Raw genomic sequence first — 144,179 nt, 5'->3', positions numbered from 1 at the left:
TTGTCATATACACCCACTCCTACTGTTTGTCTGTGCCTTTGGTTCAAACCCCGGAGGAGCAACAAATTAACACGATTTCAGGCTAAATTAGAGGAGGTAAGTAATGAAAATACATGCGGGGGAAGATGACATCAAGCCAATGGAGCGTGCAGGCTACCCTTTGCTCTTTCTCTATTTTTATCCATCTCTTTCTGCTAAAGTCTTAGATATTTAAACTACAGTTTAAACTTAAATGTGGGACTATTTGACACATGTTGTCTTACTCGCTCTTGTTAGAAGGACTTGTTCAAAGGTTCTCCAGGTGCACTCTATCCATCTGGACTTTTAAGCTCTCACACGTGACCACACCGGTCCGGTTAGTACAGCAGTGCTGATGGGACACTGACACTCTCCTGCTGGCCTCCTCTCTCCAGGCACCGAATCGCATTATCATACACATTATTTATTCATGCACAGTCTATTTATGTATTGACGTCGACAAACAGAGCTGTGGCTTTCATGCAGAAGGGCAGACGGCAATGGAGAAAAACGAAAATTTGAACAAGCCGTTTAATTGGAGCACGGGTGCATCCTGAGGCTGCGTGTTTGTCCCCTGTCAACATCGCAGCAGTGTGTGCAGGACTTGTCTGTCACGAGGAGCGATGCTGGCCCCTTAAATGTAAGAGCGTCATGTCAACTTTGTGTTGAATCACTGCCATGCATTTTACATTGGGTGTGGGGAAATGGATGTGGCTACTCATTCCTCTTGCACTTCTGCTCACATTTACTCGGCTGAGTGAGCAGCAGATGAGTTATTTTGTCAATAAGGCTGATTAGATAGGGGAGTGGACGTTGTGCTGCACACACTCTGGACCTCATTCTGTCTCCAAGACAAATGGCCTCACTGACTTTCATTATACAGCTTGAGATAGTACATCTTAGAACTCACAGTTGTTTAATACTGTAAAAGGTTAACTGGTGACTGATTAGATCAGGTGGATGCTTTTTAAACGGAGTCGTGTGGGCCCTGTTGACTTTTTATTTAAGATATACAATGTAATTCAAGAGAAGTCCGTCCCTGTGTTTCAGTCATTCTGCATTTTACAACTTGTGTAATCTGAACTCCTCATTGGACACTTACATGCCCCTGCCTCGTACGTCTGTGTTTACATATCTCTATAGATATCCATCCGTCTGTGTATGCATTGCACAGCCTGAAACCATAAACACAGTCTTGCAGTCATTTGAATTATGGATGGGATATTTACACATCGGCCCCTCAGGCACCGTCTTTTGTTTCCGCTGCGGATCCAAAGTTACAGAGGGAGAGAGAGAGAGAGAAACGGAGGCAGAGGAGACAGGAGAGAGAGTTTTGAGAATGGCGAGGAATTGATAGGTGATGACACAGAGTTACCAAAGAGAGTACAATAGAGAACAAACTGTGTGACAGCAGGCAGCAAACACAGGCCTGAAGATGGAGGAAAGAAAGTCCGGTACACTCTCTGTCTGTGGTCTCCTCTACACCTCTACAGAGATATACTGATATGATTTGATCTCATTCTCTTGGGTGCTACAGTCCAAGCCCATGTGCTGCTGGTACGCTGTTCTGTGAACCCTGACTCCAATAAGCCAATGTTATGGTCTCTGCATCAGTCATGTCATTGTAATGTTGGAATGCATCAGGAGCAAGAGACTCAAGCTACTTCGATACTACTACGTTTTTTGCATTAAAAACCTCTGTCCACAGAAGCCTTTTTGGCTCCATATCAGTTTCCTGTCCATACTAACACATCTGAGCAAAGTCCACAGGGTCCGAGTGACACCTAGCCACTCAACAAAATCACGACTGTTTGCCGTCCTGGCTCCCAAATGGTTGAACAAGCTCCCCATTGACATCAAGACAGCAGAACTTCTTCACATCTTAAGCCGCAGGCTAAAAACACATCTTCTCCGACTACACATTGGCTAAGAAGATGGTCTGAGTCAAGTTGCACTTACATTTAGAACTTTGTTGTTGGACTTTTTTGAAGCTAATGTACTTACATGATTCTTGCTGTTTTGGGTTTGTACCTTCATTATAGGGGGCGGTGTGGCCTAGGGGGTAGAGTGGTCGTTCTCCAACAAGAAGGTTGCCGGTTCAATCACCACTCTTCCCCATCTGCATGCCGAAGTGTCCTTGGCAAGATACTGAACCCCTAAATGGCCCCTCATAAATGTTGATTGTACTAATTGTAAGTCGCTTTGGACAAAAGCATCAGCCTAATGACATGTAATGTAATTAATTAATGCACTTATTGGAAGACGCTAACTTATGTGTAATGCAATTTAAAGGGTCACATTGCAGTGGAACACTGAAGGCTACTGCCGTGATAGAAGCCTGATGAATCAGCAAAGGCTACATTCCATACATTGAAAAGACCCAGTCGGCAAGTGGCTGTTAATGTTGAAGATGTCCAAACTATTCAATTTCTGCCCATCCAGAGTAGTGTAGATGGCAGACGTATCCCAAGCAGAGATGATTCCTTTTCAAATGGAAACGTAGTAGTGTGGATGTAGCATCAGAGTTAACTATACTGCAAATTACAGACCTCATCAAGGCCTTGTTAATGTTTGCACCTGTCAGAGAACTGTCAGTGATCCACCTGTAGCAGACAAACTCCAGCATCTAAGCACAAACACAGATTAAATCTCACAGGGGAAGAACTTGTTCAAAGTCTAAAAACCTTAAAATTCAGTGTCTGTATCCAAACACCTTATAAATAAAGTCTTGAATCCATTAACAGAGATGGTTGAAAGTAGCATTAGTCATCCTTGTTGGTTTTCATGAGTCGGTTGCTAAGAGGCTAATCAACTCATAAAGTACTTGAGGTCCAGATCCAGGCATTGGATACATTACTGGCCTCAGATAAGTAAAAGCCCCACTTCCGCCCGTCCTATATAGGCCACATCTCTGTGTGTACTCATTTTGTGTCTCTTTGGGACATTTTAGTTTGTGTAGTCTCGTCTTCACTAAACAATCTGTGCTGCAATCCACATCCAAAGTCAACTGAACATTTAGCCACAGTGAGTGCTGATTGAAATCCATGAAAATCATTAATAAGTGCAACATAAAGCCGTGGGGATGGTGTTGCCATGGTAACAATGTGACACGGCCGACTTTCCTGCTCAGATCTTTGAAAACAAACCTTCTGGTTTTCTTTTCAAAATAAAAATAGATTTACCAATAAACGTAGGCTATAAGTTTTACTTAGAACAATTGTGTGGAGTGGTGAAACAGGACGTCAATGCCTCAAAGGGAATCATCACAGGAGTCCTATGGATTGATGATTATAAAAATTAAAAACAAAATTTGCAGTCCCCAGACCTAGGGTAAGGGTTAGGGTTAGACCAATTTTTAGAATTGAAAACACCAAATGAGGGAATATCTTAAGAAATATATATCATTCTTTCCTCCAGTAGAGTCCAGAGACTTGTAGTATCAATGCTAATAAGCAACAGAGCTGTTCTGGACACTTAATTTTGGTTTATCCATTAATTTCAAAAGTATTAGTGTCACACGTGCTTGGAAAAGTAGACACGTCTTTATCGTAGGTTGTGTGTTCCTGTGTCTGTAAACCCTACTCCACACATAGTTTAACACAGTTTCCATCAACATCGTCCATCAACAGTAATGACGTCCTCATCATCAGCTTACGTAAGAGTTATGTTCTCCCCTCCTTCCTTTGTAAATTCAGTCACGTCCAACTGGAGCTGCAGCCAAACTGAATAATACATCTGAACGTCACCAGCCAGACCTCTGCTGGAGATTCCATTTCTTAATCTCTCCCTCTCTCTATCTCTCTCTCTCTCTCTCTCTTTCTCACAAGGATAAGTGCATGTGCTTGAGTCCTTCAGCGGCTACACAGACAGCCTCCAACAGGTTAACCGATGTCCAAGTTTAGAAATACTGTACCAAACATAGAGGCAACACGAGACAGAGCAGTGCTTTGCAGAGGAAACATCAGCAGTGAGATAATTCATATCTTACCGAGCTGGAAGTCTGCAAAGAAAAAGCAATTTCTACAATCTTAGCACTCTATTGGGGTTTGGATGATAAATGAGGCATTCAGAGAACCTGAGTACCAGACAGTGCCGGGTATGGTTGCATGCTTGGAGCACATTTTTTTTATTATTATTGTATTCTTTACTTTACTACAAATCCTACAAATGCTGATAACATAAAAAGAGTGCAGACATATCATCATGCTTTGAGGAAGGAAGACCGGACTGATGACGGGACGGATGGAAGGAAGGAAGGAAGGAAGGAAGGAAGGAAGGAAGGAAGGAAGGAAGGAAGGAAGGAAGGAAGGAAGGAAGGAAGGAAGGAAGGAAGGAAGGAAGGAAGGAAGGAAGGAAGGAAGGAAGGAAGGAAGGAAGGAAGGAAGGAAGGAAGGAAGGAAGGAAGGAAGGAAGGAAGGAAGGAAGGAAGGAAGGAAGGAAGGAAGGAAGGAAGGAAGGAAGGAAGGAAGGAAGGAAGGAAGGAAGGAAGGAAGGAAGGAAGGAAGGAAGGAAGGAAGGAAGGAAGGAAGGAAGGAAGGAAGGAAGGAAGGAAGGAAGGAAGGAAGGAAGGAAGGAAGGAAGGAAGGAAGGAAGGAAGGAAGGAAGGAAGGAAGGAAGGAAGGAAGGAAGGAAGGAAGGAAGGAAGGAAGGAAGGAAGGAAGGAAGGAAGGAAGGAAGGAAGGAAGGAAGGAAGGCCGGACTGATGAAGGGACGGAGGGATGGAAGGTATAATAGAGGGAAGGAGGACGTAAGGGAGTACGGAAGGAAGGAAGGACGGAGGGAAGGAAGGAACATTAGAGGGAGGGATTGAAGGAATGAGGGAAGGAGGGAGTGAGGGAGGGAAGGAAGGAAGGAAGGAAGGAAGGAAGAAGGGAAGGAAGGGAGGAAGGAAGGAAGGAAGGACTGAACAAGGCTGTAACTACAAGACTACAGGCAGAAGCAAGGAAGCAGAGGAAACAAGGGGGTGGGGGTTAGCTGACTTGAAGTCTGTAGTATTGTTTAGTCTCGAATATGAAACCTTTCAATCTTACATAGTCTGGAAGATGAAAAGAGTTTCACTATTTTGTTGTGTGAGGTTAGTGGAAGTGGAAGCACATACAGAAATCGCCTTGTCATTGAACTCATTAAGGCGGCAGCTGCCTCCGTCTACAACCCCTTTTCTTTTTGCACTTTGTTTTGGTCTGTGCCTGCGCCTCAGGGTAGCAATGACCGACTTAATGGTTTGGGATAGGGAGGGGTGGGCAGGAGCTACAGATGCTATGCTCCTCAGTCCAAATTCTGGGGTGTGGAGACACACGTACACGAACTCACACACACTCATACAAACAGTGGACGAGGGCAGAGATGGAGATGTGCCCTCGTGCAGGTTTTCTGTGAGCAAACATGCCCCAAGCATTCAGTCTTATACTCAAACACCCTCACACGCAGACCCTCGCACTTGCACCCACACACGCACACGTTCCTGCACGAACACATGCATGCTCGAAAGGGGAAGAGGCACACCAGATGCTCTCTAAAAAATGGGACAGCAATGAAAGAGATCTTAGTTTGGAGGGGAGGAGAACTATCAGTTCACACAGAATATGAGAGAGGGGGGAAAACAAGACGGGAGTAAGCAGGGGAGACGAGGAGCATCAGCAAATCAAAACAAAGAGGGGGTGCGAACAAACCTTCGGGCTCTGTGCTCTCTCTGTGGATGGCTTGCTTCAGCGGGCAGCAGAAGATTTCGTGACACTTAGCACGAAAGGGGGACCCTTTACTCCTTATATCCGCAGAGTGGATGGAGTCCTGCCGTAACATAATGTACTCCTGGGTACCTGGGGCAGCGTCATCCTGGACTGCGGTGGTGCCATAACAGAATGAACTGGGGTTAGAACGCTCACCACACACAGAAACCAAAAGAAAACAACAACAAGGTGCAAAGAACACAGGGCTTAAACACAGGCAAATCAAAATACAGCATACATTAGCTACAGCAATGGCTTTAAATAACAGTAGAGAACAAAGGAGAGTGGAAAGGGGGATAGAAGACAATAAGAAAGATAGAGACAGGCTTAGATCAAGAAAACCAAACTCTAAAAATAACTCGATTTAAAGAGAACCATCACAAAAAAAAAGTGAGGGCTTGGCTTAATATATCCTCGGTTGCTGAAAAAGAAAAGTAGCACAAAGTAACGACAAAAGGAAACAGTGTGAAGTTCAAAATCAGTGTTATGGCAGGTTTTCAGCAGGCACTGAACCAGGACCCGCTGGTAGAGAGGGAAAAGGTCTCTTAAAATGAGTTCAGGTGGTGTGTGATGGTGCCCGCCCCCCCACCCTGTATCACCTTATGTCTACTGTATGAGCAGGCAAGCAGATGCAAAGGCATGCACAGGCCCCCGGGTCACACTGCGGTGGCCGGGTTTTGCTTTCATGAAGTCATGCATATACTCAGAGTTAGATGAATACGAGCTCCTGCAACGTCCCATAGAGATTCTGTACTGGGATCCAGTGAAAAGCCTTGTGTTTCTGTCTGTGTGTGTCGGGCCTACTGCGTCTGTCCTCTTCTGGGCACAGGCCTTGGCATCGATCATTGACCTATTTTGCGTTGATGGATTAGCTACAAGCTAATCAGCCCAAGTATATTGTATCTTCTTTTCCTAATGGATTTTCAGGGCCAGAGGTCTGACACATTTACAACTTTGTGAAAAGGACTTGCAGCCACCACCACAACATGCACAACCCCATTTATAACAAGTAGGACCCACAAATCTTATTTTGACTTTTGTTTCTCTGAACTCATGAGAAAAATGTCATCCTCAATGGTGTTAGAAATTCACTCTTGACCCATTTTCCCACGACACAGAGTTGTGCTTGATGACACTATTTCCTTTGTGTGAAAATATCAGGTTCTTGTGTAAACCTCAGTCTCATCCTGAGCGATGAATCTCGACTGTATTACAGTTCTGCCTCAGTTTCAACTTCCTGTAAGAATACGCTAAGCTAATAAATACACTCAGACAATATCAGCCACAGATTCCCATGTGCCTCAGAGCACAAAGTGTTTCCTTCACAACAAAAGATCAAGAAACACAAACACACGTCTATCCTTGTGTTTCAAACAAAACAACGAGAGAAAAAAACAAAAAAATTCCAAATATATTTGAGGCACATGGGTTCAATCTTTTTTTAATGGGACACGCAGCACTGGATGACAGTGAACACTGTACACAAAATAATGTAAGGTGAAAACTAATACCTAGAATTTGCAGGCAAAGGGATTAAAAACATTAAACTGATTTAAGTCTATTTATGTGATGAGAATGGTTTATGTCGGCATAGTTTGTATATTTGACTTGAGTAATCTGAGTGGGTGCGACGTCACAAGCAGCAAACTCCATAAAATGTTCAGCACTCCATTCACGACCACCACACACTCACTCTTATTGGTGACAACCAGCTGTAGAGAGCCAAAACCACTTACTGCTGATTATTGGCTGTACAGTAGGTTTCCTTTCATTCATAAAGTCCCTTTACAAAAATAAGTATCTCATCTCAGGGACCAGTTCTCCGGGACTGTTATTGGTCTTTGCATCCAATTTAAAACTGATATTCAGATACTTGGGTTGCTATGTTGATAATAAGTTGGCTTAGCACATCTCTGCTATAACTTCCCGGGCAACTTATATATAACAAAGGAAAAAACTACCTGCTCGCCAATCAGGCAGTCAGCTGATTTTTTCACTCTTTTTATTGGCCAGCCGTGGATCACAATCACTCGTTTCAGTCTGCCGTGTAACAGGAATAAAAGCTAGCAACTCCCATGATTCCACGCAACTTTAGAGACCTTTAATGGCCGAAGTTATCCAGTTAGCCGAAGTTAAAGGCCAGAAAGCAACTGATGCTTCTCGAGCAGATCCAATATCGGTCAGGTCAGTCGTTGCCTGACACTAGACTCTCTTGTGTTTTTACCCTATAAAACACACACACACACACAAACAGGCAGCAGATAATCAGGGCCCCAGACCCAGTGCAATTAATCAACCACATGCCTCTTCCCCTACAGGACTTATCAGTATCTCAGTGCCGCCTTCGAGCTCCTAAATAACCTGCTACGCTAACACCCCCACAGCGGGACAAGGTTCTGAGAACCCAACTGATACAATCCACTGCAGCATGGAACTTTAATTGTGCTTTGGAATGACAGAGAGGTGACCTAAGTCTCCTTCCAGGAATATTTTTTGCTCCCGAGGCACAGAGGCGCTGTAACCAAACCAGTGGACACCGTGAGATAATCTGCCCTTCGCAACTGTTCATGCAACACAGATGAGCAGAGGAGAAACTGTCATGCCATGGCCAATATTGTAGGGCTTCCGGGGTGGATTGCAGATATCAAGGCAAAGTCTCTCTTCTGTTTATCTTACTCCGTTATGAGTCCGCCTTGTTTATTTAATCACAAAAGTCGAACGTTTCTCCAAACAGAATACAAACAGCGAATATTTGTTGATGTGTTTTAGGTACCATTTTGACTAATCTCTATAAACATTTATCTACATTTGAATACGGATACATTTAAAAAGCTGATTACCAAAACATTTCGGTCAATGTGTTCTGTGTCTTTTGCTCTCCATTTGGACTGTTTACCTGCAGGCAACCAAAGCCTTCACAAACATGATTGTGTCAAACAGAGTCCAGAAGTTTTCTGGCACCAAATTATTGTCCCATTCCAGATAATCACACTCAGAATCGATATATCTACATATACAAAATATTTTCTAAGTAGTCCACCGATCTGTCCGATGAGTTTCTTTGCCCTCCAAAAAAAGAGAAAAGAATGAAAACTTTATCCCATCTGCACCAAACATGTGTTACTGAGACTCCTCAAGACTTTAGACGGAAAAGGATTGAACAATTTTTTGCTCACCGACACAAATATGAATGCACTCTGGAGCCGCTTACAGTCTGTCACCCTCACTATCCTGTCTGATACTTAGTATTCTCCAGTGAACCCAATGCTTAGGTGGGAAATGCAGGTAGTGGAAGATGGAGGGAATCGACTTTTGAGAACTTCAATAACTGCCTGATTCCACTCGCCATTTATTAACGAGCCCGCTAACCGCCGCCTCATCAGAGGTAATAAAACTGAATGACGGTAGGACTGGGAGGACGGGCAGGGGAGGGGTGGGCACCATCTTTTACAGCCTGTCTCCTTCATCCTTGCCCCAGCCTTGATGTAGAACGTATACCGGGATTGAAGGATTCGTGATGGATGACCCGACAGGGCGTGGGACCTCACTCTCTATCAGAGCAGCAGCCACTCAGAGTGAGCTGTCAGCCAGGTCCATGATAGGCAGTGATCTACAGGCACCAGTGTTGCCACACTGGACCTTCAGAACACTGCAATGGATGTCCTTGCCCCTGTGACAGGAATAAATCTCACAGTAAGGAGAGGTGGGGGTGTGTGAGATGTATCTTTCTTCGGTTAGTTGCTCATCTATTTAAAGCCTGGCATGTTCAGGTTTAAAGGCAACAGTATGGAAGGTGTGCTATCTGCGTGGGCAGTATTTACTTGGAGCATAAAGCAGTGATTTGCGATGACTGTGCTGTGCGTCTGTTCATGTGTGGAAACATCTGTTGGTTGGATGAGCAGGCTTGATGTGTCAAAGCGTCATCAGTGACACCCGGGCTCACAAACACCACGATGCTGTGAACGAATGGGGTTCAAGGACGCGTGTAATCAACTGAAGCACTGCAGGGTCTGGAGAAATGAACCACACTTCCATTTATGAGGTGCAATCTGCACAATTTACTCAAGTCATGGCAGATATATCCATCAAGGAAGTGGAACGCTTTAATCACGACTTGACAAATGGCATACTCACTGAATTAGAATCAGAATTAAGCACAGACACAGGTCTGTAGCCTAAGGTCTGTGTTTTGAAAATAGCTTGGCCTCGATGTGGTTTTGCAGGGAGCAGAATCTAGCACATTGTCTTACCTTTGCCTTTGGTTCAGCACGGCTCCATCTCGAGAAAGACATTTGTTTTTCTAGTTGTAAGTCACCTTGCAGGTAGCAGAGAAAGTGAACTTGAGGTTTTCTTTGAAACGCAGAATGAGCTCACATTTTTATCCACGCTCTTACATCTCTCTGAGCTCATTGTTTATCGCTCCCTCTCCTTCCGTGTCTCTTTCTCAAGCTTGTTGTTTTGCTGTTTTTTGTTATAAAAAGAAACCTCTAGCTTTGGACTAATGTTGTGTTCTTTTGTAACCAGAGAGATGTTAATTAAAATAAATGTGACATTTTTAGGGCTATAGTATACCTCCACTGTTATTTTTAATAATGGCTATTAGCTTTATGGCACTGTAAAACACAGCGCCCTATAGGTTTAACATTATGTAAAACACCAAACTTGTGCATGCTATATTACTAATGTATTAAACATATTTGAGAGTCTTAGTGTCATCAGCATAAAGAAAGTATGATGCATAAAAGATGAATCAAATGCAGCAGAATAATGTCATCATGGCTCCAGTCGAGCTCTGTGCACCAAAGCAATTCATTTACGCTGACATGCAGAATGTAAAGAAGCTACGGATCTGCCTCAGAGGGCAGTGAAGCATCTTATCTTATTCACAGCATTCAGCAACACTAAGTACAACCCCTGGTCAGTATCAATAAAATGTTAAGTATATACAAACTGTCTTCATTTATTTACCCTTTTTTTTTCAAAGCGCAAGAGGAAGGACGGGCTTTAATTTGAAATACACAAATGTTTGATTGTTGAAACTATAGTGAAATGACTATAGTGCAGCTAGAAAGGTCAACACACCTTCATTTGTGAGATTTCAGTCTTTGATTTTAGTATTTTGTCCTAATATTTAATGATATATTTGAATCTGGACATGAGTCTAAGCTTCTCTTCACTCTATTGCTCTTTTTTTTTTATTGAATTCAAGTTGGTAAACATACTTAGCCAGGTAATAGTTTTACATGTTTTCTTCTTTAATCGTTTTTGTGGGTTATATATTTGTCCTTGCGTCTGAAATCAGTATCATGTTGGTAAATTCCTATCCTGCCAACCTTATTGGCATTTTCTTACAGTATTTACATAATTTTCCCTACATCATTGGCACTCACTCTCCCTGTATCAGCAGATTCCCACTTCCATGTTTCCTAGTCAGCACAATGCTGTGGTCCTGGCCCGGTCAATGCCAAACATGCTGGACCCTCATCTGACCGAGGACTGTGCTGCCAATATTCATCTCCTTTTCGTAATCTTTGGCAAAATTTCTTCTCTCAGTTTTGTGAGCAACGTATTTTTCTTCTTTCGACACCGTCTGTAGAGGTTGACTTCATGCGGTGTCCTTTGCACTGTGAGCTGTGAGCCACCAGCTTCCACAGATGGTCCTCGTTCAAAGTCAGAGGCACTCGTCTGTTTTTTTATCCAGGGTTAAGAACTTATGTGTGGAGTCAGATCTTAGACGAGGACTTCACCCTCTCTTTTTTAAGACATGTTTTATTCCTATACCTCTTTTGGATCATGTTCAGTAATGTGCCCTCTTCTCCTTTCTATGAATTCTAACTTTGTCTCAGTCAGGCAGTTCCTCACCTTACGGGGTCCATTTGACATTAGAAATACAACCTTGTTCAGGAAATGATCCTTGTGTGTAAATCACATGTTGCATCACATTTGTTGCAGTGGCACACAGGTGTAGTCACTTATGTTGCATTGAGGTTGCACTTTGGGGCCCACACTTTTACTGTAGTCCATCTTATTTGTTGTCCTTATATCATCCTGTTTTCAACTATGGTAAAAAATATATCTGAGGTTCTATATTTCAACTTAAAGATGTGGGCTGTGCAATATGACGATTTTTATCATGTTACAATCGAAAAAACATCTATTGCTTCATATTATGCTCTACTTTTTATTTTCTTGTGTCACAAATCACTCTTTTTATGGCAATATTTTGCGTTTAACGTTCTTGTTCTGTGTGTGTGTGTGTGTGTTTGTGTGTGTGTGTGTGTGTGTTGTGTTCGCTTGCAGTGGAAGGAAATGAGCAGGTTGAGAAGAGCACGAGTAATGCTGCAGACTGCCAAACCAACCTGTCTACAGAGAGGAATGTGATGAAACTGTTGTTGAGGGCCCAGTGATCGACACATATAGCACTCACATGAAAACCTATTGATCCAGCATCAAAGAGTGGCCTTGCAGAGAACTCATTTTGCCTCATTCTGACAGCTTCCTTAGCCTCAGGGTTAACGGCTCTCGCTCTCCCACGTGATGAGTAAGAGATATATGTGATATTCTATCTGTTTACGAGCTTGTTTGTGTGTTTATGTGGTGGCTGGGTGCTGAGGGCTGGGTAGGGCTATATAATGTCACTCTTATCTTTAAACACCAAAGAGACGCTCTTCTCTGCCACATGGCCAACTTCATGAATTGGTTTCCAGTTCATTCTGTTTACAGGAAGTAGTTAGGCTAGAGGCCCACTCAGATATGAAATCACACACAGTCTATTAAACACAAACAAATTGTGTTATAATATCCAATGCATCTAAAAGCAATGGCTAACATCTTCAAATGGCTAAAGCCTCTTTCTTGAAACTTGTTGCTGACCTGGGCGTCGTTCTCCTGAGCTTTGTGACAAAATGATTGCATGGACAGCAATATTCTGACCTGATATTATTCTATTGATTATGATGTTTACATGTGTCGCAAATTAAATACTCCCTTTAAATTCCCTTTTACATGTTACAGACTATAGTCTGATCATTCAAATTATGTCCCACCACTTGTTTCCAGTCAAACCTAGGGCAGCTGTCATCAAATTTAAACTGACGTATGTCGATGTTGCAAAATGCTCTGAAAACTCCAATAGGAAGTTATAATGTAATGTATAAATGTCTACATAATGTGACTAAGGTCAGAATACTCCACATCTTAATTCGATAATTGCTTTTTCGGCGTATGACCTCCTCGGGGTTAAGTGAATCCAAACTGTGAACCCTACATGGGAGCTGCTTATTCAGACTGGTGTTTTAATCAGGCTGATGTTGGAATATTTGTGTCCACATAAACAAGTCTATTGAGAAGTCTGTGTTTGACATTGTCACTGTGATCTAATCCCCTCCTGAGTTCTGCCTCGGCTTTGTGTTTTTTTCTCGACAGTTCTCTCTGATGCAGCTGTGTAGAAACTAAGTCTATTAATAAAGACTAATTATAGATTATTTATAAAATAAGAATCCTTTCTTCACATTTCAACCTGAAAACTATTTTTGTAAACCAGTCGTTTCATTGTGGAGATTTGAAACCCTGGAATGCTTCATGAAAATATGCCAGACTGAGAAAATCAATATTATTACAGAAATACTGTTTGGTTGTGAACTCATTCACTGGCTCTCTCTGTCTGTTTTATGTAACTTTAAAATACAACTTTACATCTTAATGGCCGAGTGAAAGCAGATACAACTCAACGACTCACAGAAACATGCTAATACAAACTCCCTTACATAAAAACAATTTAAACGCACAAAATTATTGTGACGTTCACTGAGACGCAACTCTGTAAAATATTAAATTATCAAAGCAGAGCTTCAACGTATGGCTTTAGTCTGATCATAAAATGTTGTGTATTGACATTGTGTTATAATTCTCTGTATAATTCTCTGAATGTTTTCATCGGGGCATACAGGGGTATGCCCCGATGAAAACATTCATCTCATTAAACCCCATGAGAAAGAGTACGTTGCATTGTCATGCACGCGACGTCCTCCATCCTTATCATGGATTTGAATACTTCATGGCTATCGTGTCAACAGACAGGGATCAAACACAAACTCCTGCTAAGGCGGATTAATGCTAAGGATCCCTTCCACGGCAATTAACAACTGACAAGAGCAAATAGGATTGAGAAGCATATACCACAGCCTGCCGATCAGTCGGCCTCTGAGAGCTGAAAGATTGAAACACAGTGGGAAGAGGTTAAAGTGTAATAGGATCAACGCAGCCTGAGCAGTAAGTGATGCAGAGCTTATGATATGTCAAATCCCATTCAAAAGGCACATATGATTCCTACGTGTTCTATTCAAGTCGATTCTGTGCTTCTGTCACTGTGGCTCGACACCTACTGAACGTGTCCTTTATAACATTACTTCTGTAACACTAACATAGTGAAAGCTGATATAAAAATCATGTAATAATGTGTCATTTGCTGGAAATGGCTGTTGATGGTGTTGCCATCATTATGGGTTGTTCCTCCTGGACATTAACTTTAAGAAACGTAAACTTTACCGATGATGAAGTCGCCACAGTCCCTCAAGAAAACTGACATTTAAATGGCACATTCTGGTTTTTTTAAAGGTGAAATAACACGCTGGGCTCCAAGGGGCATATTTGTTGCTTCATGCTGAAAAAACTCATATGCCACATTACATAGATTTTAATTAAAATCTTAGCCATGACATATAAATACTAATTAACTTTGAGATAGTTGAAAAAAAATATTTATCTGGCTTTATAAAAGCATATTGGACAACACGGGGGGATCAATTAAATTTCCCATAGCTACAGCACTGCAGTAATGTATCAACCACTTTAGAGTTAGCTAAAGTCACAAACGCGTGTCCTCCGGTGGCCCAGGGGAAGGAGGGGCCTCAAGTGCTCAACGTGGTGAGTTGCATAACAGGTTGTTGATCTCAGTGTGAGACCTGCAGCTCAGAGCGAAGCAGAGTCTGAATCCCAGCATATAAGTCCGAGACCAATGTGCTGACACACAATTAGCTGTGGACCGGCATCAGAATTGACGTTAAAGTCGACCAACTAGAATGCTACGTTAAATCTGCACTCTGGTTTTTGTTGGAACGAATGACGTTACACTGTGAGGTAGGAGCATGAGAATATGATGTGAGCGACAGCAGTGACCGTCCCTGACCTTCTGTCCTGTCACAACCCACAGTGCACTTACTGACGTCTCGGTGAGAGGCTGACTAAGTGACATTCCTCTCACATCCATCGCCCACAAGTTAATGTGGTGTGGACAGGTTCACTGCTCGCTAACACCTCAGCTCTGCCAGACGACAAAAACTGAACTGACCCTTTCTTGTTTTTCCCTTTCATATATTTCATGCAGATTTCAGTCTGAGTTGACAATTTGACTAAAACTTCGGTAGAAGAGTGATTTAAAAAAAACTAGGAATGACTCAGAGAGCAAATACCTCCGCAGAGGCCTCTGCCAACCGGATCGCTTCCCTCCCAGATGGACATCAGAACCACACACCCCTGCAGGTTATTAATGCACATTTACAGCCTTTCCTGTTCATCATAGGGGGGAGTGTAGCAGAGGGAGAGGGGGAGGAGGAGAAGGCATGTGTACAGTTTCATAGAACAGGACTAATAGGTGGAGCAGAGAAAAGGACTTCACTGACTGTTTGTCTTAACATCTCTCGTTAATGAACAATTAATATTTAACAGAGAAACGACAGGAAGGAGGAAACTGACAGATTCAAAGAGGATAATGAAAACAACCACGTTTCTACTTGCCTGTTCCCTCACAGATTATTGTAGAGATTTATTTATGTTCCAATGATATTAAGATGCATATTTCTAACTGATGTGGTTAAAATATGACAACAATAATGTTGTTTAATTTGTGTATATTTCATTTTAACAACTGGGATCTTAAGTTGTTGTAGTTCCTGTGCACTTTTATTCAGGGTTTTAATTCTTGTTTATTTCTACAATTTTCCTGGTTCAACTATACACATATTCTAGGATATTAGTATCTAGTATATTCATATTCTAGGCTATTTTTTATATTCCTTCCTTTGTGTTTGTCTGAATTTCTTCCTGTTTGCTCGTGTAAAGATGTTTGCAATTATTTTTTATGGCTTATTGACTGGGCGATCATAATTTATCTTTGGTGGCAGATGAAGACGAGCTCCAGGGAACAACAAATCACTTTGATGAACCAACTAATAATCACCAATAAAACACCTCAATAAACTCTCCACACTGACTATACAGAAAATTGGCCAGCAATGGACCACTGCAGAACTCAAATAATAGTATAATAGTAATTTTACATGAGGCATCACATCAATGGCTTCATCTAAAGGAATGAAATAAAATCAGGTGCACATTGTGAGGCCATGGGAACAGAGACGCCCTGCCGCAGTGAAGAAGAAGAAGAGCAAGAGGATCAAACGATAGCCCTGCATGACGTTACTTCAGAAAAGAATTGTCTAAAAAAACCGACACTCTCAGACAGAAGGATTATGCCAGTATTATGGCTAACCCTACTGCTATATTACCAAGTCATGAACACACTTTCAATTCCAATTGACCCAAGAGTCCCAACTAGCTTGGCCTTGATGCAAGATTACATAAAGGATTCAAATCCAGGCATTCAGAGGAAGGAGATTGAGGAACAGCTAACGCCAACGCTATCTGAATCATCAAATATACAGGATTAGTGTTTGATGGCTCAGTTTCGTGATGATGCATTTTTAAGAGGGACAAATCCACACACGCACTCGCACACGCACACTCATAGACACACACAGTTGGGATCCAGGCATTTATTTCGCTTTGTCCAATCCACAGTAAAATGGCCTTTAGAGGAAAGAAAAGAGAGACAGAATATAAAGGAGATCTGTTTTTCTAGTCTCTTCTCTGAGATGACACATTCTGAACTTACTCGACGGAAGAGTTCATTCATTAACTGTTTAATCATGTGCTCTTCACATGTGCTTTGTAATTCACTAATTCGAATTAAATCTCACAACTCACACAAGCTCGTATTTTGCCGCTAATCCTTCTTTCATTCACTGCAACATGGAAGAGTTGAAGTTAACATCTATTGCACTTCTCTCAGTCCTGGGAGAGGGATCAGTCACATGTGGCTCTCTCTGAGGGGTATAGGTTTCCCACCATGTTAATAGTGTTTTATAGGTAGTTTTTCCTGACTCTTGTTGAGAGACAGAGTTGTTTAAGCATGTTTAAGCCCTATGAGACAAATTGTCTCAAATTTCATTGATCGATAATCTGCAGCTGTTAAAAAAAACACAGGTTAAATGTGTGGATAATTCACTTCCTGTGTCACAGAACAAAACAAGCTACAACAGATGCATCGTCATTTTGACTTCTAAAAGAAAACGTTTGAGTATTGTGTCTGTGTTTGTCTCTGACACTGAACTGGTACTGTTCTCTCGCAGCTGTTCCACAGCCTGAACATTTCTTACCTCAGCAGCCAAGTCATCCCAGCTGTTAACCTATCATGTGCCTGACACGCTGTCCCAAACACACACACACACATACTGTAATGGTCAGAAAGGGGGGTTAACACGGACAATGAAGGGTGGTGCTGACATACCCCCGAATAGTTGTGGTGTCCTCAGAGACAGCGATGCAGACTACAGGTCGTGTCAGTCAACATGACGACACACGGCTTCACAAAATAATCTCACTCTTGTCTGTTAGTTTGCTGTAACACATGTCCCCTGGAGCAGGATCACAACAGAGGCTTCTTCGTGGCTTCTTCAGGGTCAACTATGTTCCATGTCAGTAAAAACAATCTGATTTGTGTTTGAATCTTAATAGTTTGTCCATTTTCTGTCACACTCCAATGTATTTTTGAATATTCTAGTGCCAAGCAGGAGCTGTCCATATAGGGGACTTTCTCATTTTGCCATCCTGTCCATTGTGTCCACGACCTGTCTGCAGGTCCCATGAAAACAACAGGCTGTCCTGTTGGATCTGTCACTTTGATGAGAACAAACCGGAGCGTGGGCCTGTAACACTCATGTCACAGCATGACAGCAATGACCATAATATGCCATCTGCTGTTGGCAGCGAGGTCATGATCGCTGGTCATTCGTTCCATTTTTCTCTGAACAGACTCGCAAAACTGCATGTGTGTGATTGTGCATGTGTGTGCCTGTGTGTGCTTGTATGTTTCTATGTGTGTGTCTGATATAACAAATATCACAGTGCATAGTGAAGTGTGTGTAGGCAGAATTGTCCGGGGAGTCCATCTGCCCGATGGGCCTCAAGGCGGCAGGACACTGTGCGTGTACACGTGTGCCTCAGTGTTTGTTTCTGTGTTTGTATAAAGTGCATAAAACGATTTCAGATTTTATTGGGTCAGGATTTGCACAAGCTTGTAAATCATTATATACAATTAACAATGACATTGTTCATTATAAACAATGACCAATGGCATTTCAATAGCTTAAATGTTAGTAATGTCAGTGGTTGTAGTGGAGTGAAAGCCACTGCAGGCCAACAGAAGTGACCGTACGACATGCAGCTTCATATTGATTTATTCTTTGCCCACCATTGCTAATTCTAAATTAAGGACTTTATGTCAAAGGATAAACTGTGAGTTTCTTGTTGAGTATTTTGCAGACATGAGCTTGCACATTCTTTCGGTACTTGCGTGAATTTGTAAACTAACCCAACTTAACCCCTTGCATAGTGTAGACTGCCCTGGTCTTATCTAAAGTGGCCCTCTCTCAGACTTAATGCTAATTCACTACAAGCCTGTACGCCACCAACTTCAGGGCACGTCTGACTTCCTCTTATAGCTCCAGATGTTAATTGATAATGTGTCCCCCTAGAATGAGTGTGGAACAACAGGACTGTAAATTAAACAAATCACCCGAAGGGCACAGAGCAGATCACACCTGGTGAGCTCTGCAGACGTCTGCTCGGTGGAGCGGCTTTTTGTGATAATCCAAAAGTAGTAAAAGTAGTAGTAGTAGCAGTAGTTGTGTTAGTAGTTAATAAAAACATTGTGGATGATATAAAATCAACCACCTGACTACAAGCAGGCCACGCTCTTGGAACACGATTATTTATTTAAGACAATGACAATGGCTATATGGTTTAAGAGGATTCTTCAAATATAATATCCCACGTCCTTCTAAGTTATCACAAACAGCATCTTACTGGCAAGATGTAACCTTTGGACCACAGAACAGTGTGATAAATAAAGTGCGATAAATATAGAATGGCTACAAGGAGCTGCAATTCTAAGTGGAGTGCAGTTCTGGTTCTGACTCTGTCCCAGGTTGTTATATTGTGCATGTCTGTGTTTCCTTCTGTGTGTGTATGTGTGTGTGTCTGTGTGTGTGTGTGGAGGGGGTAGGCTGGGCATTAGTTGATGTTACCAGCGTTTGACGACTACACAGAACCCATTAAACAGTAGAGGAGTACATGGAGAGAGGGGGGGGGGGGGGGGGGATTTAGGATTTAGCTCTACCCCAGGACATGAATTATGAAGTCAGGCCATCCAGACATGTAGCTGTGTACCTTTTATAAATGCCTTACAGAGTTTACTGCCTCACTGCCAGTTTAGCTAAAGTTTCCTCCCACCGCCACTGAGTGGTACACACCAGGGGAGAGTGAATAGGAGGGTGGGGGCTGGGGGGGGTAGCTCGGCAGCAGAAGCTTCTGGCAACACCCGTGACAAAAAGTGACATCCGAGAGCGATGCAGCAAAAAAAAAAGAAAAGCAGTTCATACCATCCTTCTTACGCAGGCACTGCACTGGACGGATTTAAAAACGATCCACAGAGCAGAGTCCTCCCCGCCTCCCTCCCACTCTGATCCTGAGTGAGGAGTGTACGAGATGCACACTGGGTCATGGCCATAAATAGGGCAAGGGGCACCATTTCTGCCAAATTTGGGATGAATGAGCAGGTTCACCACGTTAAGCCCTGCAGATGGTGACCAATCAAAAACATGAGTGCTGCAAATGGCCACTCATTTACAAAAAACATGTTCAGCCATTATAGCAGTAAACCATTTAGTTTTTAAGGAGGATTATCATACGAGAGCTCCACAGAGGACTAGGGGTCAGGTGTGTATGCGTGCAGGGTTGCGTGTGTGTTTGTGTTGTCATCTATAAATCCAGGTGTATCGGCATGAAGAAGAGAGCAAGAGAGAAAACGAGAGGAAAAGTTTGCATGTGTGTCCAACGCTCCCGGCTAGTTTTACTATCTGGTGTTTACAGAGCGCCTGATCAGAGGGATTACAATTACAGAGGAACTGCTTAAGACAGCTGCTTTACTCAGCATTATCAAACCACCAACACTTGCCAAATGCTGACGACCGGCAACACACACACACACACACACAACAAGTGGTAAATGGAAATCTACACCCTTGTTATAATTTACGAGCACTTGCTCCGCCAACAGGTGACTAACCAGGGTGCTGGTGGTTTTATTGTCAACATTTCTCCAGAGATTACTGGTATCCTGGCTTTTCTGGCAGGCGTCCTAAAAAAGCCTTAAATTCTGTGTCTAAAGCACAGTTCACACAGGGATGTGTTTGAGCAACCTTTTTACAAACTTTAGACACCGATGTATTCTCAATGACAAAACTCATCAACTGGTATCTGAAGTCGAAGTTCCTGTATACTTGACCAAAACTTTAAAGATTTACGGGACTTCGTGTGTAGATGACAAAGGGTTTGATTTACAGTTCAGCATGTGCCGTGCCATCGCTGCTTTTATGTTCTTTCATTCACAGGGAAGGACAATCACTTGAGCATCTGGTTTGCCATAGAACGCAGCAAAACTTCCCAGAAGGTGTTTTCACAAACTACCTTTACTGGGAAACTTGGGAGTTTGTAAAGAGAAAACCGCTCAAGCTGCTCTACCACAGTTCTTGTGGTCTTTATGCAGAATCGTCCCATCTAGCTATAAGATGCATGCAGCTGCATTGTAAATATATACTTCAGGCTTCATAGCTTTTCCCTAATCCCCTTTCTCTATAAACCTATACATGCATCTTAAGTAGGTTAAAACATGCTAAAATATGTATTCTTTCTTTGGCAGCATCCGCGAAGGTTAATTTCAGTTGCTATTCTGATGCCAAATGCACCAATTCAGTCTAAAATCATATGACGCATGCACTTAATACGTAAGACATGACAGTTTTCAGTTTCAACGGACTTGAGCCAGTTCCAGGACTGTCTAGTAAATCAAGTGCACCCATTTTGGACTTGAACCAAAGTCCCGATCCACTGGAGAAAAGCTGGCGTTATAACTTGGCACAAAACCACATGAAGTTGTTCTGACACGGCAGCAGGTTGATCCTTCACACCTGGACTCAGACAGAAGCTAAAAGCCGTTATATTACCGATATCATTTGATCGTGAATGTCAGCTATGGGGAGGGGCCAGTGTGAGGAGTGGGAAAGTACCAGTTGCCGTGATCCTCGTGTGAAAATGGTTCTGTAACTGAAAACCGCTCGTTACGCCGCCGGAGTTTTCCAGAACTGTCTCTACCGCGAGGCCTGGGGGGGGGAGCAGCTGGAGAGGCAGACTCAGATCCTCTCTCTCTGGTTCACTCCAGCCTCAAAGTTTATTTTTGTAATATTGATTTATTCAGTTATTTGCTCATTTATTGTTGAATGGGCTGCTGAACCGAATCCAGCGCTCGTAAATCCTCCACCTGCACAGAGAGATAATTGTGTTCTTCCCTCCGTTAACGGCCTCACAGCTGTTTGGGTGTTTGTTTGTGTTTGAACAGCCACCTCTGATGAGCACGAGCCGAGGCCACACAACACTCAGCTGCTTCACCGCGAGGCAGATAATAACCAGGACAACATCCACGGCTTTACAGGGAAAACAGGGCAGAGAGGCTGGTTTACGAAAACTACAATGTGACAGAAATCTATCAGATGAGGCAGTTACTCGTCTGGGATACTGGCAATTCGTATTTTTCAATATTTGTTTAATGAGGAACAGTTGAAACAATAACGCCTTCATTGCTTCATCAGAGTTATCAGTCGTGATGCCTACGCTGTTGAGTCGAGTGGAGTGGGCTTCACCTGCCGTTCAGTGTCCCACTTGATTCTCGTCAGAACGCAGCCACACATTATTCAACCAGCAGAGATAAATAAGTGTGCATGTGCTTATTTATGCCCTGTCAGCGCTGGATAGGTGTGCATATCCTCGTCTATGCTGCTGCTAACTTGAATTTTTCACAGTCTGATGAAAACAAATCCTAGACGTCGCTTCGGCGACAGGCCTCTGAAATAAAAAGGGCTGTTTTCCGACTGCTCTACTTCAGCATGAGTCCTTGTCAACTACGCTATGATATGATAAATATTTGATGGCAATGTATGTGCAGCAAAGAGCTATTTGCAGCAAGCAATGCTGACTTTGATTCAATCACTGCCAAGTGCATTTGTGCCGAAGCGGATGTGCAACAGACAAGAGAATATTGGTGTGTTGTTTTTAGAATAAAGAACAAGGCTTTTTCAGTGCTCTAAAAGCAATGCACTTTTTTTTAAACTGAAGACACTGATATAATGCATCTGTGCAGCCAATGCATGTGCGTCTGTGTATCAGTGCTCCTCAGTTTTGTCAATTTGGAGATGTCCTGCCCTTTTGTTTCAACACAAAGCCGAGCAGCACACTGGAGGCAAAGGACACATTACTGCACTACAGCTTCCATTTCTTCATGTTATTATGGTTGTATTGCTGGAGGACCAGATGTCCCATTCAGCTGAGATGAAGAGATACTAAGAATAAACCCAATATCCTCCGTGCTTCATAACATTACAGCATGCAAATCTATCAGGAGTGCAGCATTATAAAATCATGCGGCATGACTCACATCACATGGTGATCAATAGCAATGTTTCTCGTCTTGACCTCTGCATGACACCGGAACATTATGACGATAAGTCAATATCAGCTCTCGGTCAATTAGTCTCAATGGCAATTTGAATTTGAATTATGGATTATGCTGTTTGATGCTATGAAAGTTCACCTTAACCTCAATATACAAAGTAAATGACAACGTACATCCAAGGGATTTTCTAAACTAAGAGAAATTTGAACTTTATCTTCTGTGTTGTAGTTGCATTTTGATAACTATAACAAAAAGTGGCAGTGGAAAAAGGATGGAAGGACTGGTGATTTAGTGTTGTACCATGTTGCTATAAGTGTTGCAACCACACTTACTACAATTTGCAATAATATCTTTAGTGTTTAAAGCCTAAATGTTAAATAGTTTGGTTGACAAATGCCAGAACAGGTGCTATTTTTGGTCTTATATTATAAATTAAATATACAAGTAAAACTTGTTCCAAAGACCAAAGAATGAATCAAAGAATTTAGAAAAGAATCACTCAGATTAATCGATAATATTAAAGGACAAAAAGCCAAAATATTAATATTTCAAGTGCTAATTCCCCAAGGTTAAATTATTCACTAGAAAGAGGTATTTCAAAATGGTCATAATTGAACCAAGAGATGCTGAGATATCTTTACTTTTAGTCCCCGTTGCAAGTCACGCTCCCAAAACTCTGTCTCTCACTATTCCCATCATGCAGCTTGACACTGTCTGTCTCCTAGATAGCCGCTTCTGTAGAAAATCAGTGGCGTGGCCCTTTATCTAATGTCTTGGTCACAGCCCACCAGTGTTCCAAATAAGGTTTTTGATTATAGAGCTAATGATGGAGTTTGTGTCCCACTTTCACATCACAAGTGTGTCTGTTTGTTTGTTTGTTTGTGTGTGTGTGTGTGTGTGTGTGTGTGTGTGTGTGTGTGTGTGTGTGTGTGTGTGTGTGTGTGTGTGTGTGTGTGTGTTTCAGCTGGAGGAGGTTTTGTTTCTGCTGCGTTACACCACGGCCCTTTTTAATATCACAGCTGTAGAAATAAGGAAGAGATGAACATGGTACCACAGGCAACATGAAGCAGCTTACAAATGTATACGATCATCGCAGACTTTAAAACTGCTGTTCTCTCCACACTCGATCGGGTTTAAATCGAATGCAGGCTGGATTCGCCCTCGTCCTTCACATGACCCAACCGCAAACACTCCATCATGGCTTGAAGCCATAATATCCAGAGGGAATGTTGTAAAGCACATAAAGCACCTCTGGTCCGGTGCAATTCCCTTAACTGAACTTTTCCAGCGTAACTTTGATTAGCAGGGTGTGTCAAAAAGCCATCGGGATCAAGTTGGCATTCCACACAATGGGCCTTTTTGCAGCAGAGATGAAGGGAGTTGTCTTTCAGGATTGCATCGTTCTATGAAGGACAAAGCAGACGCGTATACACAAAGACAAGGAGACCTATAGGAGTGAAGACACATACAGAGAGATAAGAAAAAAGACAGCAGATAGTTTGGCTTGTAGAAAAAAGCTTTTCGCAATTCACATAGAAATTTATATAGTGATCCAGTGCAATAGCAAATTCAGATATTTTTTATTTTTTATATTTCTTACAAACTAATATTACTTGGCAGTAATGACGATCATATTTAGCAAAGTAAATCCATTTAACACCAATGACCTAATTCCTTTTTGTTGTAGAACCCACTTTTTTCAATCACCCCACCTGTCACTCCCCGGCCCCTCAGGAGTCACCTTCAAAAGAAAAGCACCACAGCCAGAGGATGAGGCAAATACTCCAGGGGCAAAGAGCAGCACATCACTCCGTCCGTCATCTTTCATCTCATCCTCAGTGCCTTCCGACCCGCTCTGTGCTCTGCCCCCTGACCTTTGCCATAAACAGCAGTAATGACATCACGTTGGGGTGAAACTGGGAACGTGGCACTCCAAGGCTGAGCGCACGATGATGACAGCTTAAAGGACGTCAATGCCTTAAATAAATCTGGTCCTGCAACACAAAAACTGACCCAGAGCTTTGGTTTGATGACTAAAGCGGATGGTGGACTTCATCGTTTGGCACCAGGAGTGGAACAAGGTGGTGTCTAGTTTTTCGTACTCCCCCTGCACTGCATCTTTGCCCCATGTTAAGTCTCACGGTTTGAGCACGGTGTGGTGTCGACTGCCAAGTATTTCTTCTGATACATATGGACAGTCATTAGATTCCTTTATGGGTTCCAGCTGAGAACACTGCCAACTGTGTTAAAGAGGGCGACCGGCCAAGCTAGAAATTACTCTGCTGTGAATTAAACCTCTGCCAGAGGTGAGAGGTTTCTCCGCTGAGACCCTGAAGCCCTTTACAATATGACCTTTAAGATTTTTATTTAATTTACAAAGATAAGTGGAAAATGTTTTTGAGATTATATAGAAACAGCTTCCTCAAGTTTCTCAGCGATCAACACCAATGGGTTCAAATGTCACAGAATTGAAAAACGTCTTCACTGCACGAAATTAAGGGCAGTTGGTTCTAAATTAAAATGTCAGAGGTTAAGTCTTCATTAAATGGTGAGGGGAAATGTCTCATATGGTAATTTAAGGTCTCTTCTAAAGAAGAACTGAGAGTTTCAGCTAATATCGTCTCTAATCAACCAAAACATGTCTTCTTTGAAATTAACTGGAGAGATATTTACTATTTAAAGCCTCCCTCTCCCCTTTCCATGAGTGGATCAAGAGGAGCGTCTGACTGCATATGGGTCATTAGGACATGAAGACTATTCAAATGGTAATTTCGTGTTATTGTGAAAATCCTCTCAGCAGCAGCCTCAACATCACACACACTAAGACAGGTGAGAGAAAAAGAAAAAAGATCAGGATTGTTTCCAAATCAATTTAATTAAAGAAGGACACAGCTACAGAATCTCAGGTGGGATTTGAAAATCTCTCACAGGAAATACAAACAATTCATTTAACATAATGGAGGGATATCTGTTTCAAACCAGTGAGACAAAAAGCATGATACAAAACCAGTATCAGGCAATTACAGCAGCAGGCACATATTCAAATTCAATACTTTTTAAACCCTTCGAACGTTGCTGTTCCCGTCTTCACACACTGTGTGATTTGAATTCCTCAAATAAAGAACAAAAGAGGGGGAAAAAAGACAACACAGTATTTCGGAGGATTATATTTCTATTCAAATGTGTCTTTCCAGAAATAGCTTGTTGTCAGCTCCATCCAGTTTAAGCTCTCGCTGATGAATAATTCAGTGAGAAATTTACAGGTGAAAATCTGCTCATCTACATCACCAGTGCTGCCTCAGCTGCGGCAACCATGCTAAGAAACAGCACACACCATACTCAGGCCTGCACATCCAACTATACATGACATCATACATGTGCTACATCACATGTGCTGGTGGCACACAGACAGAGTGGTCCACTTCATGCAAACCCCCCCCCCCCCCCCCCCCCCCCCCCTTAAATCACACCCATGCTGTGGGTTACCCTACCTATAGGTGAGCCTACAGCCTACATTATGACCTAGATGGGAGAAAGAAGGACAGTGAGGAGACTTAAACACTCTTCTCTGTCTGCTGTCGAGGTAGAAGTGCACATCCATTTTTCTCTGACATGCTTCGCCACTTATTGAGGCCTTGTTGGTTTGTTTTTGTGTGTGTCTGTGTGAAAGAGAGGGAGTTAATCCTACCTCACCTCCCAGCAGCTCTACAACCTCTTCGGCAGCCACTCTAGGCTCAGGTACAGAGCATTCTTGTTATAGTCCATTTCCCGTCTCAACAGAGGGCTTTGGTGCATTCAAGCCTTTATGAAAATGAGGCTACGCGGTGCAGGTTTGTGAGCAGAGGGGGTGAGAAGTGCCCCACCGGGCAAATGCCCTGTGTCTCTGTCAGAACTTTTGCTTTGCAAGGTTAAATCGACCAGTTTTGAGCTTAAGTGGGACTGAGTAACTGGGCTAGTCCGATCTCGTCTAATCTGGGCCGGGCTGTTCCGGGCCTGTCTGTTGACTGTCCCCTGCTCAGCTCTGCCAGTTTGGACCCAGAGGGCCTGTTATTTTGGGAGCTCAGCTGAGAAGAGATGACAACATCACGGGCTGCTTAAGCTGCTTACATTTCCTCAAGCACTCCCATTGCACCCTGGGATCGACGCCCTTGTGTTGCTCCCGTCACTAACGTTGCTCCACACGCATCCACTGCATGTGAACAGCCATTGTGTTGGTGTTTGAACATGCCACGCATTGGAAATCTGATCTGTGTAAGATGCTAATTAGAAAATACATGTCCTGGCAGCATGTGATTGCCTGATAAAGAGACAATTTGGAAAGATAAAAAATTGACACAAGGGAAACACTTCTCAACCACACAACACATTGCAATTGTAAAAGTTCTCCCTAACCTTGGAATAGGCAGTGTCACTGATGTATTCATCAAATGACAATGAAACTTTGCAGATTCAATTTCATTCACGTGTACAACTGCTCTACCCACTTTTTTGAGAAAAAACATTTTAGTTGTTTCCACAGTTTGCAGTATGCTGTGCAGAGTGGAGGCAGAGGAGATCAACAGGGTTCACGGGGTGAACTGTCAGCATGGCCCTCCTCGATTATGTGAGCTGATACTTTAACAGCAGGCTTAATGCGGGCATGACGGGCGCACTCCTCTCCAGTTATAACTGCTCACCCTGCACTCGAGTAGCCAGACCCCCGACACAAACGGCACAGACAGGCCCACAGTAAAACCTCTGGCCCGGGTTATTACGAGCTCATTGACCGGCAGAGCAACATCAAATTTGACAACTGAAATCCAAGTGTCGTCGGGGGAGGAAGAGGAGGAGCCGAGGGGGAAGTGTCTTTACGAGAGTAAAGTCGGGTGGAAGTAACAGAAGGAAAAGTAGACTGGCAGAATGATTTAAACCCTTTAGACCCTTTCTGCAAAGGGAGGGTTAATGTTCTGCTAGAGGTCGTATGGAGTGATGAGAGCCTGGTGTTCGGAGAAAGGAACAGTGGGGCCAAAAAGATGGTTACTTTTTCCGAGGGTTGTAGATTTTATGTTATTATCGAGGCATTTAGAAAAAAATATCTATGGAGCGGTTTCAACTAGTGATAATAGTTTCTCTGTCAATAGATTCTCATTGGAAAACACTTCAATGATGCATTAACCTGTAATTTTGGATTCTCATTCGCTGATGCAGTGCAAGTTTGTTGGAGTTGTACTAAAAGTGTGTAACCCTCAATCACTCTAATGCTGCAAACATAGATATGTTCCTTTTCTTTTGCACTCGCCGGACGACACAAAGGTTAAATATGCTGTGAGGCACACGGCGTGAGATCAGTTGCAGGTTATCTGTACGTTCATCAGCGCTCGGACTGCTGCTGGCTCAGACAGCCTCCTACAGCCGAGCACGCTTCTAAGTGTGTATGTGGGGGGGGAGTATGCAGAGATAAGTGAGTGGGTGCTACTCTGCATTTTGACTTGTAGTAAAAAAAACTCCTACAGCTTGATCTGTTTACAGTCATCTCAGGTTCAGTGATCACTTTGAGCACATTCAATACAGGAAACCTTGTCTTCAGGAATAAAGTCAAAAGCATAATATTCTGTGCGATGCTAAATATTTTATAAACATTTTATATTTTATAAATGATTTGAAATATTTTAAATGAGCCCGAGCATATCCTGCCATCCTGTTTTACATATTGTGTAAGCTAGTGTGTCTGCTACCAAATTGGGACACACAAGGAATCTGTAGTGATCTGAGCGATGAAGCTGTGGCTCAGTGAGAACTGCGATGAGCATGTGTAGATTATTCTGCGTGTCAGCCCCGGCTGTGACTTCATTCACGCTATGATCGTCACGCCACACCACCCGCAGCCATCTGCATGCAAATGTACATGAAGATCCTCATGAGCAAATGTGCTTCCGGACTAAATCTGACAAGCACGCGCTCGCACTTTGTTTCTAGTAACGTCGCCAGAATGAACTCAAATTACCTGACTGCTCTCAGGTAATTTGTATTAGGTGACATGCAGGAGCACAAGGCCCCTCAGCAGCCCAACACACACACACACACACAGCAGACGGTAAAGCCATTAGGGTCTACACCAGCTCACATAACCCCTGCCCCCTGAGGGCTTGCTTTTTACACAGTCTGAGGTATGGGTTCAAATACTGATCCTTTAAAATAAAAGCTGGGATTCCACTTGACACTGCAGTTAGAACCTGATTCCACACTTTTGAACAGCGGGGGATAAGCCACCGAATAGCTGTCAAGCATCTCTCTGCTCTTCCTTCCACTTCTTGTCATATTAAACATCCCCGACACAGTAAGCAACAAACACTCATTATAACAATTTATATGCTAATAACAAAAACTGGGGGGGGGGAAATGGCAGACAGGCCATGTTGGACCCTAACCTATATATTCTGATGAATTCCAACCACCAAGTATATTTTACACTGACCTTTTATTGTAGAATAATTGAAGCTTCCGCCAGATCTTTAACCTTCTACTGCCAATTTGATGTTGGTGCTTCAAAACATTTCTTCAACTAATGTTTCATTAATTAATATTGGAGGATCCAGTTTTTTTTTATTTGGTGTTTTGGGCATTTCCCCAGATTTCAAGGGGGATATTTCATGCATCTTAATGAAAAAGGCCTATTTAGGGAACTGATCTACTGGATTTAAATCATGTGTGGTTTCATAAGGTGACTGTAAGTCCTTTCAGAACTACTGTATGTGCTCTACCGACTAGTTTCCCCTTTTATGAAAGAAATGAGGCTGTGGTCAGCTTGGATCAAACAATTAGATTCCACTGTTGACAGTTTTCAGGTAGAAAAAGAAGAGTGAAAGGAACTAAATAGAAAGAGTCCTTCTGTGAGCTTAATGTGTTCTGATATTTAGGAATAACATTCAAATGGACAACGAAGAAGTGCATGATTTAGGAGCATTGCATCATATTTCACTTTTACAAGGTGAGATTTACAATCATTTGAATGCTTCTGATTAACATGAATCCACGTTGGCCACAGCCCCAGTTCACGAAGAAGTAAACCAAGTAAAAACAAATGTTTTAAGGGCACTTTTCAGAGACCGGGAGAGTTTGATCTTCAATAGAAAAACTCTCAGTGGAGAACCACTTCCACGATTATTCTTTTTTTTACTCATATTTCTATAAACCTACTGAATAAGACTCGAGTGAGCAACAGTGTTACTCCATTTCTCCTTAAACATCAGTGCTTTTCAATCGAAGGGAGCCTGCGCTCTCTATAACCTCCACAGGAACCTTCAGAGCAGCCACACGACTGCCTGTTAACAAGCCCAAGCTGGCGTGATGCGGGGACATGCGTGTGACGTGCCTCCGCACTGCCTCGGAGAAAATCTGCCACCGTCGGGTCGTTTTTCTTTAATTTTTCTGCTTTCATCCCCCCTTCAATCCGCAGGCAGGGTGCCGCGACACAACCACTCATTAGTAAGCAGCAGTGGGCAGGAGGAGATCGCTTTGCAAAGACAAACAACTTAATTAGTGGCAGCACAGTTTTAATAAGTTCTGCTGAAAATAGTTTTGAAAAGCGAGAGAGAGAAACATAACATCACCGGCGCTGTAATTATGTCTGGGCTGGGTTTGGATTTCACGTTTGAAGGGGGAGGCACCGTTGCTGTGGCTGTTGTTTGCTGAAGCTTTCACTGTGTTGTTGTTGTTATTCTCCTGGCTGTGGTGTCAACAAGCCAACAAGTGATGCAACTGTTATAGTATTAATATATGAAATTTAATTGGGCATGTGCAGTACACACACACACACACACACACACACCTCATATGTAAGTGGATCCTCTGAGCAATTATTTGCTCTACATTGTTAATTTGAGGAACTCTGTAGATTTGTGCACCTGTAATAACAATCAATATCTTCTTTGTGTGTGTGTGCGTGTGTGTCTCTGTGTACCTTTGTGTCTGTGTTTGTGTAAGAGATGATTAAATAGAATCACGTCTGTTCTTCTCCACAACTGCAGGAGGACTTCCATCAAATCCACCATGAGCTGTTAGGTTAACCTGTTGTTATCGGTCCACCGTCCCCTCACTGTGCAGTGGACTGTCACTTCTACACAGGGCCAGTTTGCACCGCATCTCTCATTCAATTATTGCTCTTAATCTGCTTGTAATTAGTGCCTGATTATTAAGGTAATTAAGTTACCCCAGACTGGGACTGGGCATTAACGCAGTGTACTGGAGGGAATTCATCTGAGAAAAGCAAACACATAAGAAAAATAAAGCTTGATAAAGATACGATATAAGATTATTTCAAGAGCAACATATGCATTTTAAAAACCATACGCTCTGCTACTACTATAGAGCTCTCACGTGAAGATTTAGAGTATGCTCAAGCGTTATCACATCTTTACTAAGAACCCAATGAACTTTAAATACCTGGCGTAATTTCTGAAGATTTCATCTGCTTGTAAAGTAACGTGGTGCCATTAAGATGAATGAAAACCTGCTGACCAGTGGCCTGTCGCAGCGATTAGTTTGATTCCAGCGTGGGTCAGGTCACTGGCTGCAGCACGGTTACTGGTTATCACAGAGTAAGCAGCTTGGTTAGCCTGCAGGGTAGAGGGACCTCTTCCATATGTGTATGTGGGTGTGAGTGTGTGTGTGTGTGTGTGTGTGTGTGTGTGTGTGTGTGTGTGTGTGTGTGTGTGTGTTTGTGTGTGTGTGTGTGTGTGTGTGTGTATACACTGTATGATGCCACAGCCAAGACAGGATGGAGACCCAGAGCCAAAGACAAGAGACCGGTAGACCAAGTCACAAAGACACTGAACAGCCATCTGTCCCTCGGAGCTTTGCAGCAGAGTGCTGAGGAGCCACCCACACAAACGCATGCGCACACGTTCATACTTTACACAATTTAGCTGATGGATGCTGTGCATTTGTAGAGTAGCATGTTGTGAGCACCATGCTTAAGCACTGAATCCCTAGAGTCTGTGCCTGCACTGCGTCCTATATGTCCTATGAGCATTTCCCGCAATCCAAGAACGAATGAAAGAAATTGAATGGATCCATTTTGCAATCTAAAATCAATGCTCATATATTTGTCTTCATATTCGGCAGCCCGCCAAGCGTCTGCTATGCATGATGTATGACAGCCTTTTCCATCGACACCAAAAAAAGGATTGCACTGTTGGGTAGAGGGTGGAATTGTTCTTATTTTTCTTTCTTCTCTGAAAGATTAAACGAAGAAAAAAAAGAATATATATAACGCAGTGCCCAAAGTTTAACAACCCCATAAGAAAATGTTTTCCTTTTAGCTTTCCAATGTCTTACGGCAAGGTAGAGATGCAAGTTTTTCAAAAATATATATATATATGGGTGTGATGACTGATTTTACAGCAAGTGTGAGGACTGCCTCCACACAGTGTCAACAACACATTCTGTTCATCCGACCAAAATACCCACAGGATCCAAACACAGTTTGGGAGCAGACACAGTAGCTTACACATTATGTAAAATGAACCCATAAAACAGCTGCAGCAGCATGAAGGTGTGGAGGTAATGTTCAGATTAATATTGTCTGAAAGGCTGTTTAACTCACTGCTCTGTGTCAAAATCCATTATGAATTATCTTTCACTGGGATGTGCATTTTTCTACTGGGTATTTTTGCGCATGAAGGAAAACTACTATACCGTAGTTATGTGGAGATGTGTGTTCATGTGAGTGTCTACAGATGTTCACATTACATTAAGAATTCATGCATCAGTGTGAATGCTACAATTTAAGTGCATGAAACCAGATGTGGGTAGATTATTATTACTCAAAGACTTCGCTGCAGCCGAGCAGCTGTAGCAGCATCTCTCCTGCATTGTTGTGGTCGATGAAGGTTCAACTCCATTGGAGAAGAAAGGAAAGAAAGGAGGAGCATGGCAGATGTTTTGGGAGAAGAGAGAGAGTTAACATACAGGACGAAAACACTTCTTTACTTCCACGGTGGACAAGGAATGTCTCACCCCATTTTATATCATCAAATAACTTATTAAAACCTAAATTAATACTTGAACTTTAATCAGCATGATTAAAATCTGACTAAAATGACCAAAAAAACATCTGGACGAAAACTGTATTTCTCGTGGACAATTTCTTTTCATTTGGTCCATGTCCCCATCACTAACAAGGAGGGGGTGGGACTTGCGACTTATTCGGCAGCATGCCACCAGGTGGCGATCAAGATGCTTTGGCCTTGATGTCTTCCATCTTTTTATGCAGTTTTGATCAAACTATCATCTTTTCCAAATTATTAAGAAGTCCTAAAATACGTCCGGAAAAAAAGCCTATCACAGTTTTCCAAATCCAGGGCCAGAATTTTTTTGGCGGACTTATCGTACACATTTTCATATTCATAAATACATTATGGTGAAGTCATATAGACAATCACAGTGCGCAAACACAACAGAAAAAAACAAATCTGGGCTCTGAACAAACACCAGATGCCTCCCGCTCTGAATGACCAAGTGAAGCCAATTTCAGAGCGAGCCCTGCAAAATCCTGAGATAACACTGGCAGACCAGCCTGAAAACACATGGGCACACATGCACTTACAGAAAATTATACACGGATCATCATGTGAACACAGGAGCCGTCTCAGACTCCAGTGGCCGGGGCTGCGGTGAATCTCCTTCACTGTCAGATACGTTCTGAAGGTTGCTGCGATACGAAGGTCTTTGTGCTATGAATAGTGCAGCGAAGACTTTAAAAGAAGAAGTTTAAAGACCGTCTGTTGAGTAAGAGCGGGGAGAACAACTGGCCGCATGATCGCACAGCGCAACCAAACACAGGCACATGGCACAAGCTTCTCATGACTGTTTTAGGCAGCGTTTTACTTAGACCTGCTGCACATGTCCGCAAAATCGGGCCTGGTTTGCCTGTGACATAAAGATCAGAGCAGGAGATTGTCTGAGGAACACTACCAGCATTTTGACATATTTGTAAAATCAACAAAAGAGTCAACAGCAGTTTCACGTGTTGGAAACGTCATTGAAATGCCCTTTCACTTTCGAAAAATGTCTCTCTGTGATCTCACATGGGCTCACGCTTAAATTCTCCTGAACTGGCAGGAACATTTTCGGATACGCAAGTAGCCCCTCGGGACGTTTCCACGAAAATCCTGAGTTCATTGCGTGTCTGAAAGAAGCTTAAAATAGAAACAAAATGCCTGTAATTAGTATTGAAGGTACAAGTCAAGGAGCCGTGGAAGGTGGAGGAAGTGAAGCAGGTCTCCAATGTCCCTGTCCTAATTTTCCGCTGTAACCTTTAAGCAAAGCTGAAGCGTTTAGTCATTATTGCATGTAACCTTTTCATGTCGCCTACAGCACTGCTCTTCTCCTTTATGGAAGCCACTTCTGCTGTTATAGATTTCTGTTAGATCACCGACTACCCTCTCCCTCTCTCTCACTCCCTCCTTCTCTTTGTCCCTTTGCCTTCCTGCCATCTTCTTTCTCTCACTCCCTCCCTCTCTTTGTCCCTTCCTGCCATCTTTTTTTTCTCTGCTCTGCCTCCCTCCCTCTCTACTGCAGTGAGGGCAGAGACTTGTCTCTTCTGATTACACTGAAAATGATGTGATCATTCACCACGGAGAATCTCTGATGACATCTGACAAAAAAAAGAGAAATGTTTGTCAGGTCGGAAACTTAATCACACTGTGGTTTAGCGAAAGGTCTTCTGACTGGGAGGCTAAGGTCTGTGTGGAGCTGCAGCACCAACGTACATATGTTTTCAACCATTTTTTATGTAAAATATTTGACGATTCAAAGCGGGTGAAGGGTTTCACATGCATATAAGAAGCCAACAAAGGTCTCAGCTTGGAAGGACGATGACATTCAAGAGCTTTTGATGATTAAGGTCAAGCAACACGTGATTTTTACAGCGGAATTTATACGTAAGGTCCTGCTCCCCAGGTGCTGTACCCACCCCTCATCTGAATGCTGCATTTTCCTATTGTCTTGAATCCGTCTGACATTGAAAATCTCCTGCTGTGTTCTTCATATGTGAAAGAACCGGAGAATTATCGGACGCAATTCTCCAGACAGTTTTCATGTCTGAAAGCAGTTTACGTGTTAACCAACAGAGAGGATCTCATAAAATGCACAACACCACAGTAAAGTTGTGCGACCTCGTAAAACAACTGTGCACCGACACACGCCGACTCTCAACCATTAATTTCTCCGTGTAATGTTGACACCACATGTTCACAACTCCCACCCCAACATTCAATCACACCACACACAGCTCCAGCCCTTCTGCCAGCACCAACCCAGAGGACCACTCGTTTACCGCTGCCTTGCCACCCTTTACTTTCTAATCAAGTATGTTTCTCCACTCGCTCTGTCCCCTGGGCTCGGAGCGTATGTTTATGTGTGTGCGCATGTGACAGTGCATGTGACTGCAGCTCCCGGCACATCAAGAGCGTAATGCTAGGAAGGCACCTTGGTATCCAACCCTCCCCCCCCCCCGTGAATGACGAGTCCCATGCTTATTGAGGCTTTGTTGCCTTGGCAGCGTCTCATTATGTAGATGATGTCTCCCTGATGAGAAGGAGGAAGGCGCAGCCGCGATGTTCACTGCTCCAGACTGTGTAAAATTGGCTTCAGGGACCAGTGAAGGACCGCTGCTATATTTAGCATCATCATCTTAACAATGTTTTCGTCGCACATTCTTACTCACATGCTGAAAACAGGAGTCCTGCTCACATTTAAGTCGCTTCATCGTTTTTCACTCAGCAAGTGCTGAAACGTTACTGAAATGAACACACAAACGCTTGCTCCCACTTTTCTTGTGAGAGTTTGACATCAACGACATCGGGGTTTCACACACAGTGATTTTAACCGTCCACCAATTCATCTGACTTTCTTTTATCTTCTCCCTTTTTAATATTTCACTTCTATTGTATTACCCGTCCATTCTCTGTTCTCATCAGTGCTGCATAAATGAGTTTTCTCTGAGGAATGGTACTAATGGCTTTCTGCTATATGTCATCTATCTTACTCCAGCTCAAGAAAAGCCAATGCTAAGTGCCCCGGTCACTCTAGACATTAAACGTGGCCTAAAGACATGGATCCATACAGTACATATATATTACTGTAAAGTAGCCGTGGTAGGAGGAATAGTCTTTCAGCTGTCTCTGAAGATGTCAGTGATTGTGTCCATTGTCATTAGACACGTAACACACACTAACATTTAGGCCATGTTAAGCTCGAGCAAACACTTGGCTGCATCCTCAGTCTTCACATTACAGATTGTGTCCGTATCTCCGATCTAATGTAAACTGCTATTTTGAGTGAGTGACCCCGAGATCAATATGGCCGATAGTATTAACCTCCAGAGTGCACAGTATCCTGGTGAAGGTAAGGGGAGCAGTCAAGGTCTTAATTAATGAGCCGTAACTGAAACTGTTTGTTATTCTCAAACACTTACAGCTCTTGCCATATAGCAACTATACATCCTCTCGTACACCCAACACCCAGCTGGCTAAATAGCAATGCCATTTTATATCAATTTCATGTGTAAAGGCAACAACAATTTGTTTAATGTTGCTGCAAAAAGTTCCCTGCATCTGGTGCACATTTGATATTCATGAAAACACAAATATCCACTCTCTTCCACTTATCCTAGATTGCGTTATGCAGGCAGCAGGCTAAGGGGGATGTTCCAGATATCCTTCTCCCCAGCCGCACTTTGCAGCTCTTCCTGAGGGATCCTGGAGCGTTCCCAGTCCAGATGGGACATGTAGTCCCTCCAGCAAGTTCTGGGTCTACGGCTGGGTCTCCTCCCAGTAGGGCATGTCCGGTAAACCTCCAAAGTAAGGCACCCAGGAGGCATCCAGATAACTTGCCCGAACCACCTTAACTCGCTCCTTTCAACATGAAGGAGCAGATGTTTGGATGTTACGCTTTGGAAAGAATTGCGTTCCCGGTAATGTATTCCACTGCCTCCAAGTACTTCACCTACTGAGGCGGTGTTGGACACGAGAGACACTCTGGAGAAGGAATACCAAGATTTAAAAAACATTGGGTTTCCTTCTATGGATGATGAAGTGGCCTGTTTGACGATGAAACCTGCTTCCTCAGGAAATCCTTCTGCCTCCAATTCCTCAACCTGCTGACAGTGTGTTGGATTGCATTTTACACAGTGATGAGGAGAAGTACCCAGATTAGAAAGACATCAGGTCCCCTTCTTTTGACGACCAAACTGATCAAAAGCATCCTGCAGCCTCAGGATATTCCGCTGCTACTAGACCTGCTGATGCTGCACATCATGTTAAATGCATCTATGAGATGTTCCCAGATATAATAATCACTGGGGTTTCCTTCTCTGCAGGATAAACTGGCCTGTTTGTTGACCTAGCATCTCAGTGTAATGGTATGTGAGGTTCCAATTTCTCCAACAACCCCCCATCTACTGATGCTACACATTATAAGATATGTACCGATGAGAAGCATTCAGGATTTCCATTCCGTATGGTTTCCTACCCTTGATGATAAACTGCGAGATCTGATGTCTATCAACCTAGGCATATCAAACTAGGCCGCTATTAAAATATCTATTTGAGGTGATATATCGAGAGTAAACTATGACAGACCAACCCGGAAGAGGGTCATCCTCTCAATCATGGCTCATCGTGGTAAAGTTGTTCTGTTGCTACATTGCTAATGTCAGCGTTATATTCATCATCTCTTTAATTGGTCAGAATTGTTTGTTAGAAAGCAATGACAACGTGAACTCTTGGTTTGCTTCCATTTCTATCCCATCATCACATCTACTGAAGTTAGCATGCTAACCAGCTAGCCCAGGCAAACCATCTCACAGACCCAGTAGTCCCAGTAGTAGTGACCGGTTTGCGTTGGAGATTGAGTGCAGAATGGTTATAATCATTTACATCATAACCTCAAATCTTGTAAATGCCACATTGGGATAGGTCTTGACAAGCGGCTCTCAACACCAATCGCTCCTCGTTAGAAACCTAGAAAATGTAGCAAAGAAAACTTGGCAATTTGTATGTGATGAAACCAAGCAGGGTTTTAACCACTGCCACAGACCCAGCAGTTTTCTGGTCTTTACAGAAAATGACATGGTCTGGTCTGCCAACAATATGACCATGCTTCTTACAGCAGAAGCAATGTTGCACTCCCAGATTTAGGCTTAACAGTGGAGCTCAGGGGCAGAATTAGTAACTCTCTGAGCAGGGCCTCTGAGATGAGTCTGTGAGTTCAGGCAGATGGTTGCCTACAAAAGCAAACTTGTGGGTCACCACAAATTAGTCAGGTAACCCTGCTTAGAAACGTTTTACTCATGAAAAAGGGTAGCAACAGCTGGTAACAAGCTTTTCTGGGAGTCGTTTAAGCAGATCAGCAGAATCTTCTCCCTTTAAAATGAGCACTGTCATTTGAACAAACTCTGCTTTTTTCATAATCTTAGTCTGTCCTTTTACTTATTGAGTATGTGTTGTATAATGGAGCAGTATTCCTACTTGAGTACAGCTTTTGGATATGCTACCTCCAGTTGCTGAACAAACCAAACCCCAAATGGCTCCAACAACACAAGAAAACGTGATCTCTACATAATTTGGTGGTTTACTAGCCACCAAATCCTCCACACAAATTGTATTACAAATCTGCAACAGTGGCTCAAATGGTGCAAATGTATTTAGCATCTAAGCTCTCAATACATGTTTTCCCATATTATTTTGTACAGTGTCAAAATTGTGCTTTATATAATATAATACCAATGAAGACAGGAGTTGGACAGTTTCTCTTTTTATCTGCAACACAATCAAAATACAGATTCAGTTGACAGCCAACAGCAGCACTTTAGAGAGACGCCACACTCGTACAATGTCGTTAAACATTATACGTTAAATAAGCTTGGACTCATTGTAAAACACTGTCGCCATGGATATCATTAACGGAGGCTGGACGTCCATGCCCAGTGTTCAGGGTTTTAGAGAAGCTCCGGGTGTTTTTAGATATTTGGACCTTGAGACAAACAAATAATGGATCTGGTGTTATAAAGCCCTTTCCTGTCTCTTAAAAATGCCTGAGCCCTGAACTGCAGAATTGACGAAGAGGAAGATCCTGTTAATTATTCTCTGCATGTGTGCAGAGGAGATGCTGGTCTGCTGTGTTGGTTTCATTCTGGTGAATCATCACCACTGAGACCACAGCTCAAAGCTGAGAAACTGCCAATCTGCATTCTCGTCAAAAAGGAGGCAATCATTCCCCCAATAACCATCAGGTTGCTGGCAAGTACACTGCCTCCCAGTTCCTGCACTATTCCAGCTCCTGTTTATTACCACTGGTCTTCGCCTTATCGCCTCCTTTTCTTACCTCACTTTAGTCCCCTTCATAATTTTCACCAACTGGAATTAGTTAATATCCACAGCAACGATTAATCCTGGGCATGATTTAAGATATAGAATCCAGCCGCTCATAAAAACCTTTTAGCACTACCAGAAAACAGCCCTTTCTTCAATCTTTAACGCACAATAATTCCACCTGAAGCTGCTCCAATCCCTCAAGGCTCTGTGCATGATGTCGGCAGCAATCCATTGCTCCTGCGGTAACCTTGGAATACTGTAATTGCTTCTGTGACCTCTTTGTGCACTAAAAACCTACAGCTCTCCATGTCGTCATTTGTGGTCTGTTGTCGTATAAATTCATGTATTCATGAAAAACCAAAGAGAACAACCAACACTGAAATCTATTGTATACGCGCCCTTAAGTATAAGTCTGGGTTTCACTCCTGTGTTTGAAATATTAATAACATTGAACTCTCGTCTGAAGCCAGCATGATGCAATTTCCTTGAAGGACTTGCTACATTAAGACACACGTGAATTCACATAATAACAAACTTGGAGTTTTTCAGCTCCTCAGTGAGGCTTTTATTCTGAGATAAACGAAGACATCGGGGGTGTGCGGCTCCTGCAAGAACTGCTGGTGGCACAGGCTGCGCACAATCTGAGAGTGAGCTCAGGGTGGTGTGAAAGCTCACAGACAAATGAGTCAGTGCTGCCACATGCTCCGCCGAGCAGATGAGCTCTTCCCTTCATCTCACGTGGGCTAGAAGCATTTGATCTGCGATGAGCTTGTTAGCACTCGGAGTCAGTTTGCCACACACCTGGTAAATGTATACAGGGTAGGGCTGCACGATATGGGCAAAATATGATATCCCGATATTTTTTGGCTGAATGGCGATATACGATATATATCTCGATATTTTCTATATAGTGGGTTAGATGGTTTTTTTTAAGTCAAAAGCCACATGTGAGACGTTGCAAGCACTTTTAATAAAACACAGATCACTATGACTGCAACATATATCAACATGTGATTTTGTATAGTCATTTTCACCAGAATGGAACATGGAACTCTGGCTGGCACATGTGCCAAGTGCAAGAAAGGTAAATTGAATGAACACATGAACACATGAACAGAACAGTTTTTATGCTTCTTAACAAAATAAATAAAATCTTTAAATCTCTTTGACAAATTATGTGGTGCCAACATCTAACATTGTGTGAAATAACAAATATATTAAATAGTTTTAATTAAATGAAAAGGGTTAAGATTTTTCTTCTCCTACAGCTGTGCAAAGAACAAGAATGTAAACAGAACAAAATTACCAACAGAACAGGCCAAAAAAACGTTTCTCATTTGCAGTGCTCTTATATTTTACAGGTTTTGTGCAAGGAAAACTAGTCTATCAACCGCCTCAGGCTTCAGGGATGCCCTGTGACAGTTGACAATGTTGCCGCTGCAACTGAAAACCCTTTCAGAAGGGGAACTGGTTGCTGGTGCGCAAAGGTACTTTTTTGCCAGGAGGCTCAGTGCTGGAAAAATATCGGCATGCATCTTCCACCATTGGAGAGGATCTGTGTCGTGGTCGATGATAGCTGACTGTAAGTAGCTTGTAAGCTCACTTTCAATCGCCTCCCTCTGTGTCAGCCTGGTGTTGGTGGCTGTGCTCTGCTTGAAGAAGCTGGCCAGTGACTTCTTCTTTGTGGATGGTGGTGGCATTCCTGGTTCCTCTGGCACAGGGCCAGCCGGGTCCGGCTTACCGCCGCCCAAATCAGCCTGCAAGGCCTCCACCTCCAACACAGCTCTGTGTTTCAGTGCCTCAACTCTTTCACCTGGGATGTATTGGACCCTGAAACGTGGATCCGCAAGTGATGCCATATCCAAAAGGTCACTTGTGTCTGGGTCAGCATACTTGGCATTAAGGTAATCCAAGATTCTGGTCTTGATCGACCTACACAGCTCACTATCATCCTCTTCCCGTATTAGGAGACTTGAGTTGAAGAGGTGTAGCACAGGCCTGACGTAGGAGAGGGTGACATACTCTTCACCGGAGAGAGCGTCTGTGAAGTCATGAAGGGGCTTCAGGACTTTCTGGACTGCCTGCAGGACCTCTACGTCCTGCCAGTTAAGGACAAGATGTCTCGACTTCTTGTCAGCAAACAGGACTTTGGAGAGGGCTGCCTCTTGCTCCAGGACCCTGCTGATCATCTGCTGTCTCGATCCCCAACGTGTGGCTGACTCTGTGATGAGCTGGTGAGTCGGTAGACCCAGCTGAATCTGCACCTCAGCCAATTCTCTCCTCCGTTTCCAGCTATAGGAAAAGCTGCTGACCATTTTCTTGCACAGCGCAATGCACCTTGTGATGCGGTGATCATCCATGCCATGTCCTGAAATAAAATTGTTAAATATTTTAAATCATTTACTTTTTCATTTAACCTTTTAATTTAAACAATGTCTTAGAAACCTGTTAAGTAGAGTACGCCGTGTTATTTTATTTTGTTTTTGTATTCACTTTTTCAATTGTGTGTTCATGTTCTTTAGTAGAAAACATTTAAAATAAAAGTATTTAAAAAATGTAATTCTTCTTTGATTTTTATTATCTAAAAAAGGAAGATCACCTGTGTTTAAGAGGGAGGTGTGTGATTTAGATTTTATGTCAAATTCAAACACCATTTAACTGTGTGAAAAAGTTGTTATGGCAAACAACCGTTTTAAAGCATGCACACATGTTCTCTTCCCTGTAACTATTACTTTGCCATTGTACTCACCAATGGCCAAATGAAGTCGGTGACCAAAGCATTGCATCCTCAGCCATTTTAGCAGTTGGGCCGCTTTAACAACGTTGCTCCCGTTGTCGGTGGTTATGGCCACCAGCCGCTTTTCCTCCAGCTTCCAGTTTGAGAGCGCATCCTGCAGGGCTTCAGCGATGTGCTCTCCGGTGTGATCTTGAGGAAAGTAGCTGGTTTGGAGGCACGCCGACTCCATTCTCCAGTCCTCGATAAAATGAACTGTCAATGACATATACGGCTCGCAGGTCCTACTGGACCACATGTCGGTAGTGACCGCAAAATATTTTACTGTTGCGAGCCGGGCTGTCAGCTTTTGCCTGAGAGTGGTGTACATCTCTGGCAGCACTTCTTCAGAGAAATAGTTTCGATTTGGCAAATTGTACCTTGGGTCCATTGTTCGGAGCAACTTTTTGAAACCATCCTGGGCGACCGTTGCGACCGGGACCATGTCTTTTGCAATGTAGTAGGCTACCGCTTTAGTGATCTCACGCCACTTTGCGGTTTTCTTGTCATATGGCTCACCACGAGTGAAGGATTCTTGCAATAGACATTGTTTTGGGGCAGCCGCAGAAGATGCTTTCGCGGTCGGTGATGCAGCAGCAGCAGCACAGCCACGGAGTTTCACACATTCCTCGTATTGCACTTTGTGCCGCTGCTGCAAATGGTGGAAAAGATTGGTCGTGCTTCCACTTTTGGACGCAACTGTTTTGTTGCATTCCCTACAGATGACCTGCAGCTGCTGCTCATCTTTTTTTTTAAAACCAAACCATTTCCATATGATGGAGCCGTTGTTTCTCCTTTTAGAAACAATTTCGTCTCGCTCCGCCGTCTCGTTTTTTTTATCGGGATCCTCCATGCTTGATTTGTTGTGAGGGGGTGGTGGGGGCGGGAACGACGCGTCTTTGCAATCGGCACGTTCGGAACGACAGAGTGGGAGGGGTCGCGGTTGCGCTCACAGTCTCCCAAGGCAAACGCAGACGCTTGAGGCGAAACTGACCATTTTAACGCATATATCGATATAAACGATATTGTCAAATCTTGTATCCCCGTGGAAATTATATCGATATATCGTACATAGCCGATATATCCTGCAGCCCTAATACAGGGGGATGAATAGATTATGTCTGCCAGTTGTCATCTCCTCAATATGAGGAATGTAAAAAAAAAACATACAATGCCATTAAAGTGCTCTATCGTCAGAGCGGCAGAAGAAAGCAGAGCGGAAATAAAGACACGCGTAAGAACAATTTTCTGCCGATGTCATCTTGGTCCAATTTAGCAGATAAGAAGCCATTGGAAAAATGGTCATGTCCTCCACCGTCCTTGTCTTATTAAGGCTCTGCATCAAGACGATTTCTGCTAACCTCGAATTGGCTTCTATAGGCATTTGCATTTAAAGTAAAGGGTTAGTGGGTCCCTTATAGCTGATCCCTTATGTCTTGTGTGACATAGTTTTCAAATACCCGGTAAAAAATCGGTCATCCCACTCTGTATTAGTATTTCATTGTTCTTGCCCTGTAGAAACCTCTTTTATTGTTATTAGGGAAGTTTGACACACACAACTACAATTATGGAGGATTATCTAGAGATGGGATTAACGCCTGTGGCATGAAGTGCTTTTCTGAAAGTAAAATTGCAGTGTTCTGAAGTTCACAGGTTGTTGATAATCCCACACCTATTTATTTCCGAGTTATGATCCGCGCCATTACTTTGATGAAAGAATTTGGGAGTAGAAATGAGATTACGATCGTGAGCCGTGTTCAACATCAATGCTTCATCGACAAATGTGAAGCAGGCCACAGAAAGAAAAGTGGTTTTATTACAACACTACATAATCATTTGGCTCCGAGTTTTATCCTTAACACTGTACACTTCTAAAGAATACTCTTAACCACGTCAAAATAAAACACCTCTGCTTGTTCCTCACAGCTGCATTGTTACTCATACATAAACATTAAGGGTTTTTTTCAGTTTACAATAACGTACAACTGCATAGCTGCTGGGTCTGAGTGTCCCTGTGTTGTGGAACAGTGGCGAGATTTAGCAGAGAGCCAGATGTTTTAACATTCATGGCCATTTTGTAAACGAGGATTAAAACCCTTGAGTCCTTCTGAGTGACAACATTTAAAGAGGAAGCCAAATGACACGAGCAACTTAACGTCCAACTATGCTGAGAAATGAAGAAAAAAAAGGAAAAAGAGGATGAATGAGAATAATAAAGAGGAACAGAAAGGCCAAGAAGATGAATAGAAGAAAGAAGCTATCCATGGATACCAGTGACATGTGTCCACCGGCTCTGTGGCCTCACATATAACCAGAGGCAGGCATGTTGCAGTGGGAGCCGAGGGGACAGCTCGCAAAGCCATTCACCTCAGAAGACATGCAGCTCTGTGGATTACCAGCAGCAAGCTGACTAATGCACCAGAGCAGCCAGGTATTTAGAGATTTTAGGGGCAGAGCACATCTGACAGCGATGACGTAAGACAGAGCGTGATTCCAGTTCTTAGTCAGGAGAAATTAACAGGATGAAAAAATTTTCCTGGACATGCTGCAGATACATTTCCAAGCTAATTGATAAATAACTAAGCTCGTCACACTTTGGCTCAAACCAACTCCAACGCTGTGGCTGGCTCACTTAGAAGAAAAAGTTTCTCCTCAAAGAAACAAATTGTTCAAAATCCCAGAGAACACCAGAGGACAGAAAAGCAGAAGCCAATCACAGCTCGGGCAGCCCACGTCAGAGACCCAGACTGACAGAGGAACCGAGGAGACGGGCGTGCGACATTAACAAACAGTGATCAGCGCGCTAGTCAGCGAGGGAGAGTGGCAGATCTCTGATGCGAGGCGAGCCAGTTTCCTCGGGGCTGCGTGGCCGGATCTGCGTCAGTACCAGGGAAGCATCTGACAGGGGAAAACAACTCCGCCACCCTGACACCTCAGATACGTCCAGCTGAACGTGTCCTCACGAAAACCCAGTGTTTACATGAGACAAACAGTTATTTCTGTTGTGCTGGACCTGGAATATAAAACTGAACGAGCACTTAAGTTGTGGCTATTTTCCTAAAATATATGTTTCGACTGATTTAAAAAGAAAATGGAATATGTCCTGAGCTTACACCTCAAATTCTAATCATGACACCCTGGTGCAGGATCGGCACAGGTTACTAGAAGTGTTTTGATTTTTACATTCTCCAAGATGGACAGAGAAAAACCCGCCTGAGCTGAATTTTGTATTAGTAACTTAGAAAAAATCTAATTTAAGCTGACCCCGTCAAATAGCGGAAAATCCTGTGAGCCTGCCGGGTTGAAGATTTATTTTGGAATCATGTCCAAAGACCCTGGGATTAGAATTTGAGGACCCCAAAATGAAAATCTCCTTTTACTACCAGCTGAGCTCGCACACACCACAGTGCGTCTGCCTGTGAAACCGAACACTCTGTGCCGCTGTGATCTGTCAATGCGTGCGCAGTGGCATGTGCCCGTTGACAGCTGATCACAGCTTTAAAAAAAAAAGAAACAGATGTAGTGACTCTGCACTTGCACTTATCTTTCTAAGTGAGAGACGACCTAACGGCGCAGATACTGACTTCCTCTCATGTGATGTGATAATAATTCTCCCACAGTCAAATCCTCTCTTGACCACACTCTATTGAGCGAGGCTCCTCAGATTAGATAGAGAGATCTTAATGACGGTGTAGACAGCTCATGGTTTCACAGATGAGATTAGAGCAGGTGTCAGTGTTGAGGAGGACCGAGCGGCCTGTGCTGTGATTAATGAAGCAGCTACAAACTCCTCTCTGGTTATCTATTGATTCGCTTCCGGTGGCGGGCCTCGTGCTGGATTAATCTGCCTGCGAGTATGCACGACTTATGCACTCTGCTCCGCTCGGACCTGCAATTTAAGGCGCGACATGAATCCACTGCTGGACACTCACGACCCAAGAGGGGGGGTGTCTATCATTGCATTGCGCTGAGATGAAATCTGAGGAGTGTGACACGGGCGCAGTCAAAGTTCCTCACCAGAATGAATGTGGGATTTATGTTTTTGCAAGACATGTAGAGAGGAAGAGTGACCATAAAACTAAAGTTGTTGGGTTTCCTAATCTGAAAATGGGAAAAGTGATGGAAACTGTCGTGGGCCCAAACAGGGTGGAAATATCTACACAGTGCAAAACTGTCAATGGTTACAAACAGTTCATGAAATCCATATTCAGGCTTTGTGTAGTGTTTGTGTGTGTGTGTGTGTGTGTGTGTGTGTGTGTGTGTGTGTGTCTGTGCGCGTGTGCGCCTGCATGTGTGTACGTCATGCTTTGACACTTTGTCTTGACAACTTAGGTTCACAAGGACAGGCGGAGACTAACATAACGGGATAGTTGATACTGGAGCTCTCATACATACCACTTCCTTTCACCTCCCTGCTTCTCTCTCTCTTTGCTCTCTCTCTCTTTCTTTTTCCTTCTATCTCTCTCTCTCTCTCTGTATCTCTTTCTCTTTCTCTCTCTCTCTCTCTCTCTCTCTTTGTCACTCTTTCTTTTTCTCTCTCCCTGTGCCCTTGCAGGCTTCCTTTAATTACATTCGCTGCTACAGGACGAACTCTGGCTTTTCTACAAAACACTTTACACTCCACAGTCTTGAAAACACCTGGTAAATAAGCATAACTGAGACACCGGATTGAGAGTCCAACATTCAAAACGATTAGGGTAGATTGGGGGGGGGATGAGGGTATCAAAATCCGGGCAGTCCCTAGCTTGAGCAGGCCAGCAGCTTGCGTAGAAAAGACTGTGGAGATGGCAGGTGGCTCTGCAGTTAATGGACTGTTTCCCTAATATAATTTGTGGGACAGGTGGTTGCCAGCGTTGGCAGGGTCACCGCTGATATACCCCCCCACGCACTTCTCTGCCCCTGTGCCACTCAAGTCTCTGATGGAGGGCAGCTGGCACCAAGTGAAATTCTTAGTGATGCAGATCCTTTTTTATTTTTTCTCCTAAAACCCAAAGGCAGCGCGGTCAAGCCGGTTCTTGGCTCTCGCCTCTGCAACTGTAAAACTAGAGTGGGCTTTGTGGAGCGTTCTCGTCTCAGGTGAAGATGGTTTTGTTTTCTCATCCGAGAGTTTTTTGGAGATGTTGCTGCCCTGGAGCGTGAATGAGTCAGACGTTCACACATGCCATTGATTTCTAGAGGGAGTAGAGAGGGGAAAGTTGCTGTGGAGGTTAATCTAGAAATCAATTCTTTTCAGCATGTCTTGCTTTCCTGTGTCGTCAGCAAAACATGCGGCGCGAGTACCTTTACTCTGGGCTGCTTTATTTTTAGCTTCATAAGTTCGTTGTTATTGTTGATGGTTGTTTTTTTGTTTGTTATTCACCAGGTAGAAAAGCACTACATAATGCAAAGTAAATGCCTCATTATTAACACGTTTTACTAGTGCCATTATTAATGAAAATGATATTCTACACATCAGTGCCCTCTTACACAATATTATTGCACACAAACATCTTTATAGTTATACAATATACAGCTCTTTAGTGGACTTCAGTGAATTCATTTTGATTAAAGTACCTGCCTTTATACATTTAACAGTCTTTATCGATACGTCTATTCGATTATTATTTATTTCTCCATAAACACAGTAGCCTATACATCCTTGTGCAATGTGCCTTTGCATTTCACTGAAATATATTGCTCTACAAACACTATTTCCTTAGTGAAAGTTGTATATTAGTATATACATATTCTCTTTATTATTTGTATTCTAACCTATTTTATTGTTTTGTCTTCATACGTGATCTTATCTTATCTTAAAAAGGAACATAACAAAGACATTAAATTCATGCCTCAGATTAAGCCTTACAATAAGCAAACTCTGACATACATGGTAATAATATTATTCAGGTTTCGTGTATTTAATTCTGCTGGAATCCTTCAGCAAACTACAGGTGCTCAAAATGATATCTATAAATACTACAGCTGAAATAAATGTAAAGGAAACCGACCAGCTAAAGGTGTCTTCTCACTGCGTCTAGTGCAGGTCTCTACAGGGCCATCCTAACTGTGAGCACCACTTATAGTAGCTTACATCAATTGGCAGCGTCATCACTTCAAGCAATGCTGCCAAATATAAGCCAATTAGATTTATCGATTTGTAGCGAGCACCTTAAATAGAGCCGGAACCTGACAACAGGGGGATCCAGCTGAATTAGGAATAAACAGGAAGACCGTGGTGGGCAGGCTGCCAGCTCGCTTTGTACAATGGCAATAAAAAATTGTCTTTAAGCGATAGAAAGTCAAGGATCCTGATTTAACAGAGGATACAAAGACAAACTCAACAATAAGGTTTCTTAAGGTGAAAATGGTCCCGGGTCTAAAACAAATACTGACGTAATAAAACCGCAACATTATCAACAGGCGCACGATTTATTTATTTATGTTTCTTCCATCACCGAGACAAAGGTGCAGTAATGTGTGTGCCGGTGCGTAAAGTGTCGTGCACATCCCCCCCGCTTGGAGACGGAGCGACCGCGATAACCAGCACCTCTAGGTTTCTCTGGCAACCCAGCCTCCGCTCTGTCTCCATGGCAATGGACGGCCAGTTTACTTCCTTTCTTCCAGAGCGGTAAATGGCCTCATGGTTTTTTTTACGGCGGCTGCAGGACCGAGAAGCCTCCGTGCGTCGTGCTCGCACAGATGTGAGGAGACTTTGCGGATGCGGTGCAAGCGAGAGACACAAAGGGACATTCCAACAGGATGCCATTGAGACATTACATGGGTGTCGCTGCATCGCTCCAGCGCTGTCATGTTTATTTACCTCATGCAAACAGAACCATGATTCTGAGCGCAACCTGCAGCCCACCGGTCTGCAACACAATCCCCGTTCGTCGCTGTGTCTAATTAGTCAATGCAAGTGAAGCATGTGATGTGAAGCCAACACATCGTGCAGCATGGAGGCCTACAGCAGCAAGTGCTCGCGTCTCGCACAGCAGTGACCACATGCACCGTGCTGGGAATGGCTCGCCATCCTAGTGGCTGCTATTGTTTTCAGTGGAACCTTCGGAGGGTGATTTGAGCTCCATGCAGGGAGATGAATGGGTGTTCATAGAAACCTGTGATTTAAGGGGGGAGGGGGAGGGGGGGTTAAAGCAGTCTGTGCAAGGCAAGGCTCGCTTCTTACCCTTGGAAGCATCCTTGTCTTCTTTAGGCTTCGCCACTTTTCCGCTCATAGATCCCAGTTTGGATGTGTAATTCCCGATTTAGGTAAGAATCGAAATCCCTTTAATTGCCGCGTGTCCTCAATGAAATCCTGAGCAGAGGTTCCAGGCGCCGAGATAAGGGTTCTGCGGAGAGAGGCATGTTTTAATCAGAATTACATTTCCCTTTCATAACATACATGCAGCAGCAGCAGCAGCAGCAGCAGCAGCGTTTGCTGAGGCTACAACGAGACAATGGAGCATGAGCTGCTCAGGCTGCCTGGTGTTTATCAGCTGGATGTCAATGGGAGCATCCAAGTGTTGCTGCCGTCCACACACACGACAAACAGCCCATATGGCTCCAATAAACACCAAGAACCAACCTGCGCGCCCGTGCACGACAAAACCCACCTTATCTCCTCCACGCTTTCTGCTACATCAATGCACATTGATGAAGGGAAACGCTCCCACCATGAATCCCGTTGTGTTACATAGAAAAATCACGACCTACTCTACTGTGACAACGAGGAGAAGCTGCGTAATGGAGCCCAGGTTGTTTAGTTTTGTTGTTGTTGTCGGTGGTTTTGTCTCCTCCGAGGTCTTCAAGCAGTGGTTGGGAAACAAAAAGTGCCAGTGGAGCGTCCTATGTGCAAACAAGCCGCGGGAGAAATGCCATCCAGTTCGGCTCCTGCGACCAGGCTGTGGTGTGTGAGGCTCCTCTCGCTGACGAGCTGTGTCACAATCAACAGGATCCCCCGCGTGAGCGCGCTCCCCCCGTCACAGCGAGCACATCTGCCTGTTTTCTCCTCTTTCACTTCGTCGAGCCGAGCCGAGATGAGGACGAGCCGCTCCATCCACACGCGCAGGCAAAGTGTTGAGAGCTGTGCCGTCGACGCGCCGCGGATGAATTAAAGCGGGAGGCTGAGCTGCTGCGTGCTGCGTCTCACTGTGGATCCCATTCACTCGCCTGTGCAGAGCCACGCGTTATAAAATACAGTCTGTGGTTGTTAACCCCATTCACACAGCCGGCGTGCACGTTTTCCTCTGACGTGATCTGAGGGGTTTTCATTGAGAAACGCAGGACATGCAATCGAATAAAGTCCAGCTGTTTCATTTTGCAGTTCGTGTTCATTTTCGAACTGCTTGATTGAATTGAATTGCTTTAAAAATAAATATTTCAGGAAAGTAGGCCATCATCTCAATTTCTTCTGTATATTTGTTGAGCAGCCCATAGGTTGGTGAGGTATAACAAAACTAGGGCAACTTGGAATAAGGACAACTTGATTCAGTTTGAGTAGTGTTGAAAACATTCTGACAGTTTCAGAAAAACCACAAGAGTTCACTTCCTCTTGGTAACATAATACTGACAGTTATTCATTCCTTAACATTCTGAGAGATCCAGATCAATGCCTGATGAAAAGCATCGGTTCTTCGCTGCAGTAATCGATTATCTTGTTTTGTCCTTAGTCCACTCTATATACCACCCGGTATTTCAGAGCACTTGGAACTGACATTGTCTGGAGTTTGTCTATCACATGTGAACTACACAGCAGGAGATTGTCCGGATCAGACGCGTTCACAGGGAAATGTCCAGAGCGTTCCTGTGAGGGTTGGCACCTAGCTGGAGCTTTCAGGAGACAGGACATGATGTATGAAATCCACTGTAGAAAGCAAGCCCTTATCTCCAAAATCTCTTACAGCTCCTTGTTTTTCCAAGCTGACATTCATCTGTTTCTCCTGGCACCTCTTCTTCCTCCTGAGTTATCTTTCTTTTATTTTCCTATTTCGTGTCTGTCGCGTGTCGGAAACGTCATAAACACGCTGGCTGTGAATTTTCCAGACACTTCCCTCCTGTATTCTCACATGGTGTCACTCCTCAGACATTTTACCAACATTTTAGCGCGCTGGCAACACGTCTGAAAGCAGCTTGACTCTCCCATGCCAAAAGGTTTGGTTTTATTTGGCTGTGCTTTCAGATATCCATATCCAGGATCATTAATAACTCCAGTACAACAAGGAGCTCAATCCCATTTCATTCATGAGCAGTGCATTTCTAGTTCTTTCCAGAAACAAAGTGCCTGATACTCAGGAATATGCTCTTCACCGTGAACAGCCTTCATAACTGTCCACCAACAATAACACTCTGTTTACCAACGTTTGACCTCAGAGCAACTTGACTCTGCAGCACAGTTCTAAGTGTAAACAAACACTATCCCGTCGTGAGACTGTGGAGACATGTTGTCCATCATGATGCAGTCTTATCGGTGTCACAGCTCACATCCCTATTGATGATTCTTCCCAGCGAGCCTCTGCCCAGATGTGTTTTGGATTTTAAAGCTCAAAGTGTGTGAGGTACTTACCTTTAAAAACCTGTGAAGATGTCACACCTCGTCCGTCATGTGGACTCCCAGGAAACCGCTCCGTTCCTAATGCCCAGTGATCCACGATGATGATCAGAAATCCAAATGGTTAAATCCACCGTCGAGGACACTGGTGTTCTTGCAGTGACGGGTATTGTTTTGATCAGGTTTCCTTCAGAAGTCCCAGTCCGATCCCCGTCTGATATCTGCGGAGAGTTTTTATCACTTCTCTTGATGTCGCAGGTCTGTTCACACTCAGCGGCAGCAGAGTGAAAAGATCTGCGGGTTGAGGGTTACAAGATCTATATGGATGCTATTTTTAGAGGAAACTGGAGCCCTTTCAAACTTTCTTCACATGCTCAGATCTTCCTGAGACGTTTAAGGAACACTGGTGCGTTTGGCTTTGCCGGGAAAAGGTAAAATCACTGCATTTCTTAAACAGAATTCACGCTGAGTTCACTCACAACTTCTCTCTGCAGTCAAGAAAAGAAAAAAGTGAACTCAAATTCAGTTCAAACGAGGATGAATACTAGACACATTGAAATGTTATCTACAGCATTTGTCAGTGTTTCATTGTGTTTATATGTTTCTGTCCTGAAAGCAGTTTCCTCCATTTTTATCTACACTGACTAAAATATCAAACTTAAACCACAAAAGCTGTTTTGATGCCTATTAAAAGATTGCAGCATTGTAGCCACGTCACACACTCATTTCAATTCATATTCCTTGTTGTGAATCCTCAACTCTTTAAATAACAGACGCAGGCTTTTTTTTAATGCTTAGCACTTTTATTTATAGCCTCTGACCGTCAGAACTATTCCTGTTAGTTGTCCAGCTTGTCTCGGTGCTTATTTCCATAATTCCTTCATGTAGACAGCTGAGTCACTGTCCATGTGCTCTTTTATTCTTATCATATTATAAATCAAAGCCCATCCACTGAGAGTTGTTGCTCACTCTTTTTGCAGGAAATGCATAGACTCATCTCCTTTCCTTAAATCAGGGGATGTGACAGCTCATTAGAATTCACTGGCCCTCAGAGGGCGCGCGGCTATTCTTTTTTAGAGCGGCTATCTATCTTAGCGCCAGAGTCGAATCGAGAAGACTGTGAATCAATAGGAGCTGACCACAAGGAGCTGGGAGGTCAAGGAGGTGACACTGGGAGAGGGAGGAGGAGTGGGGGAGGGGGGGGGGGTCAACGACTGGATGTCTCTTTGAGAGAATCAATCTCTCGTTCGGCTAAGAAAACACTCAAACTACACATAAACATCAATAGCACCACACAGGCATTAAATGAGCAATGACACTCATCTGAAGATAGAGATGAAAGAGATTAGTTTGTGTGAAAATGAATAACATCTCTCATCATTATATGAATATATGTTAGTGCGTGGTTTAGTAATAACAATGATACTAAGTGAAATCTTGACGGAACCATTAACCTAAGTTTAACCTACCGACATTTCCCAAATCTTAAATAACCTTACAGTTCTAAATTGAATCCAGAAGTTATTATGCAGTATATAAACAAACTTTAATCCCAAAAGCTGAGCCAAAACTTGGATCTGCATCCTAGTTGCCATAGGGCGATAGGTGGGGTTCAATTTTTTAAATCCACACAGAAAGGCCCTCACCTCTGGATACTGTACATTTGCCCATGGATACTGTTGAGCTGGCAAGCTATCATACCTCTGAATGTAATTTATATTTTAAAGATTCATTTTTATTGTTTTTAGGTAGAGATGTTAGTGGATTATGTCATAAGAGCCCAAAGGGTGCTTCTGTTCGTACTCCACGAGTTCTTCAAGGCGTGTGGAAGTGAGGCAGAGCTCTGACTGGACCTGGACTCTTCCAAGCTAGTTGGGAATGTGATATAAAGACCGGGAGGGTTAGAGAGACTGTAAATGTCAGTGGATTGTATCACCACTGTGTCCATGGCCTATGGCACCCTTCGACCTTTCCCACAGGGCTACACACACAAACCACAGTGCGACATTCACCTCCGGCCCCTTTAAAGCTGAAGACCCCGCATCATGGCTGCTGCTGCACAAACAAACTCCTGTGATCACACCTCTGATGTCACATCGCAGGCCGCGTCCAGCAGTGGCCCCGAATAACCCCGAGACACGTGTGTGAGTCTGCTGATGGAAGGATTTCTGCTGGAGGACGCATCACCAGCCCGACCTCACGCTGCCCCACACGCGTGACGTCAACTCACCAAACAGATCTGCTTTACTTCCTGATGTCTGTCATGTGTCACGGCTTCAAATTATAATTCATTAGCTAAAGAAGATCAGCTGGGAAGGCTCCAAGATGTCCGATCCACAAATGAACCTCTTTAAACTGCCTCTTTTATTATCAGTTCGTGGTATTTGCCAGAACACCGTGCGAGGTAACACAATGTTTAATTCATGTCGGATGAAACATTTATTAAAATGTTCTGTTGAGGGAGGTAAAGATTTTAGACCTATTCTGAGCTTCTTGTTCACCTTAATTACATGGAGTTGACAATTCTCTGCACAACTCCCTTTGCATATGAATAATTTACAAATGTAGTCTGAACATTATGCTTCAGTTGACAATCTTACAACTGCAACCAACCCAACAGCTGATTCTTTAAATATCAAACGGTCTTGTTTTATATTGCATCAGACTTTAAAGACATTCCTGTTATATTTTGATCCCTTGACACCATGTACTGTAAAGAACCTAAAGTTTGAATCACTACGCATTTCCTCATTTTCTTGTGAACATATTAAAAATGCAGATTTTTACCAAGAGCTTTAGAGCTACAGCCCAGTTCTATTCACAGAAAGTGCGTATCGGTCATGGTCGTCAGGTCAAAATCAATTTCCAATCGCTTCGGATAAAAGCCCCTCCCCTCATCTGCCCACTGAGCTGATTTATAAATCCATTGCATATAATGACAGGGCAACACTGGACCCACAGTGAAGGAGCTGCTTGATATGTGACTCTGCTGGACTGAAATTCACCCAAGGTAATGTTCGTGGAGGAGCCGGTTCGGGAGCTCATGAGGGTTCAGCCCCAAAATGTATTTTCTGGGACAGGCAGTGAGGTGTTGGAGGGTGATTAATGTCCCAGCGTTGTGCGGGGGGGGGGGGGGGGGGCAGTCGGCCTCTGCTCAGAGGTGCGAGCTGGATTCGAGCTCTGTGTGCGGCTGATAAGACGATCAGGCTGCATCTGTTGGGGGGGGGGGGGGGGGGGGCGATGATGACGCTGGATACAAGCTGGAGGTCGAGGAGTGTTTGTAGAGTTTGTGTCTGTATCGTTTTTTTACTATGGATTAAATTTATCACAGACAATCATCTGTGTCACACTGACAGTGAGCCCAAAGTTCCATTAATCATCAGATCATTCACTCTTAAACCAGGTAAATTACAGGTTACTTGGTTTATATACAACATGGAAAAGTATAGAAAATGAAATCATTTACTTGAACATACTAAGTAAATCTTTGCTGTCGGGGGAAGAAGATACAACTAATGCAGGAGAAGGCAGTGTCATATATGTGTTTGACCACATTGCTTTAATGATTCTGAAATTATAAATAATTTGCACAATCTTGTATCATAATGCAAGACAACAAATCCTTCATTTTACCTATGTAACAGCTTCCATATTACAAAAGGGCAAGAAAGCACATATATTACACTTATTTTTATTGCCATCTAATTCTATGTTGGGAATATTTTTGGTCCAACCATGATTGAGACAATGCACCAGTGGTAATTGGATATTTCAGGCCCTGATGTGGGAACATTTTCATTATGCTCACCCCCTTAAAAAAAGGAAAGAATTTATGGTATGAGCCAAACTGCAGCTCAAAAAATCAATGTGTGAACACAACCGTAGATCTGGAGAATCATTACCCCCCCCCCCCCCCACCCCCCCGCTGTTGTAATCATCAATGGGAAAGCAGAGCAGCAACAGAAGGATAATACAAGCAAAGAGCTGGAAAGCAGTACCAGTGTTTGTGTATTTGTGTGTGTGTATGTGTGTGTGTTTTTGTGTCTTCAGTCCTGCACATAAAAGTGATGGATTCCATCAAACAATACTCACAGCACTCGGGCACCTGCTCATTTATCTGAGAGCTGAAGCGCTCTGACCCCAGAGGTCAGAACGGGGTCGGCAAGTTATTTCAAAACGAAAGAGGTCAGGGTGGAGAGGTGTGACGCACGCCCGTATTTCTGTCATGCTTCCTATAAGCTGCCTCGTAATTGGCTCGGCCGCTCCTCAGATTGCATTTTTATATCTCTCATTCCAGAGTCGTGGTATATTTCAGCTGTGGGACGGATGATCTTTGTGTGTTTGGTGCAGCTCCCACTCATTTAATGTTCAAGTCTTCATCAGCCCAACAGCCGGTGAGTTACTGTATCAGCACCAGAAAGTAGGTTTCACTGTGTAAAGAAGCAAAAATTCATTCAGAATTCATTCATTATTATAAAAAATTCATCTGATTCATTTCCACCTCGTCGGCTGATTCCGATGCAGCTTTCTGCCGACTCCTTTTTTGACATTGAGCAGTGAAACAGTGAGCTTCACAGGCACTCTCTGACCAGCAGGGATGGGAGCTCCACTTTTCATTAACGCTGGCTGAACATCCCGGCGCCGCCAGCGTCTGTCAGCTCAGCTGCATCACGGCTCACAGAACCAGGAGTGGATTGGAGCTCTCACTTCTCAGGAACTCACAGCAGCACACTGTCTTTCTGGGTCATTATGTTCAGCGCTGGATTATTTTTCTCAATTCAGCTTCATTTGTTCCACATCTATATTTAGCGACTTTGAAGAAGACACGTTGGACAAACAAGCTAAATGCACCTCGATGCATTTAACTAAACCTATGAACTAATTAGACAAAGTGTTACTGGGTCACCGACCTATTTAGCTTCACTGAGTTTAAAGTATGGAATCCACACCTGAGAGGAGGAATACTGTATGAGTGCATTTTCCTGGATTTGTGTACGAGAGTGATATCAATTTAGCCACTTTTCAAGTTCTAGGGTAAAAAAACAACCTTTTATCTTGTTGATATCTTCAGCAGTTTTCACTACCAGTGCATCCTTGGTTTGAAAATCTCATCTTTTGTAGGTTTTTCACTCGCAGCATTTCGGTTTGACGGCCTCCAAACAGTCGATTTCAGACCAGTGGACTGTGACTGCTGCTGTAAGCCTGGAAATCCAAACACTAGCTCTCCAGCTTCAGCAAAAATATCAAGCCAACTGTTTAAATGTCAGTGTGTTGGGTCTGCTGGGCGGTGCACGTGGGCAGGCGGGGGGGGGTGGGGGGGGGGGGGGGGCTACGCCGGGCTTTTGAATTACAGAAAATGACTAATTAACGAAGCGAGACGCTCTCAAATATCACATTAATGTCAATGACTTTATTCAGAGGGGGGAGGGGGGCTGCATTGCTTCTCTTCCCTGCTCCCCGCGGATCTTACTGTACAACATCAACACATTAGAGAAGTAAAAGCCCAGTAACACAAGTCTGGAGTCATTATTTGAGTTTCAATAACACATAACGTAATATATCTTTATTTACAAGTGCGTAAAAACTTTTTTTGCCAAAGTTAAACACTGAAAATAACAGAGCAGCCCACAAGAAAATTATAATAGTACTACAAACATGAGTTGTAGTGAACATTGTTTGTTTGCACTGATATTGTTTGCCTCTGTTTTACACATCCCCTTGTTTACACACAGAGTGAACGTAATCACGACATCCCATCATAATCTCCATTCATCCCGTCTGTAAGTAAATGGCTGCTGGTAACCAGCGCGCAACGTCGCACTGGTTTTTGTGTCTCAGCAGGATTTCACGTAAAATAATCAGATCCTTTGCTTCCACTTGATGAGATAATGTGTTCACCAGACGCACAAATACACTGATGTGAGTCAAGTGTGTAACGCTGCTTGTTCAGCCTTCAGTTTGGGACCAGCAGCTCATCTCTGTCAGGCTGGCAGAGGGCTGATCATCCAAAACTGGCTCTGAGGAAAATATTTAGATTCTAATGAAAACAACCTAGATGTCACAGAGTGTGGTGAATAGCTTTGTTTTCTTAACTTGAACGTGAATATAAATTAGCCCACTCTGAACAATCGTATCAATTAAAAGTCCTCCATTGATGCTCCGAGATCTTGTCGTGATGAACACTCAGGGAGTCCTTTCAATTTTGGTATAAATGTTGACTTGGTTTCCAGAATGGATTCATAGATATTAGTGGTCAAAGGTCACTGTGACCTCATGTTCTTGTTAATGTGATATATCAGGATCACCCTCATGGAGCTACATAACATTTGTACTTGGCCTCAAGATGACCTGATAATTGTTGAGTTTGGTGGTTTAGGGCCAAATGTCAAGAGCAAGGTGACGTCCCAAAGCCTTTGTTTGACTCGTGAATGAGTTTTTCTCAAGAATGCCTCAAGAGGAGCCTTTCAAATGTATCATGAATGTTCACTTAGAATGACGGAATAACTGATTTGGGTGGTCAAAGGCCCAGGTGGACGGATATTACTGCGAATGCACAACAAGGGACTGAAACTGCAACTACAAATGCAGGTGATAACAATATATGCTTTTATTTTCGTAAAGATCACTGATTGGTCCTTTGAATAACACAAAGTTCAGTTATTTCTGTGTCTTCATCGGGCAGAGTTTCCCAGATCTCGCTGCCCTTGTTTGATCTTTGCAAACATTTTGATTCACACTGTCAGAGGCCTCTGCAAATTACACCGTGTCCCTGGTGAAAAACTGAGGTCTTGGCTGCCTGATCTCCCTCGCAGCCCAGGAGATTCTGCAGAGTAACAATCAATAGCTCTGAATAAGCATCAGAGTTTTTTTTACTATTTGTGAGGCTCTGCCTCGATCCTCCAGCGCGGTGACTAATCTAATCGAAGCCGACACAGACTCCCCGGCTGTGTGTGGTGCTGCCAAAGCACCAGAGAAGCTGGAGATGTTCTGGAGATCTTCACAAATCAATATTCACTCTCAGACAGTTTTGCTTCTATCCATTCATGCGTTCACACCATCCGTCCAACACAGTCCTATTATTCTCAACCCACAACTAATCACCTCCTAATTGCTCAAATAACTGTTGTTATTTTTCTTCTGTACTTTCTAAAGTTGTCTCGGTTAATGGTCTGTATCTACTCTGCTATTACAGCAGCCTGAGAGACTGGAAAGTAGGTGAGGGGGTTATTAAGCCCACAGCTTCTCCTCTTCTCAGCAACAGACTTACATTTATACTTTAGAGTCAATGAGCGTACTGTATAGTGCAGTGTGGCTGCTGCAATGCTCTGGACTTCAGTTGAAGAAGTCTTTCTTTCTCTTTGGGCACCAGACAAAATCAACAACACTTAACTCTGATCTTCGTCCTGGCTGGAGGTGATGGAGAAGCTCCTGTATCGAGCAGACAGTGTTAATTACTCAAGTATGAATAATTCAGCTTTTGAACGACTGAATGAAATATAAATGCCTCCAGTCAATAGATGGCAACATTGGAGAAGGCTTTGGACTCCCTCTGGGGGGATTTCAGAGCCGGTGATTGGCTGCATCGTATATCCCAGACCACACAATGACACCAGAGGTAAATCTGCAGCCGGCCTGCTGAATCAGCACGAGCTGCACATCCACCCACTACATCATTGTCTCTGGGACTGATTAACTATATGGAACAATTATGAAATTGTTCGTGGACATTAGATTTAATAAAACATAAGTTTGCTAAATCAATATCTTCTGTTCCAATGATGTGCAAGCTGGAAAAGTGTTCTGACAAACAAATTCTAAACAATCAATGTAAGAAATGTGATTTAACCATGAAGACAAATAAAATTAACAATATGTTCAAAAACAAATTCCAATATAATCATTTCATTATTCTCAGCTTAAAGATGGAAAGCATTAGGAGAAACATGTTGCCTAAGCTGTTATTTCAGGATATGTAGGTAAGTGTGTTTAACATCTGATTTCTATCTGCACAAACAGAACAGGACAGAAAAGTTCTCTATTCAATGAATACATTGGAACTTAAACCCTCAAGGTACCAGGAGCATAAGTCAGGAGAGTCAGGGGTGATCTCAAAATGATCTCGCAGATATTATCTTTTGCAGCACAGATGAAAGCGATGAAATGCTTGTGGAACCCATCATATACTGCTCATCATATACACAATCAACTGTATACTGTAGATCCCACAGCTAGACGGCTAAAGGAATAACACTTCTATCAAATATTATGAGAGAGGGAAGTGCTTACAGAGAAAGTCTTCCTGAATAAAGAAGTTCTATTAGTATCTGCAGATAGGACATTTTCTTTTTAGTTTCTTTGTTTTATTCAAGACAAAATATAAAACATTTTATATTTATTTAATCTGCAGTCCTCTCGTGTCCTGGTTGCTGCACTGTTGTGGGAAGTCTTCATGGTTGTCTTTGCTCTCTTTGGTTTTGGTTCAATCTGAGTCTTCACCTTCACCTTTGGTGTCTTTGCTGGAGCTGCAGCATCATCGTCTTTCTTTGAGAGTCTGAAGTGAGTCACACGTTTGGACAACTTGTTAATATGAAGGTGAGGAATTCCACTGAATATAACTTTGTGTCTGATAGAACTGATTAAAATAACATAGGCATAGCTTAAACAAATGGAAATGTTTATTTAATGCTTAATGTAAATAAAAATAAAGACATATTACAAAAAAAAATGTAGTGTGTAGGTACATCAACTGACTTGTTTAAAAATACATTTGAAAATGTGTCTGATATTAGGACAACACACACTACCTGGATATACTAGTGTCCCTTGTGTTATATTATCTCCATTTAACTGAATGCAAAAACTACTCAAGACGTAGATTAGAAAACCTTTCAATGATGTTTATCAAAGATCGCTTTTGAAACTTCGATTCAGATTCATTGTTTCGGCTCCGTTATTTGTTCTGGCAACGAACTTCCTCTCAAGCTAAATAATGAGGAACATGATGCATTTACCAGTCTCCTACAGTTTTACTGTGGTGATGAATGACTCAAGGCCAATGTATGCTTCTGCGTTTTGACGGACACGGACAGATAGGACCGCCCTCTCCAACGTGGAACGCCCTCTCCGTGCCTCTCCGAGGCTCCTCGGAGAGCTTTTCGTGCCGCGCTCATTTTTCTAACTATACGTCGAAATGACGGACAGCCCACGGATAGCACTTGGCTGTGATTGGTCCGCTAACGCCAGCATTTCGGAATGGAAACTTCCTGTTCCATTCCCTACATCACAATAAACCAAAATCACAACTACGACTCTATGATTAATGTGACAAGTGTGTCCGACTGACGGTGGCTGGTTAGAGCACTTACAGCATGTGTGTACGGTCACATACGGTTATAACGAACTTTGATAACGGGGGTAGCGGGCTAGCCACCATGCTAACTGCGGTGGGAACAGCGCAAAAACCCGCTGACTTTAATCCCACGGCTCTCATGACACTGTTTCTCAAACACCGTCAGGTTAGAAGCAAACACTTGGTAGTAGCTAGTATCGGCTGTCCGTGCTGACTGTGTGTGGAAGCTGGGGGGAGCTAGCTGCCTCCGTGTAGCTTCAAGCTGTTGCAGCTGTTGAATTAGCAACGCGTTTGGAAACAAGACCGGGGAACCGCTGCGCTAAGACACGATAACATAAGCATTTTGACCCGCTGGGTGTCACTTTATTCAGCAAAAACTGTCGCGTCATCAACATCCTGTTTCTGTTACCATCGTTCCCTGTGTGTGAGGAGCCGGGAGGACGTAAATAAACCAGCGTGGACTTCTTCTATATACCTCATGAGGTAGGCTTCTCTATGCTCGAATTCAGTGGCGCCATCTACTGATCTGGCGGTGAATTGTTTTCACAACAAAAAGGCTCGTAGAACTATAAATCAAAAAGGGTCCGTCCGATCCGTCCGTCCGTCATTCCGAAACGGACTCGGAGAAGCATACTGAGGCCTTGAGGTGTATGTACGCCATCTAGTGGTGAAACGTCCTAAGTGCTTTTCATCCACTGAGCTGCTCCTTTTCTGGGCTGAGGTTCAGAAGAGGAAAAGAGAATTTGGCTTCAGTGACAGGTTTGACTTGAATTACATTCGAAAGCTGATTGAGGATTATGTCATTACACAAAGTATCATCATACCAACGCAACGGAGAAAAAAACAAACTTATATGAAGTATTTTCTGATACTGTGTGGATTTAAAGAAAGGAAAACAAGGAAAATTTGAAGCGATATCACATTTGTGTAGTGCCTCTGTATTAAGCTCAATGTGTGAAATATATAATCTCTTTTGGGTATAATTAAATATAACATCATAACACATCAATATTGATTAAATCTATATGTGTAAACAGGCAGTCCAGTGTTCATATCAAGTACATATAAATAATTCATGTATTTGTTAACGGCTGCTTTTATGAGAATGGCACCACTGCCAAGTCCCAACAGTGCATTTCAATTCAATAAATCAGTTCCACAATTATACCAGATTTTTTTCATCAAGATCTATGAATCATACCCTGGGGAATTTGGGTCTGAAATTGATGTATTGCAATGTTAAAAAGCGCTAAAACACATTCCATTCTTCCACCCAAGTTTCCAGGAGATGTATTCTGTTTGTTTTTGTGTTATCCTGCTGAAAAACAAACAAACAACTGGACATGGGTGAATCATAACCTCATCTAGTGATACGGCCTCTGGAGAAGAACAGGACAGTTTGGACAAGATAAGATATTCACAATCTCTGCTGAGCCTAATGAGTCATGTGTGAAAACTCAATTTGGACCCGAGGTGAAAGTCAGGAAGCCAGTTGTTTTAATGATGTTTCGAAAGCTTCTTTCCTGGAACATGAAGTCTAGATATTTCCCTCAGTTTGGTTTTACTCTTCTCATATTGTGTAAAGTTGGTAAAATACAAATAAACATAGTGTCTCCCTCTTCTCATTGATGTTGACAAGGTGAGGTTTGGCAGATTTATTTTTGTCTTCATTGAATAAACACAACTAATTGTGAGTGTGCGTGTGCAAACAGAGTTTTGTACTTTGGAGTGTGTGTCTGTGGAGACATCGCTGCAGTTTGGAATGGAGCTGCTGTCTGTGCTGTTTCTGTCTCTGCTGGGCTTCCAGCTGGGCTCTGGAGGTATTATACGTTTATTTATGATGCTCACAAATCATTTTTCTCTCGTGCTTCCGGTTTATGTTAGGAGTGCAGTCAGTCTTACCTGGGGAGTGCTGTTTGTCACATATTCATCGTATTGATTGATAAAGAATATCTTTTTGTATTCCTCATTGATTTGTACTCTTGGTCTCTTTCACCGGCTCCAGCCCCGGCTCCGGCCTCGGGCCCGGTGTTTCTCTCAGGTCAGGCAGCCGACAGCGTTCTGCGGCGGCACAAGCGCTACAACACGGGCGTGTTTGAGGAGCTGCTGGAAGGTAACCTGGAGAGAGAGTGTATCGAGGAGAAGTGTGACTTGGAGGAGGCCAGGGAGTTCTTTGAGAATGATCAGAAGACGGTGGGTGTTCATTCACTCGGTTATTGTTTTAGACTTCGATATTTTGACCTATTTCTCAGAGGCTTTACTTTGTATTTCAGTTGGAGTTCTGGTCAGGATATGTCGGTAAGACTGTGTTTACATCATTTTTATACTTATTATATTCATACTCCTCCTGAAATACACACCTGTAATTTCCAGCATATGCTTTTATTTAAAGACGTTTCTCTTTCTGCTATTTAAAACAATATTCCCGTGAAAACCGCTTCATGCTAAATGACGTCTGCAGATGACTGAGTGCTGACGTGTTGTGTCTGGACGTCCACAGATGGAAATCAGTGTAACTCAAGTCCATGTCTGAACAAGGGCTCGTGCAAAGACCTTCTGGGCTCCTTCACCTGCACGTGTGAGGAGGCCTTCACCGGCAGGAGATGTGAGATCGGTAAGTCATGAATCCTGATGCTGGATTTGAAAATGTGATTAAAAGAAATTAGATATTTCTGCTACATGAGACAAATTTGTTTGGGATATGAGATCAGATCTGATCCGATGTCAGTCTCAAAGGATAAACAACCTGATGTTCTTTCTAAATTAAATTAAGGCCTCGCATCGAGCTTCAGTTTGGTTTTAGGTTCCCAATTTAGATTTGTCTATTTTGGAGATTCTATAAACAGCAGCTCAAGTGCCCTCTCTGACACAATAACACAACAACAACACGAGTTAGCATCCTATGTGGGGACAACATGTCATTGTACAGGTACATTTAAAATTAGGAGATGCCTTTTAATCATTTCCGTGTCATCATGTTTTTCTACATAGCTCTACTGAAAAGATGTGACGTGAACAACGGAGACTGTCTGCATTTCTGTGAGGCGATGGGAGCCTTCGGAGCTAAATGTTCCTGTGCCACAGGATACAGGCTGATGGAGGACGGAGTCAACTGTGAACCACAAGGTGTTGGACAAGGCCCGGCAGTCCGCCTCACTCTAATCAGGCTGCACCAAACTTCACACACTCAAAGATATCAGTCCTCTAGATATAACTGACTTTTTCATCTAGATCTATGGATCTTTATCTGGATCTTTGCCAGAATTGGATGGGTTCTATCTTGGCGCATGTCTCATTCTTTCACCAAGTTTTGAGGAAGTCTGTTCTTTAGTTTCTGTCGTTATCCGGTGAATAAACAAACAAACTGGAAGGGCAGTCACTAGAATTGAATAAGCCTGAATCAATCATTCTCTGAGAAATCTGTGAAAAGTTTGAATAACAGCTCAGACCTGTACTGCATCCTTCTGCCAAGTTTCATGGAAATATGTTTTATCGTTTTTGCATAATCCTGTTGACAAACAACTGGCGTGGGGGGGAAATAACTTCCCCGGGGAAGGTGATGAATTCTTTGCTTGACATTAACTGACTCTTAATTCACCAGTGTGACTCCCAGTTCTCTCTTCTCATCACCAGCTGAATTCCCGTGTGGCAGAACGGCTCATCCGCCAGTGAGCTCAGTATCCAAGAGGTCTCTGCCCGGCCGTGAGAACACAAGCCCGGAGAGAAGCACGTCCCTGACCCACAACGTCACCACCACGTCCCCTCCCTCCTCTCCAGCCAGCACCACAGAGTCTCCTCCAGCCACAACTGATTCTGCAGTATATCACGGCAGAAAGAGGCTTCCTCTGTGGGTGTATCTGGAGGACGAGGGCCCCACTGAGAAGCAGCCTCGTCCTTTTAAACGCATTGTAGGTGGCCAGATGGTCACTCCCGGAGAGATCCCGTGGCAGGTAACCTACGGGAGGATTTATACCTGCTAGGCTTTGTTCGAGGGGAAAGAATCAGCAGCTGTAATGTGTCCTGATCTCTATTCACAGCTCTTGTGTTCCTCTTTGATTCAGGTGGCCTTGGTGTTCCATTCCAGCGGGGAGCTATTCTGTGGAGGCTCCATCCTCGGTGAGAGTTGGGTTGTGACTGCTGCTCACTGCCTGGCGGAGGGGAGGGGCCCCTTCTTTGTCAGAGTTGGTAAGAGTGAACTAATGTCACCTCTATTCAAGTTATGATGAAGTAGCTCATTGTAAAGTAGACTTTAAATGATCGGTCACTTTTTTTTAGATGAGATAAGAGAGATTAAGCAAAAATAACTCCAAAATGATAACTTCTGTGTTGTGAGGATTTGCTGATATCATAATATTTTATGATAACAGCAAATCCTCTGTTTTTCATTTACTGACTCATCCAGACAAGTACTGACAAAGTCACATAAATCACATTCAGTGGAACACACACCTCCACCAAGACTGGACAGTTCCCTTCAATTCAATCAAACTGGACCAAATTTCATACACTCATAAATATGTGTCCCTGTTTTTTTTTCATCAAGATCCATGAATTATTCCCTGAGAAAAACTCCAATCAGAGGTTCAAATGAATCCATGATGAAAAAGTTTTTGTGTCAAAGTCCATTAAATTATTCCTAAATTTGTCTTATTTATTACATGTCTAGGGGGGGGGGAATCTTTCCATCCACTGCATGTGTTACTGTAGAATAAATCTCAGTGATCTCTGTGTCTGACATCTCTTCCTGCAGGAGAGTACAACATCTACATCAATGACACCACAGAGCAGGACTATGAAGTGTTGAGTCAGCACACACACCCGCGCTACAACGCCAGCGTGAGCCTGTACAACCACGACATCGCCCTGCTGTACCTCCGGTCCCCCATCACCTTCTCCAAGACAGTGCGGCCCATCTGCATCGGGCCCACGGCTTTCATCGAGGCCCTCGTGAAGGACTCCTCCCCGGCCACAGTCAGCGGCTGGGGCCGGACGCGCTTCCTCGGGACCACGGCAGACATCCTGCAGAAGGTGGAGGTTCCCTTCGTGGATCGGACACAGTGTAAGAGCAGCAGCAGCCACAGGATCACTCCTGTCATGTTCTGTGCAGGATACGACAAGGACGCCAGAGACGCCTGTCAGGGCGACAGCGGAGGCCCTCATGCAAACAGACGCCATGACACATGGTTCCTGACAGGCATCGTGAGCTGGGGGGAGGAATGTGCCAAGGCTGGGAAATATGGAGTGTACACCCGGGTGTCACTTTACTACCGCTGGATAAACCACATCATGGGATTAACTAAACACAGGCAGGCGTTTGATCTGGAAGATCCTGACCTTTAAAAATACTGGTTTACAATAGTGTGTATAAAATGAGTTTCTTCTTGCAGGACGTTTGGATATGGAAGTTGCATTAAACTGCATATTGTTTGAATAATTTGGTGTCCAACTCATTTAAATATTCACACAACTGACAGATCTACAAAAACAGTGTACACAGCAAAGACTCAACACCCCCATCTGCTGGTGATCAAGTGCTGTACAAGTTGAGTATCTGCAAATTCATGACAAAAACTCAAAAAGAGAAACGTCTGCATAATTTTATTGTCAAAATTGGCTTCCATTAAAACATGAAGACTTAAATAATAGATGAAATCAGGGCGGATGACAAAGACCAGCACGCATGATAGAATATTTGAATTATTTCAGTGACGGAAGCAAAAACTATTATTGCAATAAAGAGTTTATTTTGGATTATTTCATACAGAAGTGAAGCTGTACAAAAAGAAGCCAGGTGAGAGCAGTGACGGCCTCACAGTACAAACCTGCTCATTGCTCCGTTGCCATGCATTTTCATTTTAAAGAAACATTCAGCAACATGTTGAGGCTACTTGGCTCATCGGGATACATCATATTTCCATATTTCAAGCAGGTTTTTCTTCTGTTTTCCAAGCTGGAAAAAGAAATGTGCAAAATCTGCAGCATTTTGGATTGAAGCTAATCACAAAGACATCAAATTCTGTCATATGAGCTAAAAGGCCAAACATAAAAAAAAGCAAAGGGGCCTGTCTTCCGTGCAGTCAAGCAGAGCTACTGTAAATATGTGGAAACGTGATTTCATTCGGGGGGGCTGCACAGACACTTCACAATATGACGGAATAACATGACAGCAAAATAAATAAATTAACAACATAGGAAATGTGTAGTGCAAAGAGGCCCCTGCTGCTTCCCACACTCATCTCCATATCAAACACAGCATATCAAAGGCAGGCCTGCGACTGGGGCCTCGATTTGATGTTGGTAAATTCATATAAGTCTGCAATCAATATTTAATTAAGCGTTTGACACAGAGGGTATATTTCATGTTGGCCGCATGATCCCTTCTAATGCGGAACTAGAGATTAACAGATCTGTAACGGTGCTGTGGAAACAATCCGCCTGCGTGATGGAGGGGCACACAGAGCGTAATCTCTCCTCCTCTCTCTCGTTTACTCCTAATCTGACACCGCCCCCCCCCCCCGGCTCCAGGCCCTGACTGACAGCCGAGCTGCCAGAAGACCCCGAGGAGAGCCGCGCCGCTTGCTGCTCTGCGGCACACGCCTCACGTTTGTTTACGCCACACACCGAGGAATACTTTGCCATCCCTCTCCATCGCGTCCGCCCGTGTCTTACATCACGATCGCTGACATGTGGGCTGCTGCCTGCGAGCAGGGGGTATGTCTCCCCTGCCTCCCTGACACGTCATTCAAGGGTAAACAAAGGAAGTAACAGCAGGAATAAGGGGGAATACACGGCACCAGAGGTAAAGCAGCGAGCAAACAAGACATCCAGGAGACAATAGGTGGCTTGTTTAGTCTCTTTTGTCCTTCCCCATGATTAAAGTGCCTGTTTGGTGAGGTCAGGTTAAAGCATGAGGAGCATTTGACTCTCTAAACAGTACAAGAGACTCCAAAAGAGCAGGGAATAAAAAAGGCAATATGGCATGGCACATTTTGGCATTTCGACCTCACAGTCTGCCTCATGGAATGAAATGTCAGAAATCGACGGTGACGTAGTTCAATGGAAAAAAACTAACCACGCAAAAAGATGACACACCGACGTATATATAACAAATGTTAAAAATGATATTGTACATATACAAAACCCTTTAATAAATGTTTCAGGCAAATCCTTTGTGCGTCTCCATCGTGCTCACACTGAGACAACAGTGACACACACACAGAGGCTGGAACCTCAAGTTTTTAACTGGAATGAAAACGGGTTGAAAAATGATTCCAGGTCCACAGTTTGCAGAAATGACCCAGTGCAGCAGCATCGTCATTCCCTCAATGTGTGTGTGTGTGTGTGTGTGTGTGTGTGTTTGTGCTGCAGATTGAGCGCCAGAGGAAGAGGAAACTCCTCATCACTCAGAAAAGAGGAAGACCAATCAGGACTCTGGGACTGTCAATTGATTGTCCAAGAGGGTGAAGTAGTTCCTGTGCTGTCCCAATCAGCCAGGAGACTGTCCATCAGGTCTCTACATTCCCACGTGTTTGTCTGTTTAATGACCGAGCTGTGCTGAGGGGAGCAGCCGGCTCCAGGGAGGGAGGAGCTGATAGGGTTCAGGTGGGGCTCCGTCCGGTCCTCCTGTCTGCTCCACGTCCACAGGCCACTTTGAGATTCACATTCTGTGCTTTCTTCTCTACGGGGAGCTGAGCTTTCGCACCTTCAGGTTCCCGCCTTCTACAAGAAAACACACATTTTTTTAAAAAGAAGTCAGGAAATTACACAGCTCAACGTTATCGTCGTTTTGATAGTGCAGGTGTTTTCTTTACCTCCGAGTCTGGAGGAGTGTCCTCGGCTACTGTCTCCTACAATCAGCTGCAGGCTGGCGGCTGCTATGAAGCCCTCCTGTCGCCGACTCAGATTTTTCACCAGCCTGAATAGTGAGGGGGAAAAAGAGAGAGAGTAGAAATCAGATAGATAAACTTTGAATGTGTCGTTCAGGTTTAAAAAGCTGTAAACTCACCAGCGTCCCTTGTTGTTCTCAGAGTGCAGTTGGATGACGTCCCCACATTTGATGGTGACGCTGTCTGGTCCGTTCTGAGGACAGTCGGCCAAAGCCTTGTATCTGCCGGGAGACTAACACAGACGTGAGGAGTTATTATCACTGGTGCAGAGGCCGCTCTAAACCTGCATGTTTGAAATATCCCTCGTCATTAGTGAGTCCTCCTGAAACAGATCCACAAGAAACTGTCACGTTTGAATTCTTCGTGTGCTGGACGTTGTCTGCAGATCTTTTTACAAACAGTCTCTGTGAAGTTAGAAAACTTTGAGTTCATCCTGGTTTATCTGCAGTGAAAATGTTATAGTCAATGTTTCTCATAAAAAAAAAGCAACTGAATTTGCTTTACTACTGTCGGTGTCAGTCAGTTATGGTCAGTTAAAATAAAAAGAATCAGATTATCAAAATGATCTAACCCTGATTTTGAGCCCCACTTTGACCCAGTTGCCAACCACTGTTTATCCGTAGAAGAAGACATGTTCCTCTCTGTCCGCAGACTGACGGCTCACTGCCTGTTTATTCACATTTTATGACATTTTCTTGTGTCCATCAACTAAACACAAGCGTGAAGTCGATGAGATGATCGGTTTGTGAGATCCAGTCTCACCAGTGGCACCAGATCCTCCTCGCCTGTGTCAAACGGGCGGAAAGCGTCCCGACCTCCAGGCCACTCCTCCAGAACCTCGCAGTTGTCTCCTGAGTGATGAGCCCCGGGCCAACCTGACACACACACACACACACACACACACACACACACAACGTTAACAGGTACTGATGAACACACTGAACAGAACACCACCACATTGAAGGCATCATGTAGATACTCAGTAACTATGACGGCCCCTCTGTCACTAACTGGGAAAACAATAAGAATGTAGAATCAAAAGCTACCGATTATCTTCTTCAGCAACAGTGTGAAAAACAAATGTGACGTTATTTTCTGGGATTTAGTTACTAAGTATCTACTTGATTACAGTGTGAATGTGAGTAGTGTCACTCACTCCTGCGGTTGTGCTGGTATTTAGGGGAGTGAGGCTGGGGGTCCGGACTGCTCCTCCCCGACTCCGTGTCCCCCGAGCTCACCGACGCCCTCTGCTGCTTGCTGGGAGGACAACACAGGACAAATGAATTATCACCAAATACTGCGAGTCAGCAGTCGCACTCAGGATAGAGGTTATCCTCAGTCACACGATCTGGGGACAGCTCTCGCTCTCTGGATCTGATCCACATCTACAAGAGAACGATTCAGTGAAGCTGGTCCCAGATCAGTGCCGAAGAACAACTCTGTCCTGTTGTTTCCCTCACAGCCGAGACCATTCAGGCACCAGCCAGACAGCAGGTCAGAGCACAGAGCAGCACGAGCAAGCTTCTCTGCAACAGGTGGAAACAAGGACTCAGGCTGTTTGCATGTGTCAAACACAAGGGAAGATCTGGTCTCGATTTGTCGAGATCAAAATATAGAGATTTGGTTCTTTTATAATTAAAATACTGAGAAATAATGTTACTTTAAGCAAATTCCTCTGACGTTGATTAGATCTCAAGAAACGAGCCCCATCGTGAGAAGCAGCTGTCATGAGGAAATCAAGAAAATTCATGAAATGAAGCCAAAACTCTTTTCTTGTCCTTTGCCCTTTGCATTTCATGCACAATAGCAAATCTGAGATGCAGAGCAGAGAGTGGCTGTGTTTGATACGTGTTAGAAATACCATGGCAGTGGTGCTGAGACACTCTCAGCGTGAAGAGGGAGTGACGGGTCAGTTATGAACCACAATGAGGTTACACATACAGGTTGCAGGGGACAAATCATTATGCAAACACAGTAGCTCTGGGTTGGTGGTCCCCAAGCTGGGGCAGATGGGTCATGCCAGGGCGAGGCGAGCTAGGCAGGGTTTACCACTGAGCGTTAGGGCGGGTCAGTGGCGCTGGGGGCGGTGGCGGGGGCGTGGCCGGGGCCGTTGCCGGGGGCTCCGGGGACGGGGGCTCCGGGAGCGAAGGCACAGAAACACGTCGGCCGACAGCGAGACAAAGTCCAGCCCCGGCAGACAGCCCCTGGGGACCCGTCTGGACGGTCGCATGCCCCTGCAGGGGGGGGGACGGCAGGAATGGGGATAGGCAACCAGACAGCTGTGGACAGAGAGGGGCCTGCCCCACGTTCTCACACACCGCCACACCCACACAAAGCCTTCTACCACAGCAACGTGACACGATGCTTTCACTGTCACTCCAGATGTGATCGTGGGTGACCTTCAAACTGAGATGTAGATTGTGGTGCTGTGGCTGCACGTGTGTGTGTGTGTGTGTGTGTGTGTGTGTTTTCTCTGCCTCTTTTGTTTGTATGTTTGTGCAACTGTAGCCTAAAGTTGTGCAATTAGCTCCCTACTGTAAAGTGTGTGTGGACACTGACCTCTCAGAGAGCGGGGGGGACAGTGGCATGTGCTCAGTCGTTTGACCTTGTTGATACGCTTCATCTGGGAGGAGAAACAACTCTCAATCAATTCTCGTGATTCTGACTTGAACATTAATATCACCTTTTAAGCATGTGTTCATTATTTTCTGTATCTGGTGAATAACGTCTGAGCACAGAGGTCCACTGGCGAGCTCCAGAGCTTTTGACCACATGTTGAAAGGCAGTAAAGTAAGTGAAGCTTTGTGTTTGGACTCTTTCTCACAGACCTCTGAGCAGCTTCTGCTGGTTGGTCAGGATTCTACGCAGCTCGTTGAGCCAGGCCATCTTCACTTCCACTGTAGGAGCCTGAGAAACATCAGTAACATGGCAACAGGACAAATCAGACCAAGACTTTTTATATAACTTTTATTTTTCCAAAAATCACATTTCAGAGGATGGATTCTTTCTGTGTGGAAGACATTTGTTTTTTCTTCATAATGACTTGGCAAAAGATCAATTAATGATCAGAACTTTTTTTCCGGTGATTGAAAAGTTAAAATGATCAACTACTCGTGTTGAATTATCAGTCAGGCGTTCATTGACTTTCCTTACCTGAACCACATACACTTCCTCCCTGCCACTGTACCAGATCTCAAACTTTTTCACATCTCCTTTGACGTTCTCTGTGATCCCCACAGCTGTCATCTGCCAAGAGACGTACACGGTTTATATACACACACACACACACACACACACACACACACACATGCAGGAATAGGGCAGGCAGCACAAACAGCAGCTCATACATCAGACTTACATCATGTAACACATCTGTCAGAACACAAACACTCAGGCTCACAGACACACCTCCGCTGTGTGACGGCTTCCTCCCACATCCTCAATAATAAATCAAGAGCAGCAGCTGTTGCTGACACCGGCATCAACCACTGGTTTTCAATGTTGGGGAATGTTGTGCTACTTAACATTATTCTACATGCATACATTTACACTTTGGCCTTCTGACGAGCAGATAAACAGCAGGAAGTAAACGCATTTTGTTTTTAGACTTGTAATTAGTTATATAATTATATATATAAAATCACAGGATGTCATATTCTCACATTAGAGACACCAGTGCTCACTCAGATCATGTGCTATAGTCTTCGTGGTACATGTATGTTAACCAGGAGACACAAACCACTTCCTGTGAGCTGCGGACCGACCTTGAGACAGTGCTTGAAGCTGTAGGACGGCGTCTTGTCACAGCCGTCCCCGTGCTCCTCCCTCCGCTTGCAGAACAGCAGAGCCCTCTCGTACAGGAACAGGTGTCGCTGCATCGGTTTGAAGCGAGCGAGCTCCTTCATGCGCGTGGGACCTCTCTTATGGCTGATCCACACGCTGAAGGAGCCCTGCATCAGCACCCGGCCCAGCTCACACATGTCACCCTGCGTACAACGGAAAGATACATGTATGTGTAAAGTGTTGTTACATATGTGTTATAGTGCATTAATCACAGGTTTATTACTGAATAGAAATGTTGTCCACCTCATATCCTGTGATGGCTATCTGATGCATGGAGTCATTGACTGATTTGAGCAGGTCCAGCATGGCTGTTAGCGCCCCCTGCAGTTCAGAAGTCCCCTCACAGTCCGGACTGTATTTTAGCAGCTCCTGAGAGCACACACACACACACACACACACACACACACACACACACACACACACAAATATACACACGATAAACAGCCATGTAGTAAAATCCACACACAAGCACACATGCGCCCTCTAGGGGTATGAACTAATAATGAAGCTCTCTGGTGAACTATTTAATTGTAGAGAGAATAATAAATAATAAATGACTCACATCAAAGCATTAGACCCATTGTCAGCCACAATCTGTTGAATAATCTGAACTATATATTTAAGGTCAAGTTTAAAACAACCTCCACAGTAAAGGCGTCAGCTCTGTGATGATTCGCTGCCTCTCACCTTGAGCAGCAGCTGGTATTTGGTGAGACGTTGCACCGGCTTCAGAAGGTACGAGTCCAGACCCAGTTTGTGCTCCAGCTTCTTCTGACATTCCTTCAGAGGAAAAACAAATCAAATTTTAGAAGTTTTTCTTTAAAAATATAAGTTTTTTTTCCATTTTCACCTATTTCCTATGGAGAAATTCAGAGATTTAGAAAGTGATATTTATGAATGTGTGTGATTGGGTGCAGCTTGATTTATTGTGATGGGACTGTTTGGACTCAGTGATATTAATCAGTTCAAAACTGTAGACGTACAAATACATTTTCAAATATTAACAGTACTTGAACATATACTGTATTGACAACAATCAAATCGAAAAATAGTTTAATTGCTGTTGGAGATCCTGGTAAAACTGACCTGAAAGAAGGCACAGTCGGAGAACTGTCTCCACAGCGCATCCGAGCGCAGCTTATTCTGACAGTAGCACTCGTACATCTCAAAACTCTCTTTCTGGAGGAGACAGAGAAGATTCTCGGTTTGTTTGATAAATAGGAATCAACAGGATGATTCAAATAATGATCGATTTCTCATCTCACCCGCTTCAGAAAACAAGCTCCCACGCCTTCAGGAGCCTCCAGGCATCCTTCCAGGTCCTGAAGGAAGACTCTGGATTCACAGAAATGTCCAAAGCCGAACATCAACGTCAGTGTATCGTGGTGTGTACAGTATGTGGAAGTACATGTAATCTAAAGTAACTAGAGTAGTGAGAGAAGTCGTGGAGACAACACCAAAAAACTGGAGATTATGATTAAATTAATGAATCACTCATTTCTCACATTTTACTATTACTTTTACTGTTTTTTATCTTTTTATTTTTGTCATTTATTTAAATAAGTGCTATTTTTTGAATGCTTCTTTTTTCTGTCATCTTACGCTGCTTTTACAATTTGTCATGATGCTTTTTGGTCTTATGTATCTTTTTGTGTATCTTTTCTTTTCCCATCTCATCTAATGCACTTTGAATTTCTTTCCAAACAAACTTCTCTTGCCTAACGATATGTGGAGAGCTATTAGGGCTAAGTGCTGATGCTAACTTTGTTATTCCTATTCAAGCACAACATCAGCTTTGAGTCTTAATTTGAAATGATTCTGTTAATTTACACTTTTTCTCTCACACACACATCATCATCAACAGTCGTGACATAGATACAAACTCTGTGTCTACTTCTGCCTGATGATCGATGTGTGATATCATACATGCTCATCTTCAGTGTGTTCAAATAGATTCACAGTGCGTTTGATGCGTGTCGTTAATCACTTGCCTGCTGTGAAAGTTGTAGATCTCTGGCATGTTTCCAAACAGGACGTCTCTCTTGCTGCGCAGGATCGGAGGCAGAAGCGCTGACAGAACTGGGTTCTCCATCTGAGCCCTGTAACCCTACATTATTTAATCACAGCAACACATTAAAGGAAGTGTAATGTTTACGTATATAGAGAAAAATATGGATCATCAGGAATAATTTAGCATTAAAACATCAGTGGAGACCGTACAGAGCCCAGGCACATGGGAGGGTTTACAATATTTATAGTTGTGTGACATGCTTTTAAAGAAAAGAAAGTGTGTTTTCTCACCAGCAGCACTGAGAGCAGCTCCTCAGCGTAGATCCTCTCAGTCTCGATGAGCTCCCTCATCACATGTCTGTGTCACAAACACACAGGAGAGGGCAGAGAGAGAAGCCAGAGGGCATCGTTAGCTCTGAACAAAGAGAATCACAGAGTCAACAACATCAAGAGCAGTGCCGAGGACAAACAGAGGGACGGACGGCCGGTCCTCACCGTTTCAAGAGATCCGGGCTGTCCTCTCCCTCCAGGCTGTAGGACACGCAGCCCCGGCTCTCCTGGTAGTCGTGGATCACCTCGATCTGAACCCACCGGTTTGATTCAGAGGTCAATATAGTATTATATCGAACAGAGAGATCGAGAAGAAAAGTAATATTCAATGAAGATGTGATAGAGGAAAGAAATACATTCATAAACAATAATTAATATATAGACATGCTTCTGTTTTCCCTTACTTTTCTGGTGTTGGGGCTCTTCCGTGACGCCCTCTTCCCGGGCAGCGAGAGGTCGAAAGTGAACTTCAAACCATCACCTGTGTGAAGCAGATCACAAGCAGCAGCTCATCAAAGAGGATCACTCAGCGTATATATATCTCCACATGCTCTGACGAGGAATGCTGAGGAGGACATATAGTTCATTTGAGCGCCCATATTAAATCAGATGCAATTATTTTTTTATGACCATGTGCACAGTGCAAGCTCAAAGGGATTCGCTTGCCCTGCCGATGACCCTTTCTTTTTCATTCTTCAATCATGAAAAAACATAAATCGCTGATGATGAACATGTGATGAATGGTAATAGGCTGCTTCCTATGAAAGACACTGAGACAGATCTACACAGCAGCGTTTGGCATAAGGCTCATTCTCCTTTTGATCCTATTGCAGCTGAATCCTTACATGATGGTCCAACTGAGTGTCGTGCCACGTTACAGTCATACATGTACTGTATGTGTGTGCACGTGTCACGTGTGTGCAGGTACCAGATCAAAGCTAACTGTTTCCTTCACATCGTCTCTTAAATATCTGCTGCACGGAGCATGAAGGAGCCTCAGAGGGCTTCATGATCATTTCCCTCTCATTGTTATGACTCTCATTAGTTTTGCTTCCTAACGTGAAGAACAAAGCCTGAAAGACATGAATGGACACAGAATGAAATCCTGTTTATCCTTTCACACTGACGGGATGTTCGATCACACAACAGATTCAAACACAAACTCACCAGATATAACACATACAGTATTAATTGGGTACTAGTGTATACGGCCCAGCTATGTACAACTTCCCATGAGACGCAGAGGGAGATGAAAGGTGCTTTAATGTATATGAACCACATATGGTTCCATAGCAGCCATCCGGACTAATAGAGCAGTCACATGTATCCCAGTGGGCTGATTATACCATCTACTCTTGCTCCAGCCTGTTTGTAAAGGTGGCCTGCTAACCCCACAGCCGGTCCAGGAGCACCTTGGGCCTGCTCAGTGGGACCCTGTGATGTGTTAATTCAAGCACTGTGTCGAAAGGAAAGATGCAAGAGGGAGAGGGATCGGTGCCAGAGCCTACGGGGCTGGGATGAGACCCCATACTGGGCCTGGGAAACAGGGGAGGTGGGTATAGGGAGTTGGTTCATTTGTGAAAATGAATGTGCTGGAAACTGTATTTTACAAAATGCTGACAAATCCTGAGTAAGAGCATTATTTATAAGTGTACATGAGCGAAATGACAAAATGTGTGTGTGTGTGTGTGTGTGAATGTGTGTGTCAGTGTTAGTGTGTGTGTTGTACCATGCTTGGGGGAGAAGAGTGGGGACTTGGCGCGTGGGGGGTTTTCAGCCCTGGGGGCCACCAGCTGGACCGGTCGGACGTGTTTGTCTGCCAGCTTCCTCAGACAAGCCTGTCGGTTCTGGATCATCTGCTGCACCGCTGCATGCTTCTCAAAGGTTTTACCGATCTCGGCCTAACAGAGAGATCAACGGGGGGGGCGGGGGGGAGAAAGGATGAATCGGTAGGAACATGGAGACTATGTTTTCAGACATTAACTCCAGAGGACATCCAAACAAGCGGAGAGTCCAGACATTTGCCTGCTCACAGGCGGCTCCTCCAGAGATTCAGGAGATTATCCGGAGTCAGTGCATGTCTGACAGCAGCTGTACTTTACACTTGATGCCTTTAGCTCTATCAACATAAAGCCTCATGTGTGTATGGGGGGGGGCTGCTGACCTGCAGATGAGGTGTGATGACAGACTCATATTCAATGGCCACGATGTCAGGTCCTGAGCTGAGAATAGACGGCGCCCTCTCCAGTAACTTCTCAATGTCCTTCAAAGCAGCCTGAGCCCCCTCCTTCGACTGGAAGTTTTCTACCAGCTGATTGGCCAGCAGGTACGCTCCGTCATCACACCAGGTGTGGGCCTGAGGGTGGAGAGCAGACGTGCAATCACTGCACAGTGAAACGTGAACGCACGTCCTGACGGGTGTGTGCACAGAGATGTGTCAGTACCTGATCCAGACAGAGCAGCAGCTGGTGTGTGTGCAGGAGATGAGAGTGTTTGGTCTTCAGAGCGGAGTTCAGCGTGTCACAGTGGTGACGTAGCTCGTTGCAGCGCTGCATGATCAGAGCCACGGCGAAGTGGTGACCGGCCGAGAGCTGGTGTCCGTGAAGGATGATGATCTGAGCTCGAGACACCACCTCCTGGCAGAGCCGAGGAAGGACGGAGACAGTTTTAATTCAAACGTATTTAATATTAGTGACTTTATTTACAGACGTTTGCAGTCGGATGGAGAAAACACCGACCTGTGCACTAGACTCCAGCTCGTCCAGCTGTTTGAGAGCCTGCTCCGTCTGAGCCGGAGTGTCCACAGACACAGAGAGCTCCCTCTCCTCAGCCGTCAGATGCTCCAGACACAACTCCATCTGAACAGGGAGCACACACCATCAGATACACGTGGGGGGGAAGAAAAAACGGAAAGATCGGATCTCACTTCTTTTCTCATTATGGAAATAAACACGCAGATCATTTCGGTTTGCACAAACCAATTTTGTGCCAGTCTGACCATGAAGGACAGGTCTCTTGTGTGTTTGTGTGTGTGTGTGTGTGTGTGTGTGTGTGTGTGTGTGTGTGTGTGTGTGTGTGTGTGACAGGAAGACAGAGAAGAGGCGCTTAGCCACTAATGTGTCGCATGGAGCTCTCCAACTTAATTCATACTCATTGGAAATAGTAAAAACTAACATTTCAAATTCGATATTCGATATCAAAGGTCCAATTTGATATTGGATATCAACTGGATGATCAGATCAGGTCCTCAAAGCATCTCAGGTGTGTTCAGACCTGCACTTAGAGCCGCATGTGAACACCAGGTCTGAAGATGACATTCATATTTGTTGGTGTGTTAAACCAGTAAATGTATTCCATGGTCCTGAATGATCCTTTGGGGAGAATAGGGGCATATATGCAAACACACACACACACACACACACACACACACACACACACACACACACACACACACACACACACACACACACACACACACACACACACACACACACACACACACACACACACACACACACACACACACACACACACACCTACACACCCATATGAAACATGTCAGTCTGAAATCCTCACCTCCTGGAAGCTTTGCTCGTATTTGAGCAGCTGCAGGTACTGGTGCAGTTTCAGATGATGCTTCTCAAAGAAGCCGTCGAACGCCGACTCCATGTCTCTGAGCTGAGTCAGAAGCCTACAAAGAACGGGACTTTGCCATGCCATGTGTAAAGTAATCAGTTAAACATTTACACGTCAACTATGAGACTATAAAGCTAAACAATTTAATTGAAACAAAGACGCAGCCGTAGCTTTGTTAGTTTGCTATTGGTTTTAAGTATACACTTCTGAAAAAGAAGAAAGACAAAGGTGCTTGAAGGTGTTTTACCTCTGAACGGTTTCCCAGTCCAGCTTCACATCCCACTGAGAGTCGTCCTCCCTCCCAGACGTCTCCAGGCTGGAGAGAAGATGACGACCTTCCTTTGAAACTGACCTGATTGCATCCTGTCAAAAAGACAAAGAGATCAATGATATTATAAATGAGCCGTGTTCGAAACAGTGCTTCATAAAATATCCCTGTGGTCACTTTAACGTCTCCAACCTTGAGTTTCCTGTACTTGTCGGTTTGAGACTCCAGAAGATACTCGATGGCCTTCCCCTTGTCGGGCACCTCCGTCTCTGCCAGCTCGGTCCCAAAGCCCTGCAGCATCTGAGCAATGTCTTTGACTGTCACAGCAAAACTCTCAATCGCCTGAAGGGGAGGCAAAAACCAGAGAAGCACCACAGACGTGATTACATGGCAGGTGAAAGGAGGTGAACAAGCTGCTGTTCAATGTCTTTATGATACAGAGCTTTGTGTATTTCTGACAACGAGATGGATCGGTGTCCAAGAACATAAACACAACCAACATTTATGTGTCATGTCCACATACGAGTGTCAGAAAACTAAAGAAAGAAACACACAGGAGACGAAGGATGACAGAAGAACTTTGATGTTTGGTCTCTTTGTGCCTCAGCACAGATCTGCAGCGTTTACCGTTCGTAAAACAATCCAGTCGCTGTGACAATAATCCAAAGTGCCTCCAAACTCTGACGTCAGCTGGTTCTCACTGATGTAGCGCAGCAGGTCTGTCACAGAGCTCAGCATCACCACCTGGAGGTGCAGAGGACATCCAAGAGTTAAAAAAAAAGCATTCTTACAAGAATTTAAATCAGATTCTACGTACATAATAACCTGGGGATTAAAAGATGGGCTGCAGTCATTTTCTTTTAAAGCAAAGAACAGTTGAGCAAGTGTCTTTAGTTAACTGGAGGAGACATGACTGCTCTAGAAAAGACGCATTAACTCATTAGCTAATACAAAGTCGATTGTTTCATTCATTTCAGTTGCATATTTTTGTAAAAGTGGAAGATATGATTTTCAACTGCAGCTCTTTGGCAAGATGTTCTCATTTAAGAACACAGGAAAGAATGGTGAATATTCCTTGTATGTTTGTTATATGAGATGTGAGTGGATCATCACCGGGGATCAGGCTTAAATGTTACATTAAATAAAATGATCATGAGAATCATGTGTTTCTGAAAAACATCTGGGAAAAAAAGTTTGAAATTCACTCTTGATATTAACAATAGAAGCATTTGCATGAATAAAAATATTGGCTTCTTATCTGATATAAACAATAATGTATATCTTACTACTGAAACAAGAAAAATTGGCAATAAACTATTTTAACAAATTCCCTAGCATTTTATCATTGTTCCAATAGTTTTATCTTGAATCCACAAGCGTCCACCACTGAACACTTCACTTGTGCAGATCAGGGCTGTGGTGCAGCTTGTTGTGATGTGGGACATGTTTGGTGACTGAGCTGCCTTACTGGCATTTTGAGCATGAAGTCGTCTTGGCTGAAGCGGAAGCCGATGTCGGTCACGGTGCGGTGGAAGAAGCTGGTGGGTCGGAGCACCAAGACCAGGTGGAGGTTCCCGGGGAAAGAGGCCTGCAGGAGGGAGAGGATGCTCACTGTCATATGAGTGATGGAGGAGGAGTCAGGATGAAGCAGGAACTTTGGATTTAAGCTCACTGGTTTGCTCCCAACACATATTTTCTGACAGCTTCACCTTCAAACAGCAGCACAACCCAGGAGGATGTGAGAGCACTGAATGGCTTACGTTCACAATACATTTCTGATCTCCTGTTACTCTATGAACCATCCAGAGCCTTAAAATCATCTGGAGCAGGTCTGCCCTCTGACCCCAGAGTCAAGACTAAACGTGGAGAAGCAGGGTCCAGATTTTTTTCTCCACATTTATGGAACAAGCTCCAACTGCAAGCCTGCTGCAACTCTTAGTTCTTTTAAATCCTGAAGACTCCTGTCTTCGGGGGCCTTTAACTTAATCAAATAATAACTAATTCTTTACACAACACATGGTTTTAATTGTTTGATTTTCGTTCATTATGTTCTTCTCTTTTTAAATGGTTCTTTTTTATATTGTCTTGTTTTGCTTTTACAATTGCCGCTCTACACAGAAAAAGAAAAAGGCTCCAGCGAGGTTTCACCCCCCCCCCCCCCTCACATGAGGCACGTGAGCTCTCAGCTCCTCTGTCACTCTGAGGATCAGACTAATGGATCAGAGGTTTTACAACAGTCACACGCCTCATATGCTGCCTTTAGTCTTCAGGTGGTTTGAGGTCATGATTGTGCAGAAATTTCTGTTCAGCTTTTGCTTTATAGTCAAGACACAGAGGTTCCACCGCAACAGTAGAGATGTGATTTAACTGCATCTGTTAATGAGTGTAAATATGCTCACATTACGAATTTTGATAAATAAAGTAAGTGGACTACATTTCATTTGATTTGTTTTAGCACCCTTGCGTCATACAGGTATAATAAACGCAAAAAGACGCTGTGGAGCAATGTTCACACCTCAGAACCTGCAGCAGATCAAAATCCATCTTTACTCTGCCCCTGGCACCAACTGTCTTTTTCGGGTGACGCAACTACTGACATTCATTCGTCCTGACTCCGCCGCAGAGGTCGATTCGTCATGATTCTGGGGCGTCAGGATGTTCACACGCATTGAAATACCTCGGGTCTCACGCACAGCGGATTGCATGACTAAGCAGCGGGGCACCGCAGTGCATCAGTCGGGCAGCAGCAGCAGACTCTGCCGCATTCACCCTGCGCCCGCCCCCCCAAAAAACTTCAGCCTAAACTCTTCACCCGAAGGATTCTATCTAACCCATCGGCGGATCGTTACCGGGCTCCTCCGGATCCTCGGCAGCCCGCGCCGGTAGAAGCAATCGGCCATGGTGCTGGAAGTCATCCCGGTGAAATGCTCAGCTGCCCCGCTGGATGAGTCGCTGCCCGCGGCTGGAAGGTGTGCAGCTCCCCGGCTGCCGGAGCTCAGCCGCAGCTGCTGCCTCTCAGACGGAGGGTGGCAGCGCTCACTGCAATGTTTCCCTCCCTCCCTCCCGACCTGCCTCCTCTTCCTCCTCCTCATCCTCAGCTCCCCGCGTCACCACTCCGTTTTTGCTTACTCATTCATTTGCAGGAATGAGCAATGAGACGTTCAAGTACATACACAGTGTTTAGGAAACTCTAGAAACTGTGCATCCAGTGAAGATTTCCTGTACATCAGACTGAAAATACTCTTGTGTACCTGTGCAAAGTAAAAGATGCACTGATCTAGTGATTGGTCTGAGTTCTGCTCAGGGTTCAGCACCATGGACAGCAGCTTATTAATCAAACATTCAGCACAGTCACAGCTCTCAAGCAGTGATGGTGAATCGGGATCAGATATCCTGGATCATGAGGTTGGATCATTATGATCCATCTAAGATTGTGAATCGTGATCACATATCGTGGATCTTGACCTTGATGGTGGATCGTGGATCATGGGTTGTGATCCTGATGGTGGATCCTGATGGTAGACAGTCGATTTTAGAGGCTGGATTGTTTTATTGAATCAACAACTAGATTTTTTAGATGTGCAATACGTTTGCTCACACCATAACTGGCAACCCTGCTATCATTATGTCATTACTGCTCCCTCCATCTCTGTCAGACTTTTCCTTTTGTGTAAATACTTTAAACATTGATTTATGTTAGACACCCTCTTCTCTAAGGAATGAATAGTGTTATTTAGATGATGTTCCCTGCAACACACGACATCTATTGCACTTCTGTCCATCCTGGGAGACAGATCCGTCAATTGAGACTCCCTCAGGTCTCTAAGCTACATTTTCTTCCCTGTGACAAGTGGGCGAGTGAAGTGTTTGAGTCTGATTGAAGTAGCGATGAATATTTCCCTTGTTCATGATGTGTAAACTGTCCAGAAGGTATTTTTATCAAATACAAATCCCCTAGATGAAAAATAAAACTCACTGCTATCCTGGCGAGTGCAGTTTTGATCGAGGCCCATGTGTCCAGTCTTCTGTCTAAAATGATGATAAATTTCACTCCAGGTTGTCTCGTTCTGCAAGAGAAATGAGGCAGTTGTGTGTAAATGTGATGTTATTCATGGCACCCATTAAGAATATGGCGATTTAAGGCTGTAAGGCAGGAAAATGAGCCGGTGGATCGGGATAGTCATATCTATAGCTTTAAATTCATATCATTTCAAAGAGCTTTACAACTACATGCACTTGTTCCTAAAACATAATTTATCACAAAAGTTGAAAAAAAAAAGGTTTGATATGATTTAATATATTTCACTATATTTGTCCTGATCTCTGAGGAGAGGTGTGGACATAGAGGGCGTCAGGAGGACATTTGACCGTCAGCTGGAGCAGCGGAGGCCGGCTGTGCTACGAATACAGGTGTTTGGTGCACTGCAGAGGGGGGGGGGGGGGGGGGGGGGGGGGGCTCAGACAGGAATAAAGGAAGCAGGACACACCGAGGGATGAGAGTGAGGTATGTAAACACTTTGGCTAAAGCTTCCTCTGGAATGTCACTGAAAGCCGAGTATTCAGGGAGAGTGATGATGACGCTGGAGTCGTCCCCACGACCTCCTGGAAATAGAATAAAAGAAATTACTTTTTTTTTATAAAACAAGATTATGTCTAGAAAAATTGTTTAAAATAGAAACATAAACAAAAAGGCCTCACCTGATAAGTATGCCACCTGTTTCTCTATGTAGCCTCCCACCTCCTTCATGCTCACGGGGACAGTGACCTCTGGAAGATGAAAAACACGCTTTAACAACTATGGTAGAAGGAGGTGATGTGCACAGCAGGATAGTAATAACCAAACGTTTCCAATTAAGGATCGGTGGGTGTAAAATTATTCAGACAATGAAAAAAATTGTTTTACATCGTAGGTATTTTGGGAAATTTTCCTCAATTTCTCAGGGATTCATTAATGAATCTTTGGTGAAGCATGTCATTCTAGTTGATTGATTTAGCTTTGTCTTTTTGGTTATTTTATTCACTTGTATATTTCATCTTTTACTTGATTCTTTCTTGTTTATCGATACATTTTTATACATTTGTTCAATGGTTGCTGCACTTTAACCTTTTTTGAATTGGTGGACTAAATGTCGGTTCCACCGCAGCAACAACAGCGAATCATTTTCCACTGAAGATTTGACATGAAAGTGACAAAATATCATCCATCAACATTTATCCAAAAATAAAAACCATCACAGCTGCATCTCACCAATGTAAGACCATGACATCATTCCTATTTATCGTCTGTATTGATGTTGGTGTCGTGTTAAGTTTAGTGGCAGATGTTCCTCATCTCCTGCCTGGTGCCATTAGTGTTTGAGTGTGAGAAGCCAACAAATGCATGCAAGTCTCTTATGGAGCCGTCAGTGAAGTTCTAAAGAGGCTTACATCCGTCCTCTGCTGAGCCATCCAGCCACATGAGACTGCAGACACATTGACTAATGCATCATCCTGAGACTGTTTACATGTGCTCACGTTACATTTACAGCAAATTCAAGGGGCTAGATGGGCATGTTTGTTGATGTTACACCCCGGGGACAATGTCTCTTTAATACAAGCTCCCAAAACGAGATGTAGAAATAGCTGACACAGCAGGACCAGAGGTTGATGCTCAAACGTGTTAAAACAGAACTAAAGCTCAGTGGTTTCGTGCAACAGATTAACTGGGCAGTCAATTTGCTCACACTTCATCGTTGCCTCGTCCATAATGGATACGACATTAAATATGAATTGAAGCAGAGAGATGGTGAGACAAAATGACATAAAGCAAAAGAATGAGAGGAAGAGCGGAGGAGGTGTTCTTTTCCATGAGTCGACTGCAGTAATAGTGTCGCTCAGGTTGACAGAATGAGTTCTGCTGGTACCTGCTAAATATTTGATCTGCGTCTGTAACAGAGAGGAGCTGAGCCGAGCCGGGCCACTGAGGGGCCGATGGCTGCACTGGGCGGTGCACACACAGGTGGAGGGTAAGGTTACCGTCACACCGGAGGAGTTCTATAACCGTTTGTACCCTGAGCCACAACACGCTCAGGAAGGTGAGACTAGTCGTGTTGATGCCCATGTCCTATTATACAGAGGGAAAGGTATTTATATGAAACATTGGGTGTGTAGATAAAGAGCAGTGCAGCATTCTTCAAGATGACACGACAACTTAGAAGAAAAAGCAAACGCAGGCACAAGCACCGCTGCAGTCCTCTGCTCGATCTGTGCTGCAAACGTTTTGTACGGTTTTTCATCTTGAAACAGAGATAAATGTCCCCAGTGACGCTCCACACTAACCAGCAGGTGTGACAACTGCTGAGGTTATAAATGTTCATTGTTGTTGTAATACTGCAGTGTTTCTCCCATTCTGTGCTTCACACATGTCCCCTGAGTCTTCTCTCCCTTTTCTTTAACTCTTTATTCCTGCATATCTTACTTATTGTGCAGCTATAAAGATCAATTTGCAATAAATTTCCATATTTTTCAGGGGAAATTATCTTTTAATAATTAAACGGGACATCAAATATTATGTAATTTTTCAAGATGAACTCCATCTAAATCATACATTTTACAAGACAATGTTTAACTAAATGAAATAAAGGGAATAAGGACAGAATATCTCAGCTTCTTAACCAGGGCAGATAACCATCTGCAGATAACCAGCAGATAACCATCTGCCCTGAATCTTTTCTGAATCTCTGTTCTGTACATGTAAAGTCAAAACTGTGGTATATTCATACGAAGTCAAAGGTAAATCCTGATTAACGTCTTTGCACAGGTGAAAGTCAAACAACCTGTGTTTGCTCTCCCGTTCTTATAGCCACAGAGAAAGGGCCATGTTTACCAGAGTGGATGGAAACTGAGATTTGCCGCCAGTCAAACAGACTCAGACTCAGACCAATCCTTTCCATCTACATGAGCTCAAGGTACAGGAGCTTATCTGTGTTGTCCAAACACTGATTTCATCACAGCTCCTACAAAGAGCTTTAACTCCCCTGAAGGTTCACGTGTTTTATTATTTTTTAACATTGAGACACAGGATTTTTTATTAGACTCTAGTTTAATAGAAAAGCCTCATGTCAAAGTCAAATTTCTATTTAGAGGCATCTTAGGGGGGAGGGGGGGGGGTCCATACATTTGACACCATGTCTGTATTATGAGTTTGGGGAAATATGTAACTCTGCCTGCTTTCTGTGTACAATAAAGTGTAATAAATAATATTATATTTTGCGGGCATGCCAATTGCCACCTTATCATATAATAACATCCTATTGAAGGGTACAGGCTGTCAGCAGAGACTGCAGAGAGTGCACATAGCCTGGATGCTACATTCAGTCTGATTTGGGAGAGACTCAGAAAGCGGACACATGTAATCCCTCGCAGAGCAAGAAATCCGCTCTTACACATACAAACATGTTCATAGTACACACAGGTCCGGCCTCATGCTGCTTTTAGGTCACAGGATATTTTGCTAAACAAAGCTTTCAGTGCTAAAGGGATTAGACCGGTGGGAGGAAGCAATCCTGATAGAAAAGGGAAGAAGGAAATTGCAAATTTTTCCTGTAGCTGTAAATATGGAGACTAGAGCTTGGTGGTAAAACCCGGAAGCTACACAAGGTTTGACTCTGTACACTAAGTCCAAGCAATGACAGTAATGTTCAGACCTTTGTACTGTTTGGTCTGATGTTGATATTTGGCGTTTGTCACACTGTAACTCAAATTATGAGGTAGTTTTAAAGTGACATCTTGTGTTGTGGAACGGGGATTGGGAATTTGAAATAGGCTTCTGTATAATAAAATTGTAAGAGTAAACAATGGTGGTTGAGAGAGCAGAACGCAATGCAAATTAAGAAAACACATGCAGATAGAAAAAACACGTGAAAATTAAGAAAAGAACTTCATCAATTTGATGACACGTGCGCTGCGAAATGTTTTAACACATGCAAATACAGAAACGTGATTCGCAAACAGAGTTATTGGAGTCTGCTACTTGTCAGTGGTGATGGAACTTCACAAAGCATTGAACCACAGCCCGGTCCATCACTTTGTTGGGTCCCCTGGAAACATTTCCTTTGTCGTTCCCGCAATTTTCCCGCGCGTCTCTCTATTTGCATGTGTTGTGACTTTATTCGCAGCTCATGTGTCGTTGGCAGTGTGTGGAGCTCCCTCAGAAGCAAAGTACACACTGCATACAGGTTAATATGTTGATAATTTTCATGTGAAGTTACAGCTTAAAGCTGTTGAAGTGTCAGGTGAACCTGAAACACATAAAGGGTTTAAAGGGTAGTGTGACTTTAGGAAAATGAAAAGAGTTGAGGTGTCATTTCTGGAGGAATTTGATTTTTCAATTTTCACATAGAGGCCCTTGAGTTGAACAATAACTTTGTATGGAAGTCCTGAGAGAAGTTATTCAGTTATTGAAATCATTTAAACTGGCGGTTCAGGTGTAAGAGACAGAAACAGTTGAGCCATCAATGAAAGAAGTAACATTTTCAGTTGAAGATGAAGTTTTAGAAATTGAAGTGTGTGTCCTGTGAATAACTGAAGTGTTAGTTTGGTAAGTAAACACTGACAGAAATCTGAAGTGTCTGTTGAAAAGCACTGACGGGGGAAAAATTCTGTCTTTAATGCTCAATCAACTGTCATTGATGAGTGATCTTGTATCCTGTGGTTGTTCTGTCCCACAATCTCTTGTGTGCTATCCAGAATCATGCTGTGTAAATGTAGCAAACACAACACATGGTTACACAGACCTCTGACAAATAAGCAGGACAACATCTCGCAGAAGATTTAGACCATGAAGGTAATTTAATACGACGTGGGGACTGATACAGGGAACAAGCGGAGCTATGTAAGTGATAGGAGGTATCATAGCTCGGGGAGTAAACCATGAATCTGTGGCTCCTGGTTCAAACACCAGCCGCTGTATCCTCTGTAAACAGATGAGGACAAACCCAGAGAGAAACGTTCACATTTCACACTGAGGGAAGAACCTTCACTATAGAAAGTTAGTGTGGCCTTTTCCTGGCTGTTGGCTCCACATCCCGACGCAGTGAACCCACAGGAGACATTAAGAGGCCGAGGTCCATAAATTAAACAATGACTCGACGCTATGAAGATCCCAGATTAATCCCATTAACCTCTGGAGGAAGCTGCTCGGAGCTGTCACTCGCATCAGGAACTGTTTCTGTTCATCATCTTACCTTCCCTCTCCCATTTCTACTACTGGTTGCCAGACAAGCCCTCAGAGTGGTGACTGTCAAAGGACCAGGGGAAATTAGTTTTATGTTTTTAAAAAATGTATGAAAAAAAAGGATATGACCAATCAAAATTTTCTGTATAAAATTCTGTTAATATTTTAAGTTAAAAAATGTTGAGGGATTATTTAGTTCCTAAATCAATACGTGAAACAACAAGATTCTCTAAATAGCAGACGCTGCATCATGTACTTCCTGAACATCCTGTGTTTTCTTCCCACCTGGTCAGTGGACGTCAACAAAGCATGTTCCTCCATCGCAGTCTCGTACTAATCTACAACTGACACATAACCAAGCAACAAATCATTACCATGGAGAACTATTTATCCCTCTGCGGTGGCTTAAAATAGCTGACATAATCCCTGCAAAGGCCCACGCAGTTGTAGCAAAGCTGCAGGACCAGGCATCGAACACACGGACAGAGCAGACACAGAGTGCAGCTCTCCGGTTAGTTCATGTAATGGTTCTGTAAATCAAACTAAATGGACTTCTTCCACCGTGCGTGTCAGTCTGCTGCACCGTGCTGAGAGGAGCAAGGTGAACTGTCGCACGGTGTCAGAGCAGATACAGAGTTACACACCTAAAGCCTGAATGGAAACTCGGAGGTATTGTGTGTACTCACGCTGCAGAGTGCTCTCGAGCTGGGAGCCAGCCTGCAGGAGGCAGCGGTAGCTCTCCATCTCCTCCTTGGACCTTTTCTCCGGCTCTCCCTCCTCCTGCAGCGAGGCAGGGCCCATTCCCCCCCTCGACCGAATCAGGGCCAAGCAGGGAGAATGGACTCGGCCGTGGGAGGTGTTGACAGTGGTCCAGGCCTCACATGCTCCTCGGAGCCCTACAGTCCCTCCATAGTGTCCGCGTACACAGGCCGAGAGCCGCAGCGGGGAAAGTTAGGTCCTGTTGCCTCCGCAGGTCCCACGATCCAGATGGGCCGGTTCCCCCGAGGCTGCAGCCGGATCCTCCTCCTGACCTTGAGCTGCACACACAGTCTCCTGCAGCTACATCACAAGACCTGGCCACAGGAGCCGAACACAGAGGTTTGCTGTCCCGCTGTGGCCCAGACTGGGTGAAGTGTGCTTCGCCCCCCCTCATGCACACTAGTGCCGACAGACTGTTCTGCTGTAGCAGTCAGCTACTCCAAAACAAACAGGCTCCATCTGGACACTGCTGTCTGTCTCCCTCGCCCCTCCCCTCCCCTCCCCGAGCCTCAGTGCGTCAGCCCCGCACAGTGCAGAGCTCAGGAGTCCACTCCTGACACGCTGCCAACTCCCTCCCAACTTTTCTCCTCACTTCTCACTCGCCTGCTCCTTTTGGCTGTTTCCTACGTCAGCGTTGTGCTGACTGTATCATGCAGTCGACTGGACTGTGGGGGCGTCTGGCTGCTGTGTTCATTACCCCACTTTCTCCAGCTGTATTTTAATACTGATGGACACACAGAGGAGAATAGATCTGTTGTGAAAAGTGAAAATCTACAGCACCCTCTGTGAAGTGCAGCCTTTTATTACACAACAATCACATTCAGACAGAAGAACAAATATGAAAGGGTGTCATTGTGTACATACTGATACACAGTATGGCCTGTCTCAGCTCCCCACTGCTTGGCCCACGGCTACTATGAATGGACCAGTCCTCGATGACACCAGAACATATTCTATATAACTGTATTCACAGTTCCTCTTGCAGGGAGTCGCTGTGTTCGATGTGTTCTGGATGTCGGGCCACACACAGAGCAGTGGAAGAGCAGCAGTGCTCCGTCCTGATACACAGCCACTCAGCTGATCCAGCTTAGCCTCTCAGCCATCTCATTACTGCACAGCATCTGCTTAGTCTGGTCAAATGCACACACACACACACTAACACAAACACACATAAACACATCCTTACATCAGACTGCGACTGCAGACACGACTCTGGGTGTAACAAAGTACCACAAGACATTGTATCTTCAAAACATTCTGCTTTATTACAGAAGAACTTCAGGGTTTTCAATACACTAGTTTCAAAGAGGTACATTCAGCTTCGAGGTTTGGAGTGTCGAGGCTGGAGAAAGCTGGAGGGCTGGAGGTGGGGGGTGTCCCTGCTGTGCGACACGTCGCTGCCTGAAGGTGTCCACCTCCACCCCTCACAGACCGCGTCCACACCCACAGAGCCTCTCGTGCTTTTTTTGGGACATTTTGGTTATCGTACAAAAAGTGGCTGGAAAAAGGTTGCATTAAAAATACAGGTCATTCTTTTTATAGTTTTCATTAGACAGGCAAAAAATTAGATAACAAGAAAATAGCATCTCTGATGTCACTTAAAGGTTTTTTCATTAAACAAAGCAGGCAGCCCCTCTCGATGCGTCTCCTCACATCCAGTACATCGCCAACACAGAGCAGTCAGAGTCAAAACTGCCTCTACCGCAAACATCAATAAAACAAACTTTAAAGTAGAAAATAAAGCTGAAATGCATGTACATTTTTCCAATTATAAACAGATCAACATTAACTTTATTTAAATCTCCACTTGGTGGTATGACTGCATGTGCCATTGTGCAGATGCACCGTATCAGATATGGCAGGCTACAATCAGTGCAGTGAAATACAAGACCAGCACTAAAAGTATTGTGCTGGAGTTTTAACTTTCAAATCAACAAACTGATAGATTCTGTAACAAAACTCACGTATCATTGTAGTGACAATTACCCAATAATCAGTTTAAACCAAGAGTTACATCACTGAGCACAAGGAGTGGCACTGGTTCAGAGGGAGACTTTTGGATGTTGGGAGTGTGGGATTGGGGGGGGGGCTGCCTGTCTTTGTAAATATGACAAAGACAATCATTGGATTGGCACGGGCTGACATCAGGGCTGGAGTAACACAGGCAAAACTCAAACGACCGACATAGCTGAGCACTCCTCGCCAATAAAAAAGAAAAGAAAAGACTCATGTAATAAAATATAACCTTTGTGACTCAAATTACACTTAACAATAAATATGGCAAATGGACAATACACGTCCGTGAAGAAAAAAACAAAGCATTTCAAGGCAGTATCTTGAAGAGTTTGAAACAATGGCAAGTTGGAATGGAATGTATGAAGCACTAACACAGAAGAGGTTAAAGGCCGAACAGTCCACAAACAAGGAAGAGGACGGAGTGGGTTGCCTCACGCGAACAGAAACAACTCTACCGGTCTGGAGTTGGTTTTCTTTACATCCCGACTTCAGCGCGACCGAGAAGAAGTACATGAACTAGGTGATGGATTAATGAACATACAGTAAATACCTCATTTAGGCTCTAGTGCATATGTGTGTATCGAGTGTACAACGTGTGTGGTGAATGTGTGCGTAACGTTCTCAGCCATCAGATATGTGCATGCGTATGCTCAGACATACTGAATAAACATGTCGTCTACGCAATGAAGAAACGGTCCTCAATAGTGCAGGAACCGTCCGACCGAACTACATCAACGAGGTTCAAGTAATTCCGGTACTCTTCACACACACACACACACACACACACACAGACCGACATATCTCACTTTTCTCAACCAGTACAAGTTGCACAGGACACACGACAAGTGGTCCCTTCCAGGTCACAGAATCGAATCGTATTAGGTTCATCTTTTTTTGGCTTTGAGCAGATGCTGTCATACATCTCTTAATTATATACAGTACAACACATATATTAAATATCTCATCTAAATTGGACTCTCTTAAATTATCTCTGAGGATTGAGGCATAGTTTCATTGCCAGGATAGGCTTGTTGTCTCTAATCTAAATCTCAATCTTGCATTCACATGCGCGCACACACACAAACACACACTTTTTGGATTGAGTGGTAATATGGTCTGTTTTAGCTCGTCCTGAAAACCATTTGCAGCTCTGAGCTGGTTTGAAATCATGTTCAGTAACTTCTTCATTTTGAACCCGTGGATGATAATATTATCTGGAACACAAGATAAGAATAACCATTGAAAGCGTTTTAACTGTAAAGTAGAATAACCTTTTTTAAAGTGTTACTAGTGAGAAAGGGATCTTCGTGTCTTTGTAAAACTTAGTAGGACACAGTGACTGAACATCAGTGGAGGAAAGCCTTCTTTTGAGCCTTCTTTCATGCAGGTGAACCATTCTTGGAGTGGATATCACAACTGCTTGTTAAAACACAGCAGTTAGATAGAGCTACTGACAGAAGTGTATGCATTCAATTGGAAGCTAGTTTAAAAAAAAAAAAGGAGTAAAAAGAAAGAAAAACTCATGCCTGGCATCTTATTAGATATCTTAAAAAAGTATGCAGGGCACTGCTCTGCAGGCATGCATGGGGGGTTTAGGAGATTTTGGGATTGAGCAGAGAAGGACGGAGCAGAAACACACAAGTCAAAAGCCTGCTTAATCCCTTTACATCCCACCCCCCCAGTCAGCATCTCGCTCTCTTTCTTCTGATTTTTTCCTCCTCTTCTTCTTCTTCTCCTCCTATTTTCAGGTCAGCTCCGACCAACTGGCACGACATCCTGAATGTTGTTGTGAGTCCTTGATGCCTTTTACTCACACACCTTCAGATGCTTGTGCGATATTAAAGAAACTGGTGCATTCTGGAAAACAGAGAAGCAGAAAGATTCAACTTCTGTGTTTTCATTAGAAGCTTGTTCCAACGAGAGAAAAGAGGAAGAGACAACTTGAAATCACCACAAATAAAAAAAAATGGTAAGCGGCCCCATTTTACTTTATATTATTATAATTTATCATCCGTATTGATCTGTTGAAGCCAAACATGCACATTGAGAAGAAAGTTGGGTTCATCTCTGTGGTTTACCTGGATGTTTGTAGGAGGCGACCATCTGAGAGCTACAGGGAGGATAGAAATGAACGTTAAACAGTGAAGGAGGCAAAAAGCTTTGAGCTAATGCAAAGCAACAGATGTCGGTGGCCCTGGACAGTGATGAGAAGACATTATGACCAGTGTTCAGACCTATGTACAGGAGGTAACACAGAAAATGGGAAAACACCTTAAGACGTTCAACACTTCTGCATAGTTGTCCTTATCATACAAAATATATCATAAACCACAAAACTGTATAATTATATGTTTTTTAAAGATTAATTAAGATATAAGATAATTTTTATGCCGTGTTGCTTCCATAAGAGTCAACAGAGCAGTTTGACTCTTGTTGGAATATTTCATTATGCATCTTTAACGTTTTGTCTGCATATATTTCTATTAATATTACATAACACATTAAATGGAGATGTCTTTTTCCCACATATACCTGCTGCAGTTTTGAAAGTATTTTGTCTTGGTGTTTCCGTACATTTAGCTGTTTACCCCCTGTGGTTAATGCAGCTAGATTCAGCCTGAGGTTAGACAGCATCACATCATGCTCAGCACTAACAAAATACATCAATCATTTTCCAAGAGCTTAAGCAGATGACAACCACCAACACAGGTGTGGACGTGCACACAGGACGAAACGAGCGTGAGAGAACCACCACGTGACAAACAGCCCATGAATATCACATTGGGTCCGTTATAGTCCGTAAAGAAAAAAGTCCCACTAACTGAGTCCATGACACATTCAGACAGTTCTTCTTCTTCCGAGATGGACTGAATATAAAAACGTTCCAAATCGGGGGTTTTAAAAGCACATGCAGGGGGGTAAGCTGGGGTTCAAAGGGAGGCTGAAGGGAGCATGTGTCCAAAAGAAAAGATAAATCTGCAATATTAGGCCAAGTTACGCATTCATAGTAAAGAAATGCACCATTTGTCTTTTTTAACCAAAGATATATTAACACAAAACAAGGGACTGATGTTGAAAAAGTGCATCTCTTCAGCCGGCCAATGGCAGCTTACACAAAGCACAGGAACACAGTGGGACCGGTTTGTCTTTATTCCTGAATCTCTTGTTAAAACCCAGAGTTAGGGTCCAAGACTGCAGGAGAGGTTGGTTGGGAGAAAAAGGCTTTGATTGGCTTAAATGGCCTGAAGTTGGACTGGTACCTGCTTAAATGACAGTATTGGACTCATCAGAAAAGGTTCTCATGAGCAGGGGTCTGGCTGAAGACTGGGGAGACTGGAGTCCCCCCACGCTCGACTGAACCAGCTTCTTCTGGAAGGGCGAGGCAAGAGACACCGATGACATCACTACACTGAGAGAACCATACACACTTTGTCTCTCTGTCTCCTGCACACGTACAGACATACACAGGGAACAAAACAAACATACAGAGACTGGACAGGTGGATGATGAAATTCAGTCCGGCTGCCTTTTCAGGACACCTTCTCCTTGCAATGATAATTTTCTGATTTCTTGACTTTGTCTATACTAAATTTGGCAGAGGAATGTACAGAAAACAAACAAACACACACACACAGCAACAAAATGCAGTGGCCTGCAGGGATTGTGGTGAGGATCTAGGATGAGGTTTACTTGAGCCTCATGCAGGTCAGTTTGGTTGTTTTAACGTGCTGCATTCATCTGACTGGACATGCGGAGGCAGCAGGCACTGGAGCAGCACAGGCAGCTGGGAGGAGACTGACTGAAACAACTGGACAGACAAGGATGGAAGACTGACTGCACGCTTTCATGGACACATGGTCCTACTCCACACTGCTGTCAGAGCGGGGCACATCCCAATGCTCAGTATTGATCCCTATTTTCATAAACATAGATCTAAAGGAAAGCATTTAAGTCAAGATTTAAAGATCAGAGCCTCCAGGGATGGCATTCCTAAAGTAGGTATAATAAAAGTAATGATAATCTGATTAATCTGAGCTAATCCCTCCTACTGACTACATAACACCAGTTATTTGAGGGGAAGGAAGGAGTCTAAAAGTGGGAGAGGAAGGACACACAACAGGTAGGAAACAAGCAAGACTGGCAGACACAGAAAACTATGCAGGAACAGTCTCAAGTATAAGAGCTGACAGAAATAGAGAAAGACCTCAGTCACTCCACGAGAAGCTGTGAGTGCTGGCGGTCTGCGACAACATGAAGATAGTGGATGTCCCCGAGGAAGGAAGGCGATGTTTCATCTTTAGGGAGGCAGGTCCAGAGGGGAAGAGAGGAGATTAAAGAGGGTGAGACAGAGTGGCAGGACCAAAGCATTAAGCACTTGTTAGAAAACAAAGTTAGAAATGAGTATTAAAAAAAAAAAAAATAGATTAAAGGGGATGATGTTCTAAAATACAACAACAACCATCATTGACAAAACAAATTTGTATGCATCTTATGATTGATTCGGCCACTTTCCTCACTTACAGATAGATTCAAAAAGAAATAAAAACAAACACATATGCATCGTCATATGTAAAATTGTACAATGTGTATTTTTGGCTGTCCTCAAATTTTTGCAGATAAAACTATTTGTTGTGTGGAACACTCCCAATCACACATGTATAATCCCAAACATTTCCAGCTGTGTGGAAATCCCTTTAGTCTCATGGGGAACTAATCGAAATGTCAAAATAAATCTGGGAAAGTATTCTTCACTAAACTTAAATCAAAGTGTCCCTGCAAAAAAAAGACTGAGTGGGACATAAAAGCTTGAACTTAAAGATGCAGTGGGAGAAAAATGTAAGTCCTAATCAGATGTCCCTGCATCAATAGTCGCATTATCTCTTGGTCTTCACTAAATAAATATATTGTCAACTCCTTTAAAACATTTTTGGTGACTCGTCTTTTCAAAGTAACTAGCAGAGTACTTTCAGTGATCAGAGGTGTGTATTCATTTGTCAGCTGACAAACACTCTGTTTACATCTCAAAAGAATAGCTGTTGTGAAATTTGTAAGTGCTCTGTAAATAAAATACACTTAAGAGTGATCCAATATTTATTTATAGGATTTTATTCAAATCCCTCCTATAACTATATCAAAGATGAACTCAGTTATTAAGAAAAAATACATTGAGCAAACAAATGCATAACATGCATGACAGAGAGTTGGTAGAAAGGGAAAGAGACAAAGAGGGAGAGAAAGTGAAGAATAGTGCAAATGTGTGTGTACCTGTCGAGTGTTGGGGCTGTGGGTCTTGCGGAACACCACAAGCAGGATCTCTGGCAGTAGACTGAGCAGGACGAGGAGGATGATCACCAGCCAGGCTGACACTGAACTCAGCATGTTGGCAAACACAAAGTACAAACGCTGCTGGCTCAGGAAAGGCCTGCAGGAAAGAGAACACTCACTCACTGACTTGGCTGAAAGAGCCACAGGGGTCACAGAGAAATGAAACATAATAGATGAACTACAATGGCTACTGAAAACATAAGATATGTTATTTTGAATTGTTTTCTAACCATATTGTTCCTCCCCAGAGGAAGCTGAAAAACACATAGAAAGCCAGAGATCCCCAGATCACAAAGTGGTTGATCCACGTCCAGTGTCGCGTGTCCAGAGCAAGCTAAAGCAAAAAGCAGAGAAAAGTCAATAAATGCACATTTCAAATATCTGTCAAGACTTTGCCAAAGTTGGTTATCTGAAAGTTAAAGTGAAATGCTGTGCTGATGATGCACCATTTCATTAGATGAGATAAATAGAGAGGGACGTTTGTTTTTTTACCTTAAGTGTGACTGTGAGGACAAGGACGGTGAAGACGATCGTTCCATAAGACCAGTTTCCAAAAACCTGGATTTAAATAAGACAAATGAGCAAATGTACTTAGGAGAAAATGCTTCATCAGGTAATTTAACAGTAATGCTTTAGAAGGTGTATTAAATCAGAGAACAAACCTGGCCATTGTCCTGTAGAGCTGGGTTACTGAACAGAAAGCGAACACCAAAGAAGAAAAGCAAACCATGGAAGACTCCCAGCAATGTCCAGTAGAGGAATGGCCTCCAACGTAACATGGCATTCTTGGCAATCACTCTAAAAAAAACAAAATAAACAAGCAAGATGAACAACCTTATTTTCATATCTCTTTGAAAAAACTCTCAACTATGATAAGCATAAAACATTCGAGTACAGAATATTAATGACGCCAAAAACTGAGTTGCACCATCACATAGATTAAGGTGCGTTTATAGTTTTTATATACACAGACATATCTGGTTAACTGTGACAGCAATACGATTGAAATATAGATGGTGGACAAAAGAGTACAAAAGAGCCCATTAGTCAAATTTGTTACAGAAGCTGAAATGTCCAACTTCAGCAGAGGGACTGTGGAACTTGAACGTTCTCCACTTTCTTTTTCTTCATCTTTAAAGACCATAGTAACAATTGGCCATTTAATAATTGCATCCAGTCTTAACTCCATAAACAGCAATCCTAGATCTTAAAGACAACATCTCAATGAACCATGAAGTGTACTGCAGATAAGTGATGGTTCCCATGTTCACCTGTAGAGGGTAGCATTGTCCAGCAGATCCTGAATGCAGATGTGCTGCTCCAAGAGGCTGTAAGCCAGGATGGGCATAGAGGTGAAGCAGATGTTGTACATCGTCAGATAGACCGCACCATACAGGGGCTGGGGAGTATGGGAGCAGGAGGGGGGAGTGAAGGACAAGGGAAGGTAAAGAGGAGGAGGAGGAGGAGGAGGAGGAGGAGGAGGGTGGGGCAACCAAGGGTTAATATTATGGAGAGGACAAAACTCATACACACCATCATACTTACATACAGTATGTCCTATAGGCAAGCTTATATACATCTTTCATTTACTTATGAAAGATCTAAGCTGGGGGCCATGTGGCATGAGGGGGAATAACCTATTTACCCACACCTTTTACAAACAGACATACCAAAACATAATCAATTACCTTAATAAAGAAAGTGTTTTATTAAGTATTAATTTAATGAATTGATCATATATTTCTGTGTCAGGAGCAGTTTTATACGACCAAAGAACCATAAAACGTTCTTAATTTAAAGCCAAGTGAATTCATCAATGAGCTCCACACATTAAAATCAGTGTGTCTTCAACAGTGTGACTACTCACACATAAGCCATACACATGCCACCATGATCACATTCTGCTCACATATGATGTACTGCGGTGGCAGAGCTGACACATGTCTGAATTATTTAACAGTCGAATGAAATCTAAGTCACCATATATAAACATAACAGACAGGGCTCAAACATTCCGGGGGCAGAGAGGGAGGGGCAGTCTAACAAGAAGGAGTCTGGCATTCAGGAGCACGAGGACATGTGGATTCAAGGGACACCGCCTCCTTTCATGTTCAGAACATCTTTGAACCTCGAAGGCCTCGGGACATACTCACTTGCTGGGAATAGCCGCAGAAGAACTGGTACAAAAACTGAGGTAAGATGAAGCAAAGGTTCTGCAGGGAAAACAGAAATAGAGAACAGGCTCACACTGATGGGAGAGCAAAAAAACATCAAAGAACATCAAATGGATAAGTAACCATGTAAATTAAAATGTAGGTACAAAAAAACATAAAAAATCCTCAGGTCAACCCAAAATTCAGTTTAACATATTAAGAAGATACATTCTGTCAAATCTGTTTCTCTTCATCACATAATGATCAAATCATGTGAGTTGGTGAGTTTGTGAGATTCAGGTTTTGCACATAAACACTAAGCAGGTTCACAGCCACAGGTTCAAAGTTAATGTGACTGAAGAATCTGTTCCTCCTACCTTGTAAAAGAAATACTGCACCAGGTGTGCAATGCGAACATAGTAGAGATGCCCATGAGCCAACAAAAGTTTCTTGAGGTGCATGAGTTTGGGGATGGCATAATCGCTGTTCCTCACTGCCTGCCGGCCCTCTTTACCTTTAATACCTGAAACACCAAGAGAAGTCACACATCACCTTCACTAAGATGTGACACTTTCCTCAATTGAAATGAATGAAAGATATGTTAATCAGAATCAGCTCCATCATGGGATTTCTTACCAATGCCAACATGAGCTTCCAAGATCATGCTGACATCGTTGGCACCATCTCCAATGGAAAGAGTGATTGGGCTGCCTTTTGAGTTCTTCACCATTTTAACTATCTGTATATGGAGCAAGAAATGGGGGCAACATTCAAAAGCTGCCAACTATTCACTATAAAAATTGTCTTTTCAAATATTTAAGGAACACATATTTTCCACATCTTAACCGATGGTTCTGACCTGTGCCTTTTGTAGAGGAGCCATGCGACAGCAGAGAACAGCTGTGCAGTTCTGACAGATCTGCAGGAACAGGCTCTTGTACAGTTTTGCGTTGGACTCAGTGGAGGGGTTGAGTACCATGGACAGAGTAGCTCCATCTATGATAAAACCAAAGTCCTGGTTTGATGAAGACCAGCTCCTTTAACACAGAAAAGGGAAACAGGTTTCAAGTTGTTATCATCAGTAACAATTGTGTTAAATAAGAGCATGTCTACAAATCGAGAAACCAACCTGGTGACGCCTGCTTTAGCTGGTGGGGCATCCTGCACAGTTTTTTTATGATATTCAGTCAAAAGGTCATGCAATCGTTCCTCGCGCCTCCTTCCTCCTTCGTCCAGAGTGCGCACTGTTAGTTCCAACAGCTCTGTATTTCTCTGGAACAGTCTACAAGCATAACAAGTGGACTTTGCTGTCTCCATCTTGTCCCCCGTTAGGACCCACACCTTCATGCCTGCCCCCTGCAGGGCCTCCATCGTCTCTGCAGCCTCCTCTTGAAGCCTGGGGGAGAAGAGCAATTGAAAGATGTCAGATACAGAAACAAATCCTGAGCCAGACTGTTGATTTTCTAGCAAAAATGCTTCTTAAACAAGGTTGAGCCTAAGTTAAACTGGAGTCAGAGGGAGCTGTGGGGAATGTTTTAGAGGGGGTATATTTCAAAATACTTTTTTTTTATATAAATGCACTTTGTTGTCATTTTTTTGGTACTTGTAAAACAAAATCTGCTGCCTACTTTTTAGATCATTGGATTGTGGAAGAGTGCTTGTTGGACCACAGAATCAATTATTGATATAATTTAATTGTCACCACAAATTACAAATTAGCAATTTCATAATGTACAAAACACTATCAGGAATGTAGTATAAGCATCTGATGCAAAACAACTGCAACTGTTGAGGTCTTGCAAACAGAACAATGTGTCACAACATAGACACGTCTTTCTTTCCTAAGAATAGTAAGTCAGAACAGGAAGTTTGTACCAAGTGTATTTCTGTCTTGTGCAAACTATGGTCTATTCTGAGATGTCTTTATGTAAGAGCATTTTAACATCTAAAAATCTTGGCACTGATCTGTAATTAGATGGAGGGCAGAGGAGGGACAACAGCAGTATACAGCATTACAAACTACTTCAGCAGATTCATATGTGTGAGCTGTATGGGGCTATGCCTTGTATGAACACCCACCGATCCTCTACAGCAGTGGCTCCTATCAGACTCATCCCAGTCTCCAATTGGTTGTAAACAGCCATGAGCCTCTCTTCTCTGTCCTGCAGAGCCAGTCTAGCTTCCTTCAGTCCTTTATCTGCCTGGTTGTACTCCTCTGCACTGAGACATTTGTAGGCCACACACAGAGTCCGGTAGCCCTCCTAAACAGTTAAAAACATGTTACCGAAACAAAGAAAAAAAAATCTGTCTCAAAATCACTGTAATCTTAAATTAAAACCCATCTGACCCTTGAATAAGATAGGACAGACTTCCCAACTTAAATCTGGAGTCACCCACCTTTGCATTACGCTCCACGTGCATGCGGATGTTTTCAACCTCTTCCTGTCTGACACGGGGGAAGATGGACGAGTCCGCTCCCTTACAGAAGAGGATTGTATCACCTAGAGACAAAAAACAAACATAAACATACGGACACACAATGTGGTGAGGGCTGAGGGCCTGTATTCAATCACAGTCCCTGCAGTAAAGCAGTCAGTAATCTCAAGCTCACCTGACTTGGCTCTGACTATAACACTCATTCGCCTTCTCACTGGGTCAAAGTTCAGCACGTGGAGTAACTCATACCTTTGGGATGTACAAAAATGGAATTATAGTTATGTTATAGTGCATAAGTAAATTGAAAAATATGGAAAAAAATGTTTGCCTATATAATTACAGACTTACATTTCAACATCGTTGTTCCTGTTGCGAATTTTCATGGTTTTACTTTCAAGACCAAGAAATGTGAAGCCGTACCTGCAGATGGAGACAAATCATCACAAATGTCACACATCTGTGTTACGTTAATTAATGTTATTTAGAAATTTAAACCTATCCAATTTTGGAAAATGCATTTGTGATATTCATATTCTGTTATGTCATCATTTTTACTCACTTGGTCATAATAGACCATCTCTTACCTCATGGCACCCTTGACCAGAGCAACTTCATCAGGTGAGGAGGCTATGAGGCCTATCTGCTCCTGTGGTGGATGAATCCCCTCACCATCCACCCCTAAGCCATCCACCCCGTCTGTCAGTCCGTCCACTTGGTCTTGACTCCGCTCTGTCGACTCCTTCACCTGGACTGTGTGGCAGAGGCAGAGGGCTCGTAGAAACAGCTCTTCCCTCTCCTGATAACACAATATGAACATGGATCAATACAATAAAAACTACCTTGAATTTTAAACAAATATCAATCGTTAATATCTTGATAAAACATTTACAGCCCTACATAGAGCCATAAAGAGTAGCTGGAGTTTAGATCCCTGGATTTACAAGCATCTTATTAAACTGACCTCTTGTAAACATACAGGACATGCTAAAGTGCAACAGTCTCTGAAGTGTAATCAGGTGCTTTTTTTTTTCAAGAGCACACAGCCAGTTTTCTCCCCCTCCATATAAAGTGCATATGTTGACATGTCAAACGGGACGATACATGGGTGACCTGAGAAGGGCCTTCCTGAGCAGCGAGCTATGTAATGAGCATATGTTGCTGCTCGTGTGACTTTTACAACAGATGGAGGGACACCACAACACCCACCCTGCCAGCTTTCTGCTGTAGTTTGTTCAACGGTCCATCTGTGACACAGGGACCGTCCACCTCTGAGTTTGCATCTTGGTATCTGTACTGGAAGCCGTCGATGCAGCACTCGATGAACTCCATGTTATTCTGAGTGAGGGTGCCTGTCTTGTCAGTAAAGACATACTCCACCTGCAGGAAACGTGATCAAAATACATGACAGACTCTTCCAATGCCGTAAACATTCAGGTGCCCATTTAACCGGTTTCACCAATAAGAATAGGAAATTACTTCCAGAGAGAATTGCTGTGCATTAATCAGTTTAATGAAGCATCAGCTTTGATTGAGGTAATCATTTTGCAAACCAAGTGTGACTGATGTATGGCAGCAGTATAGGTGCCATAAAATAGAGACGCTAGGATAGCACAGCAAGCTAATGTTATCATAAGCAGCTTATGATTTACAGTAACAAAGTTATGATCAGTTTTGAAACCATATTTTTGCGTGAATCAATTTTACCGGACAATTTAACTTTTTTTTAACAAATAAAGCATTCAATTAAAATGACCTTTTTCACTTCTTACAGAAACTTTGAAATGGTGCCTTTGATTGTATTAGATAAAAGTGATTCAAGTGCAAAAATACTTTTTTAAATAACTTATTTTTGATATATTTATTTATTATAAATGTCATTACACTGAATTTGTCTTTGACTGTAAGGTTTAATTAAAATAATTACCTGTCTCATTGGGAATGCCGAATTTACTAAAATCTTTTTCCTACTAGATTCACATTTCTGCCATTAAATGAATGATTTTCTTTAGTCCATTCCTGACCTGGCCCAGCTCCTCGTTGAGGTCCGAAGTGTTGACCAGGGCCCCTTCCTCGATTTCTGGGTCAAAGAAGTCCTGGTCCCATGTGATGAAATAGGATCCCAAAAACTTTTGCATCTCAACCGTCACGTACATGGACACTGGAATGATGAAGTTGAAGAGCACCATGAAGGACAGGAAGTCGGTGAACATCTTAAGGTACTGTTGGAGAAAAAAAGAGTTGTGTTTATGTTATAATTCAAATCTCTGAGAACACTGCACCTAAAATCCACAGTGCCTCAGTTTGGAATCAGTTATCTACATTACATTACCCGAACAACAAAACATGATGCAATCACAATGTTTTATCACAATGTTTTATCAACATGTTCGCAGTTCATTGAAGGCCAGGGCAGAGGGTTAACAACCAATGAAATGGACCATGTCGCAATATAGGTCTGCAGTGGCCATTTTCCTGAGCAGCATTTTACTGGTGCTGATTAATAGGCAAGGGCATGTAAAACGCTTTAACACGGTGGATGGAGCTTTACTCCCAGAAGTTAGAACCACAACTCACCAGAGGATCAGTATTTACCATTATTCACATGATAATATCCTGATGCAATGTTAGCAACACCCATTAGCTATTCTTCTCACAGCAGGGGTAATCCCCATGAAGCTGAAGACACGTATTACTCAATTTATTTCACTCCCAGCTGCTAACATCGTAAAAGATGATATATGGTACTAGAAATAATATACAATATTTTTGAATGTGTGAACAATACAGGAGCCTGGCAGACACCTGACTTACAATTGTTTCTAGAAGAACAGGCAGGTTGCTAAATGTGTACTCACTAAATTGGTGTCCTTCTCTTTCTGGGTTTTCTCGTTGTACCAAGGCTCATCTTGTCCGGGTTTGCCCTGCCACACATACTTAAGTGTCGTGCACACTAGGGCCTTGCTCACCAATATGCAAAGGTAAACAAGAAGGAACGCATTGATCGACCTGAAAATATAAAAGATATCATTAGTGACTATCAAAGATGAATCACATTTTTTTTAATTGTTTACACCTTTTCTTGATGTGCTTACTTCTCCACAGCAGAGCGTTTCTGAGACTTTCCCTGGTAGTTGAGAGCCATCTTCGTCTCCATGCCAGTGTAAACTGCAACACCTTGAGAAGGCACGAAGGAAAAGAAAAAGAAAAGGGACTCGTTTTTTAGATACTGAGCCATCTTCACTAAGTTACTGTAATAACATCAATGTCAGTTGACTCACCAAAGATCCTCTGAGTGTTCTTTAAAGTGGCTCCTTTCAGCAGTAGGTTTTCTGGGCCCAAAGACCTGCACAATCACATCAGTACATGAGACAATTCAGTCAAACAGAATCTGTGCAATTCACACACACACACTGCTAGTTTCCAAATGGAAACCTGGCAGGCAAGTTGGCATCCTATCTAAAATACGCAGTGACAATACACTGTATGACTGCAGTCTGGGCTTACAACAGTCCCAGTGCTCTTGAGAAGGACACTGGCATTTGTTTGTAAGGCCATTACAAAATAGTCATTGATAAATGCCTGTGGGAGTGCTTTGGAAGCAGTGGCTGAAGCCATGCCAAGCCTGTTTTAATTTTAATGCTTGTCTGCAATTAATGATCAATGGAATAATGATTTGTTGGTGATGCAAAGGGAAACAAATGAGTGCTTAAGCAACTGTGTGGTGACTTAAAGTGCTCTGAGACGGTTGTTGTTGAGTGCTCTCACCTCACTGCAGGCTCCTGGTTATTTGTGTAGAGGTGCATTCGGCCAACAAATCTGGAACAAAAGCCCACACATACTGCTGAACATCACACAAATCAAGTCATTTAAAAAAAAGTACATGTGACACTTGTTTTGCATATTATTCAATCTGTTAAACTAGAGTGGAGTGGTGATCTTGAGGAATCGAAATTCATCCAGAGGTCATTTACTTCACAAGATATCAAGCACTGGACCTAAAAGCAGTTGCAGGGGTTTAGGAGCCAATAATTACAGGTGGTTAGCCCGCAGCCTGCTGTCAGTTTTATTGAGTCTGAATAGTGAGCATTTGGCACCATGGCTTACTTAGCACATCTCAAACAGCATTGTGAGGTCTGTCCAGATGATAATATTCAAACTCCTTTCCCAAAGGGGGAGCCAAAGGCTGGCTGTTGACTGAGATGAGATTTCTACAAGTGAATAAGGATCAGCTCCATCTGTGCCAGGCAACCGAAAGACTACAGTAAATAATCTGCAAATTTTTTAAATTGCAACTATGAAACCAACCAAACAAAGAGTACACAGTGTCTTACCAACACATCTCCAATTAATCACAAGTTAGTATTAGAGTCACATAGCACATTTTCTACTGGTATCGAGTTAATCCATTTACCAACAAACAACAGGCAATGTTTTCTTGTAGTGTAAATCTTCTGGGACTGTATGATGAGTGCCTACTTGTAAAGGTCGGGCTGTGGCTGTTCACACTCGATGGTGGCGTTGAGAGAATCCAGATCCTTCTCTATGTCTGGCACTGTGTAGTGTGTCTGGACAAAGGGGGGGTAAGAGACAGCGTTTGAGTTGTGAGCACGATCTGACTTGGGTCAAGTGAACATTTTAGCTTCCCGTGTCAAACAAAGACATTACACTAAACAGGAAGACTAAAGATTCCAAGATAATTTGACACTAAAAGGAACCTTCTCTCTTTGAACTTTCTTCAAAGCAAGGCTGAAATATGCAACACTACAAAACTTAAGATTACTCTATTCTGATTTATAATTTCATGACTTTCCCTGTTGTAAATAGTTCTGTCCTGTTTCACTGTCTCTAACATCCATCTACATCCCTATTAATTAAGAAAAAACTTCTAAGTCCTAAGTTTCTAAGCATGCTGTTATCAAAAAAGGGTAAAGCAGTACATCTTACTTTATGGTTGGACTCTCCATCCAGACTTGCTGTGGTAACGAAACATGTGTCATCATCGCGGCACGACTGCAGCAGTATCAAATCACAGGGAAAGGTCTCATCTTCCTCCACCTCCACAACATCTCCAACCTGATCAAAGAAACAACCAAAGTCAACCAAATATCACTAAATACTGTTCAAATAGCTTCTTCCTTCCTCCTTTAAGCAGATCCCTAACAATTTCTTGTCAATTTTTTGTGGCTAATGTGTTTGCAAATAACCATCTACTTAAAAATATAGCATCAATAGAGTAATAAGAGCATCTCTGCAGAGTCCTCTGGCTGACAACTAGTCAATATCCACTCACATTTAAATACTGTGCAAATAATCTGTCTCTCTTTGGTTTGCTAAAATAATGTGTGGTTAGCTCTTGACCCTTGAGCACTATAGGAGGTACCTAACAGTTAGTTTATGCGAGTTCCTGCGATGAGAGCAGCTGTCCAAATCAGGACTGTTTTTGTTTTGACAGTTGCATGCTGAGTCTCAGTGGTGTCACTGATCACGGGTTGCCATTCAACACAACCAGGAGTCGCTTTGTTCACGTTAAATACAAAATTATTCTTCTAGCATTTCTAAACTTTTGAAAAAGACATTCATCTTTGTAAATATTGTTACCTTGGTACACCCTGGATAAATTAATTACTCTCACAACCATGTTTGAACATCTAATCAGTTCAGTAGACAGAGTGTTTTTCCCCCTGTGCATATATCTCATACTCGGTCATGCCAAGCTGCACACATCTTATCACAAGCCAGGTCTCTAAGGAAATACTCATTCTAGTGGATCTAAGCAAAGATGTGGCAGCTGAAAGGTACCTTGATCTTCTCGCTCTCCTTCCGTATCCTGAGGCCATCCTCTAGCACTGTCACCGGGTACTTATTCACCTCATTGTCAGCCTTGTGCCGTAGCCAGTCCTCATAGCCCTATGGCAACATTTCAAAATCAGTGTGTTATTTGCTCAGTACAACAAAAAGTACAAAATCCATGTGACATGCCTACATACCTTCACACTCTCAATCAACAGAAGAGTGTGAGAAAAAAATAAATGTTTATGTGTATGATATAATCTTTATTTTGCATTTCATTGCATTGTCAAAAACAAAAAAGACTGCCTGCAGCAGCAGAATGGTTCAGCAGTGCACTGGAACAGTATACCGTGAAAGAATACTGAGTCGGGTAAAAAATAAATAAAAAAAAAGGCATGGGGCTGCAGCAGCATAGGGCACAAAGCCTAGTGTGGACTTCATAAGTGCTTAAAGATAGTAATGGAGATTGGGGCAATGGTGCAGAGTTGCAGAGGGAGACCACACTGGGTGCCAAGGCGGAGCTTGAGCCAGAATTCAGGATTACCAGCAAAGGTGATAGGAGGAGAAAGTCTGGTTGATTGATGCAGAGAAATTATACCAGGTGGACGAGAGAGGGGAAAGAAGAGAGGAAGCATTCTGCAGATGGTCTGTTGAACTATACAGCTCACTTCTGCCCGACTAAAATAGGTCCAGACTACAGACCACTTTGGTGTCCCACTTCAAAGTCTGGCTGAAGGCAGTGCAGCGCTATCAGCACACACCATATATTTTCACAAGGAAGTCCGCCCACTATTGTGCTAACTAAAAAGCTGAACCTAAAACAATACATTTAAAGCTGTGTTCAAAGAAACAGATACTCCCCTTGATCATTTGTATCACTGTAATAGACTTGCTCTCTCTCTCTCTCTCTCTCTTCCTTTATCTCTCCATTTTCATACACTCCCAGAGAGCCTACTTCATCTTTTCCCAAATCAGAATCATGCACCAGTAGAGCACATTAATACAAAACTCAAGAGAGCATTAGTCACATTAATACAAAAATCACATCAAGGGGATTATGAGGGCAGGGAACTTATATTGTCTTCTATTCGGAGAGGAAGGATATAATGCAGTGACAGACAATATGAGGAAATGAGGACAGGGCTAGCCTGAAAACCAAACCAATCATCAGCTCAAGTTATTTTCTCTTTCAGATGGGTCTCCCCCAGCCTTGTTTAGAAACATTTCCATCCATCCTGAACTATTTATCTAAAGTGGGGCAGGTTAGATACGATGTAAGAGAAGGGAGGGCTGCTGAGGCATTTTCATTAGCAACCAAGACGACTGCCACTGGTGTGGCAACGTCTGTTGCATTCACTGTTGTGACAATATTAAATGAACTACAGTATATCTTCTACAACAGAAAAATAAACAACTGCAGGTAAAGAGTTTCCAGACATTCTTCTTTTACCTCGTGCTATGTCACTTGTTTCAGTTTTTTGCTGTGATTAGTTGAAGGTCCTTTTTTTTATGTATTTTTCCTGTCTTAAGGTCGCTGTGTGGCATTCGTCTAAGCTTCCGGACACGGGTTACACTCACATTTGATTTACTATAAACAATAGTTCATTGCCTGATTCAAGGATAGCTGTGATGATACAAATAACGTAGATAGTCATAACAAACAGCCAGTGTCTCCATGTCTCTTTGGCACTGAGGTAATATACCACGCAAGTCTGTACAGTGTGAGGTTTAGATCACACACTGTGACAGGTTGGTCTGTGACTGTTGATAACTCTATATTGAAATTGAAAATGAACGGAGAGGTTCCAGACGCATTTGCAAATGCATTATGGTCTTGAGGTGCCAGGCCTGGACAGAACAGAACAGGAAATATCAATTCAATGTTTAATATTATTATTCAGGAGGCAGCGTCTTACCTGCTTGATGGCCGTTACTGTGATCACAAAAAATAAGGGTATGCCACTGGTGACTGGGCTGGTGGGAGTGTCAACTATCACCTGTAGAGGGAGAAAAAAAACTCAATTTAGAGAAATGCCAAGTTAATGATAAACATATGACCTTCAAACTGAAAGGCTATACACCACAACAAAGTCTCACTGCAGCACATGTGCGTCTGTGGTTACAGTGGGAGGAGTGTGTAGTGATGGGTTAGAAGATGGTGGAGGCCCTCTGAATGCTGGGTGTAGTCTGTTTCTGTAAGGCCTACAATTCCCCAAATTCCTTCATCAGTAGGATTTCATAATATTTCATTTTGAAGGGAGGGAGCACACTGTGTTAGGGGGGAATCTGTGTAGCTGCTTTTGTATGTGTATAGCAAGAATAAGTACAGGTCCAGTTATTAGGTAAATCCCGAGCAGTTTAGAAGCAGCGCATGACCAAGGCTGCCAGCTAAAACCCTAGTGCACAAATGGCTTATGAGTGATTGTGTATTCCTTAAAACCATCATGAGATGGATTTAGTCTGGCATTTCTGATCCTGTAGAATGCAAGCTGGTCTCCCCCTGAGCTCGGGTGCGTATTACAGCTCGCACAGACACGTCACATTAAGCTTGTTGTCGTTCGGACCAGAAGCACAACAAGCTTCCAGATAGAAATCAGCTGTGTAAGAGCAAGAGATGTGTTTGGAAGAAATCTCTGGTGTTCTCCTCACCTGTGCCTGGAATGAGAATGAACCAAACCTGCTACTATCTCAGTAACCACATACAAATACAAACACAGCTACATTCTGCACACACGCACGTAATAAAGGACAAGGGCAGTGAGCTGCTAGCCTACCCAAGCTGTACTGTGATTACAATTAACTGCAGAGAAATCAATTACAAGCCTGAGATGGACTAGTGCACATCGACCATTTGGAGGACTGCAGATTCAGAGGAGAGTCTGCATTATATTTGTAGTAGTTAGCAATTCCAGTGAGACAGAAGGGAAAGTAATAATACTGCCGCAGTAGCCTAACATGCCAGGAGCCAGAGGTGAGAGAGAGAGAGTGTGTGTGTGTGTGTGTGTGTGTGTGTGTGTGTGTGTGTGTGTGTGTGTGTGTGTGTGTGTGTGTGTGTGTGTGTGTGTGTGTGTGTGTGTGTGTGTGTGTGTGTGTGTGTGTATATCAGGGATCTTATAGAGAGGTATGGGCTAAAAACTGCACCTGGCACACTGCTCTAGGCAATCTAGCTACTGCAAGCTTATTAACATGACTGGATTGAAATTTGCCTACAGAAAGAAAAACAGAAGCTACAGGAAGGACTGAGGACAGCGTGTGCCTCTAAACCAGCAGCCAGATGGCCGAACTTGAGAGAAGGCTTCACAAAGCGTAACTTTCAGCCAAAATGCTGTTTGATTTTTATACATCTTTGGCACCTCTATGACAATTATGATGGCAAGTGCTCAATAGAAGACTATAAAAAGAGACAAATTGTAGCGGTGTGCTTTATTTTGGTATCTAAAATAACAACACTCATCTTACACTACAATAGCTTATGAAATAGATGACATATGTAATTTGGGGATAAGAGTAAGGGTTTTATTAAAACGATTAAAGACAACTAAACTCGTAGCTTGTTTCTATACATTCGGTGAGTTTATATTTGCTGATTCACAACAATCACCAGCAAACTTCCAGATGGCAAACTACCCTTTCTTCCTCTGCACCAAATGAAAAGCCCTCCCCCGAAAAAAAAAGCTCAGCAACGTGAAGTGTATTTGGCTGCTGATGTGCTGGTGTGATATCAGAGCAGCAGAGCGGAGCAGCACAAAGCCCTTCATCTGAGCCGGGAAGTGTGTCAGAATGAGTGACAGAGGAAAGTCCCCGGGCTCCCGGGGCAGCTCTGAGGGCCTTCGCATCCTCCTACCCCTTCACCCTTTCACTCTCCCCCTCCTATACTTTTGCCCTGTGCTCTCTCACAGCGCTCTCTTCCCATTCGATCAAATTCAAGCAAAGACATGCAGGGCTATTTATAGGAGAGTGGTGCTTTTTTATCAGCCTGTGTCTATTTGCAGCACTCAGAGCTACAGAGGGCTTCCTGCTGCTGACGTCAGCAGTGCAGCGCTGCAGAGAGATGGGGGGGAATGTGAGACAGAAAGGGGGGGAAAAGAAAGACACAACGAAAGAGAACAAATGACAACGAGGGAGACAAAACGAGGGGAGGACAGAGCTAGATGGTGCATGACATTTGGTTGTTGCGAGAGAATTTGCATGAAGCCTCTCAGGGAAAGTGAGAAGGTTTATTTCTATGTGTGAGATGCAAAATGAGCGTGCGCAGGCTCTGTGTACCTGCTTTTTCCCTCATCTTATCGCTATGATATAATAGGCGGCTGCACGGGAAAGACTGAGTGGTTGGGATAAAGAACCGCTCAAGAGAGGCTGGATTAGTGGAGAAACGCCAACCACACTGCAGCTCGGGTAAACACCATCAGCAAACCTAGGACACCCACTGAGTCATACATCACATGCAGAAGCACATACACATTCATACAATGCATTCACACACAAACAAACACGCTGCACACATCCCACACTGTAATTCCCTGTGCTCACACGCAGCAAGAGGCAGTTAGTGTGAGTGATGCAAACAGGCAGTGTACTGCATTGACTCACGATAATTTCCCCTGTAAATTCACAACAGTTGGGCAGATATTGAAAATAACTAGGATATTTACATATATGAAAAATGAAAATACTAATTTCAAATATTTAATACAAATGATGAAATCCGGTAAATTAGCCAGCACCCATTACATCAATTACCAGAAACAAAGTTAAAGACGATTTTGACAGATTTTTCCCCAAAATTGTTTACGTTGTGATCATATTGTTATCATGATTTCTTTTGGCAACAATAATTGTGGGGTGAAGATCAGATACAGTGACAGTCCTAGTGAAAATAAGGACCAGAGGGGGGGGAAACACTGCAATTGATCTGCTATTGACCTGAGAATAATGGAGTTAATTTGTGAAAGCTGCACGCAGATAGGACTCAGTTAGAACAGTGCTGCGCTTCTGGAAGCCCTCACTCTGAGTTAATTCAGTCAGTATGCGACTTGAGAGAAGACATCCCTCCTAAGCAGGCCCAACACCAGCAACTGTTTACACTAGTGGGCTATTTGCTTCCATAGTTTAGGTTAGTGCTAAAAAGAGAGGTTATTTTCCATACACATGGATCAGAAGGAGAGGAGATGAGAGGAGAGGTCACTTTAGAGCACAGAGCAGTGGAATAAAGATGCCAGTCAATACATTTTAGTCAGCGCCAGCTCACAGTTTCCACTTATGAGAATAGGGCCGGATACACACAACATAAGTTAACACTGACAGATACAAAAAGACGATTTTAAAATCACCATATAAGACCAATAAAATCTGCACATACATCTAAGATAAAAACATAAAATTGTGATTAGTGAAAAGTGTGAATAGTCTAAGGTTGGAAGATGTGATTTGCCAATAACCTGCTAACAAATTAAATTGACAATGTATTTAGAAAGATGGACCTATAACAACGTGCTTATTAAATTTAAAAGTAAAAGTCTGGACACAAAGCAGTTTGGATTAATGTAAATTCATGAATAACCTTGAAGCATAAGTGCAATTATCTTAATTGATGAATTTTTCTTTTATTTCATTTGCTTTTATCTAGCTATGTATGCTGTCTGTGTAAGACAGCAGAATTGAGATTTGTTAAACAATCAGTAAACCACTACTGTCTGTACTTAACAGAAAAAATCCCCCTCCCCCAAAAAAGCATCAACACACAAGCACTGTGTAAGCCTTAAGAAAAGCTGTTGAAGCTCCATATCAACAGACAAAACAAGCATCTATGAATTCATTATTTGACAAGGGGTTACCATTGTTTAGTTTGAACACAGACAGTCTCTCCTTACCTGCACCAGGAAGATGATAAGGAAGTAGAAATTGGCAATTCTTCTGAACTGCTCGAACAGGTTCTTCGGAAGAAAGTTCCAAACCGTATACTGTGTTAGGTAAACAGAGAAAAACATGCATGTAAGTCACAGACACTGGTTATACACTTTGATGATTACTTTTTGTTGAATCATTTTTCCCATTCAGACCTGATGTTTCTCAGCCACACTTAGGGAGGTTAAAGAAAAGAAGGCAAGGGGAGAGAGATTAGAGGCATTCGATATTCAAACACTCTTGCTTGTGTGTAGCCTGTCTAAGCTACGGAAGGGGAAGAGGAAAGGCAACTTCAATAGCCCGGAGTCTCTGTTCTTTGTACTGCCCAGGGAGATGGCCCTTGGGGCACCACAGGTATTCCATTGATTCAGATTAGCGATCTATCTCTATTTTGCCTTGAATGCGGAGCCAATGAACTTATCAGGCTGGCGACTGTTTCTGTGGGGTTTTCTCATCCTTTTATTTAGGTGGCTGCTGATAACATCACGGCTAAAACAAACTTAAATCACTGGGGAGATGGCTTGACAATACCCTGCCAGCAACTTTGAGCCACAAAACAGTACCAGGGTGAAAAACACAAATACATACACATGCATTCATTCACACACACTCACCCACACACATATCTGCAGAGAAGCGGCAATAGTGCAGTGTTTATGAAGGGGAATGTCTGCATGGGGAGAGTGTTGAAATGCAGAGGTAGCAGAATGACCCATCTCATTTTGCCAGAGAGAAAAGAGAGAGAAAGTAATGAGAAAAGGGGGTGTAGCGGTGAGGGTGGCTGAGTGTGGTGATGTAGACACGAGAGCAGGAGGGAGAGGCGGAGATTGGTCATTGAAGAGTGAAAAAAGCAACAAGATGATGGAGGGCAGAGGCATGGAGGAGCGTAAACCCCACAGCCAGGGTAATTAAGGCCCATCCTCACTGGGACCCTCTGTACCACTATAAATCCTCAGTTGTCTTACTATCACACCGCTTCTTTCCCCTCATCACTTTAACCCTTCATATTCAGAAGCCAGGCAGCCAGCACCTGCCCGAGCCGGCTGCTGACACAGGGCCGAGGGGTGACATTTGGACAAGAATTGAGTAGGCCTAGGGGGAAACAGTCAAATTGCCCACCCTGCCAGTACATTAACAGCACCCATGTATTTCACTGCTACAGCCAGTGACGGACAAATAATCGCCTTCTGTTGAGAGAGTGAAGACAAGCATGTGGACAGGCAGGGGGAGGAGGAATACAGGAAGGAAGGCATCGGAATGCACACGCTGTGCTGAGAAAAAAAATGAAAAAAATAATCATCTCGGTGTATGGCCAGACTGGTTGGTACATGCTTCTTACCTTTGCGGACACAATCCTGTTATCACAGAACTTGGCTGGGATGATGGCCTCATTGGAGGTGCCTGTCCGATGTCCAACATTGATAGTCCGACTGTCTGCTCTTCTCTCATCCCTGCCGAGCTAGAGGGGAAAGCAGAAGGGGAGAGTGGAGTCAGTGGACATGGGCAAAAGGTCAGGATACAGAGAGAAACTCTTGGCTATTCTCTTCTCTTAAACAGATATCACACATTAAAACAACCCACAATCTCAATGGCAGAACAACAATAGTCTTTTTTAAATCAAGAATAATGTATTATTCCCGATGCAATGGGCAATTTTTTTTGAGTTGCAATGTTAAAGAAAGTGTTAAAAAAGATATTCCTAGAACTACCCCCTTTTCTAGCTCCATGCCAAAACTAAATTGGTTCCTTCTTGGCTCATGTCTCCTTCCACCAACCTCTTAAAATGGCTGAAAAAATTAAATGTGCATCATACAAGAAAAAAAGTACTTGAGGTTGAGCCAAAGAAATCAACCACAGTCGGGGATGTAGAAATAAATCGATGAAAACAAAACTCTTGTTTAATAGTGTATTGTTATTTCAGAGGCAGCAAATGCATTTCGATCTCAAAGGACTTCTTGTGGCCACTAAAACTCGCCAGCCTTAAAAGGTCTAAATTCCACTCAGAGGTCAAGAATTAAAAGATTAGAATTTCTACTGCGGTGCAGAACATTAAAAAACTGAGACTTGAAAAGCACTCTACCAGGAAACTGTGGAGCACAAGCCAATAATTCAGTCAGGGGACAAAGAAAAGTATGGCAAGGGTCGACGGGCCAAAAATGGTGATTGTGTGGGGACTGTAACTTAATTTCTTCTCTCCCAGGTGGTCACTTGCCAAAGATAAACAAGTAATAAATGTCAGCAGCTAGAAGGAAAAATGCTGTGCTCAGAATAACAGGGTTGAACTACATGTTTGTGATGCAAACACACACACACCTAGTATATACGCAGGCACACACGCAGAATGTTTGAAAGAGAGACCGCTTCAGCAACCGGATCAGGAGCCGGAGTCACAAAAGAGGTCGCCTCAATATTAGGTGGCTGGAGAATTCCTCTTCCATAAATGGTAGGTACAGTGAGTCACAGAGGAAGGCAAGGGAGCAACGTTGTTGTCAGAGCTAACAGGAGTTCTCTTTACACAAATCTCAAAAAGAATAAATGACAACCGAGGAAAGCACAGAGGAAAGCCAGGCGGGAAGTCGACAACTGCTTGCTCATTGTGAGAACTGTTGAGTTTCTCACATTAATATTGTTTACTATGAAAAGTTGAGAATATGCTGGGTATATTGTGATGATGATGTATCAATAAATCCGAACTGAATTGAACGAAGGAATTGTTTTCCTTTCCAAATTTAGAATGTGTTTCCGGCACTGTGGGAGAGTCACTGGGTTCATTCTTCTGTGTGTGAAGTAACCCGAGGCTGTAACTACACATCATGACGTAACTACCGTAAAAGTGCAGAGTGTCATTTACATTCTTTTCAGGCTTGGCAAATGTTTGCTTAGATTTCCCCCAAAATTTTCTCAGCTCTACAATTAAATAAAAGGAATAGGAGACAAACATCTGGCAGTTAGTTTTGATAATGTGGAATGGACCACAAATGAAATTCAATTTATAGGAAACACATAGGCGTTAAATCACTTTCAGTTCATGATAAAAACTAAAGCAGACCGCAGCTTTCATTTCTGCAATTATTTTCCGCCCACGTGTGAATTATCGTTTTCCTTTGCAGAGCGGTCTTTGGGATCTTAAAAAACACTACAAGAGAAATTTATTGGAGCCCAAGACATTTGCAATCACGCATTAAGTCCCGAGTGATCAGATCTCAATGTGTCCTCAATGCGTCTCGGATGCACTCACACCTGTACGTAGAGCTGTCCACTTGTGAAAGATTCACCCGAGACAGAAGTTATTTCCAGGGCCAACTGCACACAAGTACACAGAACATGTTTTGGTCTTGCGAAATCCAAGTGTAGTCTCCAAAAAGCCTACGGTGTTGTCTCAGTGACATTCATTTCTATTGCGACATCCTACACGCAGGGAGTCTTTAGTCATGGGGTGGACAACCACACATGCTGGAAGATCATAGTAAAAACAAAGCCAGGATCAGCCTGAGCTACTACATTCTTATTTGCCTCTGACTCTCTCATCCTCAAGCATGTTATCCATCTAACCCTGAGAAGCTATTTAAACAATAAAGATATGACGGAGATAAGCTATTGAACAAATCCAAGTACTTAATAAAGTGCATATCCATATTCCTACCTCAGATGTAAGAGGTTAGATTATTAGCTCACCCATTCTCACAACTGTTCTTTTAACGATAACTAATTTCAACCAAACAGGGGATTATTGGGAGATCGTATGGGGAGCAAGGTGGAGAGCTAGGGTGCAGTATTTTAAACAAAGTTGAGAACTCCCAAACAAGCTGCACCTTTTAATGTTGCATCCTGTGATGGTTCTCTCATGTTTCAGTTTTCCCCTTTAATCCAGCGTCAAGGGTTAAAGTACCCAGTGAAAACGGAATATTTCATTTCACCCGCAAGTGAAGATACTCCTGCTTTTAATTTGAGTGACTATTACAGTGTCTGTAAAATATTAAGGTTATGCAACCATGGGAATCGGTCTTATATAATATAAACACCAGCAACATGTGGGTTGTGGGAACAAATTACCATGAACATCTGATCCTGGACAAGCGCCAGGGAAAGTGTGAATTAAGGCCACCTGGACAAAAGGCTGGCCAGTCTGTTGCTGACCAAAGTTAGGATCAAAGAATAGCCTCAAAGCTGAATTTATGCATGTGGGGATGAGAACACACTACATAACTCCTGTTCACTGAATAATACGTCTCTAGGTAATGGTCCGAATTCCAAATTTTTGGCCTTTATTTTGAAATATTTACGATCATCTCTCCAACCCAGACCATGGAGGGGAGGCATCAGGCTTACATAATCCTCCCTTATGCACAAGCAGCCGTGTTCACACCTCAGTATGGCTATCAAATCTACCATCCCCTACCCACTCTGCAAACACTGACACTCCTCCAGAGCGACAGGACAGACCTGGCAGCCAGAGGATGAAGAGAGAGAGTGGGAGGACGTAAGAGTATGAGAGAAAAGAAGTACAACAGGATTCAAGGACACAAACGCCATCCAGTTTTTTTTCCTTTTGAAACAACAATCAGCCCAGAGGAGGAGCTGAAGGCCAAGAACACCCCCACGGACGACCATTGTTGATTTATTCGTATTCAGAGTTTCTAGAGGTTATTCCTCCTCTGTGTAGTCTGGAAAATTACACATGTAAGAACAGCATTCCAGATATACAATACAACAAACTATGCATGTAACATTAGGAAGGAATGTAGAGACATGTAGAAGAGCTATGCAGACAAAAAAAATATGTAAGTAAGGAACAATCCATGCACCAAATTGGCCTTGAGCTACAGGACCTGCAAAGGGCTCTGGCTTGGACACCAGAGTTACAGCCCAGAGAGTCAACAGTATGAGTTGGCTAGCTTCCACTAGCATCAATTCACCTGTGCCCATCTCATTAGAATTGATTATGCAAGAGCCACTCTAATGCACGGTTTCAAGGTTGTAGGTCTATCAACCAAGTTGTCATGCTAAGCCAATACTGTTGCTCAAAAGCTGTACCACAACCTGCAAGCTCTATAAGGTCCGGTTATCCTTGATAGTAGCATCTAAAAAAACATACTTCATCCTTAAAATGAGTCAAATTTACTAAGAAGTTTATATCCTGCGGTCATAAAGCTAGGACACAAACCATTGGACAGTCATTGATTTGAGAGGCAGATTCACTGTAAAATATAATGAGTGTCAGACTAAGGGACCCACTTAATTTTTGTGTAGATACGTGATGGAAATGCTCATCTCTAAAACAGTTAACTACAGGCCACACTAGAAATGCTAATGCAGGTAAAAATAGAATGACTGCATTATCTTTACATCATTGTCAAAGGTCAAACAAAGCCATTCGATGCCAATGATGTTTGCAAGTAAAGCAGAAGTGGCCAAGAGTCAAGTGCCAGTATGTCAATACCAAAGTAGCTCTGTCCTTAAAGTAAAAGCATCAGCTTCAAAACCTACGATGGAGATCAATAAAGCAAACATCCAATTCTCAATTGAGCTAAGATTTAATTGCCAAGTCAGAAATACATGGTGCATTAGATTATTGAGTGTGCCTGAAACTTTACATTAAATTAAGCTCTAAATTAAATTATGCACACATTGTGATACGAGTCCAGGCTGGGAAAAAGGGGGGTTAAGGTGCTCCACTGAGACTAAGGCTGCATTCAGCCACTGCCAAACTCCCGATGATGACTTGGGTCTGATGACACTGCGTCCTGTCACACCATCTCACTATTCAGTCACTATCCCGCTTTGTCACAATCTGCATGCTGTTAGCTGATCAGACATGCTGGGTAAACAGAAAATGACAAGGCCCTGTACTCTGTAATACAATCCACCACAGTCAAGAACAATCAGGCTCTATCAGTACAGCCTTTGTGAAAGTTTCTATGTTGTTATTTTAAGGAATTCAAAAATATTGTATTGCAGCGCTAATGCTTTCAGTTCCATTACAGGTGTAATGGAGGTACTCTGTATAAAAATTATTATATGTTATATCAGTCAGCTTGTATTGTTACACCCTCTTTTAATGTGATAGGCTGTAGCACATCACCTCAACCACAGTTAAAACCAACCTGTCAGTCAATCATACTCAATTGTGACAGCTAAGATAAAGCAATATAAACTACGACTGTGACTAATGATTGTTTTCATCATTAAGGGATCTACATGCTTTTTCTTGATTAATCCATAAACTATTTATATAGTCAGGAATAGTAAGAAATAATGTGACATGTCAGTAAATCCATGTAGGTAACAGCAACATGTGAACCATTTAATAAAAGAACAAATGGAATTTTTTTTAAAATAACCCAGCTTCTTTAACATGAACATATTGCCATTCATGGCCTGTGGGTCTGTCAGAGTAAGTAGTTCTGGCTCTTATGACAGCTCTGGATGGCAAAGTTTAGTCTAATGCTGCCATCTTTAGCCCTTTTGTTCGGTGTCAAGGTTTCACCTGAAGCTTGGGGCCTGTTTGACATCAAGTAAGTTAATGTGACAAGAATCTCTAAGCAAGCAGAAAATATAGATGATACCATGATGTGTAGCAGAAAAACGGTGTGTGACAAGGGCAGAGGCAGTGTTATTTCTCCTGACACGAACAGATTTTGCAGTAAGAAGATAATCAATGCTGTAACTATTTCAAATAAACGTGCTGAAGCAAATTGAAAGAAGTAAGCCCAGAAGAATACAGTGGGTTGCCCTTTGTTCTGATTAGTCCGCTCTCGTGGTTTTGTAAGTTCAGTGCAGAGGAAAAAAACACCAGGTTCATTCAGTACAGAAAGCTTAAAAAAATCCACTTAGAAAACCTACTTAAAAAACACATTTAATGAGGTGTGAGGGAGCTGTGCAAAGAAGAGAGAGCACTGGAGACCTATACTTATTCTTCTTTTTGTCTTACATGTGTACTCATACCACTGCACTTAACTGAGAAACACAGCTTCATTGTTACATCCAGGTTCCCATTTGACCTTATTATCCAAAATCAAAGGAAGCTCTAAACTCTAATTTCACATTCACTAGTAAATGAGAAGAGTGAATCAAGTGCTTTATCATCTACAACTACTTTACAATCCATCTTATCTACCCTATCAGGTTTTATGACGTCGCTCTGAGTGTAAGTGGATTCATCCCAGGTCAACCTTATCTGCTTTGAGCGCATACTCTCTATTGAGAGTTTGATTACACCACATTCAACTGAAACCATTAGAGGAAATCCCCCGGTGAAGATCTACGACTGTGAAGTAAACACAGGCCCTAAACATCAAGTGGCATTCTGAGGGTAACGGAAAGAATAAATTCCTAACATCCAGAAAACTGTTTCAAGAAATGTTGATGACAACTGTAAAAAAACGCACAACAGCAACATAAAGTTGCTATTATGACAGGCTGACTGGGGCTGAGTGATGAAAACTACAATGTGAGGGAAAAAGTTGCAGGCATTGAGTCGATGCTATTAGTCCCTGCAGTACTCCATCAGGAACTCTCTCTTTCATTCTCCCTCTCTCTCTCTTGTCAGACCACTTCTCCGTCCTCTTCCAGCATGCTCACACTCTATCACTAATTGTAAATCTTCACGTTTGGATTACAGATCCAAGTGTTCTTCGCCAAAGCAGCCAAAGAATGTGCTAAGGCAACAATATCTTTTGAATAAAATATATCACAGACACATTAATATCAAACCAAACTTTTGTCACCACGTCTTTACTGCATTTCATGTGCAACAAATGTGTTCTTAATAAAGCTACATGGCGTGAGCTTATTTGTCTAATTCAAGCACAGAGTGTTTCAGGTGTTTTAAAATAATCCTTGTCACAGAAAATCCCATTCATCGGAATACAACCAGCTAATTCAATACAGTATAACTTTGTCGCAGAAGAAAATAATATTGAACATTTATACCATTGTCTTTACTTTATCATGATGTTATATTCTTTTTTTATTTTTGTTCAGTCTTCAAGAACAACGGTTCTTTGCTATTCTTGTAGTTGTTGTTAATGAATCCAATATAGCCAGTAGTTTCTACCACAGCGTTAACCGGGGAAGTCAACTCTGTTCCTTTAAAGGAGTTCCAAGTGTGATCTTTATTTGGAAGGATACTAAAATAAAAGATATTTTGTTTAAGACATATTCCCAGTGTAGATTTTTTTATTCAGCGCCTAAAAGAGCACAACGTTAAATGAATGGATTTGAGTACAATGCTACAGACCTCAACAGGTTTAGTTAACAAATAGAGCATCTCTCCAAAAAAAAAAAATCACATTAAAAACTAACAAATTAAGAAATTGTTAAATTATTACTTTAATTTTAACAGGGGTTACCTCCATCATGGATTCACTGAAAATGGCTTATGGCATAGTCAACAGACTCCATATCAGAGGCTACTCTCTCCCTCTGTTCATTGTTTGCACACAGTCCCACAGACTGATAACAGTCCGACTTGAACTGAGGGCTGATCCCAAGGAGCTGTTGTGGACAGGAAAAGGCTCATTGTTCTGCCAGCATCCCTGCAGCTGTACAAGACACAGGGTGTACTGTACGGTGGGCTGGTACTGGCCCACATTGCATTGGGTCTCTCAACAATAGGGGAGGAGGGGAAACTCATCCAGACCTCGCACCGGGTGCTGCTTCCTCAATCATTTGGCCGCTTCAAAAAGCCGCAAACACTTGTGCTAGATACAGTTTTGAAATGACTGTGGTCTACTGACACCCTTTCAAATGTTTCTAAAAGCTTCAAATTGACACTGAAATCTTTGTAACTTGGTAACTGGTGGGCATAAGATGAGAGGTCTTCCCCCAAACTACAACAGCTCATAGTTTTCCATACAAACTACAAACCTTTAGAGGAAATCTGTGAGCATTGTGGGGACTCCCCCTCATCTATTGTTTGACACCAGGGAAGCAAAAAATGTGGAAGGACACAAGAGGTGGCCAAACGGAAGTGTGTTTGCAAGTTCCACAGTGCTGACAGAAGTCTGCGGTGAGTCAAATAACTGAGACATGCTATTTCTCAAACGCGGGCCTTACTAACGGTTAACAGCTGACATGGAAGTAGCTTAAGAGAAACATTTACATGGCCAGTTATATTGTAACTGAAATGTAGTCTTAAAGCACTCATTTACTGAGGATTTGGCTTGAAAAATAACATGTTACTCCTCCTTCGGCTTGCACTTTGTCTCTTAGCTATATCCCTCTAGACAAGCTTGATAAGTCCGGGAGAGAATGACATTAGAAGAACATTATTTCATAAGGTTCTTATGGAGAAACCCCCCACACTTTGTTTTAAGACCAGTTAAGAGAGCACATTTTGAGCTGCAGCCTAGTCACACTTTAATCTATAATTAAACAGAATTGAAAGTGGTGTTGCCATAAATGGAGTATGGTTTTTCCAACCAAGTGCACTCTCTGTACTCAGGTTTTGCATGCATGCTTCAGCTTCTAAAGCTGCTTTCAGACATGCACTGAACTCTGCAGCTTCTTCGTATTCTCTGGAGGAGGTGTATGTGTGAAGGCAAATGACTGAGTGCGAAGCTCCGCAGTTTCTCCTGACTTTATCCGAATGGACCCCCGAGTATAAAGTACATAGAAATCCAGGAGAGGTCGATCCCCCGCTGGATTCACCGTGAGCAAGTTGGGGGATTTGATGAGGTTTCTAACAGGCGACAGACGCAAATATGAAGAAAACTAAAAGAAAACAAATATCTTCAAAAGAGTTTATTGTGATAAGAGTCAACACCAGTGTCAGGGTGCTGTAACTCTGTCCGCTGCACCCGGCTGCTCTACCTCTCGCTTGAATAACGTGGAGGATTTGTTGCTGTTGTGAACGAGTCTGTGTGGAGACCTCTCGCTGCAGTATGCGTTTGTGCAAGGCAGACTGCGGCTAAAGTCCGTAGCCAATTCTCTGTATTTTACTCGGAGGTCGTGTCTGAGAGCGGCCTTAGATGAAGGTGCTTGATGCGGCTGCTTGTTCCCTGTAGCGGGTTGTAACTGCACAACACTACAATTGCATTCATTCCCCCTACTATGCCTGGGAGAGCAAAGTAATACCAAGAAAAGGGTATTTACAGTGGACCCTAATGCTGACAAGCTTTAAAAACCTCCATCTCAGCTACTGCCCCACTGATGACATTATCTTTAATAAAGTAACCGGGCTACATTGGCCGTAATGGCTTTTCAATTAAGTATCCTTAGACACTGCATATAGGGGCAACACGACTAATGACACAAATCAATGTTGCTCTTTCCTTCTTCTGCTAAGGGGGCATGTTTGATTTCAGTTTGTGTTTTCTCACCAAGCATTTCCTCCCACTGAACTGTGACCAAATTAAAAAGGAGCCATTTTTCTCCCTGTGACTGAGCAGCACTGCCTGCTGACTCGCTAGGAGTTTGCCACGGAGATAATTATTGTGGACTGTTGCTTAACCAGGGTGTTCAGTGAGCATGTGTGGGTGGGTGGGGGGGGGGTTTTCACATGACTTTCAGTGCTTGTTAAATCCCCACATGGACTTTGCTGTCACTCGTCTTTGTGTCGGCAAGTACCCTATCATTTCAGGTGACAATAAAAAAAAACTGGAATGACAGTCACAGATGCTGCCATCTCCTTATCCTGCCTCCGTGCTCAGAAACAGAGAGTGAGCCACAGACAAAGAAAAAACACATCTCAGCATTCTCTCCACATCTCACTGCGAATGCTGTAAGAAATGCTAGAGCTGGGGCATGGCAGAGAAAATATGTGGTTGAGGCTTTATACATATATGGATGACAAGGACGCATTTTGAATACCACTAGCCTGGCAAGGATACGTGAGTCAGGAAAGGGTGGAGCGATGCGAGGAGAATTCAAAATAAATGAGGCAACCTGAATTATTTAGAGGTACAAACTGAGAATTCAACTTAGGATTTAATGGAAGTGGAAAATTGCCACAAAAAGCCATCCGTGGTGCCCCTGTATCCAACCACGATCCACCCACTCCCATGTTAACCACTACAAGAAGCCTGGGAGAGTGTGCATTAGGTGGAGAAAGCGAAGGAGAGGTGCAAAGAGGCTAAAGGTTCATCCTACTGGTTTCCCTCCAGTGTTTCCAGTTTGAATCATACAGGGCTTTCTGTACTCCCCCACTTGATTCATCACCTCGCTATCCCACAGCCGGCCTTTTTTTCCTTCACACTGTCTCCCTCACAAAATAATATACTTATTACCCTGCTGTTTGTTGCAGATGGGCTTTTTTGGCTGGGTTACCATTCCTGGGCCTAAAGTGCAGGAGACCAGACAGAGAGAGGAAGGAAGGATGAGAAAGAAATCCGCGTGAGCAATTCTGTTGGCCAGCAGATCAAGGGAAAGACTAATGGCAGCAAAACGGAGCACAACTCTGATCAATAAACATCTCTCCTAATCAAACGGACCTACATGCCTTGTATGGTGCGTGGCCTTCAGATTCACTCTAATCCTGATGGCTCACCCAAGGGTGACAACTCTGTTTGAGGGCGCTCAGAAGTTGGTTAAAATACCTATGTGTTTCCAACAGGTGCCACTAACTGCAGGGGAGATAATACAACAAAGTCAAAATACAGTGACAAGTGCAAATAATAGCACATATTAGACTCATTGCCCAAATACTTGCAGGTGAAAGTATTGTAATGTAATGGAGAGAGTAAAAAAAACTCTTCTTGCTGAAAAAAACATTAGTTTTTCTTAGGAAGAGTGATACTAAATCAAGGTTACATCCATACTAAAAAAGCATTAAGAGCAAATGTGTGTGTGTGTGTGATGGTTTGTTCGCATGTCAACTTTGCCTGTACGCTTGGGAGCACATGCAGGTTTACACAGGTTTGTGTTTACCTGACTTGTGGCTGCTCTTGGATGACCTGAGAAACAGGTTTCCTGAACCCTGGGGTCCTTCAAGGAGGCTCACACATAACATTTCCTGCCTGGTGGGAGCCTGTTTATAAGTTGTGCTGGTCACAGTCAAGTAGAGCAGAGACAGAAAACAAATTAGGCTGAATGGAAACCCCATCTCCTTAGAATAAGATAATTCAGATGTCACGAGTACACAAGAAAAACAAGGTTGTGACAGTTTTTATGGTAAAGTCATAAAACTGTGTCATTGGCACATGACATCAGCAGACTGTTTAACTGCTGCAACCGAACAACCCTGACACATTACACTTCGGAGGAAACCGAAATTACAACCATTAAAGCGTCCACAAATATAACTGGGCATAAATATTTTTTTGAATTAGTTCAAATTAGTAATTATTATTTTCCAAGGCTGCCAGCAACTAATGATTATTTCAAGCTCCAATTCATGTTAATAACTTCACAGATTAATCGATTAGTGATTAAAAAATCAAAAAATAAAGTTCAATGAGTTCACTGCCCCAAAAAAAGGCAGCAAATCCTCAGTGTTTGACATCTTTACCTGTAAAGGGCACTGAAAAAAGATCTAAGGTTAAATGATAATGAAAATCAAAAGTCCAATTGTTTTAGAACAATGATCTATTATCATCAAATCCAAACACAAAGCCACTGTGTCTGTCAGTGACCCTCTACTTCCTTTGTTCACACAGACCTGTCGAGCCTCCCTCCTCCAACTAGGCTGTGCGGGGCTGGGTGTACTTGTACTGGGCAGAAAGGGGTTTTTCATCAGTTCGGAAAACAGAGTCAAAATATGAAGCTGAATTTCCATGTGTGTGTGTGATTTCCACCAGGCTAGTGAGTAGGAGGGGACTTATCAGTTACCATGGTGCAGAAAAACCCACCAACATGCTGCCTGGGCAGAGGTGTTTCCACGCATTGGTATTTTTCTCCTTGCAGTCAAGGCAGGGCTCAATAAATACAATCCCATTTTCACCAGGCTCCACCTCTCACAGATCCCACTGCTGCCTTCAAGGGCTTGAACGAACATCAAAGGCCACTGTGGGATTTTGCATTCCTGTCAGAGCATTACAACCTCTAGAGAATCCCTCCCCCCCCCCCACTGACGCCGAGTCCAACCCCTCTCATTCCCACAGCCATCTTTAATGATTTTTTCCCCAAAGACACATTCAGGATTTAGTGGCTCCAGTGTACCACAGTGGGAGAGTCAAGCGAAGCACGTGAAGCCTCTCTGTAGCCTTGGATGTAGCCCTCACAGTCTCTAGTGTTTCTCCCTCTCCATGATGCACATGTACCTCCCATGGGCAAGGGGAGGGTGGTGTGAGTCAGGAGGCATGGAGGCAGAGCAAGAGATAACGGCACCGTGCGCATCAATGACAGCTTGGCTGGCCGCTCTGCACAAAAAATTATTTACAGCTCACACCGAGGAGAAATTACAGCAGCAATCCTCTCCACAAGCAGAAAAATCAGCTGACCTGGCAGCACTAGAGGGGGGACCGGGAGGAGGGTCAGGCACTGCAATTATTATATTGCTCCTCCTTATTGACTGTCAGTATCTATACTTCTCAGAGAGCCTGTGGGGGATTCAGCCCACGGGCGACAACAGGTTACTGGTGCACAAGAGGATGATAAAGAGGCAGTAAAGCCAGTTTAGCAGCTATGAGCCCGGCCGTGCATGAGAGTTACTCCACTTCCAACTAGCTAACTCATGACTGATTAACGTATGAGGGGCAATAAAAACCAATGGGTGAACTTTAAACGGGTGAGCATTAAAGTGACCAATCGTGAAACATGATGTCGAAGCAGTTTGTGGTGGAAAAAGACCAACTTCTTTTGCTGAACAGATCCAGAGGCTAACATTAGGATTAAAAAGGAAAAGTGTTGGAGCAAGACTGAAAAACTCTTTACTTCATCAGTCAGTTAAACGTGGAAGTTTACACCAGATCAGAAGCATGTTGAAGGAGCGTCACCTGTGTTTTGTGATGATAAGGTGAAGGTTAATGTACGTGTCCTCTGATTTATCAAGATAATTGTTGATTTCTTTTTCTGCCAAGGGAGCTGACGCCTACTTAGGAATTTCAACCTGTTTGTTTTCATTGAAAATTGTTCAGGTGATCGCTTACTTTCATTCTGATTAATCGCTTTATCTACTCAATATAATTGTTCATCACAAATTCTGAAAAACCAAGGGGACTCATGTTAAGTCTTGAATTGTCCCGGTTGTACTCCAAAAACTTGAGACACTTAAATACCACACTGTAAAGCAGCAGGTCTCCAACTTTAAGGAGCAAGTGGGACCCCAGACGAAAAGCAGCCAGCATCTCTGGGGACAGGTAAAGTGGCCATTGAGAGGAGGTGGGTTCACAAACCTGCAATACCACCCCCCGTGGAAAGTGTGGTTTAATGATTCTGGACTCCAGCTAGCATCTGTCACGACTTCCTGGCTGGTTAAATAACTTACCTCGTTAGCAAGGAGCTAAAGGGACAGAGTTAAAACAAGAGCCCTGAAGTGGAACCACATCTGTTCCGTGTTGTGTGTCAGGATGAAGTAACAGTTAGTTTGAATCCTAGCTAGTTTTCCCACCGCTGGTTAAAGCGGCAGCTGTGACAAGGAAACGACTGGAAATACCAGCCGAGGTTGTTTTTAACTGGAGAACAGCGGCGGTGAAAAAAATAATAATAATAAGGAAAAAGGAAATAGACAAGGTTAGCAAGAGAAGCTGGATTGTGACAAGCTAACAGTGGGTTTGTGTTATTGACACATACCAGACGGTTGATTCTTCTCCGCAGCATCTTCCTCTTCTTCCCCTTTTGCTCTGCTTCTATCTCACGGGTGAAACTCCTCTGATGCAACAGACGCTTCCCGGGCTCCGCTTCAGCCTCCCCCGGGGGAGTAACTTTACATGTACGCGAGTTTGACCTGCTAGCTCCTCGGCTATCTGCTCTCTACTCTAACGTGAGTTCTAGCTATACGAGATGCCGCAGCAGCGACGCTACATCGTTCCCATTTCGTTTGGCTCCGGTCGTTTCGCACCACTCGCATTTCTCTCGCCGCCGCCGCCGCTGGGTGTTTTTTATTTTCCGCGTTGCGGTGTGCGGGGTGTGCGGGGCTACCAGTCGCGCCTCCCTCCGCTCGCGGCTGACTCGCTCTGTGACATGTCGCTCGGCGCCCTGTTGCTGCGGCTGCTGCTGCTGCTGCTCCTCCGGATCATTAGTGTCCGGCTCCCGCGCTGACCCCTGAAAACTTGCCCCGCGTTCGACAGCAGCAACACACCGACAAGCCACTTTCTGCCTCTCGCTCCCCTCTCACCGCTCGCCTGTGGGTGAGTGTGTGTGTGCGGGTCCTCCTCACCCTCACCTCCGCCTGTCACACAGTCCTCCCTCCCTCCGCCACAGCAGCGGCAGCAGCGATCCCACGCGTTCGCTCAGGCTCCACCCGGCAAAAGGTGCGGCGCTTTCAGCTCGCGCTGCATTGTGGGTAATGTGGTCTTTGTGGGTGAGTTTTTGACCGAACTTTAAAGCGTCTATTGGCAGAAAAACGAATGTTAAATAACCCTAGTGATGTTTTCACTTGTGTGTAATGATCACAACTGTATGAATTGTTGTTTTTCATCACCTTAGAATGGCCCCTTTATATTTAAATACTACTTAATACTACTACTACTACTTAAAGGTACACATTGTTTAGTTTGTCCAGTCTTGGCTACTGTAAAAAAAAAACTGTCAGCCTCCATAGAGAGGAACCGCTCCAGATGTAAATATAATGCATTATATAAAGGGTCCATTCTAGGGTAAAGAAAACAACAATTCATACTATAAAGATGAAATACACTGATTAAAACATCACTGGGATTATTTTGTAGGGGAGAGCGGGGTAATGTTGGACATTTTTTACATTTGCTCCCCTCTAGGCGACCAAAAATTATATATCAGTAAAATGTACACATTTCCCATTAATTCAGGATGTTTTCTAGCAATGGAAATGATCAGAATGTCTTCAGGACAAAGGGCAGCTACGGGGTAAAGTGGTCCACTTACTTTTTCCACTTTAAAACTACCATAACAACACATGTTGTAATAGTTAAAATCCCGACAGCTAGATTGACAACCACTATTATCGGACTAGTAACAGAATCATGGGGATTGGTCAATTAAACACATTTATGATTATTATGATTCATGTGATCTCTTGCACACCCTAGCTTACCTGCACATTGTTTCTCTGTCCAATTGGCAGGGAACGGGATATTGTTTTTCTCTGCGTATTCAAATGCCAGTTCACGGCACTTAACTGGAGCAAGGCCATGGAACTGGTCAGCTAGTTGTTTCAAGTGTTTGGAAGCTCCTCCTCCATCTCATCTGTGAATATTCTCTTTGCCTCAGCTACTGCACCCCAGGCTACTGATTTTACTTTCCCTTTCTCTTTTTTCTTTATGAATCTTTTTAGGGTTGTCTTATCAATATTTCTATCCCCTCCAGCTTTTCTTAAGGACTTCTTTCCTTGCATGACCTCAGCGGCTGCACTCCATGTCTGCGAGGGGTGTTTGGCCCCAGGTTGTCTTCCTGGTGTATAGTTTTTTGGGCATGATGGCTTTTCTACAATGTTTTTGACATAAAAAATAAAACATAATGTAATATAACACTAGAATATGTTTAAGACTAAACTTAACTTGTGCTTCATGGTGGGGTAAAGTGAGACAGTGTCTCACTTGTCTCACAGCATTTGTCCCACTTTACCCCACAGCCACCGTTTTAGAAAAAAACAACATCTCTTAGCAATTCAGGCTAATCTTCAGCTAGCATCAATCACATGGTTTTATATTTTGGAAGTTCACCAACATGTATGATATAAGTTTTTGTACCTGATTCAATTTGCTTTGACACAACAGTTGATTAAGTTCAAAGCAAGAAAATTTACTTTTCCAAGCAAAAAACAAATTTTTGTGAAAAATGGCAAGGGGGGAATGGGAGGGGCTTGAAAACATAATGGTCAAATGACCACAAATGTGTTCCGTTGCCTTGATACAGGGGGTGTCTCACATTACCCGATGTCCCACATAACCCCGCTCTCCCCTATTCAATTTCTGCTAATAGATCCCTTTCACCTAAATCGTACACACTGAACCTTTAAGATGAGGTACAATTTTAATTATGCACATAGCGGGGAAATTCAGTTGTTACAGCAGCAGACAAGTCAAAATGAGGAAGACAATAGAATAAAAATCAAAGAATTGGATAAAAAATGTTATGTACTGTGGTGGTTTGTATATAAATGTTATAAGGTAAACTGGAGTGGCACAGGATGATTGTACGAGCAAGTAACAAACTTTGTGTATGTAAGAAAAAAAATGTGCACAACAACACAAATGTTCAAAAAGTTATTTCTGTTTGAAATAGTTGAAATAATATAAGTAGAGTGACATGACCAGTGCACTATTTTATATTTACATCAGAAGCGTGTCCTCTCTTCAGAGGCTGCCATGTTTTTTTACAGTAGCCTAAACTGGACAAACTAATCACGTTTTGAGTTCTTATGACAACTGAAGGCTGCCACAGGTTCTCTTTCATGTTTGGAAGGGGAGGGTGAGGGGAGGGGTTTTCAGCTGCAACATGCAACTTCACCACTAAATTCTACACACTAAACCTTTAAGGAACATTGAGCTTTGAATTTAAACCTCATGTAAATTTCTTCTCTGGTTAGAAGATGCAGAAGGAATTTTCTATACTGGAGCGACAGAGAATTTTCTTTAGCTGGATATTTTACAACTTTAAGAAGTCGAATTTAAGGTTTCACGTCTTACCACATGTTAGCAGAAAGAACAACCTCTGGTGTTTGAGTTTTGATTTAGAATAACTTTGAATCTCTACTGAATTAGCAGGGTAAATGTTCAGCTGTAAGTGAAAAGGTTATGATCAACCTGAAACATTGGAAAATGCAGTAAACAAGTACAAAAGGAAGAAGGATCAACATGTTCTTAATGATTTTGATGCTAAATAGGAGGCAAAAGCAATTTGTTACAATAAGAATGATTAGTCACATTGGTCAGACATCTACACCAAGGTTTTAATCTTTGTTATTTTAGGTCATGAAGTAATTGGACTTCCGCTACTCTCACTTAGACCTTTGCTCAAAACATAACCACAAACATGCAGTGTGTGAAATCAGAACAATGTTCAAGCTACATGTTGTGAGTTACAAAGCGTAAAGTTCATACATTGAAATCTGATTATCTTGTGGTTTATTTAAGCTCATTTGTATTTTTGCGTGTGACTGCGTTTGTCACTCCAGCAGCATATTTGCATGTGACACCAGGTTTGCATATGTTCCTCAACGACTTCCTTCCTGCAAATGAAGAAAAGTGAAGAAGAGAGGAGTTGTAGTTGTGTTGCAGCAGAAAATGTTAAGGTATGATGAGTTCAACAGGATTTATTGTCTCTTCTATATGTGGGAGATTCATTTTTTTCTGAACCAGTATTGATATCGGCTGATCACATGGTCCAGGTTGTTTTTGTTGTATTATCAGAGGAAACTTTTACTTCTAAACCTGCAACACTGTACCCCTGAAACTCCAAACGTCAACCCCTCCATCGGCATGGTGCTGAGTAGACAATGAGTGAATTTTCATTATTTGTTGAACTATCATTTAAGTCAAAAGGTGTTATATTAATAGGTTTTAAAGGTCTACCCTGTTTGCAATGTGGTTTAAGTTTGAGTTAAAAATGAGAGTCACACTTTTCTACAACTGCATTTTCTGTTATCAACACTGGCTAAGAACCTGTTTGAATGTTTACATTGACTTGACCTCTGTCCAGCCAAGGCCAACCATACTTACAGTCACAGTATTATCACCATATACACACTGTAGGACCTAAATAGTCAAAGTGAATATATATCACTTAAAATTTGTGTCATCTCTTCATTGTTGGAGCTTCTTAATTTACCATCTGTTGATCAATGTTAAAATCCATGGCTGTTTAGGGAATTTGCACAAACCAGTTAAAGACTTCACTCTATCATTGATTCATAATTCATCATTATCTATAATTCTAACTTCATTGGTTTATAATCTAAATATCACAATAGATCATTAAATGTAACAGAACTAATAAAAGGTAATCAAAGAAAATTTTCTTCCACATCTACAGTCTATGGTCACATCCCTCCATCACTATTAGACTGATAGACAGTTCCAGGTTGGACTCTAACGCCATCTTGCGGCTTAAAGAAGAAGTGTTTAATTTTCAGCATCCACAGGTTAAATGAGTCGGTCAGCTGCAGTGCGGATAGACAGACAGACAGACAGAATGATAGACAGAGTGGTAGACAGACAGAGAGACGAAGATACGGAGGGACGGATAGATAGACGGACAGACAGATAGATAGACAGAGTGATAGACAAACAGAGAGACAGTCAGACAGATAGATAGATAGATAGATAGATAGATAGATCGATAGAGAAACAGGGATAGATAGATAGATAGATAGATAGATAGATAGATAGATAGATAGATAGATAGATAGATAGATCGATAGATAGGTCGATAGATAGATAGATAGATAGATAGATAGATAGATAGATAGATAGATAACAACTTTATTAGTCCTGCAAAGGGGGAAATTGGTAATGTTACAGTAGCAGAAAAACTCACATAAGTAGCATGCAGTACTTGGGTGAAGGAATACAAAGAAATATAAATATACAACAATATATAGAAAAAATATAAATTTGATTAAACCGGTATATACAGTGTAAAGAAATATAGTATGTGTCAGAATGTGTACAGTGAAAGGATTGCACATAACCATTTATATTGCACAGAATTATTTTACAAATGAACATAGTACAGTGAATATTGCGAATGTTAAAGGGACTGTCCATAGTGGGGTTGCATGTACTTTTACTTGGAGCAGAGCTTGTTATACAGTCTTACTGCTGTAGGAAGATAGATAGATAGATAGATAGATAGATAGATAGATAGATAGATAGATAGATAGATGAACTGCTGACACTTTAGTGGCTGAATTCTACAAGAAGAAAAAATAAACATTTTAACTTGGTGCCTTTAAAAGAGTAAAAATGATTAGAGTGATTCATCATCCATTAAAAACAAAGCATGGTTATCTTTATTTAGTCTTCATGTCAGTGTATCACTTACAGTAGCAACTGGTTGCGGTAGTTCACTTTGCGCCCACATGGTGGCAGCCCAGTGACATCAATAGATGTCACAAACTTGTTGCACCGAGGAAATGCAAATCATAGCAAGGCTGCAGAGCTGACCACAGTTTATCATGATATACTTTAATGGAGCTAATTATGTAATTAAATCTCATATTTATCCATCTATGCATCTGTTAAATTTATTAGTATAAGTGCTGTTTTAAACTGAAGCGTGCTACTCATCTACACATCAGAGCAGCCATGCAGACCGGCCCTTCAAAGATTGTGTTGGATAAGAGTTCAGATTTGTAGATGACTGCAGAGAACACCACACATTCACATCAGGAGAACTTCAGCTAACTGTGTAGATACATGATCTGGTGTATTCGAGTATGCTCAGATGGAATCAAATGAAAAAGTCTTATATTATTTCAATTTGAAAGTAAAGCTCAATAAATAACAGGCTAAACAGAAGATGAGAATTATATTTATTTGTTAGTGCGTGATGACTTTCTTGCTTTTTCTCCTCATTGTAGGTGTTTTTGATGTCTCAAAAACACTTGACATTTATTCTGTAATATCACGTAAGGTGTTTATGAGTCTTTATGGCTAAAATAATCTTTTTCAATACATGAATTTAAATCCATTGCTACAACTGCTGGTTCTGTGTATCTCTCCCTGAGTGAAGTTTACAGTAGCTGCTGAGTTTGGTGGACATTTCTTCACTGGTTCTGCCCCGTGTGTCTCCTTCGTAGTTCTGAATTCAAACTGACAGCCCCTGTGGAGGAGCTGGGAGACTTCCCCAGCCATCTGTCTTGGAGCAGCCCCCCTTCAACAACCCCTTCCCTCCCTCCACGCATCCCTCATTCCCACACTGGGCCTTTGTCAGCAGTTCCTGTTCCTGGACTAGGCGTGGCGTGTGCAGAGGCTGGGGCGACCGTGGGTGCTTTCAGAGGCACCTGCAGATGGGACAAAGGGCCAAGGGTGCTGGGGCTGAAGACAGATTGATGCTTTGTGCACTGGGGCTGGAGAGAGGGAGAGAGGGAGAGAGAGATAGAGGGAGAGAGTGGGAGAGAGAGGGTGGTGGGGGATAGTTAGCTGAGAAGTTTTCAGGGAGAGGATTTTCGGGGGAACAGGGGTGGGTTGGAGGGTGAAGGGGGGGAGGTCTGTCACTCCAGTCTGTGTGAGTCCAAGCTTTGGAGGACCCGGAGAGATTGACAGCTTTTGTGGACTGAACCTCCGCACAATGGTTGTGCTTTAATGGGCAGTAAAGCTAGAGTAGAGCTTTGGGGAAGGTTTGGAAGGGGAGGTGGTGCACGGCGGTGGTTGCGATGGTGGCGGTGCGGGGAGGCTCAGGGATGGGGGGCCAAAGGCTTTACTGCTTTGCTTGGTGGGGACCAATTCATGGGTATTCAGTGCGAGGCTCGTTATTCACTGAATGCATCCAGTGGAGGAATGCAGCAGCATCAATTAGAATGTGTTAGCAGATAGCAATGCAGGGAAGAAAAACCTTTCTCTCCCTTTTGCGAACAGGACAACACAGTCCCACTATAGGAGGTGTCAGAGCCACAATGCCTTTTTTGTGGGTCTCTCTCCATTACATTACCAGTGCAATATGTAAGGTGGGGACTCTTTTGATTTAAATTAAGTGGAAAAAACACTAAATCCTATTTTTATTCAGCAGGGATAATGGTGTTATACTCTATAAAGGTCTTTAACTACTTATCTGTGGCTTAAAATCTTCCCCAGCTCCCTTTTCACTCTACCTCAGTGTCTTACTCTCATTGGGGGCATTATATTTATTCAATGGCGGAGGGTCAAAGACAGACTGTTAAACGGAGTTGCTTGTAGCCTTAACTGCCGCATCACTTCTAATTGTGTATCAGTGGGTCAGTGGTTTGTTGTGTTGTCCCCCCGCAAAGAAAGGACGAGCGGATATGAATTTAAACAGTATCTTGTTCCGCATTGTTTGGAGTGGGCTCAGGCCACCACTTCAGACTCAGAGGGCCTTTTAGAAAAAGAGGTTTTTTTTCCTATAACTTTCAAGACAGTGATATAAAAGAAGAGGAAGCCGAGGGAAACACTTTGATGGTGATCACATGTCGGGGTTGACACACCATTCTATTTTTTGAATGTAGAGAGGCCAGCCGCACATGCCCTTCGAACTAATTAGGCTGTGCTTAATTGAAAAGCTTTTCAGGTGGAACACAGCAAACGCAGACTGTATTTGAAAACAATGAAAATAGCTCGCGTTTTAAATCAGTCATGTCCCTCAGTTGTTTCTTTTTGTTTTCACTAAAACATTCCTTCTAAATATCCAATACTAATTCATCCATTTCCAATTCATGCTACTTGGGATAAATTTAGAAAACAGGATTCATGGGGAGGGAGCGGGGATGGGGGGGATGCTCTGCACTGACTAACTTTAAAAAAACAGTTTTTTTAAGTTTTCCATCCATGCACTCAGCATCCATTTTATCTCCAATTTCCTTGCTTTTAACACAAGATGATACAGATGGCTTGTGTGCTGAAATGGAATTGGGAATTTTTTGTTCTCCTTAGTTTTAATGAGAACTAACTGGCAGGAACCTCTTGTAGAAAGGTGTGGATTTCAATATGAGCAATTATGCTTCATTTGAAGCCAAATGAGCCAAATTTGCATCCTCTGAAAAGGCAACCAGGGCTAAACTGTATGAAAAGTGCAGTAAATTGGGGCAAACATCGCAACGTGCAGAAATGCATCTCCGCCGTAATTGTGTAATTGTAGAAGAGCTCTAAATGCACATCCCAATTAAACTTGCTTCTTCTGCAAGGCAAAGAATTGGCAGGTTATTATGCAGGAAAGTATCAGCACATTTAAATAGCTGCCTCCTTCATGGGTGGGGATGGAGGGTGGGATCATTTGCAGCAAAATGGAATATCTGATCAAATATGGACAGATGTCTTCATACATGTGGAGCGGCTGTGAATTGGATGGGAAGAGGCAAGATGGATGGATGGCCTCCTCTAAGAGATAGAGCTTCCTGCCCTGAGTGCTGAGAGGGCACAAGAGGAAGAGGGTGAGAGAGGGGGAAGGTTAGGCTCTCAGTGGGGGGAGACATTTCCCTGAAACACCAGTTGATGGGTTTCTCCCACAAAGGTTGGAGTGACGCAGTCTGCACTGCTGCAGAACAGCCTGGTCTCTGTCTGGATTAGGCCCTGCAGCGCACAAAGGAGAGCTCAAGTAAACGGTTCATGAATGTTGATTAATTGATGCCATTTTTTGCAGTGTGCCATGGAGATTTAGAGGGTAGGGGTGCACGAGGGTGGTTGTGTGTGAGCAGGGAGAACTGCGATCTGACGCTGGAAATGTTTTTTTTTTGGGAGTTTATTCTTCCGTTATGCAAATCTGAAATGGTTGCTATAGATCGGAAAACGTGGCACAGGTTTGATTCATAACTTTGGTGCCGATTCCTCAGTTTCCCTGACTTCAAGGAGCTCAACAGTTTGCCAGTAAAAAGTTCCAAGAGCTCAATCAAGCTGGCACGCTGTGACTGTCTTTGGTCGCGGTGTGCTTTGACTCCCGATGGTGTTGTCAGATGTTCCCAGCTGGCACAGCGAGCAGCTCAGGTGGCAGGGGCAGCGGGAAGGTTCCCACGATGGGGTTTTAGGGGTACAGGTGTCCTGGGAGAATGAGGGTGGCCTGGTGCAAGGAGGGGCGAAGCACTGGCCCGTAGCCCACCTCAATGGAAGGATCCCAGGGGCCAACTCAATAGCCAGGGTTCCACTTGATGGAGAGAGAAAAGAGCGTTTCAGAAGGAAAGATCTGGTTGTGGGAGACCTCTTTCAGGACTAGCTGTTTGTCTGAAGGCTGTCACAGCAGATGAGTACTCAGCAAACAGCGTGAACAAGGATTTGAACCAGAAAACCAACAGAGCCTTGACAATATTGTGATTGGGCCTTGTCTCTTTAGAGGGGGCTGAAAGCCGAATTGAGAGCGGTAACAAGTGCACATTCAGAGCGGGACGGGGATGCCTTTGGGTTGTGTTTTATGGTTTTGACGCTTGCATGTGGTGGATAAAGCAAAATCATGTTAATCTCCCCTTTCTCTCATCCAAAAGCAGAATGGGGGTGAACCTGGGGCACTTTAATGGTCCGACCGGACTCGTACAAAGTCATTGTTCAGACTTGTAAAGTCAGATGTGAATGAGACCTCTGTGTTTCTTGGCCCAAAGCAGAAGACAAGTTGAAGCATTCTTTAAAAAGTAAATAAAAGCACCGCAACAAACAGTTGCATTGAGTTTATTTATGTCACTTCCACCTTTTCTTCGATGCACTGCCTGTTATCAAAGGAGCCTAATAATGAGCCTTGTAGATGATGCTAGAGATTATTCAGTTGAGCAGTTCAGCCTCTTTCAGTTTCCCTGCTGCAGCAACAATGTAAGAACACAAAGTACTGATCTGTAGTTTAGACTGTGAAGGTTGCCACATATATTTTTCACATGGTAGACTCTCGTGCGTGCACATATTGTCACATGACATCGATTCAGTCCGACCTGCTTGATTACATATTGCACACATGGAATCATGTATTACTCACATGCCTACTTTTCGCCTTTTGACTCACACACATGCAACTTTGCTTTGTCACCTGGTTACTGCCCAGAAACAGGATTAGAAGACAAGCCACAGCTCATTCCTGTGACGAACAGGAGAGGAGCAGGGAGCGTCACTAACACCACACACATGCACGCACTGTAAATATTTCTGCTGACAAAAATAGCTTCACATTTTGCGTTCATATAACTTAAAACAATAAAGAGACAGTTAGGTATTATAGTGCGGTTTTTGTTTATCACATTCTGCTTTGTCAGTTTAATATCTGTCTGAACAGCCACCGACAAAAAGCAGACTGTGAATCAGAATCAGGGAAATCAGATTACACATAAAACAAACCGATTATATGCTTCAGATTTGTTTCCTCACTGACTTTGTATACATTTATCGACCTATTTATCCATTTGATGGCGAGTGAGCGGGGCACACAAAGAGCAATGTTGTCTTTTGGGGGAGTTGGGCGAACTTTGAAGGTTTCTGAAGAGAGAGGCTTGTGATGGAATGGGCCGGGAAGGACTGTGACTTCTCCATTGAGAGTGGAGGGGCACGCTGGATTAGCTTGATTTGCCTGTGAATGGGCGCCGTCCATTATTCTTGTTAGGGAGCTGTCACATCGAATTGAGAAAGTGAAAACCTCCTTTTATCAACCTTTTCCAAGTGAAACTGAACGGGCAATCAATAACTGAATTCAGGCCCAGGGGAAAGTCAAGCAGAATGATATGGGTGTGTTATAAAGGGGGTATTTGTCAAATCGCTAATGGGAAAAAGCAGATAACTGATCATTTTGGCTCCTAATTCTTGTCCAAGTTGTAGAGAAACTGAAAATAAAGAAATGAAGTCATGGCGGCACAAATAAAATTACATTCTAGGGACTGGTTAGTACTAGTTAGTAATAAAATGGTTATTATAATCACATAAAAATAGCAGACAACTGCTACGACTAATCGTATTATTTATGATGATAATGATTTTAAGAAGATTCATGTTTGTGGGAACAAAGTGATATAGGATATAAGCTACAAAAGATCAATTCATTAATCTGATTAGTAAACATTTTTTTTAACTGAATATAAATTGAAAAATAAAAAAACACAACAAATCATTAAAGCATTTTTTTCCCGTCTTCCCACATTTCAACTGAAGGTGAAAGAAAGTATTTTTTTGTTCTAAAGCATGATGTATGTTGTATATTAGTGTAAACATGATGAAGTTGTGTACACAAAGTGCAATTTTTTATTCAAGAATATGTTTGTCATATTGTGTTAATCCTAATTTTGCACTGAGTTCAATACATCCCAACCACTACTATTACAAAACCAAACCGGGAGTAGCTCCCTTTTTATTATACGAATGACACCATATTGTTTTGGAGTTTCATTATATTGACCTTATTGTGCCATTGTGCTTGTTCTGACACCATGATAATGCCTGAATACAGAGGGAATTATGCTCTGTATAAATAGATCCCATAGTCAAGGATCGCTTCAATTACCCCTCTACACATTGACAACATGAACAGAATAAAAACTAAAGCCGTAGTCCAAGCTGGTCTCAAGGCGCTCTTCAAACATTGTTTTGGCCATTGTTAGAGGGGCAGAGGAACATCATCAGCATCAATAGCAAAAGAGAAAAGCAATACATTCATGTGATACACGGACCTCTTAAATACAAAGCTTAACTCAGAAAAACAGCTTGAGTAAAAAGGTTAATAAAGTAAACCTGCATTAAAAGCCACATTTATACTAATAAGGCTGCTTGTGTTGTGTCTTAAATATCTGTTTCTTATATTTGAATAACGGCTGCTTATTTTGTTCTGAATCTGTTTTTTCACCTAATTTCTCTCATATTAAAGTTGCACAAATTACCGAGCCAGCAGCCTCCTGCACATCCACACCATTAATCAACAAATTTTCTCATATTGCTGTTTCCAATTTTCTACGCTGGATGGAGAAAATGAATCGGATCATTTGGCCTCATCAATCAATTTGGTAATTGATGTCTTCATCATTATACAGTTAATTGAGCACCTTGATTGTTGCCTGTCATTGTTCAAAGTGCTCAGATACATCGACCGTGCAGCAACCAGCCTGCAGCAGCTTTTTTTTGGGGGGGGGGGGGGGGATTAAAACAAAAGGCATGAATATTGTTGCCATAAACTTTTATTATAAAAAATATCACAATTCCAAATATCTAGGAAGGATTGTTACGCAAACTGATTTTTTGGTGTATGTGTATGACATATTACTGCTGTTTTGAAAAGGTAAGTAAAAAATAATGGTTTAATGATTCTGAGGGCTCTATGTGAGGTTTTTTATCAGTGTAATTGTCATCCATCCATCTTCTGTGCACAGTGAGTTGATAACAGCGTATGAAAAATGACTCCTGGCTATAATGAGTGTCTCACCTCTGAGTGGGAACCTGGTTCACATCCCACCGTGGAACAGCAATTTCCCATTAATTCCACTCCACTGTCTTTTCCACACCTCATATACCCTCTTATCTTCACATTTTCACAAATCCCTCTTTTTTTCTGTGCAACCAGTCCCGGCATTAGTTAAACACTCGCGGCCCCCGGGGGCCACGGGGCTGAGGCTGCTGGGGCCACCGGGCTCTATAGCATAGACGGACTCTGATCTCCTCTAACAGGGCGATAGGTGTAGGATAGCAGTCAGGGCTCAGGGGGGAGGGGGGGACTGTGGGGAGGGAAGAGTCCTTAATTGAGTTACAGAATACTTTAATTACGACTGTGTCCCGCATTCCCGCTCTTGGCGCTTCACACGCACAATATGAGCCACGGAGGGGAGAGCAACACCCAGCTCCAGCCCCAGAGTGCAGCTGCGAGGCAATTATCATCAAGCACCCGTGCATCTGTGTACAAACAATTCCACAGCTGCTGGCATTGACACTGTATATGCAGAGGGGATCAGAGGAAGCCCAGGTTTGACCCGAGGGCTTCGGTGTCGCCTCCGAGACCATGACCTGCTCGTCGGGGAGGTGTTTGTGACACCTTAGAACACCGGACTCGTTTTCCATTTCAAATGAGCTGTCACGTGCTGTTTACTGCAGTGCGTGCGCTTTGTCGATACAGAGCGTTGGAAAAAAAATGTTGTATCAGTATGCAAAATGGGAGAGATAATTAGCGCTGTGCTCTAGCATGTTTCTAAGGCGTATATATTCCCACTTTTCCTAATATTCTATCCATTCAAGGATAATTTGAGAGAAGAACATACATTAAAGCCTACACACATTTAGGCTTGGAAACTTGAACGCCTTCTTTTCTCTTCTCTGACGGCCCCCCCCTTTCTGTTTTTCCTCCCAAACACACAACCCCACACCATTTGACAGAGCATATATTCTATGTCGGTTCAAACCACTTCTCCATGCAATACGCATTCACATGCATGCACACTATTCAGGATAGTTTTCACCCAGACAAACGTATTTAAATACATTTAATCACAGATAAAAGTGTGCGTCTGCATTCAGTGGGTATGTGTGTCTCCGTGTGGGGTGATTGTGTGTGACCGAAAATGTGAGTGGGCAAGTGAGAGTGAGTGAGTGGGCCTATTTGTGAGAGCAGTGTGACCGAGAGGGCCACTGTGGGACAGAGGGGGAGATGGAGGATGACTTTATGACACAGAGGGGACAGGATCAGGGGCAGGGACAGAGAGGGCCCCGGCGGAGCTGGTGTGGGGAGAGGGGCAGCCCTAGCTGTCAGCTCTGAGGGGCTGCTGGAAGGCCCAGCGGGAGCCCAGCTTGGGCCCGGGGTGCCTTGTCACCAGGGCGAAGCCGTGGAATGCACCGGCACACAATGAGCTCCCGGGGCTCAGAGGGCACTCGATTTGATAACCACATTAAAGTCCTAGCAACATCTGTTGGGGTGCAGGAGAAAGGCTTACTGGCAGGTTTTAACCCCCTGAAACTGGGATCATTAACCCTCAGCCCTGTGAGAGAAGGGGGACAACAGCCCCCTATTTGTCAGCCGCCCTGCACAGGGATGAGGGGGCTAATATTTTACCAAAAACAGCGTGAGAAGAGAAGCAGCCCTGGGCACCATGGAGAGCGCTCCTTCCCGGTTTACCCTCACATTAGCAGGAAAGTACAGTCACTCTCACTTCATGTAAATTAAAAAAATATTTGCACAGCCTCCAATGCACAGGCCTTCTGAGCATGATGCTGATTTACATGATATTAAACACCGTGCACTTGTCTCAGTTACTTCAGTTTGCATCAGGTGCATAATTCAGAAACAGTTAAACAAATCCTAATCTTGTCACTTCGACGCAATGGTTGTAAAATATTTCATAAAAACCTCTGAATATATAGAAATTTCGGATGCACATTGTCTAAATGTCATATGTGATACATTAGCACTTGCAAAGACGTGTGGGTTTTATGTCTCTCTCTGATTTGGTAATTTGTGTTCAGAGGCGAGGGCCGAAGTTGACGGAGCACGGAGGAATAACAGGTGTTCTGTCACAAAGACACGTCTCAGGCTCCTGGATCCTCTGGTGCTTTGTGGGTCAGCGCCAAGCCTCATCCACCTCCACAGGTTTCAAAGCGAAGGCCACCTCTCTGTAATGAATAATTAAGAAAACAAAAGGCCCCAAGGGGGTGCGAGGGTGATGGAGGAGCGGAGTGTGGGGGGGGTCCTAATGCAACCAGGCCAGATGCAGTGAGGAGGTTTTTGCCCCGGTGCTTCATAGAAAACATCATCCTAAATGTATTCCCTGGAGATGAGGGGCTGCAGGAGGTGCCCCCGATGCACAGGGTCCTCAAGTGCCTCCACACAAGTAATCCCATTCACTGCAGCTCATTACATGGGCAATTAAGTGCTGGGGTGGAGGAGCGAGGTGGGGTGGGGAGGACGATGGCGAAGAAGTGCGTACGTGTGTGTGTGTGTGTGTGTGTCGATGGTATTGGGGGGGAGGCCCATCATTGGGTTTTAAGGATCGAAGCCCCCAACAATCCAATTCCCCCTCACCCAACTTCTCCTTTGCTCGCTGAGCCGCCTCCTCCCCACTCCTTCACCTGGGCCGGGTCTCTGTGGACACCTGCCTCTCCTAATGAAGATCCATGGCTTCATTTCCATTTCTGGAGTCATATCAGAGACTGCCAAGCACAAAACAGGCCTGTTTCCTCCGAGGCCTGGAGAGCCGGATAGAATGACACAGCTAAGTGCTCTGGCAGAGCTGGGCAGCTGCAGAGCCTGAAAAATGGGATTTGGTCGGGGGTTTCTGAAGTGGGGGGCTCGGATGGAGAGGACCTGATGTTTGGATTGGCCACAATGGCAGCCGTGTGCTACCTCAGCAGCTCCTTGGCACTAATGAGGCTTTCTGCGGCGATGGAGGCGGAGGGGAGAGGGCACAAGGAGATGGGAGAGGAGGAGAACAGAGGAGGGTACCACTACACACCTACCTCACACACCACTCTCCTCCTCTGCTGATAACAGCCACGCTAACTCTCCAAGACACAAACTGAATATCTTCTACAACACACACACACACACACACACACACTCATGCTTCCTCTTATTTACATGCACAGGTGTCAAGATTCACATCATTGGGATACTTGATACATTGAAAAAAACATATTACTGCATAGCGCACCTGCTTTGTCTGCTTAGACTTGTGCTAGGCATCTACTATAAATGTGTTTAATGATAATTCAAATATAATAAATTTGATGAAATACTTTTTAATTAGTTTTTACACATTAGATACCTACAGTGAAAAAATACACTCAACAATAAGAGGATAACCTTGAAACTAAAATCTATTTTCAGATCCAATGAGTAATTCAATTTTCGTACTAAAAATATGACAGGTGTATGCCAGCCCAGAATTCTCCCCACCCAGGCCTGCTGCCCCCCTGGCAGGGTGGGGGGGCACGTGTGTGTCTTTCAGTACAGTGTTTGAGGCTGTGCTTGTTAACATGTTCTAGCTCAGTGACCCCTCGCAGCAACCGGGGGTGGGGGGGGGGGGGGGGGGGGGGTAGGGCCTCAGAGCAGAGGCAGGTGAGGAAGAGGAAGAGGGAGAGAGAAGGAAAACAAACAAATTGACACCTCAGCCATATCACAGCTGCCAGCTCCGGTGACACACCTTGAGGAAGAAGAAGAAGAAGCAGCAGTAGCAGCAGCCAGGTACCACGGCTCATTTTATTCGTCAATAAACAAACTATCAGGTCAGTCTTAGGCCACAAAGCTGGGACAATAATAATTTGAAATATAATTGTTTTATTTGAAGGGAAAAAAACAGTTTTATTCCACTAAATTTGGAATCATGAGACGTCATCAAACCTGAGTGATGTCCATATACATTTGGCACGATGTGAGTAATGCAGAACAAGACTTCTGTAGCAAGTATGTGATGGAAAAGCAGGTCCAGAGCGTGAGGCATTAAGGTGACCTGTTTGTGAGCATGTCTCTGGGTGGAGCCCCGGGTGGGGTGGGGGGTGTATGGTTGTGTATGGTTGTGTATGGTGTCATTTTGCGGGCCCCTCTGCACTCACCTGGAACAGAGCACTTCCCCTCCCTGGGTCTTATCAGTTCCCAGAGGAAATACCTGCCGCAGGTAAACACGACCCCTCGACCCCTCAGCCATCCACTCCGGCCCTCCCTCAGGTGCCCCGTCCCTGTCCTGGAGACTGTCTCAGCCTAAGTCCCAGGATTAGGTCCGGCACAGACGCTAACACCCAGCTCTGTGCCTCAGCTCCACGCCTCATCTCCAACAGGAGGTCTTCTGACAACCCCCTGGCCCCAACCACCAAAGATGTTGTTCTTCATGCACCAGTGATGAAACCTCTCTCCCCTCCCAGACCCTCCATCCCTCTGTCTCAAATTTAATCTTATCTACATATCACCTGGTGTAACCAAATAGGCCTCTTATCAACCGAGGTGTCCTCCGCTCTGTTTTGCATTGTCACAGTCGTGATTTATTCAGCAGGAAAGGGGAACATAAATAATATGTCATACGTCCCGAGAATCGTGTGTGATTGGCGATGGAAGGCAGCTTCATTAGAAAATATGATGAATTTTCAAAGTGTTCGCATTAAAGAATGATTGTAATTAAAACGGAGACATAGTCTACTTTTAATGACTCTGGAGTGTAATTAATTCTTCGTCAGTATCTATAACAGAGTTTCTAGTAAATGTGGGGGTGGTGATTTATTTTTAATTACTTCCTTAAGAATTTTGAAATAAGAGTTTCCCTATGAAATATGACACAGCCAGTGATCATACTGGAGCGAATGCCACACCCTGCTCATTTTATAAATGACACATATGCACTTGCTAGTGCAA

The 144,179-nt window shown here is 43.2% G+C and overlaps 5 protein-coding genes across 10 annotated transcripts in view; 1 reads left to right on the top strand and 4 right to left on the bottom strand.

Annotated features, from left to right (window-relative positions):
• Positions 1-5,850, bottom strand: part of fgf13a (fibroblast growth factor 13a) — a 44,214-nt gene extending 38,364 nt beyond the window's left edge. Inside the window, exon 1 of the mRNA XM_053429012.1 lies at positions 5,688-5,850. Within this exon, the coding sequence (XP_053284987.1) occupies positions 5,688-5,817 (130 nt within the window). The 5' untranslated portion in view covers positions 5,818-5,850. The remainder of the gene's footprint in view (positions 1-5,687) is intronic.
• A 34,149-nt stretch (positions 5,851-39,999) lies between these two features.
• Positions 40,000-42,214, bottom strand: LOC128446132 (E3 SUMO-protein ligase ZBED1-like). The gene is made up of 2 exons (XM_053429083.1): positions 41,752-42,214; positions 40,000-41,370 (listed from the first exon to the last, which is right to left on the bottom strand). The coding sequence occupies exons 1-2, from the start codon at positions 42,164-42,166 to the stop codon at positions 40,358-40,360; spliced, it is 1,428 nt and encodes a 475-aa protein (XP_053285058.1). The 5' UTR covers positions 42,167-42,214; the 3' UTR covers positions 40,000-40,357.
• A 20,037-nt stretch (positions 42,215-62,251) lies between these two features.
• f9a (coagulation factor IXa) lies at positions 62,252-66,081 on the top strand. The gene is made up of 8 exons (XM_053428206.1): positions 62,252-62,467; positions 62,653-62,840; positions 62,921-62,945; positions 63,148-63,261; positions 63,639-63,773; positions 64,281-64,597; positions 64,709-64,832; positions 65,398-66,081. The coding sequence occupies exons 1-8, from the start codon at positions 62,410-62,412 to the stop codon at positions 65,985-65,987; spliced, it is 1,551 nt and encodes a 516-aa protein (XP_053284181.1). The 5' UTR covers positions 62,252-62,409; the 3' UTR covers positions 65,988-66,081.
• A 1,143-nt stretch (positions 66,082-67,224) lies between these two features.
• Positions 67,225-88,635, bottom strand: mcf2a (MCF.2 cell line derived transforming sequence a). Its single transcript, XM_053428367.1, has 32 exons — positions 88,521-88,635; positions 87,845-87,897; positions 84,636-84,723; positions 83,319-83,387; positions 83,108-83,222; positions 82,597-82,687; positions 80,089-80,208; positions 79,248-79,364; positions 78,813-78,962; positions 78,600-78,715; positions 78,293-78,422; positions 77,455-77,574; positions 77,161-77,352; positions 76,881-77,072; positions 76,446-76,617; positions 75,121-75,197; positions 74,882-74,967; positions 74,678-74,744; positions 74,368-74,483; positions 73,642-73,711; positions 73,463-73,555; positions 73,064-73,156; positions 72,620-72,745; positions 72,298-72,519; positions 71,687-71,779; positions 71,362-71,440; positions 71,093-71,156; positions 69,690-69,790; positions 69,296-69,408; positions 68,653-68,765; positions 68,459-68,562; positions 67,225-68,366 (listed from the first exon to the last, which is right to left on the bottom strand). The coding sequence occupies exons 1-32, from the start codon at positions 88,633-88,635 to the stop codon at positions 68,326-68,328; spliced, it is 3,498 nt and encodes a 1,165-aa protein (XP_053284342.1). The 3' UTR covers positions 67,225-68,325.
• A 1,204-nt stretch (positions 88,636-89,839) lies between these two features.
• atp11c (ATPase phospholipid transporting 11C) lies at positions 89,840-127,220 on the bottom strand. 6 transcript variants are annotated; one of them, XM_053428204.1, is made up of 30 exons: positions 126,888-127,218; positions 113,557-113,676; positions 112,184-112,273; positions 108,230-108,310; positions 106,323-106,430; positions 105,468-105,596; positions 105,000-105,088; positions 104,289-104,339; positions 103,802-103,866; positions 103,616-103,697; positions 103,379-103,529; positions 102,545-102,742; positions 101,730-101,900; positions 101,108-101,319; positions 100,872-100,943; positions 100,699-100,772; positions 100,485-100,588; positions 100,167-100,348; positions 99,217-99,483; positions 98,947-99,124; positions 98,724-98,826; positions 98,465-98,610; positions 98,088-98,147; positions 97,206-97,333; positions 96,597-96,732; positions 96,427-96,492; positions 96,165-96,268; positions 95,875-96,031; positions 92,688-92,719; positions 89,840-92,466 (listed from the first exon to the last, which is right to left on the bottom strand). In XM_053428204.1, exons 1-30 carry the CDS (start codon positions 126,912-126,914, stop codon positions 92,448-92,450), a joined length of 3,402 nt encoding a protein of 1,133 aa, XP_053284179.1. In that variant the 5' UTR covers positions 126,915-127,218; the 3' UTR covers positions 89,840-92,447. The 6 variants fall into 6 exon arrangements, with proteins under 6 accessions (XP_053284179.1, XP_053284180.1, XP_053284175.1 ...); XM_053428200.1 differs by lacking the exon at positions 89,840-92,466 and adding an exon at positions 93,870-94,053 and having other exon boundaries at positions 126,888-127,220; XM_053428202.1 differs by lacking the exon at positions 89,840-92,466 and adding an exon at positions 93,870-93,975 and having other exon boundaries at positions 126,888-127,219.
• Between the last annotated feature and the right edge of the window lie 16,959 nt (positions 127,221-144,179).

The sequence above is a fragment of the Pleuronectes platessa genome, chromosome 8 (genome assembly GCF_947347685.1).
Source record: "Pleuronectes platessa chromosome 8, fPlePla1.1, whole genome shotgun sequence".
Classification (NCBI taxonomy): domain Eukaryota; kingdom Metazoa; phylum Chordata; class Actinopteri; order Pleuronectiformes; family Pleuronectidae; genus Pleuronectes; species Pleuronectes platessa.
Note: the sequence above shows the minus strand (reverse complement) of the source record. Positions and strands in the feature narration are given on the sequence as shown.

Excerpts from the sequence above, each read along its gene's own strand:
- atp11c (XM_053428200.1), bottom strand. The coding sequence starts at position 126,914 with ATGCTGCGGAGAAGAATCAACCGTCTG. Across the intron at positions 100,944-101,107 it reads CTGGTCAAGGGTGCCATGAG|GTACGGCTTCACATTTCTTG; the intron begins GTAAGAGATGGT and ends CTCCATCTGCAG. Across the intron at positions 96,032-96,164 it reads CTCTGGGGAGGAACAATATG|GCCTTTCCTGAGCCAGCAGC; the intron begins GTTAGAAAACAA and ends TCTTTCCTGCAG.
- f9a (XM_053428206.1), top strand. The coding sequence starts at position 62,410 with ATGGAGCTGCTGTCTGTGCTGTTTCTGTCTCTGCTGGGCTTCCAGCTG. Across the intron at positions 62,468-62,652 it reads CTTCCAGCTGGGCTCTGGAG|CCCCGGCTCCGGCCTCGGGC; the intron begins GTATTATACGTT and ends CACCGGCTCCAG. Across the intron at positions 63,262-63,638 it reads CGGCAGGAGATGTGAGATCG|CTCTACTGAAAAGATGTGAC; the intron begins GTAAGTCATGAA and ends TTTTCTACATAG.
- LOC128446132 (XM_053429083.1), bottom strand. The coding sequence starts at position 42,166 with ATGGACCCAAGGTACAATTTGCCAAATCGAAACTATTTCTCTGAAGAA. Across the intron at positions 41,371-41,751 it reads CCGACTTCATTTGGCCATTG|GACATGGCATGGATGATCAC; the intron begins GTGAGTACAATG and ends ATTTTATTTCAG.
- mcf2a (XM_053428367.1), bottom strand. The coding sequence starts at position 88,635 with ATGGGCCCTGCCTCGCTGCAGGAGGAGGGAGAGCCGGAGAAAAGGTCC. Across the intron at positions 74,484-74,677 it reads AGCTGCTCTCAGTGCTGCTG|GGTTACAGGGCTCAGATGGA; the intron begins GTGAGAAAACAC and ends TAAATAATGTAG. Across the intron at positions 73,157-73,462 it reads CCGACTGTGCCTTCTTTCAG|GAATGTCAGAAGAAGCTGGA; the intron begins GTCAGTTTTACC and ends TTTCCTCTGAAG.